The sequence below is a fragment of the Cornus florida genome, unplaced genomic scaffold, assembly GCF_030987335.1.
Source record: "Cornus florida cultivar Cherokee Brave unplaced genomic scaffold, ASM3098733v1 CherokeeBrave_3.0.0_Hap2_Chr10, whole genome shotgun sequence".
NCBI lineage: Eukaryota > Viridiplantae > Streptophyta > Magnoliopsida > Cornales > Cornaceae > Cornus > Cornus florida.
Genome location: NW_026775580.1, coordinates 74,026,982 through 74,135,224, shown reverse-complemented (window position 1 = coordinate 74,135,224; position 108,243 = coordinate 74,026,982). Strand labels below are relative to the sequence as shown.

Here is a 108,243-nt window from a genome sequence, read left to right as displayed (position 1 = left end):
GTGATCCTTGTTATTTGTTGTTTGAATGTACCGGATTGTGCTCGGCCCGCCCGGCCCGACCCTAAGATCTCCTCTTTTTCTAGACTCTGTCTCTCTATCAATCCTCGGACTGTAGACTCAAGCCAAAAAGGCCACAAGGAAGACCAGTAACTTCTCCTCTTTTTCTTTTGTTGCATTTATCAACAAAAATGATGAGACCCATAATTATTGGACTAAGTATAAGATTTTCCAAATTCTAAACTACGAATTTATTAAAATCAAAGGACTATTGCAATTATAAATTTACCAAATTTGGTATCTCTTTAGTAGCCTCATCTATTTGGTCTAAGCCATCAATACCAAAAAGCAGGCCTTCACACTTTGGATTGCTATACAACATCGTCTTCCATCATTGAATAGGAGGTGCACAACCAATATCAATGCAACAATCTGTATCCCCTACAATAGAAAATTGGAGTCCCATAATCACCTCTTCTTCAAATGTGATTTTGTCAAGCCTTTGTGGACCTTCCTACAAGCGCGTTGCGGGTACCATATTCTTCCATCTTCTTGGACAGCGCTGATCTCTTGGGCATGCCACCATTGGAAAGGTAATTCTGAATCCCATAGCAATTCAATCTCAAAAATGAGCCTTGCTTCCCTGGTTTACAACATTTGCATCCGAATGGGACATTCATGAGTCTTTTGTTCGTCCACCAGCAAAACCACCAGATCAAAGGGCGAGGGATTAAGGTATTGGTGTCTGTTCACCATGAATGTCGCCCAAAATCTGTTGGCCGGTAACGGCCATGTATGTATGATTAATCTGTTGGCGAGGGATTAAGGTATTGGATTTTGTTTCCTTGGGCTTTAGGTTGGGCCTCTGGGCCTTTGTATTTGAGGCTATCGCTAACTGATTCATTGGCTTGTAATTATGTTTATATTTATAATATTGAATTTTACCTTTCAAACAAAAAAAGAAAAAAAAAAAAATAGATATTTTCGGTTTTACCCTTTTCTAATAAAGTGTTTTTTTTTTTTGGGGTACCTTTTCTTAACTGGAAGGGGAAAAAAGCTGCAAACAACATTATGTTACTTCATTGACCTTTTTAATTTTTTTTTTTTGAAACTTTTTTCTCTATATGTATTTCTAAACTCTTTTTTTTTTTTTTTTTTTTTTCAAACTTTGAAAATTTGTAAAACAATGATTTGAATTTTTTGAGATTTCAGTTTACTGTTTTCTATTAAATTTTTTTCTTCTTTATTTATTTTATTTTTCGTACAAACATTGTTATTAAAAAAAAAAAAAATTTAAAAAAAAAAAAATTGAAAGAAAATCTCAATATCAGTGTGCACTGATATTGAGAATTTGGAACAAATTTATTATTTTTAGTATGCACTTTATTTTAGTTTTTTATTTTCATTTTTATCTTTACTTTTATTTTATACTTTTATTTTTATTTTTTATTTTTATCTTTATTCATTCATTGCAAGCGTCCTCCAATAGTGTTATTTTCGGTAATTTTATAAAATTATTTATTTTTATATATATTATAAAATAGTTCCGTAAGTGTAATTTAGTCAACTTATGATTTAAATTTATCAGAGGGACTTATTTGCACTGATATTGAGATTTTCTTACAAATTTATTATTTTTAGTATGCACTTTATTTTAGTTTTTTTTTTCATTTTTATCTTTACTTTTATTTTATACTTTTATTTTTATTTTTTATTTTTATCTTTATTCATTCATTGCAAGCGTCCTCCAATAATGTTATTTTCGGTAATTTTATAAAATTATTTATTTTTATATATATTATAAAATAGTTCAGTAAGTGTAATTTAGTCAACTTATGATTTAAATTTATCAGAGGGACCTATTTGCACCAAATTGAATTTTTAAGAATGTTTTTTGTACGCGAGGGGTGTGAAATACAATGTAAACATACTTTAGGAATGTTTTATACACTTGACCTTATATAAAAATACAAAATTAAAAATTTCAAGGGCATGTGGCATCCTAGTCCTAATCTCCCTCTGTCCATCTTTGCGACAATGGCAGGCAGACTTGGAAGAAAAATAGGAGAAATTGGAGGTGCCCTAAATTAATTGAAGCTATAATTTAACTGAGGCGAGTATTGGAGTGTTTGGGCTCAGCAATCAAAATTTTCCATAATTATGGTTTTAATGACTTGGGTATTTATTATCCCCAATTGATTCATGTGTTGTGAGTAAGTTGTTACAGTTTCTTAGATGAATTAAGTCATTTCACTCTATACTTTCTTAGTTATTTTCAATTCAACTTTGAATCAGTTAAAATATTGAGAAACAAAGATGGGCTTGGACACCATTATCGCATACAGGTGGAGGATGAACAACTGGGAGCTTGACATCATAGTTCCGAAAATCCATTCTTATAATTCCCGACTGATAATTAATCCTCCAACTGTTTGAACCACCAGAGTTTGGCATCCCCGCGAGATATAAACATCGAGAATCAATAATAAGAAGTGTCTCGTTAGGGAAGTAGAGAGAACCAGTGGATGGATATTAATCCTTAATGTTAAACTAACTGACTTTTCTTTTTTTTTTTGGGAGCTAAAATCATAAAACCTCCACTATTTTTAATTTTTGATCATAAAACCCTAAGTTGTTTCTAAAACCCCAGTATTATTACAAAGTTATCACATTACCCCAGTTCTATTAGTTTGGGGCTTTAAAATAGCGGGTCATACTCATTTGCATTGGCAAAATAATTTTAGTGACAAAATTATAACTTGAAAAACATTGTGCCAATCATGTGCAGTTACATTTTTTTTGTTATTCCAAAAATGCCCCTAAGCATGTTAAATAATATAAGCTACCATTTACTCATCCATGAAAATGATTGAATTAAAATTTTAGATAATTTATGACTGAAGAAAACAAAAGAATTTTAAAAAAATTTACCATCAAATTATGCATTTCCTTTTAAAACACAAATGAGGCCTTTCATTTTATTTATTTTTTAGAAATAAAATAAATCTAACTTTGAAAATATTCTTCCAATTGAGTTTTAAATAATCGTTTTTTTATATATACCATTTTTCAAAATAAGAATTAAACTTTTGTAATTAAAATTTTATTCAAAATTTATTGGTTATCCAAAATCTACTAGTTTTCCATTTAAACATATTTGAAAAAAATTATTAGCTATCCTAATTATTGTCAATTTTTATATTTCAATTGTGTAGTAATTAGTTCGACTGTTTGAATTTTTTAAGTATGAAAATGATTCAATTTTTTAAAAATATAAAATAAATAAGGATATTTTCATGACTTATTTTGTTTTTTGTTTACTAAATTGTGAATTATACAAAAGATTTTTTTATTTAAATGAAATGAATTAAATTATAATTTAAATGTAATATTCATAAATTAACTTGAATTACATTATAATATTCAAGTTTGTGTCTCAGGATAATTTTATAATTTGTAAAATATCAATTTTTGATTCTTTAAAAGTGGTTTATCATAAAGGTAATTTTGTTATTTAATAAGCATGGTTGCTGATATGTTTGGGTTTTAAGAAACAATTTGAGATCAAATAGTGGTGGGTTTTATGATTTTAGGTTTTTTTGTGGTTTTTTAAAATGCCAAAAGCTGTGCTCCGAATTGCCTGAGGTGGCGCGATCTCCACCATTCGAGGAGCAGCTGAAATCAACCGCCCACCTCAGCAACGTATAGGAGCCAGAACACACCGCCGAGGTTGGATATCACACGTACCTTACTTGAATCCACTGTCTCTCGCATAACATGGAAAGATTGCAAAAATGGCATCACGAGTTCTCACCACAACTTACCCGGAGCTCCTCTCTCGAATGGCTGTTTGTTCCCTCTGTACCTCCGCTCCTTCCTACCCCAATTCTGGGTCAGATATTCCAACTAACGGTTCGGGTTTGGACTCTCGTAACAAAACATTCGAACGTTTACTGAAAGAAGGGCCAGAATTGCCCTGGAAGGTGAAGAGAGACGAGAATTCAAGTAAGGTACGTGTGATAATTAAATCTCTAACTTCTAAAGCAACTTCAAATGATCCCAAATTAATATATGCTAGTAAACAAATCCTAGTAATTTCAAATATCAAGTTTAAAACTTAATTAAGCCAATGGAACCTTTAAATCAATTTTAATTAATTATTTTAATTAAAATTTATAGATTTTCATACTTATCCAAATGCTCCAAAATTAAAATATGTTAAAGAGCATGTCAAGACTTAATTTAATACCCTATCATGAGCTACTTTCATGCAAGGTACGGCCATGAGAATTAATCTTTCACAAAAGAAAAATATTAAATAAAAGTTGCAATTCTTATTCAAATGACCCAAATTTAATATATATCAACAACCATACCAAGGCCAAATTTACTAGCATGCTATACTTTAATTCTAAGTTATACACATCCTTGAGAATTAAATCATATACAAGGAAAAATAATTAAATTAAATTATAGGATTAATACAAAACATGCATACAAGTGGTATAAGCTTATAAAATCATCAATACAATATAAATAAAAAGCCTAAGACCTCCCCTACTTTAATTTGAGATGAAAATCTCAAAAGCCACCAAAATGAAATGGCTCCGAATCCGACAATATTTCGGGGTTTTGTCGGGGACAACGCCGTGAACATTAAACTCCAAAGAGGACCTACCAAAATTCTAACTTGACCTCAAATCCGAACTCAAAAATTGGCCAAAAAGAGGTTCTAATAAAGGGGAAAAATGCGCGTAGTCAAGACAAACACAAAACACAAAGGCACTACGACTTTTTAACAAAAGGAATGAGGTTTAATTGAGAGAAGAAGGGTGGTAGCCCCCTTTGGGCTGCCATGGATGCTGCTGGACATCCATGAAGAGAGGGGAAGATCATTTTTTTATTTGATAACCCCCTATTTATAGTAAAACCCTAAAAGTGTCCCGAAAGGGCCCCGCCTGGTCCGAAAAATTGGAATTTGAGCAGACTCGCTCAAGCGGCGAAACTCTGTGAACGAAAAAGAACCGAAATGAAAAAATATGAATAACAGAAGAAACGACGTCAAAAACCGAATTCTGAGTAGAAAGATATACCCCGAACAAGTTCGGCGACAATTAGGGCCAAAAGCCCTGAAATTGGGGAAAAACGATCAGAAAACAATTCTAAGAGTACATGACTCGACGAAAAGTGAAAATGAATCCCGTACGAGGATCCAGGCTCAAAACGAGGCATTTTTGCAATAACTTTCATTAATTGCACAATGACCCCTCCAAAAAGTGAAAAATACACTAAAGACCCAGAATGAAAATATCTTCCAAAATATTTTCTTAAAAACCCCTGAAATAAATATCTTCAAAATATATTTATGAAAAACACTCCAAAAAAATAAAAAGATTCTGAAAAACTATGCATCCGTGCCCCTATGGATACCGGGAGCAACCAGAGTACTTTATTCCAAAAGCAAAGATACGTATTTCGTGGACACCACTTAGAATGAAGATACGTGAAGTCAAAAACCAATTCCGAACATGAAAAGTGAGGTTATGCTAAAAAATGACAAACAGGGAAAAGACAAAATAAGGAAAAGGACGAAAAGTGAATAGTATCGAAAAACGAAAAATGTGAAAATGACTCGATCCTTAAATGAAATTGTCAATTCAAAGGAAAGAGTCTCAAAAATTATTTCCGAGTGCTCGAGATGACACTAAGTGATGAGAAACCAAACACATAATAGAAAATACAACGGAAAAAAATTATCCATAAAATTTGAGAAAAAAGAAAAGGAAGGAAAATGACCGGGCCATTACACCCTTACTCTATCATCACACATTATCCCAACACATACTCGCTCTTTGTTGATTGAACCAGATCCTAGTTCACTAAATTGAAATCGTCCCATTTTTCTCTCTTCCTTCCACAAAGCGCACACAACCTGTTTGATTTTTTGGCTCAAACAAACCCAGTTTTTTTTTTTTTCCCCTTAAGATTTGAAACCAACTTTATAGATTCAGATTTGAAAAGGGTTGCATATGGCTTCAAGAACCGCTACCAAAGACATCATCACTCTTCGCGGATCGGCGGCGATTGTTAGCGAATTCTTCGGTTATGCTGCAAACAGTATTCTATATAATTGCGGAATCTACCCGGAAGAAAGTTTTGTAAAGGTGAAGAAATATGGACTCCCAGTGTTGCTTACACAAGATAAGGGTATTAAAACCTTAATTGCAAATTTAACCGCCCAAATTTTAGAATGGCTTGAAGCTGGGAAGTTACATAGGTTGGTTCTCGTGATAATGAATAAGGGCACTGGTGAGGTTTTGGAAAGGTGGAATTTCAGTACCGAGACCGATGGCGAGATCGTTGAGAAGGTGTGTCAAGGGAGAAGAGTGATGAGGAAATTATGAGGGAGATCTAAGCAATTATGAGACAGATAACATCTAGCATTACATACTTGCCATGCTTCGATAGAAAAAGGACAACTTGTTAAAAATAGGGGTTAAGTGCAAAAAAAAACCCATGATATATAGGGTTTGTGCAAAAATAGTCCATACTTTTTGAAAATGTGAATTTCAGCCCATAAATTTTTTTTAAAAAAAGTGCAAATAAGCCACTATGACCACTTTTTGGTCAAAATTGACATAAAATAAATTCAAAAATCCTATTTTGCCCTTGGGTTAAGTGTAAAAAAACTCCTCTACTATCGATATAGTGTAGAACAGTCCATGTGCGGTATAAAACCCCCCTGTACTATCAATTTGATGCAATTACCCCCCTGTTAGCATAACAAAACATTAATACCCTCTCTAATATAAATGAAATAATATTAAAAAAATAGGCAATGCAAAAAATTCATGCTAAACAAATATAAAATATAGCCACTACTAATTGTCATCTAACCAGACCAAGCCTAAAATTTTCAAAATTTTCAATTAATTTAAAACCATTAACTTTTATTTTTGATTTTTTTTTTTTTTTTTTTTTTTTCACGTAAATTTTATACTAATAGTTACAAATTCAATATTATCCAATTAAGATTATTAACCTTAAAATAAATATATTTAAGATATTCAATAAGTAATGACAAAACTGTAAAAAATTAATTACTAATGAATTATGAACTAAATTAAAGATATATTTAAAAATAGAACTTTATTCCTCTTGATTATCACAGTAAAGTGGATTTTTTTTTAATTTTTTTTATCCACTATAAAGTTAAACTAACTGATAATTTTTCAACAAATAATGCATTTGGTTTATACAGTAATTATGATAAATTTCAAGGATGATTACTTTTCTTTATTTTTGGAAATTATAATCAATGTAATTTCAAAATTGCATGCATTTGCTCACTTTACGTTTTCAAGGGACCCAAAAGGGCGTTGTGAGTCCTACTTCTTTAATTCGAGAGTAGTGAAACTACTTTTTTCGGTACATATACTCATCGCCCTGATCTAATATGAATTCTTTTAAGAGGAAATTATAGTATTGTGTATATATATAGTATATGTTTTTTCAAATGAGGATAAAATATCATGTCTTTTTTTTAAAAAAATTATTTTATGTCAATTTTGACCAAAAAGTGATTAGAGGTGCTTATTTACGTTTTTTTTATTTATTTTATGAACTGAAATGCACATTTTCAAATGTAGGGACTATTTCAGCACAAACCCCGTATATCAAGGGAATTCTTTGCACTTATCCCATAAATTTATATTAGAGAGGGTATTAATGTCTTTTTTATGCGAACAGGGGGTAATTGCATCAAATTGATAGTACAAAAGAGTTTTATACACATATGAACTGTTTTGCACTATATCAATAGTAAATGAGGTTTTTTGTAGTTAACCCTTAAAAAAATGGTAAACTAGCTCCTGTAACATACATATTGGTTCAATCATATGGCCTTTACTATTTTGATCCTTAGGAGAGGAGAAAGAAGGTGCTAATGTGGGGATTACCCAAATAGTATATATATAGAGGGGTTTTTTGGTCATTTAAGATTATATGTATTTTGTGTTAAAAAATTGAGGATAAAATGATCAATTCGCAGGCAAAAAGTAAATTGGGGGTGTAAGTGAAATTTAAAACTAAAATTTTCACCTAAGTTAAAATATGACCTAACCTCGTGGTGTCGGTGTAATTTTCTCTATATATTTTTTAAATGCCAAACGTTGTGCTCCGAATTGCTGAGGTGGCGCGATCTCTGCCGTTCGAGGAGCAGTGGAAATCACGGTCCACCTCAGCAACGTATAGGAGCCGGATCATACCGCCGCGGTTGTATATCACACATTCACACGTACCTTACTGCATCTACTGTCTTCTCACGCACACATGGAAACCCTAGAAATTGCAAAAATGGCATCAAGAGCTCTCGCCACAGCCTACTCGAAGCTCCTCTCTCGAATGGCTGTTCGTTCCCTCTGCACCTTCGTTCCTTCCTACCCCAATTCTGGGTCAGATAGTCCAACTAACGGTTCGGGTTTGGACTATCGCAACAGAACATTCGAACGTTTACTGAAAGAAGGGCCAGAATTGCCCTGGAAGGTGAAGAGAGACGAGAATCATGCGAGGAAGGTGATGCAATACGAGAATCATGCGAGGTTGGAAGAAGAAGAAGACGAAGAAGAAGAGGAAGAAGAGGAAGAAGAGGAAGAAGAAGTGGACACTGAGCCTCTGTCCCCGGATGATTACCCGTCCGACTTTGTAAGTATTGCTTTTGTAGAATAAGAAATTAAGAGCTTGTTTTGTAACGTTTCTATTTTTATTTATTTATTTTTTTAAATGATGTGCTGTCATTTATGTGAAAAACGAAAGGTGTAATTGCTGTGCTCATTTCTGTCTGAAGTAAAACATGTGAAAAATTTGAAAGCATAAAAGACGTTAGATAATCCAAAAACCAAAGTTGTACTCTACAGAATAGGACAGTGCTAACATTACATGTTTGATCTTATGCAAAACATAAAGATGTTCTAGTAAGTACCAATACAATAAGACTTCTAGTCTACATAGTTCATTTTGCAATAACAATCACTGAGTATAAGGAAAAAAAAATTACAATGATCAAAAACAGAGAAAATGTTCATATAACAAACCCGCAACAACCACAAAAAATGAACCATCTAACTAGTAGGTTTGCAACTACAGAATCTAACTCTCAATCCTCATAATCTTTGGTAGCATTTTGTTGATGTTGATTATTATCAAACCAATAAAAGGCATCAACATGATTCTACATTTATAAATCATAATCACTATTACAACTGGTTAATCAACTGTGAAATTAATCAAATAGTTAATACATCTCATGCCAGACACCCGTAAAAGTAACCTCCAATATTTTTTTTTTTTTTTTTGAAGTTTTAGCCATATAAAATCTAATTGAACCTCTACCACATGCACATGGAGGTCAACCTCTTTGTGGTTTAAACCTCCTGCACCAACTTCATACATGTGTAAGATAATGACTTAAAGAACAATTGAACAAAATGGGGCTAATTTTGATGAATATACAATCAAACATACAATCAAGCATACATAGAGTGAACGTAATGAGAAAGTCTAGTTAGGAAATAAATCAATTACACACGAGATTGCATAAGTATACATGCCCTTAATGAGAAAGTCTAGTGAGGGAATAAGTCAATTGCACATAGAGTTCACATAACCATACATGTCGATAAAATTACAACAAATTGAGTCTATGATTAGCATTCCATATTGCATCGGCAATCGAATCACGTAACTCATTTGCTTCAAAAGTCGAGGTCTACTAAATTGTTTTTGCACTTCATCAACAAAATCATTGTTACATACATCCATATTTCTAATGAAATAATGAAGACTGAAACAAGTAATGATAACATATTTGTACCTGCTTAATTCAAAAGAAGGCATTTGCTTAAGTTTTGGAAATCTCATTTTCACCATACCAAAATAACGTTCAATCACATTTCTTAGAGAGGAATGCCTATAGTTAAATATGTCCTCCCGACCACTAGATTGCCTTCCATTGGCCCTTTACTCTTGCATGTGATATCTTTCACCCCGATATGGCGTCAGATAACCAAGTTGGATTGTGTATCCAGATTCCACTAGATAATATTTTCCTGCAAATAGGTAACTACCTCAATATGCTATCTTATCATAGGGAGTTTGGCGTGTCTGGCGCGTGTTGGTGTTTAACATGGATTTTTTGCCTTTTTAGGTGTGTTCGTGCTTTCTAGCTGGACACTATTAGTTAAGGTTGCAAAGTTAGATAAGGTTGATTCAGATAAGATTGTAACAGAAAACCCATGAAGACTTTAACTACGTAAACAATGGAGTTTATGTGACTACCTCATTAGGACAAAACGCTATCGCTTCCTTCATTAGGACAATGATGCCTATATAAAGGGAACGAGTCTTTTGTAGCCAATAGTTACTGGGTGCAATAGCACAAAACTATGCTGTGGGATAGAAGTTTGTAACCTTAGATAAGGCTGCAATTGGAAACTTAATGAAACTTAATGGGGGAGTGTATGTAATTACATTTCTAAAGTCTATCCTTTACCCTTTTTTACAAGGCTTGAAACCATAACCCAGAACAAAACATAAAACAAAATGAATCTGCAATCTTTCAACAGTTGTTGACACACCATCATGTAATCTTAAGTTACTTATGTACCAAAGAGAATTAGAAACAGTCTTCTACCTAGTTTATGTCTAACTGAGCTAGACCTAAAGTTTTTCGAGAACCAACTTGTCAAAAGCTGGAAGTCCTCAAACTCAAAAGGCATATGCCAATTCAAGGGATCATTTAGCCATCTCCAAATTCCTTGAGCAAATTGACAAGTAAGAAAGAGATGTCTAACAGAATCCTCAACTCCATGGCAAAGGTGGCATACTGAGGTAAGAACCTGTCCTCTAAGTCTCAAATTACATAATGATATGCTGTGGAGGGTAATGCAAGAAGTAGTAGAGAATTTAGGTCTGCTACCGTTCTTGCACAATTGATACCAAGCAGCCTTGGAGTGATGAACCCTCCAAGCATTCCAAATAGGTTTGCAACTGAATGGTCCATCGATCCACACAATTTGATCATTTCGATGATGAAGAGGAATAGATAGGATAAAGTTATTGAGTTCATGTGCATCAGCTGAATGTGGAAATGAGAAACACTGGGCACCATTTGTAATCAAAGATGAGATCATTGAGCTCCTGGGAAGACCAATTTCCATGTAAATTATGTGTTAAAACCTTTGAAGGATGGTTTGTCCTCGACACCATGGATCCAGAAATAGTCTTGTAGCAGCACCATCACCCAATCTATAACAAATGTTCTTTAGCCATAAAGTCCCATACTTGCAGCATATTCTTTCAAATGATAGAGCGAGAGCTGGATGGAATGGCACATGAATTATCACATCCGTACCTTTTTTTGAACCATGCTACCCATAAGATTCGTTAGACCTAAAAAATTTCCAAATTAGCTTGCAGAGAAGCACGGTTTATATTACGTAGTTTCCTCAAGCCAAAATCCCTTCCTCTTTAGTAGAACAAACCACATTTCACTTCAAAGCATGAGTTTTTTTTGCGACCTTCCTTAGACCCCAAGAGGAAGTCCCTGATCTTTTTTCTATTAGAACATTGATGCAGGCAACTTGAAAACTGACACCAATAGTATGAATAAGAGTAAATAACTGTCTTGATGAGCTACAGTCTACCTGCAAGGGAAAGATGAACACCATTCCATGAAGACAGTTTTGCTGTTATCTTATCTACTAAAGTCTTAACAAGAGGCTTTTGTTAATCCATGACTAAGAAGAGGTAATACAAGGTAGAATAAAGGAAACATCCAGTTTTGCATCGAAACAAACCTTAAATTTTCCTCTTTCTTCTTACAGACCTTGAGAAAAACAAGGTACTCTTATTTTTGTTGATAGCAAGACCGGACAGAGTTGCAAAGTCATTCAAAACCACTAAAATATGCAAGGCAGTTCTGAAAGAGCATTGAGAGATTATAAGCAGGTCACCAACATAAAATAGATAAGAAACCTGGATGTTAAGAAAAGGATAATCTCTGCAGCTTCGTGCACCTTATTAAGCCCTGCATTCCCTTTGTTAGGTATCATATTGGAGAAGTATTCAGTAACAAGAGTGAATAGGAGAGGGGACAGTGGGCAACCCTTTCTAAGCCCTTTTTGAGGTTGAAAAAAGCCATTAGGCAAACCATTATTCATCATTTGAAATAGCGTACCGTTTGAGAAAGAGCATGCAGTTGTTCCATCATGATATTCCCATTGATCAGAGAAAGACCGGGACTCATGGGATTCAACCTGTGGTTTAATCAAGAGATTCCACAACTTGAACAATAAACTCAACCAGTTTTAGAAATGCCAGTGCATACTAAATTGATTAGTAACATGAAAGTAGCTGTCAAATCCATAGGAGTTGTTAGGTTTCAATAAGAGTGGTTTTATCTTATTTCATTCTTTTATAACTTTAAGGATGAAAAATGATGTTGGAGAAAAACGTGTACATCTTAATGAAAATTCATCCATGTTTTGGCATAGATGGTTGGTCATATTTCTAAGAAAAGAATTGAACGCGCATTGCTGTTATATTTTTCTATTTTGAGAAAAAAATTGTGTTCTTGATGCCTTTAAAGTATTTTTTCAGATCTAAAATCAATTACATAGGAAAATTAAAATTGTAACATGGGGTGGAGAGTTGTGATGAGTTTGGGCGTCATCCTGGCCCCTTTAATTCAATTTTCTTAAAGGGTGCATTATAGTTGCTCAATGTACTACTCCTGGGATGGCTAAACAAAATGGGGTAGCAGAAAGCGTAACCGCACGCTAAATGACATGGTGAGAAGTATGTTTTGTAAGTTTTCCTGCCTGAATCCTTGCAGGATGAAGCCCTCAAGACTGACAATTATATATATATATATATATATATATATATATTTGATAAGTAACTAACTTCCAATAACTCTAATGACAATTATATTTTGAGTTATAGACTGGTAGAAAACCTAGCTTAATGCATTTTCACATCTGGTGATGTGAAGTTGAAGCTAGAATATATATATATATATATATATATATATATATATATTTGATAAGTAAAGTGTATTAGAAAGCGTTCAAAAGGGGAACGCGTCCCAAGCTATACAAAAAACAGAATCTATGAACTAAAAGAACTCAAGAGGTCCACAATGTCCTCCTCAAGAGAAGAAAAATCTCTCCCCCAACCCCAACAAAAAAGAGTACAAATAATAGAAAACTTCAGCACCCCAATGGAAGACTCCTTTCCATCAAACGATCTTCTATTCCGCTCTTTCCAAAGGCTCCACATTAAACTTACAAGGACAACACCGATTAACAATGATATGTGTTCTCTTCCTTAAGTTGTCCAAAGTCAGGATCTTACTTCAAGCTGCAGTTCACACAAAAAAGGCCACCCTAAGAGGCGCCTTAGAAAACCACACCGTCTTCCACGGGAAGGTGGTACCATGAAAACCAGAGAGGCACACAAAAAAGGACCGGACCTGGAACATCCCCCGAGTAGAAGGCACCCAAATGAGGGAATTTGCCTACTGCCTCCCACCTCCTGCCTACACAAGAGAGCCAAAAAACCAGTGACATCCTCCAACTCCCAATCCTGAAAAGATCGCCGGAAACGCACATCTCAAGACAACCTTCCGCTATCAAGGCAATAGCAGTTAGCAACTATAGCATGTTTATCAACAGCAATCCTGAACAACCTTGGGAACAAAAGAGCCAAAGGCCTATCCTCGCACCAGGAGACCTCCCAAAACCGGACATTCCTTCCATCCCGAACTCTGAATCTAATGTGTTTGGAAAAATCATCCCACCCCTTTCTAATCGCCCTCCACACCCCCACTCCATTGGCAGACCTGACTGGCCTAGCTGACCACCCCTTCTCCTCCCCAAAGTGACACGAAACAACCCTTCTCCATAATCTATGTCTTTCACTGCCGAATCTCCAAAGTCACTTGCCAAGAAGAGCACTATTGAAGGGGGCCAATCTCCTAATCCCAAGCCCTCCCAACTGAAAAGGCCTGCAAACCTGCTCCTATCTGACAAGATGATACTTAAACTCCTCTCCGCGACCCCCCCAAAGGAAGTTTCATTGAAGCATTTCAAGTCTTCCAACAATAGAGGCTAGAGCCCGAAAAAGCGAAAGAAAGTACATATTGAAGAGAAGAAAGAGCCTAGAACCATTAGGTGTTATTTATTGGTTATCTAAAGGCGATAGATTTTACTTTCTCAATTTAGGCACTAAGATTGTTGAGACTAATCATCTAAATTATAGGAGATTTTGATGTAAAAGGAAAAGAACATATTGAAGAAACCTATATAAGGCTTGAAACAAGCATTGAGCTAGTGGTGTCTAATATTTGTTCATGTGGTGGCGTCTCATGGTTTTGTTGAGCGCACTTCTAATGAGTGCATATACCTCAAGGTTAGTGGGAGCAAATTTATCTTCTTGATTTAAACATGAACTCTTGTTCACTAAGAGTGGTTCACTTGCCTTATGCTTCTGTTGTTGGAAGCCTAATGCGCGATCCAGTATGCACTCTCTAATTGTCAAGTTAATCCTAGTGTTGAGAATTGGGTGTCTTACACTCTTACGTTTTTTGCAAAGAAGCAAGGGCCTTATGCTTACTTATAGTTAGGGTGATAACCTTGAGGTGGTTGGATATGCAGACTATTATTTTGCAGGTTGTCCGGAAATAAACTTTGTTCCATATTTGTGTTGGGTAGAAGTGCTATCTCATTGAAAAGTGTTAAACAGTCCTGCATTGCTTTTTCTACTATGCATGCCGAGTCCATATCCTGTAATGAATCCACCGTTTAAGCTATTTGGCTGAAGAACTCTATTAAAGGTTTTCGTGCAGTAGACTTAATTACTAAACCCATGAAGATACTCGTGAAAATAACTCTGCATTTTTTATTCCGAGAACAATAAGAGGGCATTCAGTTCCAAGCATATGGATATTAAGTAGTTTCTACGAGGGAAAAAGTGAGGGAAATCAAATAGTGATTTGATAACGATAGACTAAAGCAATTATAGCAGCCCCACTAACCATATACTTACCCATTTGGCTATTTAAGAATCATGTAATTAATATAGTTTTGCTTGATTCTTTTGATGTACTAGGATAGTGGGAGTTTTATTTACTTGCTTTCATTTAATAGCATTCACAAAGATTATTTGTAGTCTTTCTTTTTATTATTATTTGGTGGCTCATAAAGTTTTGGAGCATTACTATTTAAATTCATGAATATTCTATTTGTGCACATATGGTATTATGAATTATTTGAATCTTGTGAAGTGATATAAAGTTTGCAAGACTAATTTGCATTCAACATATGGTTTCTAGCTGAATTTTTCATGCCTTGTGTCATAAGGTTCTTACAGACTCAAAGATTAAATGCATGGCTGTCTTGTATTAAAGACATAAAAGGGTTTAAAAATATGGGGTTTTGTGAAAGACAATAAAGTTTGAAAAAATATGAATATAGTATAAATAAGATGCTATTTTCATGTATTCCACATTTGTCACGGATTTATGTGGATAATGGTGATAGTGTTGTGATCATGGATGGTCATATATGATTAAATGTAAATACGAATATATGAAAAAATCTTCACGTTAGAATTACTTCCTTGATGACGTCACTAGGGGTGATTTCTAGGCGATCATGGTTTTTCAGTTTGAGATGAAATCTTTTTTTGAAATTGTAAGGATTCCAAGAATTTCACTAAGAGGGGATGCGAAGTCGGCAATTCCACATCGAGGGCTGTCACTGTACATCGACGGGGAGTCTGTCGAAGGGAGGAAAAAGGTTTTCTCATCTTGCTTGGTTGGTCAGTTCGACAAGGAAGTTGGGGGATGTGATCGGGTGGAGGAATGGGCGGCACGAGCATGGAACACGTCCTGTGGAGTGGGGGTTACTCCCTTATCAGATTCGCTACTTCTATTTAGGTTTCCTTCTTAGGTAGAGGCTCAACGTGTGTTGAAGGAAGGCCGGCGATAATGGGGATCTGCAACCTTGCGGATCGATGTGTGGTCTTTTAGAGTTGGTTGTTGCGGTGTTCTTAGAGACAAAGGTCTCAAACAGATCCGGATGTTCGGACTTCCCTTTACCTATGGTGTCATGCTTTATTTGTTGAAGTAGGGAAGTTGTGCGGCGGATTCGTGGGAGTTGTTGCTGATGAAACAAGGGACACCGAAAGCATTCGGATTACATTTAGAATTGGATTGGCTTGTCCGCAATTCATGTTTATTAATGATGACTCCTTTTGTTACAAAGTTGCGATTTGGGAAGAAGTCTCGCCGGAATTGGTTCCCTTGACAGAGAGTCTTGAAGGTAGCGACAGGTCTCATCTTATGACGGAGGAAGGATGGAATTTGCTTCTTAGCAATGTCTGCTACAGATTCAACAATGGCCGAAAGACAGAGAGCTACAAAGGGCGGTGAAATATGTGAGAGGAAGATCAAGTAGCCGACACGTGCCGGTTTCGCGCGTTGTAGTGGATGAGGAAAAAGTTGCACGTGGCGATCATAGGGGCTCACTTCTAGATTCTTCCTTATCCTTATCTTCAGGGGTTGGTGAAGAGGTTGGGCGGGGTCGCAATTCAGATTGGCTTAAGGTTGATTTGGGCCTCAGGCCAAGCTAAAGCTTTAAGTCATTATGGGTCTGGGAAGAATGGGCTCATTAAGACTAAGCCCAAGCCTGATAAGACTTTGGTTCACTCTGGGCCTCGGACAACCCACACTAAAAGGCGGGTATACAGAGGACCCAACTCACTGTTCGTTTCATTTTTTAATGAACCAGATCCATCTTTGGGGTCGGTTAAAAGACAAGCCCAGGTTCAGGTTCAAGCCTAACCCCAAACTCTCTCCTCTTCTTCGTTATAGCGAACGACACCTCACTGGTCGTTGACTAAGAAAGCAAAGTGGAGAACGCCGATTGCATCAGTTGGTCGCCAGGGTTCTCGATGAACTCGTAATGAAAAACAGAAGTGGGTAGCACACTCTCCTATTCCAGGTTTGACTTCTGATTCTCATTCTAAGAGCTCAACTTCTACCCCTTCTTCGTTTGACGTGTTGGGAAATGGTGGTGGTGGTGTGGAGGATTTTATGTTTCAACAGGGGTTTTTCTGGAGCCATTTTTCCACGGGCTGAAGGGTCATTGTCTTCAATGAACATGTCCGGAAGTGTAGGTTACTCCAATGGGGTGACAATATGTGTAGGACGGGACCTTCATTTCAAGTTGACAGATGACTTAGCTGTGACTTTACTCAACAAACTTAAACTCTTTGTTGCTCTAAAAGGCTTAAATGGTCTACCCTCCGAGACTGAGGCGAATCATCCTCATGAATTGGTGACGAATGTTACGGATGATCCTGGAACTGAGTTGAATTTGCAGTTAAATATGTACCGGAACAGTGTTGAGAGTGGGGGAGGAGTTTGAAGATCAGTTTTCTTCTCAACAGGTCTGTCCTCATGATTTATTTTCCTGGGATATAGATCAATCTAATGTGGACATAATGGAACCCTTGGCAGCTGTGAACGCTGATTGCTTAGAGATGACTAATGATTTGGGTATGGACTAGGTGTTTGAAAATATTGGCGAGGTTAGTGAAGCTTTGGGTGTCTCCTCGGAGGGTGATGACGACCGAACTCAATCCATTCTTCATGCTATTGTGGTAGGAAACAATAATATAGAGACCTATAAAAGCACAGAAGTCGTTAAAAATAGAAAACATTATCACATCGGAAAGGAGAACAGGAGGTTAAGAACCTTATTTCCTATGTCAACTACGAGGGGAAGGATGGGGTGACTAAAGAAAGGGGAAGGACCAGAAGTGGGAGACAGGGAGGAGGGGAATTGATCATTTTTAGTTCTCAATGAAGATACGAATTATTACATGGAACGTCCGTGGATTAAATGATCCGGACAAAAGAAGGGTGGTTAAGGTTGCTGTGAGGAAGTGGAATGCCCATGTTATGTGTTTGCAAGAAACCAAGATGGCTTCTATTAATGATGAAGTGGTTAGTAGTCTTTGGGGAGCTAGGTTTGTGGAATGGGAGGCGTTAAATGCCTCCGGCACATCGGGTGGAATTCTAATTATGTGGGATCGAAGGTGGTTGTCTAGAACGAATTTCTGGAAAGGGCTCTTTTCTTTATCATGTGTGTTTTAGATTGAAGATGACAATTTCAGTTGGGTCTTTTCTGGAGTTTATGGACCCGTTATTGATTGTGATAGACCTGTCTTTTGGGAAGAGCTCAGCTACGTTAAGGAATTGTGGTCGTTGCCTTGGTGCTTAGGCGGGGACTTTAATTCTGTTAGGTCTCCATTCGAGAGATCCACATGGGGTAGGTGGTTCTCGGAGATGTCCCAGTTCTCTGACTTCATTGATGGTCACTTTCTTATTGATCTGCCATTGGAAGGGGCAGCTTTCACTTGGTCTAGTGGCAGAGATCCAGTTACTCTTTCAAGGCTCGATAGATTCTTGATTTCTGGGGATTGGGAAGAGAAGTTCCCGGATGTTACTCAGGCAGCTTTGGTTAGGGTAATGTCGAATCATGTGCCCTTAGTTCTTGATTGTGGAGGTATGAAATCTAGACGCACACCATTTCGTTTCGAAAATATGTGGTTGAGATCTGAGGACTTCCAAGGGAAAGTCCAGTCCTGGTGGGGGCATTTACAGGCTTTGCTAGCTATATGCTTGCTAAGAAGCTTCGGATTCTCAAATCTGAGCTTAAGAAGTGAAACAAAGAGGTGTTTGGGAATCTTGAATGGAAGAAAAATAGAGTTTTGACTGATATTGCTGAACTTGATCGTCTTGATGAGCTGGGGCAAGATACGGAGTCTTTGCGCTCTAGAAGAGCATCTTGTCAGGCTATTTTTGTTGAGATTGTTGCTATGGAGGAGATTTCTTGGCGTCAGAAATCTCGGGCTTTGTGGTTAAAAGAAGTTGACCGCAATACAAAATTCTTTCACAGGCTTGCTAACGCTCATAGAAGATGCAATCACATCGGGTGTATCCATGTGAATCGTTCAAAGTTGTGGAGAGAAGATGAGGTGCGTGGGAGAATTGTTTATTTTTATCAGCAGCTCTATACCGTGACTTTGGGATGGAGACCTAAACTTGATGGTTTGCATTTCGATGCTATTTCTACACTGGATAGTGATAGGCTTGAGGTTCCTTTCTCTGAAGAGGAAGTTCTTAAGGCATTATCCAGTTGTAACGGTGATAAAAGCTCCAAGCCAGACGGATTCACTATGCTGTTTCTTAAGGAGAGTTGGGAGGTGGTGCGCAATGGCGTGATGGGCACTTTTCAAGATTTTCATTCTCATGGCACATGTGAGAAATCATTGAATACATCTTTCATTGCTCTTCTTCCTAAGAAGGGCGACGGCTCTAACATTAAGGGCTTCCGGCCAATCAGCTTAGTGGGATGTATGTATAAGCTTATTGCCAAGGTCCTTGTTTTTAGGATGTGAAATGTTTTGGATGGAATTATTTCAGAGTCACAAAATGCTTTTGTTGGTGGGAGGCAGATTTTGGATTCCTTTCTTATCGCAGGGGAATGTGTTGACTCTAGGTTGAAGAGTGGAGTTCCTGGTGTCTTATGCAAACTTGACATTGAGAAAGCCTATGATCACGTGAATTGGAAGTTTCTTCTTTACTTGCTTCGGAGGATGGGGTTCGGGGATAGATGGATAAAATGGATTGAATCTTATATATCGTCCGTCGTGTTCTCTGTGCTTGTGAACGGATCTCCTGTTGGTTTTTTCCCGAGTTCGCGTGGTTTGAGACAAGGAGATCCCTTATCGTCTTTTTTATTCCTTATTGTTAATTTTTTTTTTGATAAGTAAAGATAATCAATAACAAGCGTTCAAAAGGGGAACGTATCCCAAATACAAGCAAAACAGAACAAAGGACCCTGAGATCCCAAGGTATCCAGAAAATCTATCATCTCCTCAGGGGAGTGACAACATCTACCTGAGCCCCAAAAAAAGAGGGAACCAACAATACAAGATTTAAGGGAAACAATCGAAGAATCTTGTCCTCCAAAAGCTCTTTTATTCCACTCCCTCCAAATACACCACCATAGACATAATGGCGCCATCCTCCAATATCCTCTAGCCTGTGTACTCATGTAAACCCCTCTCCAAGTCTCCAAGAAACCTCTCGTAGATCTAGGCATGTCCCAAGAGACTCTAAACATACCCAACAATAAAAACCAGCATTCCGAAGCCACTGGACAATGCAGAAGATGATCAACTGACTCTCCATTACTCTTACACATGTAACACCAGTTAACAATAATCTGTTTTCTTTTTCTCAAATTATCCAGCGTCAATATTTTACCCCATAACACTGTCCATGCAAAAAAAGGCCACTCCCGTCGGCACCTTAGAGCGCCACACTTCCTTCCACGGAAACACAAACCCAGCAGAGTCCGAAAGGCATCGAAAATAGGATCCCACACAGAACGATCCCCGAGAAGAAGGAACCCACACAAGCGAGTCCCTACCTCTTCCACGAATATCCTGTCGGTACAAAAGCTCCCAAAACCTAAATATGTCATTCAACTCCCAATCTTGAACCGATCTTCGAAACTGCACCTCCCAGGTCATCCTCTCACTATCAAGATGATAGCCGTCAGCGACCAAGGCATGCTTATCAGTAGCAATCTGAAATAATGTAGGGAATGCACAAGCCAAAGGTCGATCACCGCACCAAAGATCCCCAAAAGCGAATATCTCTCCCATCCTAAACTCTGAATCTGATATGCTTAGAAAACTCATCCCACCCCTTCCGAATGGCTTTCCAAACACCTACACCCTCGGGAATCGAAACTGAGCCTGAGCACCACCCCCCGTTCTCCTCACCAAATCGCCCCAAAAGGACTCTCCTCCAAAGCCGATGATGCTCCATACCAAACCTCCACAGCCACTTCCCGAGAAGTGCCTTGTTAAACTGCACAAGTCTCCTAATACCTAGGCCTCTAGATTGCAAAGGCCTACACACTTGCTCCCACCGCACCAAATGATATTTAAATTCATCTCCTAACCCACCCCATAAAAAGTTCCTTTGAAGTCTCTCAATTGAATCTGCTACTGAGGATGGAATCTGGAATAGGGATAGGAAATAGGTAGGCAAACTCGCCAAGGTGCTCTTCAACAGAGTAACCTTCCCGCCCTTCGACAAATACTGCTTCTTCCACCCTGCTAACCTCCTCTCCACCCTCTCTACCGCTGGATCCCAAACCCCCACAGTCCTCGAAGAAACACCTAATGGCATACCCAAATAAGAAATTGGAAAGTAACTAACACCACAACCCAAAACCATGGCTAGTCCGTCTATATCTGGCACCTCCCCCATTGGAATCAGAGCACTCTTCCCCACATTGATTTTCAACCCCGAAACTGCCTGAAAACAAATCATAACGATCCTCAAATACCTCAGCTGAGCCTCCTCCGCGTCACAGAAAACCAAAGTATCGTCAGCAAACAATAAATGAGAAATGCTCAAGCTATCTGCCTCATCCCTGCCCACCCTGAAACCCCTGATAAAACCCAACTCCACAGCCCTCCCCATCAGCCTGCTAAGAGCCTCCACGACAATAATGAACAAAAAAGGTGACAAAGGATCCCCCTCACGTAGCCCTCTCGAACTACTAAAGAAACCCGTAGGAGAACCATTAACCAAAACTGAAAATCTAGGTGAAGAAATACAAAACTCAATCCATCTCCTCCATCCATCCCCAAAACCCATTCCTTCCATTAAATACAACAAAAACTTCCAACTCACATGATCATATGCTTTCTCTACATCCAACTTACACAAAACCCCTGGAACACCACTTCTCAACCTAGCATCCACACATTCTCTAGCAATAAGTCCTATAAAAGCATTCTGAGATTCCGAAACGACGTCATCCAGAACCACTCTCAATCTCAATGCAAGAACTTTAGCTATTAATTTATAAATGCAACTCATTAAACTAATAGGTCTAAAGTCCTTCACATCAGAGCCCCCCCCTTCTTTGGTATAAGAGCAATAAACGTTGTGTTTAGAGACTTTTCAAACCGCCCCTGAGAATGAAAGGCATGAAACGTAGCCATCACTTCACTTCTAACCACATTTCAGCTTTCCAAAAGAAATCTCATCGTAAAACCATCCGGACCTGGAGCTTTATCCCCATTACAGCTCCTTAACGCCGTCAACATTTCCTCTTCAGAGAACGGGATCTCTAATCCGTTTTTATTTATCTCAGAAATAGAATAAAAATGGAGCCCATCCAAATGCTGTCTCCAAAAAAACAGGCTCTCTGAACAAACCTCGATAATAATCAACAATCCCCCTACATACATCCTCCTCCCTCTCAAGACTCTCCCCTTCAATAGTGAGTCTCCCAATATGATTGCCTCTCCTATGGGCATTGGCCAGCTGATGGAAAAACTTAGTGTTTCTGTCACCCTCCCTAGGCCATAAAGCTTGAGATTTCTGTCTCCATGAAATCTCCTCCAACACGGCAATCTCCCCTATCTCTGCCTGGTACCCTGCTCTTCTGATTCTCTGCCCCTCATTAATACCAACCATACCTTCTCTACGATCAATCTCTGCAATTTCTACTAAGGCCCTCCCCTTCCTCCACTTAATGTTCCCAAATACCTCCTTATTACACCTCTTAAGCTCATTCTTCAACCCCTTAAGCTTACTTGCTAGAGTAAAGCTCGGATTCCCAGACACTGAAATCCCCTCCCACCAAGATCTCACACAACCCTACAAATCATCCACCCTCAGCCACATATTTTCAAATCGAAAAGGAGTAATCCTCGATCCCAACCCACCACAATCTAAAATCAATGGAACATGGTCCAAGATCGGTCTAGCTAAAACTGCCTGAGCCACATCTGGGAACTTCTCCTCCCAATCTCCAGAGATGAGAAATCTATCCAGACGAGAAAAAGTAGGGTCCTCTCTACCACTACACCATGTGTATGTCGCTCCCTCTAACGGCAAATCATGAAGGTGATACCTGTCTATGAACTTCGAAAACTGAACCATAGCTGGCGTCCACCTTCCTTTTGTCGATCTCTCCAAAGGGGATCTAACAACATTAAAATCACCTCCAACACACCACGGAAGACCCCACTGTTCCTTCACAGATCCCAGCTCCTCCTAAAGAAGATGCCTCTCCCCGCCATTCACTGGTCCATACACCCCAGAGAATATCCAACTAAACCCATCCTCTTCCATTGAAAATTTGCATGAAATAGAAAAAGTCCATCTCCACACATCTGTTCTTGACACCCACCTTTTATCCCACATCACCAAAATACCCCCTAATGTACCAACGGCCTCTAGCGCCTCCCATTCAATAAATCTCCCACCCCACAAACTCCTAACCACCTTATTCGAGATAGATGTCATTTTCGTCTCCTGTAGACACACCACATGCACTCCCCACTTCCTCACAGCCATCTTTACCACTTTCCTTTTATCCGGGTCATTAAGGCCTTGAACATTCCACGAAATAATACGACACTTCATTAAAAACCGTTAGATGATCCCCCCCTTTTCCTAAGCGCGACCCCACCACACCCCCCCCCCCCCCCCCGCCCCCCCGCGCTCGCGCGGGCGTTCTGCCTTTCATAATTAACTTCAAAAATCAGACTTCTTATCTCCTTCCCACTTTCCACAGAGCTGACCTTTTCTTCTTCCTCGTACCTGTCCCATCTCTACTATTATCCACCCCCACATTCTTCCCTTCAACAATATCATATAATACTAGCCGAGCCTGCTCTACATTTGGATCAAGGGACACACCTAACAAATTACTTACCGTGTCAATATTCTCCCTTACCCACTCCACCCCTTTATCCTCACACCCTTCTACAGAGAAATCCGTCCGAGTCCCATCCGGTCTTATCTCCGAAAACGGTTGAGTCATCTCCAAAGTCTCGTTCCCATGGAGCCATCCCCGTATCATTCTCGTCATCATCTCCCACCACCATATCATTAACATCATATGCAGCTATATTTGAGTCATTACATACCGAAGGAGTACAAAAATCCCCTTCTGATTCATTCCCTGTAGTTTCTGAACCAAAATTCAATTGTCGATTCAACCCTTTCAGACCATGATACACCCGCAATTCCTTCGTCAATGCAGAATTAGCTTCTTTACTTAGTTTAAACCTCATATCCTTTCCAACACGTACCGTAACCCCATTGTCAACATCCTGTGAATCCACCAGTGTTTCAGACAAACTAAAATCTGTTATTAAATTGCCCGCCCCATCCTCCGGTTCGTCAGATGCTAACTCCCCCTCCTTATGCCCTTCTACCATAGGTGAAAGTCTTCCATTTTTCTCCGTAAGCCCAAATGAGATCTCCCCACCTTCCTTCCTCAACCCCCAGCAAGAAATAGATGGAGAAGAAGAGTAAGAAGTAGATCCCGGAGAGAGAAAAATCAGACATACCCGGTTGAAAGAAAGCATCATTGCGGCATACCCATTTTTGTTTCTCCTTCCTGGACCTTCGTCTTCGGTGTCCACTATACTTCTTAGGAGTGCTCTGTCCAACCTCGCCAACACTCGTATCATTGGCTTTGACCCAAATATCTCTTTCAGCATGTGCCCAGTGCTCCTTGTCAGTTCCATCTATTGGACGAGAGAGACTAACCTGTGTAAGTCCCTCCTCGCATGACTTAGGCTTCATAGACATATCATTTGATCTGGGCGCTAGAAAATCAACTGAAACAGAGAGTCTTTTGTTTGGGCCCCAAAAGACGGCCCGATCCTTATTATTGACCATAAACTTTGGCCCAAGCCCAACACCTATCCCATTGGACTTCTGTCCATCAAATTGCGAACCCATGTATTTCAGCCCATCCCCAACCGTACCCTTATCCAGAAACTTCGGCCTCCTTTCCCGTACACTACCTCGACCCCTTGTGTCAACTTCTGGACCACGCTTCTCATTGGAGTAGTCCAAAAACCTTCCCCGTCGACGACACCACTCCGTTCTTTTTCCATTCGACTTTTGCGTATTGAATCGTCCTTGCTGATCCGACGACGCCGAACTAATGGATCTAATAAATCCATCTCTAGACTCGCTCATCCCGCTGCTTCTCCTTTCCTTTTCCATGGAATCCTTCACATACCTGTGACTGTTCTCAACACCATGAAAACATGTAGATGCCGAAGCCCTCAAAACCCTCTGAGGAGATACAGGCAAATTCTCGACTGACAAACCTTTCATCTCATGAATCGAATTGAGATCCGCCCTAAGATTACTCCCGTATTGATTCAAACCCTTCAACAGAGACCCCAGATGATCCTCCTCAAACCCTTCTCCACAAACTTTCTCTTGAGTCCCAAAAGAATTACTCACTGGCAGCCTGTAATCGTCAACTCTTCCCTCTTTAAGGCTCGGCCCAGTGATATGGGTCTTACCAACATTTGGTCCTTTCAAACCCCTATGAGAAAGCCCATCCCTGTGACGCAACCCATGATTCTCCTGGCCATCCACCCGCTAGAGCAAACATTAGCACATTCCTTCCCCCAAATTCCAGCCCACCCTTCTGTTCTCACCAGCCCAATTAGTTGAGAATTGATCCCCACGTGCTACACCATCATTAGCGGGATCCCTAAAACGCGCGGATGACACAAACAAGGAAGAAAAGGAATTATTGCAATCTGATCGGTCAAATCTCAGTGTGTAACCCATGACCTGTCTTCGATCTGATTGGTCAAATCTCAATGCGTCACGCGTGACCTGTCTTCTATCTTCCCGCACTCTCTTCTCCGGCGCGTGATCACCCCGTCTTCTTCCTCCCACATACTTTACTGTGCTATGGTACGTTCTCTCCTTTAGCTACTCTTGTATTTCAATAGCTCCTTTCACTCCTTTGCTAAGTATCCTGTTCCAATCTTCCTCTTTCATTAAGAAGGTCCCATCACTTCCTTCAAGACTTTCCGTCGTGGGCACTAGTTCTGGTGAGATTTCTTCCGAGATTGATACTCTGTAATAGAAACGATCATCATGGATAAACACTGCTTTTGGACAATCTGATCCCAGTTTCACTATGATTCGAATGCTCTCTGCATCCCTCGTTTCATCTGCTTAAGCACACACAAAGCCGCCACATAACTCCCCTACTTCAACAAAAAGGGCCTGGCTCCAGAGGTGTAATGGGAGCCCAAACAGCCGAATCTTTTTTAGTCCTTTATCCTTTAACACACCTGAACAACCAACCCTGAATGACCAAGCATCGATTCGTAGGGTAGCAGATCCCCATTGTCTTCGGCCTTCCTTCAACACCCGTTGTGCCTCCAATGGAGATGGAAATCTAAAAAGGAACAGAGAGTCAGAAAGTGGCGTCGCACCTACTCTGCATGAAGTATTCCACGCCTTAGCCGCCCATTCCTCAATTCGATCGCACCCCCCGACCTCTTTATCAAATCTCCCAACCAAACAGGATCGTAGCATCAATCTTCTCCCTTCGACTGACTCTCCATCGAGATACACAGATGGCCCTCTCTGAGGGATCGCAGATTTCACAGACCCTCCCAGTGAAAGCTGAGGGAGCTTAGCAACCTCAAGAAAGACCATCTAAAACCAGGCATTCCAAAACTCATCTCCCCCGAATACAAGCGATGATTACATCTCTGTGACCCCAAAAATCCTTTAGATGGAGCTCATGAGATACAAAGCTTTTGCCTTGGCCAGACGGAGTCAATTTCTACTAACAGATCCTGATCAAGATATCAACCAGAATGAAGAAACAAGCCATAGATTCCTAGAAGGTCCTTCTGTGTGCCCTCTAACTCAAACAACACCACTATCAGAGCAAGGCCTTTAACGCTGCAATGCAAACTAATGGACTTTAGAAGGTACTTTGGCCTACAAAATGTCCTTCCAAGGGGGTTCACAGTCGGTAGAGATGTTGCTCATCAGATTGAGATATCCCATTTGTTGTTTGCGGATGATACCTTGGTTTTTTGTGATAATGATGTTTCCAAACTTAGATACTTGAGGTGCATTCTTGCTTGCTTCTAAGCGGTGTCTGGACTTAAAATCAATGTTGGAAAGAGTGTGCTTGTCCCAGTGGGGGATGTTCCTGATATTTCCTTCTTAGCTGCAGTTCTTGGGTGTGGAGTGGGTGCTTTTCCACTTCCTTATCTGGGATTATCTTTGGGAGTTTCCTCCAGGAGAGTGGGGAGTTGGGATCTAGTGATTAACAGGTATGAAAAAAGATTGGCAGGATGGAAAAAACAGTATCTTTTGAAGGGGGGAAAGGTCACTCTTATTAAGAGCACCCTCTCGTCCCTTCCACATATTTCTTATCTTTGTTTCAAATCCCTTGCTCTGTTGCTGAACGGATCGAAAAAATTCAGAGACTTTCTTTGGGGTGGAAGAGGAGAGGAGTTCAAGTATTATCGTGTTAATTGGGTGCAAGTTTTCAAACCTTTGAAATTAGGCGGCTTAGGCATTCGGAAGCTAGTCCCTTTCAATAGAGCCTTATTGGGGAAGTGGTTATGGAGGTTTTCGGTAAAGAGCGTCATCGACAGTGGAGAAGAGTTATCTCGTGTCGTTTTGGGGAGGAGAGTGGGGATTGGTCCTCTCGTCCGGTTTCTGTTACCGGAGGTGTTGGCGTTTGGAAATTAATTCGGAAGGGTTAGGATGTGTTTTCCACCCATATTCGATTCAAGGTTCGTAATGGTACGTATGTTCGATTTTAGGAAGACTTATGCTGTGGCGATCAGTTGTTGTCTCTTTCCTTTCCTCGTCTCTTTAGCATTGCCGAGAATAAAGATGCTTATGTAGTTGACTGTTATCATCTTGATAGGAGTGGGGTTACGTGGGATGTGCGTTTTAGGCGTTCTTTTTAGGATTGGGAGATGGCAAAAGCATGCGTTTTTTTGGACCTATTGTATAGACAGAAGGATGTTGGCAGAGGTTGTGATGACATTTTGCGGATCCCCTCCACTCATGGTAGATATGGAGTACGATCCATGTTCTTGTGTTTGTCTAATTTTGCTGGTCAAGACTTCCCATGGAAGTCTATTTGGCACTCTAAAGCTCCTCTTAGAGTTGCATTTTTTGTTTGGACTGCTACCTGGAGAAAGATTCTGACATTGGATAATCTGCGAGGCAATACCATTGTTAACTGGTGTTGTCTATGTAAAACAGACGGAGAGTCCGTGGACCACATTCTTATACATTGTCTTGTAGCGTCTGATTGTTGGAATCTCATATTCAGTATTTTTGGCGTTGAGTGGGTAATGCCTAAGCACTCTATTCAATTAATTAACGCTTGGAGAAGATGTCCTGTTACCGGTCATGCTCGTGATTTTTGGAGGATTATCCCACACTGTGTTTGGTGGTCTAGGAAGCACAGACACTCCAAAATGGGCGAAGAATCTGTGTCTGACACGCCAAAAAACGTGTCTGGAATTTTTTATTTTTTTGAATTTTCGGACATGGCTCGGACATTCCGCGGACACGGCACGGACACTCCACGGACACGGCACGGACACTTCTGGAATTTTCTTTTTCTTTTTGAATGCTGATATGTTCTGTTTTTTGTTTTGTACTACCCTTTTGGTATTGTAAATGGTAAAAGTCCTAGGTCAAATGATGGATGGGAATAGATGATAGTACAATTAATTAACGCTTGGAGAAGATGTCCTATTACCGGTCATGCTTGTGATTTTTGAAGGATCGTCCCACACTGTGTTTGGTGGTCTAGGAAGCACAGACACTCAAAAATGGGCGAAGAATCCGTGTCGGACACGCCAAAAAACGTGTCTGGAATATTTTATTTTTTTTGAATTTTCGGACACGGCTCGAACACTTAGCGGACACGGCACGGACATCGACACGACACGGACACTTCTGGAAATTTTTTTTTTTTTTTTGAATGCTGATATGTTCTGGTTTTTGTTTTGTACTACCCTTTTTGGTATTGTAAATAGTAAAAGTCCTAGGTCAAATGATGGATGGGAATAGATAATGGTACACTGACTTGTTTTTGTATCTTTTTTGGGGACTAGCCTTTAGGTTTTTGTGAATGTTAAGTGCTAACAGTAAAGTCCTGAATGTTAATAGTCATTTTGTCTATGCTTTTGTATTTAGAGTAAAGTTGCAATGATGATTAAATGATACTAGTTATTATTCTAATGTCTTGTTTTTTATTTGGCTTTGTAACTCTTCAACATTGTTCTTTTATGGTTTATTGGTTTTGAGTTATGATTTGTGTTTTTTTTTTTTCATTGTGAGGTTGATGAAAAATAGTAACGCATAGTAATTTTTAAAGTACTACATCATATATATATATATATATATATATATATATTATTCACCGTGTCCCCGCCGTGTCTGTGTCCTAATTTTTTTGAATTTGCCGTGTCGCCGTGTCAGTGTCGTGTCGTGTCGTATTCATGTCTCGTATTCGTGTCCGTGCTTCTTAGTTGGTGGTGTATTTGGAGAGAGAGAAATAACAGAAATTTTGAAGGAAAGGAATCGTCTTTAGCAAACTTAAAATCCTATATTCTTCGTTCTTTTTTCAGTTATGCAAGAGGCAGCGCTTGCTCCTTGATTGATGATTTGTTTGATCTTTTGAACTTTGTTGGTTCTTAGGTCTTTCGTTTTTGTGTATTAGGGATGCGTTCCCCTTTTGAACGCTTTTTTTAATATATTTTTTACTTATAAAAAAAAATAAAAAATGATTAAATGTAAATAAGCCGCTATGGTTAGCATTGTTATTATTATTATTATTTGATAAATAAGAGCATTGCTAGTATTATTTGACAAGATCTTGAACTAAGGTATTCAATATATTTGGTTTCTGTGGCCACTAAAGTTATCTAATCCAAATTTTATTTTATGAAAATTATACCAAGTAACCAATGTTTGCCTAAGGGGGAGAATGATAATTCATAAGAAGGCTGGTGATGGCGATCAATGGTAGAAATCTTTCCTTTCTTCTGTTTGAGTCTGTTCTTGTCCTACATCAGTTTTTGGTATCAAAGCCTTAGTAGACATTATGTTTATTCGATCGGGCAATGAAACATTGGATAACAATCAGGAGATTGAGTTGCTGTCACATATTTTGGAACAACTTAAAGGGCTAAATGCTCGATGCGATAAGATAGGAGCTCGAATTTCGTGGCCTTTTAACAAATTGGCAGCCCTTGAACAAGGATCTGCATTTGGTACTAATGATGGCAGAAACAGCGAGCAACAACCTCCTTTGCACTCTCAGCAAAGGTGTAATTTGAAGGCTGATCCACCACTCCATCCCATGTTGGAGTTTCCAAGAAATCCATTAGAGGTGAATCATCATGAGCCACATGATGTTGCTGGAGATATTACAAAGAAGTTAAGTGATAGAACTCGCCGCACACAAACAACAACAATGCTGCCAAATGGTGGATTAAAACCATCTTTCTCTGACATGGCTGATCTTGAAGGAAAGAGTACTATGGCTAGCAAGGTTAATGAGAACCTGCTTGACCATGGAACCTACAACATTGATGATCCGGAAGAGGATGAAGAGAATGTTCCATCCATCTCTATTGGGAGGCACATCCTCGCAGCCCCTAATGTTGAAGACGAAGATGGGATGCTCACAAGTCACCTCTAATTTTCAGATGCAAGTTTATTGTGGAAATTAAGCTCGGAAGCCTATTATTGATGGCGGTGGCTGCACACTTGTTGTCTCCATAGCCACGGTTGAGTGTCTCAAGCTTTCGATCCAACTACATCCACAACCCTTCAAAGTGGCTTGGATAGATGGTACTTCAGTTCCAGAAGCTTTTGGAGGGGCTTAGGGGAAGATATACTCAGTGCTATGCTGCACATAATCATTTGAAGGCTGTTGGAGTAGAATTTCCACCACAAGAGGAAAATTGTGTCGCGTTGCTTACTCCACCACAAATCCAACCAGTAGTTCTTCCTGTTTCACCATCTGAGGAAGTTGCTGTTCAAGCCTCTCTTCAGTCCAATGCTTCTGGACTCAGCTTGGCAAGGATTCTAAATGCTCAGGGACTAATAGATTGGTTAATGGAAATGCTTGGTGCCATGGATGCTCAGAATCGTGAGGGTAGGGGTGGGAGCTAGGATTTTGTGGTGGGGGGGGGGGGGGGGGGGGGGGGGGGGGGTGAAGCAACCATAAGACTAATTCAAGCCAATTTTTTTTATTTTTTATTTTTTATTTTTTATTTACCATTCGTCATAGTCATACAAATATATATCTAGTCAAAATTTTGCCAATTTATTAACTAAAAAAAAAGCAATTTAAAGACGGTTTTTTTTATTTTATTTTATAATTTTATATCAAACTTCCTTAACACATCAGATTTAAGCCAAAATTTACAAAAGTTTCAAGCAAACAATTAGACTTTAATATATAAACAAATATGAATTCGATGTAATAATAATAATACAAATTAATAATCAAGCAAAAACTGAAGCGCATAATGTGTAGTACATATTAAACTATCCATTTTTCATTATTTTCAATTATCGAATAATAGTACAATTGTATATAGAGAATAATTCAAAAGTGATGCCTCTAATCCAGAGGTCCTTTACACCAATCTTTGCCAAATATGACAAGACTCCTTTTGAACCAGTTACCAGTCTCATACTTGGAGCTACATAAAAATAAGTATAAATTGCAACATTAAAAAAGTAAATGTTGATTTTTTTTTTTAAAAAATACATAAATTATTGTTGGCACAAAGATGCCTCTCGTTCTCATCTCTTGCTATTTTGATGATTACAAACAAAGAAGAAAAGCGTATTTAAAATGTTTGTGTTAAGATGCAGAATCAGGAACATGATTAAGCCATGCAAAGGAGAGCTATGAAATGGGGTTAAAGTTATCAAGAAGGGTAGCATAGAATGGTGAGAGTTAGATTTTATGTAAGGCAAGTTAGTTCATAACATCTGGTTTAAAGCTCAACTCATATTCATCTTACATCTAATCAGGACATATGAACACAAAGCATATATCACTTAATCTAACCGATCAGATGGCAAATGTAACCGATCAGATTAGCTTCCTATCACATAGATGAAAGGAACATAATGAAAATATTTTATCTAGATGTAACCGATCCCTTCAGGGATGTAGCCGATCAAATTGATCTCATACTATCGATAGGATGACAAAAACAATGAAGTTACATTTTTTTTTTTTGATAAGTAAATGATTTTATAAAAAGAAAAAGGCGTTCAAAAGGGGAACGCATCCCTAATACAGAAACAGAATACAAAAACAGAATAAAACAAAACAGGAGTTAAGAACCCATGGAATCCAAGAAGTCAAGAAAAGCATCATTAGAAGAGCAAGAACAACCCTTCACCGAGCTAAAGATGGAGCGTAGAATAATCATTTTTAACGTCGCCAAAGAAAACTCATTGCCTTCAAAAGCTTTATTGTTCTGCTCTCTCCAAATACACCACCAAACACAACGCGGAACTGTTCTCCAGGATTCACGAGCAAGACCTCCTACATAGCAGCCCCTTCATACATTAATTACCTCCCTTGTAGACTGAGGCATAACCCAAGAAATACCGAATAACCCAAAAATCATATTCCAACAATCATGCACCATAGGGCAATGCAAGAGGAGATGATCTACGGACTCACCCTCGCTTTTACAAAGGTAGCACCTATTGACGATGATATTGCCTCTCCTCCTCAAATTGTCCAAGGTCAAGATCTTGCCCTAGACGGCGGTCCAAACAAAGAATGCCACTCGAAGGGGAGCCTTGGAACACCAAACAGTCTTCCATGGGAAATCATAACTAACAAAGTTGGAGAGGTTCAAAAACATGGACTTGACTTCGAAATTCCCGTTGGAAGAGTGAGCCCAAAGTAGAGAATAGTTACCACTGCCAACAACATCCTGATGATACAGCATATGAAGGAGAGCACATACATCCTCCATTTCCTAGTCCTGAAAAGAGCGCCTAAAGCGCACATCCCATGTGATCCCACCGTTATCAAGCTGATAGCAATCGAAAACAAGGGCGTGTCTATTGGCAGCAATACCAAAAAGTCTGGGAAAAGAGCAAGACAAAGGCTGTTCTCCACACCAAAGATCATCCCAAAAATGTACGCATCTACCATCATGAACTTTAAATCGAATATGAGAGGAAAAGACATCCCACCCTTTCCGAATATTTTTCCACATACCAACTCCGCCGCTAACAGATACTGGACAGGATGACCACCCGCCCTTTTCTTCACCAAAACGATAAGAAATAATCCTTCTCCACGGGCGATCGCGCTCCCTACCGAATCGCCACAACCACTTGTCCAAAAGAGCTCTATTAAAGGGAACCAACCTCCTGACACCTAAGCCGCCTGTTTTAATGGGCTTGCAAATCTGTGCCCAGTTCACAAGGTGATACTTAAACTCATCGCCCCTACCACCCCAAAGAAAATTCCGTTGGATTTGTTCAATCCTTTCTGCAACAGAACAAGGAATCTGGAACAAGGATAAGAAGTAAGTTGGAAGGTTCGAGAGGGTGCTCTTGATGAGAGTGACCTTACCACCCTTCAAAAGATATTGTTTCTTTCACCTCGCCAATCTCTTTTCAAACCTATCAACCATTGGGTCCCAAATCCCAGTGAAGTTACATTTTTTCTGAGATTTATCAAGTAACCGATCACTTTACCTATATAACCGATCAGATTAAAGAATGTGATGGATCAGATCACATCATATTATCGATATGACAAATCCAGTGAACTCGCATTTTTTGTGGTTTATCAAGTGATCGATTAGTTCACCAATGGATCCGATCAGATGGATCAGTTTTTAGCAAGCGCGGTGAAACAGGATTTGAACCTATCTATCACTTCCGTGATCTAACCGCTCCAACATTCCGAACAGATACAACATGTATCTGATCACTTCAGACCAAGTGATCGCATGGATGACTCATGTGACCGAACAGATGAGCAAGAAGTCAAAATTATTTTACTTCTAACGGTATTCTTGGCATTATTTCAAACTCTTATCTTATGCCATCTAAATCATCTATATAAACACATCACACGGTTCTCATAATATACACTTCTTACTCAAAGAGAGAAAATCCTTTTGATTTAAAAGAAACTTACAAGTTCAATCGTTATCTCATTTATATCATTTGAGTTTTAAACCTTTTGATATTGATTAAAAGGATCGCGAAATTCAGCAAGTAGTGAAGTACATAGGAGGTAGAGGACGAAGTGATCTTTACGCGCCGGCCAAACGCGTCGTTGATGAGCAGAGAAGGAGTACACGTGGAGATCGACGGGGTGCTCCTCCAGATTAGGCCTTATCCTTATCTCTTGATGATAAGGTAGGGGAGGATTTGTCTTTTTGGGCTGAGGATGGCAGTGTGATGGGCCAGAAGATGTCTAGACAGGCCAGGACTGGGCGTGGTCTTAATTTTGGGCTCATTCAGCCTGAACCTAATAGAGCGAATTTTGGTTTTGGACCTTTTCGATGGGCACAGAAAGGGCCGCTTAAATTCGGGCCAAGTGGGTGGATTCAGGTTGGGCCTTTTAGATCTGGGCCTAATAGAAGGGGTGCGAAAAGGGCCAAACTCTTTATTTGTCTCTTTCCCAAACATCAAACCTGGCCCTATGCCATTTAAAGAAGTACAAGCCCATGCTAAGCCTTCGACTCTTTTGCTGAAACACGAGCGGAGGATGACAGATGTCGGTCGCCATGGATCTCGGTGGACTCGGAATGAAAAACAAAAATGGGTTGCATGAGCTCACACTTCATTTCCAGGTTTGAGTTCTGATCATTCTCAAAATGCTCTCTTTACTTCTACTTCTTCTTCGGGTGGATAGGTGAATACTAGGGATGTTGTGGAGGATGTTTCGATTCAACAGAGGGGTCTTATTGGGTCTTCAGGTTCATGGTGTGATGGGTTAGAGTTGGATGTCTCAAAAGCCACAACTGGGAGTATGGGTTGTTTCAAATGGAGTAACAGTTTGCGTTTGGAAAGATCTGCACTTCAAGTTGAATAATGACTCAGCTATTGCTCTGCTTAAAGAGCTTCGGCTCTTTGCTGTGTTTGAAGGTTTGAATAGTTAATCATCTGCGAATGAGGTGATTTTGTCAACTGAACATGATGATTGGGAAATAGAGGGGAATATGCAGTTAGGAGTGGTTGATGTTCCTTCTCAGCAGCACTGTTCTAAAGATTCTTTTTCCGGGACGGATTTTGATCAATCTGAAGTGGATTTAATGGAACCTCTAGCAGTTGTACGGCCAGATTGTTTGGAGACGACCACTGATCTGGGTGTGGAATGGGTTATCGAGAATATTGGAGCAGTAAGTGAAGCTTTGGGTGTCTCTTCAGAAGGGTATGAGGAACAAACCTTGTCTATTCTTCACGAAATTATTGCAGGAAATGGTAGTACTGAACCTAATCGTGGCACAAAAGATATCAAAGTCAGAAATTCACATCGGAAAGGCGAACAGGAAGTGAAGAATCTGATTTCTTGTGTTAATTATGACAGGAAGAATGGGACGACCAAAGAAAGGGGAAGAACTAGAAGTGGTAAACGAGGAGGAGGAGGAGAATTGATCGTTTTTGGTTCTACATGAAGCTACGACTTATAACATGGAATGTTCGGGGTCTAAATGATCCGAAAAGAAGAGTTGTCAAGGTAGCTTTGAGGAAGTGGAGTGCTCATGTTGTTTGTTTACAGGAAACTAAGATGGCTGCTATCACTGTTGAGATTATCAGGAGTCTTTGGGGAGGTATGTTTGTGGAATGGGAAGTGCTGAACGCAACAGGCACTTCAGGTGGTATTTTTCTCATGTGGGATCGTAGGTGGTTGTCAAGTTTGAATTGTTGGAAGGGTATTTTTTCTGTGTCTTGTTTGTTTCAGATGGAGGGAGACAATTTTAGATGGGTGTTTTCAGGTGTTTATGGGCCTGTTACTGATAGTGACAGACCAGTCTTGTGGGAAGAGCTTTGCTATGTTAAGGATTTATGGTCATTGCCTTGGTGTTTAGGTGGGGATTTTAATTCTGTTAGGTCCCCATTTGAGAGGTCCACAGGGGGCAGGTGGTCCTCAGAAATGGCCATGTTTTCAAAATTCATTAACAGTAATTTCCTCATTGACCTACCATTGGAAGGAGCGGCCTTTACTTGGTCTAATGGTAGGGAACCGGTTACTTTTTCCTGGTTGGATAGATTTTTGATTTTTGGGGCGTGGGAAGAGCATTTCCCGGATGTCTCTCAGGCTGTTCTGGTTAGAGTCACATCTGATCATGTGCCTTTAGTTCTTGATTGTGGTGGTTTGAGTTCTAGACGCACTCCTTTCCGCTTTGAAAACATGTGGCTTAGATTCGAGGACTTTCAAGGGAAGGTTCAGTCTTGGTGGGAGGAAGCGAATTTCACAGGCTCTGCTAGTTATGTGTTAGCTAGAAAGTTTCAGTTTCTTAAAACTGAGTTAAAGAGGTGGAAAAAAGAAGTGTTTGGGAATCTTGAATGGAAGAAGAATAGAGTTCTTGCTGATATTGCTGAGCTTGATCGTCTTGATGAGGCGGGACAGAGTGGGGAATCACTACGCTCTAAAAGAGCCTGCTGAGATTGCTCTTATGGAGGAGATTTTGTGGCGCCAGAAGTCTCGGGCTTTGTGGTTAAAAGATGGGGATCATAATACAAAATTCTTTCATAGACTTACCAATGCTCACAGAAGATGTTATCACATCTGGCGTATCCGGGTCAATGGTTGTGAGTTGTAGAGGGAGGACGAGGTGCGCTGGGGGATCGTTTCTTTTTATCAGCAGCTCTACACTGAGAATTTGGATTGGAGACCTACTTTTGATGGTCTTTCTTTTAATTTTATTTCTGCATTGGATAGTGATAGGATTGAGATTCCATTCACAGAGGAGGAATTGCTTAAGGCACTTTTTAGTTGTAACGGGGACAAAGCGCCAGGGCTAGATGGGTTTACTATGCGGTTTCTTAAGGAGAGTTGGGAGGTGGTGCGAGCTGAGGTGATGGGCACCTTTTAGGATTTTTATTCTCATGGCACATTTGAGAAATCACTGAACGCATCTTTCATTGCTCTCATTCCTAACAAGGGCGGTGCCTCTGATATTAAGGAATTTCGGCTAATTAGCTTAATTGGATGTTTGTATAAGCTTATTGCGAAGGTTCTTGTCTCCAGGATGAGTAATGTTTTGGATGGTCTCATTTCAGAATCACATAATGTTTTTGTTGGTGGGAGGCAAATTTTGGATTCTGTTCTTGTTGCAGGGGAATGTGTTGACTCTAGAATAAATAGTGGGGTTCCTGGCGTTTTGTGTAAGCTTGATATCGAGAAAGCTTATGATCATGTTAATTGGAAATTTGTTCTGTATCTGCTTAGGAGGATGGGGTTTGGTGACAGGTGGATAAAATGGATTGAAACTTGTATCTCGTCAGTTATGTTTTCTGTGCTCATGAATGGTTCACCTGCGGGTTTTTTTGCTAGCTCACGTGGTCTGCGACAAGGAGACCCATTATCGTCTTTTCTTTTCCTTATTGTCATGGAAGGTATGAGCAGATTAATGAGAAAAGCGGAAGATTTGGGTTACATCAGGTGGTTCAGTGTTGGCAGAGATGTTGAACATCAGATGTAGATCTCCCATTTGTTGTTCGCGGATGATACTTTGGTTTTTTGTAATGCTGAAGTTTATCAACTCAGATATCTGAGGTGCATTCTTGCTTGCTTCCAAGCAGTTTCTGGGTTGAAGATTAATGTTGGAAAGAGTGCTTGTCCCAGTGGGGGATGTTCCAAATATTTCCTCCTTAACTGCTGTACTAGGGTGTGGAGTTGGTGTTTTTTCTCTTCCTTACTTAGGATTGCCTTTGGGAGTTTCTTCTACACGAGTTGGGAATTGGGATCCAGTGATTAGTAGATATGGGAAAAGATTGGCAGGATGGAAAAAATAGTATCCATCTAAGAATCACGGACACGGATACGGGACACGGATACGACACGACACAGACACGGCGACACGGCAAATCCAAAAAAATTAGGACACGGACACGGCGAATAGTGTGTGTGTGTATATATATATATATATATATATATATATATATATATATATATATCAGCATTAATAATTTTAAAAAAAAAACACTGATATGTTTAGGTTGGAATATATATATATATCACTGATATGTTAGTATATATATATATCAGTATCTTTAGGACACGGACACGGCGAATTGTGGCATCTTTAGGTTAGTGTATATATATATATATCAACATCTTTAGGGTAGTACAAAACAAAAAATAGAACATATCAGCATTAAAAATTAAAAAAAAAAAAAATTAACATATCAGAATTAAAAATTTAAAAAAAAAAAAAAAAATTCCAGAAAAGTGTGTCCGAGCCGTGTCCGAGCTGTCTGAGCCGTGTCCGAGCCGTGTCTGAGCTATCTGAGCCGTGTCCGAGCCGTGTCTGAAAATTAAAAAAAAAAAAAAATTCCAGACACGTTTTTTGGCGTGTCCGACACGTGTCGGGGTGTGTCCTACGCGTGTCCGTGTCCGACACGTGTTGGACACGGATTCTTCGCCCATTTTGGAGTGTCCGTGCTTCCTAGGTATCCATCTAGGGGTGGGGGTGGGGGGGGGGGGGGGGTGGTGGGGGAGTCACTTATTAAGAGTACTCTCTCATCCCTCCCTGCCTACTTTTTATCTTTGTTTCAAATTCCATGCTCTGTTGCTGAAAGGATTGAAAAAATTCAGAGGGATTTTCTTTGGGGTGGAAGGGGAGAGGAGTTTAAGTATCATCTTGTTAATTGGGATCATGTCTGCTACCCGTCGAGGTTAGGCGGGTTAGGCATTCGAAAAATCATTCCTTTTAATCGTGCTCTCTTGGGAAAGTGGTTATGGAGATTTGGAAAGGAATGCCATCGTCAGTGGAGAAGAGTTGTCTCGTGTCGTTTTGGTGGGGAAAGTGGGGGCTGGTCATCTCTTCCAGTCACTATTATGGGAGGCGTTGGTGTGTGGAAATTCATTCGAAAGGGCTGGGATGTTTTCTCTACACACATTAGATTCAAAGTTCGTGATGGCGGACATGTCCGTTTTTGGGAGGACCTTTGGTGCGGAGATCAGTTGCTATCTCACTCTTTTCCTAAACTTTACAGTATTACAGCCAATAAGCATGTCTATGTGATTGATTGTTATCAACTTGATAACAATGGAGTTACGTGGGATGTGCGGTTTAGGCACCCCTTTCAGGATTGGGAAATGGAGGAAGCTTGTATTGTTTTGGATACGTTGTATAGGCAGAAGGATATTAGCAGAGGGTGTGATGATATTTTGTGGGTTCCTTTAGCTCATGGTAGGTATACTGTCCGATCCATGTTCTTGTGTTTGTCCAATTTTGTTGGTCACGAGTTTCCTTGGAAGTCTATTTGGCGTTCTAAAGCTCCTCTTCGAATCGCATTCTTCGTTTGTACTGCCACATTTGGAAAGATTTTGACATTGGACAATTTGAGAAAGAGAGGCAACATCATTGTTAATTGGTGTTGTTTATGTAAAGCTGATAGTGAATTCGTGGATCATATTCTTTTACATTGTCCTGTGGCGTATGATTGTTGGAGCTTTATTTTTTGCATGTTTAGCGTTTTTTGGGTAATGCTTAAGCATTCCTCACAATTGATTAACGCTTAGAGAAGGTGTCCTGTTAAAGAACAAGCTCGTGATTATTGGAGGATTGTTCCACATTGTGTCTAGTAGTGTTTGTAGCGTGAGAGAAATAACAGATCCTTTAAAGGAAAAGAATCGTCTTTAGCTAATTTAAAAATTCATATTCTTCGTTCTTTGTTTTGTTATGTAAGAGGAAATGCATGCTCCTCGATTGATGATTTCTTTGATCTCTTGGATTCTGTTGGTCCTTAGATCTTTTTTCTTCTTGTATTTGGGATGCGTTCCCCTTTTGAACGCCTTAATAATAATAATATTGCCTGTGTTTACCTATTAAAAAAAAAACCTTTTGCTATCTTCTAAATATGCCATAGGCTTGTGAGCATTGATCTGCGTATCATATTCTGAGAGTTTCTTTGTTCTTCAATCTTATATTTCAAATATTGTTGTAAGGGTTGATTTAACCCAGAAGAAGTCTAAGAGAGGTTTGTTCTCTTAGCAAGACGATTTAGAAGCGGTGTGCTTCTTGTACCGGTTTGCTCTCCACTCTTAAGGAGGTGCCATATTGGGTTTTGGGAAGTCTCGGGAGGGATCTTGAGCCGAGGAGTATGAATTTCTGAACCTCGCTAAATCGTTGTGTTATGAGTTTTCTTCTCTCTCTCTTTATTTGCTTTATGTTTAAGTTCATTTTATCTCTCCATGTTCATTTAGTATAATCTGAAATATTAATTGATCAGCACAATTAAAATTTCTAATTAATTGGTATTGTTCAAAAAAATCGTTTTGGGTAACAATTAAATGTATAAAAAAATATGATTATATACTCCCTCCGTCCCAAAATAGCACAGTTCCCAAAATAGACAACTATTTTGGAATAGATGGAGTAATTTATATAGTATTCGAGAATCTGATGTATTCGTTACTTACTTTTGATCTCAACTCAAAAGTGAGATTTTTTTATTATTTTTTTATCCCAACAAAAAAATGTGAGAGTTTTTTTTTATTTTGCAAGTTGGAACCGAATCTCTGAATTAATTAATAAATTTTGGGTTTAAGTATATATTGATAAAATGAGATTTTTGTTTAATTGATTGATAATATTATATACTCTAAGTTATGTGTATATATATATATTGCTAATCCACTGGTTTAGAAATAATGTATAGAAGAGTAATTGAAACAAAAAAGTTTTTAATATTGACAAAAGCTTCAAACTGAAAAGCGAAACAGAAGATAAAAGGAGAAAGAAATGGAACTTACATATTCACATCCGTTTCACCTTATTATAAAAAATAAATTTAAAATTCTTATTTAGGCATTAGCTTGAAACAACTAGCCTATCACTATCCGATAGTTAGCATATACAACTACACAAAGCTTGAGTATATATTATATATACACACACAATCTTATTATATTGCAAATGAATTTGAGCCTAAATTTGTTAAAGGCCCATTAGAGAAAAAATAAATTTTTTTTTGGGGTGGGGGGCATGGCCCTCCCCAGCCCCGCCTCCCTCCGCCCCTGCGTAAGGGCACAAAGCAAGGGGTGATTGTTGACATTGTTGATCAGTGTCATTCTCTCCAAAACCATGTTGCGATACTTGCTAACAATACCGCAGATGAGGAGCTTCTATGCAAGAAATTTGCGTTGAATGATAATATGCAGCGTGTTCTTTGCCACCACGTTAACATTGCAAAAAGAAACCTGAGCGTGGAAGTTAGAATGATAGAGAATCATGAGTCAAGAGATTCTTTTGTCTTGCCTAGAACTATTGTAGGACATGATGCTATATCTATTGTTGTGAATCGTTTTTCAGAAATGACACATTTCCTCGAGTTATAGGACTTCTGATTCTGTCTACATTGCTAAACCTTTTTTCCAAGACGTTGTTCGTCTTCATGGGTTGCACAACACAATTGTTTCTGCTCGAGATGTGAAGTTACGAGTTATTTTTGGCGCAAATTATGGAGTTTGCTGAATACAAGGCTGGACTTTTCTTGTTCTTTTCACACGCAAATTGATGGCCAAATCGAGGTTTTTAATTGCAGCCTGGGTGACTTGCTTTGTTGCCTTGTTGGTAACCATATTACTAGTTGGGACTTGGGACCAGATTCTTCCTATGGCTGAATATGCATACAACAGTTCTGTAAAAAGGACCATTGGGCGCGGCCCCTTTGAAATTGTGGCAGGTTTACATCCTAGGAAGCTAATTGATTCAGTACCTTTACTAATTCAGGCACGCCCTAGTGCTGAAGCTGATGCTTTTAGTAAGCATATCCAAGATATTCGTGTTAAAGTTCAAAGGAAGACTGCAATAAGCAATGAGAGTCGGAACGCAAAAGCTGATTTTTAGAGTGGTTATCAGAAGTTCCTTGTTACATGGAGGGACCGCCCAATTTTTTATTTTACTTGGATTGCTGATAGTGAGTTACAATATCTAGCTCCAGATCTTTATGAACAATTTCATCCCTTTAACTCGTCAGAGTCGAGTTTTTCCAAGTCGGAGAGAATTGATGGAGATCAATGGCAAAAATCTTTAAAGGTGTATAAAAGGCGCCAAAAGGAGGAATTCTAAGATTCGAGCTGGCATATGCTAGATAATATGGGTCCACATGGAGTTTGAATAATTGGGAGATTTGGTCAACCTTTAGTTACTTTAATTATGCTATTCGGTAAGTATTGATTACCTTAATTATGGGGGTAATCCAAGGGTCAATTGATTGCCTCAATTATGGGGTAATCCTAGAATCAAATATTGATTACCTTAATTATTGGGTGATTACTTTTATTTTGTTAGAGTCAAGTATTGATTACCTCAATTATTGGGTGATTACTTTTATTTTGTTAGAGTCAAGTATTGATTGCCTCAATTAGGGGTAATCGAAGGGTCATAAGATGCTATAAAATGGGTAGAATGTAATCTTGGTGAATCAATCAATGAATGAATAAAAAAATATCTTTAGAGGTTTCTCATGAGTGATTCACAAATTCTGAGGGTGTGAGACCTTCTCTAGGTGTGATACTTAGGCCCAGCTGGAGTGATTCCAATAGGTTTTTCTTTGTTATTTTCAATCCTTCTTCTCTACTAACAACTCTTGAACAATAGTTTTGTTGATCTGAATTTCCAGCCCACAACTCTTATTTCCTTTCTTTTGTTTGAGTCCGTTCTTGTCCTACATCAGTTTTTTATGATATGATAGTTCCCTTGATGGGATCATGGGAGGGATCTTATAAAATTTTCATATATATATATATAGATATATATATTGGTATAGATCTCACACGGATGCTCCATACTTAGTCTTGCCCCATTCAGAGACGTGAGCAAAAGTGGAGAGGGTGGAAGATCAAAGTAGAGGTAGGATCTATCTGGATATTGATGGGCAAAGCAAATGTTGGATTCATTCATAATCTGACTTCCTTCTGAGTTTATTAATGGATTCCGCTGGTATGTTTAAATAGTTAATTATTATCATTGTGTCTTATGCATGTGCACGGGTTCCTAATTCAGTTTACACTCTAGAGCACATTTACAAAATCGATGATTTTATTTTAAAATTATGAAAACATTCAATATTTGTTTGTACACGTCAGAGAAGTATCAAGTATCAACTTTTGTTATGGAATCTGCTCCATGCAATGGTCTGTGGGTTCTCAGGTAGCAATAGTCAGTACATAAATGCCACTGAAGTGACGATAGTAATTAGAGGAGCGGCAACATATACATGCATACATATGTATAGGATAATATAGAATTAGAATGCACTAGTCTATTGAAAATTAAAGGTGACACCAATTATGAATAACTGGATAACTGTGAGTGATCTAAAATTTGTTGATTATGTGCAACATAGAAAATGAATTCATCAAGTAGTGACATGTTTTGAGTTGGGGGTACTGGGAGGACATTAACTAGGCCAAAAAGACTGCATCTAGGGGAAATTATAGTCCTTGATGAATGATAATACTCCTTCTGTCCTAAAATACTTGTCCATCTTTCTATTTTAGGATGTCCCAAAAAACATGTCGCATTCCAAAATTGGATGTACAATTTTTTATAACATTCCCAAACTATCCTTTTAACTAAACAATTGCACTAATTACGGAGCACTAAATTGTCTTTTAACAAGGACAGATTTGAAACTTCATTCTTATCAATGCAATACAAAACTATTAAAATTGCACTACCATAAAAAGTTGGATTCCCCAAGCAGGACATGTATTTGTGTGTTTTATCCCATGTTTTAGGGATTTAAAACTTCTATCGAACATCAAATTGTGTTTGTCATTCACTAAACTGATACAAAACTGTTGTTATACTTATGTAGGAAGTGGACAATTTAACATGGAAATGGTGATTGGCCTGTGCTAGTCATGATTAGTGTTGTTAAAGGCACGCCTAGGCTCACACCTAGACGCGCCTAGGCTCAAGGCTTAGGTTTTGCGCCTGTTGTCATCCCAAGCTCACTGATGTTTACTAGGCGCGCGCCTCGGTTGCTCCTTGTCCTGTTTGTGAGGTGCGCCTAGGCGCGCCTCACTGATATTTGTTTAAAAAAATACGATTGTTCTATTTCTTAAGCCAAAAGGGGTACTTTTGGCAACTTAATAAGCAAAAAAAGAAAGCTCAATCATACGATATAAGGAACTTTTGTTCAAAAGAATAAAAAAAATAAGAAAGCCCAAGAGTAAGTGTTAACCGAACAACGATAGAATGAGATTGTGAGACGAAGACAAAGCCCTAGTTGCAGAGATGAACGACGATGCCACGTCAGTTCTTTCTTCTTCTTCTTCTTCTTCTTTTTTTTTTTTTTTTTTTTTTTTTTTTTTGTCGTCTAGATCTCTCCTCTCTTCTTATCTTTGTTTACATCTCTCTCTTTGTTCTGTTCTCTCATCTTTCTGTCTTTTTTTTTTTTTTTTGTTAACATATTTATTTCTTTTTGTGCTTTGTTTTGCCATTCAAAAAACACATTTTGCTTTGCCTTTGAAGAAAACAAATTTGTACTCTGTTTTATGGTTGTTGGATGCTTGTATAGTTGATGGATTTACTTTTTTATATTTAATATTAATTTTTAGAATATTGATATGACTTATGAGATATGAATGTTATTATGGTAGTTTAAATTTTCAATTGTGCGCCTCACTTTACTCAGGCGCGCGCCTCGCGCCTAGACTCCAAAAGACCTCTAGCGCCTTGGTGCGGCTTGGGCCTTTAATAACTATGGTCATGATGTAAATTCTGGACCTTTTGCAAGAAACAATTTATATTTGCTTTATTCTATTTTATATTGAATCTAGTGTGGCATCTCTATTGTAGGTCAACTACTGCAAGGAAGTTAGTTGTGAATCATCTGGGATAGTTGCTAAGACTTGCCATGTAAACCACATTGGTTCTTTTTTGTCATGTAAATATGATGTCCAACAACTAGCAAGTGGCAAGACTTTTTGTGGTAGAAAAGTTGGAAATTATAGATTTGATTGTATGCTGGAGTAAAGTCTCTTTCCTTTCTTTCCAATTTCTTGGAAGTGTGATGAAAATTGTAGGTCAGAATAGATATTATTTTGATGGAATTTTAGACAACACAATGACATATGCAAAAGTTCCTTACTTGAGCATCAGTTGATTTGAAATTTATGGGTTGCCGACTCATACTCAAAAGACGTTATAACAACTGTCAACTTGTGTTTCTTAAAAATATGGCCATTATTTAATCAATGGTTATTCAATTAGATAAGGAATGCTCGACTCTGATCGATGATAATTGGACTATGTTATTTATTTATTTATATTTATTTTATGGGGTGGGGGCTGGGGACAGACAAGGACAGGTTTGGATTGTAGAAGTGTGGAAATTTAAACAAATAATGACAAAGTAAGATGTTTTATACTTGATTATTCAAGGATTTATCATACTATGAATGAGAACGTACTTCTATTGTTATATCACTCCTTGTGGGAGGTTTTTATTGGTAAACACAAAAAGATGTTCAGTTGAACTAGACTTGATTCATAGCCTGCCATTGTAAAGTGGTGAGGATTTCTTGTGTTTACATTTTTCTTAAAGAAAGAGAAATAATTAGGCTAACTAATATGGGATAGAATAATTTGACTTGATTGAAAAATTAAATATTATGGGAGAAATGATTTCAATAGCAAAGAATGAAATAAGAGAACAGATATGACTGATCCCATTTACATGGGATAAAGGGAAGGATAGTGGTGATGATCCCAAACTAATCAAAAAAGAAAAGAAAAGAAAAAAGATAATGATCCCAACTTGATCAATGTGACTATTTGGCTTGAATAAGATTGCCCTTCACTACGTTCTTCTTCTTCTTATTTTTTTATTTTGTTGACTTTTACTACATTCTTCATATAGCATATTTAACAATTTTTTGTCATCGAATACTTATGGTTTACCTTTAAATTTGGTTTGAACCTGAATTTTGATCTACTGTAGGAGATCAAATTTAAATGAAAATTACATCTTCATCCGTCAAATTTGGCTGACTACGTTTTTGTATTGTCAGTTTGACTTGATGTTGTGGAATGACAGGCGACTGTGGCGTAAATGTCATACTAATGCAGCTGATGATGCAATCTACATTGAGGATCTAGGTAAGTGTGTTTATGATGCATGTGTCCTCATTTTTCATTACCTTTCGTTCGAATGATAATTTTAATACAAGTTATGTGATCCAAAAGCTCTATTGCTTAGAGCCTAATGCAGTAGTATATTTTCATTGTTTAACATTTACTTCTCTGTTCATTTGCATTATCCTCATAATATGTTGTACTTTTTTTTTTTGTCATTTGAAAATATCCAATTTGAATTTTTTTGTTGGGGTGGGGGGGATTCCTATAGATTGTTACCCTATAGTTCAAAGAGAGAAAAAAAGAAAAAGAAAAAATGGAGGGGGAAATCTATAAATATTATCTCTAGGAATCCGAGTGGGATTCAAATGAAATACATAAAACATAAAATACTATTTGTTCCGATATTTGCTATGTTAAATCTATAGTTGTTGCAATGAATGCATGAAACATAGTTACTATTTGTTCGGAGATTTTTATTTTTTTATTTTTTTTTATAGATGGAGATTTGGTATGTTCAATCTATTGTTGTTGCATAATATTGCTTATTATTATTATTATAAAATTTGGATTCTTAATTTTTTAAGACCAAACTTGGACTTGGAACGGATATCAAGAAATGTTCATGAAAAGAGCAAGAAATTGACGTTGCGGGTTACAAGTATTAATTCATTCAACAAGTGAATCAGAAGGTAGTGCAAATATTAGTTGAAGTTACATTTCTTATCCATTATTGAAGTGTTAATGCTTTTATTTATTTATTTGATAAGTACATATCATAGAAAAGTGTTCAAATGGGGAGTGCATCCCAAATCCAAAGCTCACAGCCAAAACAATATGCCATATCCTCAATCTATCCACAAAAATCATCGTATCCTCTACAAATTTACAATTTTGACCATTTATCGTTAAAACTGACAAAATAGGAATAGAGAATTTGAGTGCTTAAATAGGAGTCTTCTCCCCACCAGAAGTTCTCTTATTCCTCCTCTCTCTACCAAATACCCTACCACAAGCAAAGAGGAGCAACAATCCAAGCAATTCGAGCTTGCTTCCCTGCTGTACATCTTCTTCAATATATGAACATACTCTTTGTAGAATATGGCATGACCAAAGAAACATCGAACCAGACAAGAATAAAGCCCCATCCATCCCTAGTCACGGGCAATGCAAGAGTAGATGGTTCACCAACTCCTCATCCTTCTTACACATGCAGCACCAGTTGACGATTATCTGAAGCTTTCTCCGGAGGTTATCAATGGTCAGAATCCTCCATAAAGTTGTTGTCCACCGAAAGAAAGCCACCTTTGAAGGGGCTTTGGTGCACCAAATAGCCTTCTAAGGTAAAGGCAACCCCTCCACGTTCAATAACCTCTTATGCAAGGGCGAACCTCAAATCTCCAATGAGAATCTGCCCCCTATGCCCACTCATCGCCCCTCCCCAACACCTCACACTGACGTGCTTATTATGCACATCACCCTCTGAGCTTTACAAAGTCCACCTTCCAATCTTGAAAAAGTCTCATGAATTGTATATACCAAATCGGGCTCCCGTTATGAAGACGATAACATTCAGCTATTGTAGGAAGTCTATGTGCTGCAATCCAAAACAGTCCTAGAAAAACCATCGCTAGCAGTCTCTCTCCACACCAGTCATCCACCTGAACCATATACTCCTCCCACTATTGACTCGAAACCTAACGTGTTGAGAATTCATCCCAGCCCTTCCTGATGGCTTTTACACCCCCACCCCAGTTGAAGCACGGACAAAAATCCTCTCCTTTGAAATGGGAACCAGTTCTAGCCAGTCCTCACTTTGTGGTCCAGGATGCGCCACGTATCACGTATTTGTTTGGGTTAGGAATTTTAACTGAGCTACCTTAAAGAGTTACGGAGTGTATGTATACAAATATAAAAGTGAGTTTTATATGCTATACACAATACTTAGTCCTTTATACTTAATAAAAAAATAATTTAATGATATTACTTTTTATTATGTCACATCATCTTCCACACTGCACTGTCTTCCACCAAGTCTTTCGTTTCCCTCACAAATTTTGAACTTAGCATAGGGGACCCCAAAACACAAACCCTAAAAATCAACTGGTTTTGGTCTTCATTGCTCGGAAGAAGAGGAAATTATTGATTTCTGAAGCATATTGAAGGTTTAGATCTTCAATAATCTGTACTAGGGTTTTTGATTTGTGAAATTTCAAATGGACATGCCAAGTTAATTGTAAGGTATGTTAAGTAATAAATATAAATTAAATCTCAATATAATCATAGGATGAATCACTAGTAAATTTTTATCACGGATTATGTACATCCCAAGTTGCAAGGAAGCAGAAAGAAAAAACTTGTACCCAAAGGGACATATATTGTTTGATCCAACATAGGGACATATACTTTTTTTTTTTATAAGTAAATATGAATAGAAATGAAAAGAGCGTTCAAAAGGGGAACGCGTCCGTACTACAAAAACAAAACCTAAGGACCCAGTAGGTCCAAGAAATCTATGAAAGCATCATTAGAAGAACAATGACTTCCCTTCACCCAACTAAAGATGTAACGAAGAATAAAAAGTTTTAGAGTCGCCGTGGACGACTCATTTCCTTCAAAAAGTCTGTTGTTTCGCTCTTTCCAAATGCACCACCAAACACAATGCGGGACTGTCCTCCAATATTCACGAGCAAGACCCCCCACATAGCATCCCCTCCACGCATTGATTAGGCCCCTTGAAGACCGTGGCATTACCCAATAAATATCGAATAACCCAAAGATCAGGTTCCAACCAGGGCCGGCCCTTAGATTGAAAAATTCTTGAGAGGCCCTAGGCGAACTTTAAATGTGAGGCCCTAGTAGTAGTTGATGATCCATCATTCTTGCTGCATTTGGAGGCTGGCCCATCATTCTTGCTCCATTTTGATGGCCTTAAATTTGAAGGCGAGTTTCAATTGTTACGGTTTGGTTATAAATTTTTTTTTTTGGTGGCCCATCATTCTTGAGGTCCTTTATTTGTTGCATTTTGGTTATACATTTTTTTTTTTTTTTGGTGGCCCAACATTAATGGGCCTATAAAATTTGAGGCCCCTTAAATGATTTGATGCATTTAGTTACAATTTTTTTTTTTTCCTTTTGTAGCCCATCATACATGGGTCTACAAAATTTGAGGCCCCCAAAATTCTGAGGCCCTAGGCGACCGCCTTGGTCGCCTTTGGCCAGGGCCGGCCCTGGTTCTAACAGTTAGACACCACAGGGCAGTGCACGAGGAGTTGATCCACAGACTCACCATCATTTTTGCATAGGCAACACCTGTTAACAATAATATTGCCTCTCCTCAGATTGTCCAACGTCAAAATCTTACCCCAAACGGCTGTCCATACAAAGAATGCCACTCTAAGGGGAGCCTTAGATTGCCATACTATCTTCCAAGGGAAATCAGAACTAGCAAAGTTGGAGAGGCACAAGAACATGGACCGGACATTGAATCTACCATGGGAAGAGGGAACCGTTAGGAGAGCATCATTACCTCTGCCAACTGTGTCCTGTTGGTACAACAAATCCAAGGACACAAAACCTCCTCCATATCCCAATCCTGAAAAGAGCGCCTAAAGCGCACATCCCACGTAATCCCATTGCTATCAAGCCGATAGCAATCGGCAACATAGGCATGTCTATCGGCAGCGATTCCATAAAGTCTAGGAAAGGAACAAGACAAAGGCTGGTCTCCACACCAAAGATCATCCCAACTTAAAGGTAATGTGTTTCAAATCCTATTGTATTTTAAGTCCCAATATAAACATATGAAGGATCACCTTTCATTTCACGTGAACACAGTTAGTCTTCAAGGATTCTGTACATCCCAAGTTAATCATAAGGTATGTTAAATAATAAATGTAAATTAAATCTCAATATAATCATAGGATGAGTCACCGGTAAATTTTTATCACGAATTATGTACATCCCAAGTTCATCGCAAGGAATGTTGATAAATGTAAATTAAATCTCAATATAATCGTTGGATAAATCACCATGTAAATTTTATCACGGATTAAGTTCATCCCAATTTAATCATAAGGTATGTCAAATGAGAAATGTAAATTAAATCTCAACATACGCGTAAGATGAATCACCATGATGTAAATTTATTTCAAGTGGACACAAATCCAGTTTACACAATAATGGAAGTGAGTATCTTATGAAACATCACTAGTCTTATAGTTCTAATATATAGCTGAACATCACTGGTCTTATTGTAAGGTATGTTAAATAATAAATGTAAGTTAAATCTCAATATAATCATAGGACGAATCACCAGTAAATTTTTATCACGAATTATATACATCCCAAGTTCATTGCAATGAATGTTGATAAATGTAAAATAAATCTCAATATAATCTTTGGATAAATCACCATGTAAATTTTATCACGGATTAAGTACATCCCAATTTAATCGTAAGGTATGTCAAATGAGAAATGTAAATTAAATCTCAACATAATCGTAGGATAATTCACATTGATGTAAATTTATTTCAAGTGGACACAAATTCAATTTACACAATAATGGAAGTGAGTATCTTATGAAACATCACTGGTTTTATAGTCGTAATATATACCTGAACATTTCATTCTACTCAGCTGCAATACCGTTGTATTGGCAATGAAAGTAAACAACATCCCATCTTTTTTCTAAATTATTACAAGTATGCTATTTTGCGTTCCAAATAATCATATCAAATCATAGTTTATTCACTTTCAAATTACTCTGTCTGGACGGTCACAATTAATAAAAAATAGTGAAGAACTGAGAATATATGAGAGAAGAAGATAATAATTTGAGAAATTTTCACCACACTGAAATGATGGTGTCCTATTATGTATTTATAGTTACAACAATAAGAGAGAGATGGAGAGATTCTCTCAACAAACCTATCTGGATTTTCCTTTGCCTGATTTTCTGGTTGATCCAATATATCATTAGCTAATCTCTTAACAAAAATAAATCATAATTATTGAATTCCATTACAACAGTGAAATCCAAAAAACATATGGACTACTCCTTACAAGTATACCATTGAAAAATAAAATGCAAGATCTGAAATTTCAATTTCATAAGGTCCATTCTGTGTAAGAGTTGAACATTCTAACTCTGTTCTAATATATATGAGCAATGAATTTAAACAAAATCCCATCCATTTCCTAAAATTTTAGAAGTATGCTACTGATACTTTTGAAAACCTTAAAGATATGAGTGGTGGCTTACAACAGATAAACATTAAATCCAGTTACACCAGTGAGATTATAAATGCAAGTTACCTCTCCAACATTTATTACGGCTTAAACAGATATAATATGTAATAGGGTTGACAAATAAAATTATAAATACAAAATATTAAACCAACCCAATAAGAGTGGAACAGATTGTTTGTGCTCTGCAAATCTTTGTAAACCAAAGAAAGTACCGCTGAGGCAAATAACAGAGCAGACCAATGTATCAGTGGTACAGAATATCTTCCTCAACGGAAACTAGAAATATGACTCATTTATACTCAAATTCATCTTTGGTGGTGTCATGTTCTCTCTTTTTATAAACCCTTCATCATGCTTTTTCATCAAGTGAGAATCGCAACCCTGGCAAATAAAACCATAAACAAAGTTACTCGGGTATTGTTTGTAGTAGCTCTGATTTTGCTTCTTGTTGCTTTGGTTTTGGTTGGGAGTAGAGAGACCACAGAAGAGGTTTTCAGTTTTGCTCTGCTTTGTCTGAGTATAGAGGATGAAATTTAAGTGGGCCTGACCTAAAAAGGAAAAGGATGAAATTTAAGTGGCCTTTTCAAATTTCAAACTGAAGGTTACTGCTTAATGTGGGTACTGTATCCACTGTTATAGCATACATACCATATTTAATTAGTTTCTATTTACCTCATTGACTTTGTATACATAGTAACTGCCTCGATTTGTGGGAACCGGCTGGAACTAGTTACTGTATCAAAGGAGAGGATTTGGATCCGTCGAAGCACATACCTCCAAGGAATAGCAACCACCCCTCCCTTCCCCGAACTTAAAACTAATGACTCCCCTCCATAAACTGTGCCTCTCGACCCCGAATCTCCAAAGCAACTTCCCCAACAAGGTTTTGCTGAACAAATCCAATGTTCTAATCCCCAGACCACCTACTTGAATGGACCTGCAAATCTGCTCCTAATTTCCTGGAGTGGGTGCAGACCTAGTGCTTCACTTACATCTTGTCTAGCTACTCAAAACAAGTTTCTATCTCTGGAGAATTTGAGGAGGAGAGGTGTATAGCCTACTTTTTTTTTTTCTCTTAGTTGGAACTCACACATGTGCCTCCACTGAGGCTCGCATCTCTAAACTTCCTTTGGGAAGTAGGGGCCTGGTACCGCTAGGCCACTGGCTTGTTGGTGTGTATAGACTACTTCCATATGCCATAATTGTTGGCTTGCTGCAGATGACCTTGATCATCTTTTTGTTACTTGTCCCCTTGCTGCAAATGTTTGGCCATGGTTTTCAGATTTGTTGGATTGGAACTTGTACAGTTCACACTCGTTGGCTCCACTTGGGGACCGGTTTTTTCACAGAAACAAGACTCATAAAAGGATCTTTGTTGCTATTAGTTGGCATATATGGTATGAGAGGATTATGAGGATGCACCAAGACACTCACAGATATGCGTTGGAGATTGCCAGTGTGGTGTGGCGGGAGGTCTTGTTGTTGGCTAACTTCTCTTAGGGATATCAACCTTTCTTGATTTGAATTTTTGTACGTTTGCCTTTGCTGTGATGATGTATGCTCTGAGATGAACTTTTCTTGAACTAACCATATATCTTGGACTGTAGGTCACTCTTTTCCAAGGGTATGCCCTTGAGGTTGTCATGTGCCTTATTTTTCCATATCAATATATTTTTTCCAACTTTTCCTAGGGGAAAAAAAGGATAATACTTGAACTTGTCCCCCTTACCGTCTGATGTAGGACAAAGAACAGGCTCAAATAGAAGAAAGCAAATAAGAATTGTGGGCTGGAAATTCAGAAAACAAAGCTAAGATTCAAGGGTTGTTAGTGGAGAAGAAGAATTGAAAATAACAAAGAAAAGCCTATTGGAATCACTCCAATAGGCCTAGGTATCACACCTAGAGAAGGCCTTGCACCCTCAGAATTTGCGAATCACTCACAAGAAATCTCAAAAGATATTTTGTTATTCATTCATTGACAACCTAACCAGAATTACATAATATCCTTTTTATAATAAAGGATGACCCTTGGATTACCCTATAATGGAGGTAATCAAAAGTTGACATTAACTTAATAAAGTAACAAATAACTTAATTGATGCAAGTTACCAAAACAATGAAATTTCACCATAATTAATGCAGTTCTGCAAAATAATGCAATTTGACCAAACCCCCTAATCATGTAAGACTCTTAACTGGACCCCCCATCGTCTAGCATGTGCCAAATTAAGGTCTGTGCTTGTGAACGGATCTCCTGCTAGTTTTTTTCCGAGTTTGCGCGGTTTGAGACGAGGAGATCCTTTATCATCTTTTTATTCCTTATTGTTATGGAGGGATTGAGCAGATTAATGAAAAGAGTGGAGGATCTGGGTTACATAAGGGGGTTCACAATCGGTAGAGATGTTGCTTATCAGATTGAGATATCCCATTTGTTGTTTGCGGACGATACCTTGTTTTTTTGTGATGCTGATGTCTCCCAACTCAGATACTTGAGGTGCATTCTTGCTTGTTTCCAAGCGGTGTCCAGAGTCAAAATCAATGTTGGAAAGAGTGTGCTTGTCCCAGTGGGGGATGTTCCAGATATTTCCTCCTTAGTTGCAGTTCTTGGGTGTTGAGTGGGTGCTTTTCCACTTCCTTATCTGGCCTACTTACGTAGTTGACTGTTATCAACTTGATAGCAGTGGGATTACATGGGATGTGCGTTTTAGGCGTTCTTTTCAAGATTGGGAGATGGCAGAAACATGTGTGTTTTTGGAGTTGTTGTATAGACAGAAGGATGTTGGTAGAGCTTGTGATGACATTTTAGGAATTCCCTCCACTCATGGTAGATATGGAGTACTATCCATGTTCTTGTATTTGTCTAATTTTGCTGGCCAAGATTTCCCATGGAAGTCTATATGGCGCTCTAAAGCTCCTCTTAGAGTCGCTTTCTTTGTTTGGACTGCTTCTTGGGGAAAGATTTTGACATTAGATAATCTGTGAAAGAGCGGCAATACCATTGTTAACTGGTGTTGCCTATGTAAAACAGACGATGAGTCCGTGGATCACATTCTTATGCATTGTCCTGTGGCATATGATTGTTGGAATCTCATATTCAGTAGTTTTGGCGTTCAGTGGTTAATGCCTAAGCACTCTATTCAATTAATTAACGTATGGAGAAGATGCCCTGTTAAAGGTCATGCTCGTGATTTTTGGATGATCGTCCCACACTGTGTTTGGTGGTGTATTTGGAGAGAGAAATAATAAAATTTTTGAAGGAAATGAATCGTCTCTAGCAAACTTAAAATCTCATATTCTTCGTTCTCTTTTCTGTTATGTAAGAGGCAGCGATTGCTCCTCGATTGATGATTTATTTAATCTATTGGACTCTGTTGGTCCTTAGGTTTTTCGTTTTTCTGTATTAGGGGTGCATTCCTCTTTTGAACGCTTAAAAAAAAAAAAGCCTGTTGCCACTGTTCTCTACCAATTCTCCCTGGCTTGAAAAAATTCGACCCCGGGGAGGTAAATGTATGAAATTGTTCATAGAGGTCTGGAGCTAGGTGTTAGAACTGTCCTTTCCACTTGACGAGGAATTTTTGATAACCGCCTGCTCTTGTTGAAACAAGTTGGTGATCAACAACATCTTCTATTTCCTCCTTTAAACGTGGAGCAGGGGGAAGGCGAGGGATAGGATCAACAAGAAATGGATTAGCAAAATGGCCTGAGCAAGGTGTGACCTTCGATGTTGAAGACTTTTCTGATACCTATCTCTTCTGGTAGGTCAAAAACATAAGCATTGAAGCTAATTTTCTTGAGAACTTTGTCTAGGCCAGCACTCTTTGCGTGAAGCTTCTAATAAGCATCTTTAGGATAGCGTTCTGGTCTTATTCGCACCATAACCATATCTCCTTCCTCGAATTCAGCAAACTTCCTCTGCAAATCAGTTTGTGTTTTGTAAGTTTCATTGCTCATTGCAATCTTCCTTTGAACTTCTGCGTGGATGTCTCTGATATGCTTACTAAAAGCATCAGCTTCAGCACTAGGGCGTGCCACAATTGGTGAAGGCACTAAGTCAATTGGTTTCCGAGGACATAAACCTATCACAATCTCAAAGGGGCTGCGCCCTGTGGATCTGTTTACAGAACTGTTGTACGCAAATTCAACCATAGGAAGAATCTTGTCCCAGCTACTAATATAGTCACCAACAAGACAACGAACCAAATCACCCAAGTTGCAATTAATAACCTCGGTTTGGCCGTCAGTTTGGGGGTGAAAAGTAAAGGAAAACTTCAGTCTTGTATTCAGCATCTTCCATAATGTGCGCCAAAAATAACTCATAAACTTTGTATCTCGATCAGAAACAATGGTGTTTGGCAATACATGAAGCCAAACAACTTCTTGAAAGAAAAGTTTGGCAATGTGGGCAACATCGGATGTCTTAGAATAAGGAATGAAGTGTGCCATTTTTGAAATACGATCCACAATAACAAATATAGCATCATGACTTTGACTTGTTTTAGGCAACCCAAGTACAAAGTCCATGCTTAAATCTTGCCACAGCTCGTGAGGGACTGGGAGCAGCGTATATAAACCTCCACCATGGCAATGTATCTCATCCAAAATGACCTGCTGCCCCACCAGCATGCAACTCCCATATCATATGTTCACGAAGAGATGTCTTAGGCAAACAAAGTCGAGTTCCTTTGAAGAGATAACTATCATGCGCCGAATAATCAGGATATGTACCCTACTGTCCAGCTATCAAACTAGCATGTATAATGTAAAGTCTCTGCAAGATAAGTAGTCTTGTTTAAGCATATCGAAACCAAGAACTTGAGCAGCCATGGAGGCAAGAATATGAAAAACTCGGCTAATATGTTTGATGACGAATGAGTACTCTTGCAAGAATGAAACCCAATTCCCATGTTGGTGGGTTAACTTCTTTTGAGAGTTAATATATTTGAGGGTCTTGTGGTCAGAATACAACACAAACTCCTTAAAAAGAAGGTAATGACGCCAGTAGCGAAGTGCTTGAATCACAACGTTAAATTCTCTGTCATAAGTGGAATACCTTTGTTTTGCTTCATTAAGTTTCTCACTAAAATATGCAACTGGATGTCCTTCTTGACTGAGCACGCCTCCAATTCCAACCTGTGAAGCATCACAGGAAACTTCAAACACCTTTATAAAGTCTGGAAGGCGCAAAATAGGAGCTGCAATTATTCTTTTCTTCACTTCTTCGAAAGCCTATGCTGCTGCCTGTGTCCAAACAAACTGGCTATTCGTCATACAATTGGTGATAGGGGCCATTATTGTGCTGAAATTTCTAATAAATCGCCGATAGAATGAATCTAGCCCATGAAAACTCCATGCTTCCTGCAATGTGCTGGAAATTGCCAATCTAGAATTGCTTTCACTTTATCAGGATCAGCTTCTACCCCTTTGGAAGAAATAGCAAAGCCTTCACAGATAAATCCTTTGGACAACAGCTCTTTAACTTACCTCTGAAGTTCGGCATGCTCGCTTGGATTCAAACGATAAGCTGGAAGGTTAGGCAATGGAGACCTCGGTACAAAGTCGATTGCATGTTGGATATTACACAGAGGAGGGAGTTCATTAGGGAGATCTTCGGGAGACAAATCTGAGAAATCTAACAGCAAGTTGGCGACCTCTGATGGCTTTGAAGAATCATGAACAACAATAGTTTCTTTGATTTCCCTTGCTACAACAGCATATATAACACCCGTCTCTTTACTTTCCAATTGAAACCTCTTCTTTGAAAGGAGATTGAGGGACTTTTTCTTGCTTTTCGCATCATCTACAACCTGTCCGCCTTTATATATCTCCATTTCAGCTGAAGACATAGGCTTCAAAATAATTTGCTTGTTGTTAACAAGAAAGTGTATGTATTCTCCTTCCCACAATGATACACATCTCGATAATAAATCCAAGGCCGCCCAAGGAGAATATGTGTCACTCTCATGGGAATTACATCACACCAAATAGAATCATTATAAGCTCCACAAGAGAAAGAAATGAGACAACATTGAGTTACCGAAATAGAAGTACTATCTATGCACGCCACTTTGAATGGTTGTGGATGTGGTTGGATTGAAAGCATGAGACGCTCAACTGTGGCTACAGACACAACATTCATACAACTTCCGCCATCAATAATTGTCCTTTCGAGTTTGATTCCCACAACGAACTAGCATTTGAAAAATAGATGTGCGTCGCCAATCTTCATTTTCAACTTTAGGGGCTGCAAGGATGTGCCTCACAACAGAGATTGATGGAACATCTTCATCCTCTTCTAGATCATCAGAGTTGTAGATCCTATAGTCAAACATGTTTCCCATTGTCCTCTCCCCCTTGTTCTTCTGGCTCTTCTTCATGCATTATCCCAATGTGTAAATTTTTCTTTGGACATTGGTATGCCATGTGACATGTTTCTCCACATTTGAAGCACTTGCTATCCCTTCCACTACCTCTGTTGGCCACAATACTCATCCCTTTAGGATCAGCCATGTTGGAAAAGGGCAGTTTTGATCCAGCATTTCCACCATTCGGCTGCGCTGCTACTGATCGTGTGATGCGATTTCCATAACTGGACTTCTTGGGTGCTGCCTCCCAGGTTTGATATCCAGATCTTCGAGCCGTTTGATAACTCAAGTACTCCTCCATATCCAATGTAACCTGAAAGCATGTTCAACGCCATATAATGACTGGCCAAGCAATTCCCGTCTGATATCAAACCTTAGACCAGCCTTGAATCTTGCAAGTGTTTGCAACGGGTCTTCCACAACTTGACTTCTAGTCTTTAACTCATCAAATCTTTGCATATATTCCACGACTGACATACTGCCCTACTTTAGATTGATAAGTTGTTCACACAGTTTGTCATGGTAATTGGCCGGCATGTATTTTTCTCGAAGCTTTGCCTTCATTTCTTGCCATGTGCTGATTGGTGGTTGTCCCAGCCTCCTAATATCTCCTTCAACGCCAGTCCACCATATTTTTGCTAGGCCCACAAGCTTCATTCTAGCAAATCTCACTCTACGATCATCACTCATATCATACCATTCAAAATATTTGGTGTGTACCGATGCTAATGCACAAAATGATGTAAAAAGTGTGAGTATGCGAAATGGTCACCACATTTAAAAATTTATAAAAACCACTAAACACTTATACTAAGTAGTATGAAGTGAGTAGGGATTGTCCCAAGGGATTTGCAAGGTACTCGGAATCAAAGTTGGATTAGTATGTTGAATGATCAAGAGAGGTTTGGTTGGTTGAATTATACTACAATTTAATTAAAAGCAATGCAATGTAAAACAATCTAAAAGGATTAGGGTGTAGAGAACGAGAGAGAGGTCTTTGGACATAGAGTTCACCACTGAGCTTCACCTCACTAAACATCTAGTATTTGTCAATTTAGGGGGATTAAATGTTGCAAGACAAGTGTGTGTGTGCTACCAATTGAAATAACAAGTATGGATGACAATAACAAGTGTGAATTGTCTACCTAGGCTAGTGTGTAGTACAAATCATCAAGTTAAAGCCATTAATCCATCAATTAAACCAACAATTAGAGCACACAACAATCTAGAGAAATGTACACTTTGCCATAATAAGCATGGATCATCAAACACAAGTATGGATTGTTTACTTATCTAGGAATTTAAAAGCAATTACACTACAATTATACTAATGACTAGGAAATTAAACTAATTAGGCTAATGGTGTAGCACAATCCATCAAGTCATGAGCATAATCCATCAAATAAGTCACAAATGTAGACAATTAAGCACTATGCTTGATCATCACTAGATCTACAATTCCAACACACATAGACATGCATCAAACTTATAGAATCTAGTGTAAGTACATAACCATTCATTCCATCACACATAGACATGTTAATAGAATTGAAAAATTACATGGAAGCATTAAACCATACAAATCATGTAGAAACACAAGATCTATATATAATCATAGGTCAAAACATTATTTACAACATAAATCCCCGAAAACAACAAAATACTAGAGTTTTGGAGGCAAGCCTAGGGCTATCTCTAGCCCCAAGAGGAGGATCTAGCTACTCGTGGTTGATGTCATCCAACTGTCATGGACTATTTACTCCATCTTCTTCCTCTTTGCTTTGCTCAAGAACCCTAATCTAGAGAGATAATTTATCTAAGAATTATGTTAATTGTCTAATGCAATGGAAAATAAAACTTGGAACCCTTTACAATTGATTCAATTTCATTTAAATACTAGCTCCCTTGAGTGGTCTCCAAATCAGAAATTGCCTTCTAATTGGTCTAATCCCGCAGCCTCCAAGTTAGGTAGAATTCAGGCGCGCTCGGGAATAAAACAGCTCTCTGCCCGCCAAATCTCGATCGATCGAAGGGGTCTTCGATGGATAGCAACTTACTTCGATCGATTGAGAATGAGATGGCATAAATATCTTGACACTTGGCAACCTTATCCACTGAGCTGGCACCGCCTTGACTTCGATCGATCGAAGATCTCAGCAATCGATTGGGAACTTTAGCGATCGATCGAAGACTCTCCAGTGCAGTTTTTCTGACTTTTTTCGGATTTTCTTCTTGACTCTGAAAATGGGCTAATAGGCTCTTTTCAGCCTGTTTGAACCTTATTGACCTGAAATAGATAAAAACAAGAATTAGAACTAAAACGGGAAAGTAAGATATATGAATGGACTAAAATGCCCTAGCTTAGGTGCTAAAATGTGCAACATTTGAGCACTTATCAATATTCTTCAATCGAAGCAAGCCAATCAGAAAATACAGCAGGATCAACCTTCCCTTCAAAATCTGGCACCTTTATTTTAATTTTCTTTGTGATATCCCCAGCGTTATGTATTTCACATGACAATTCATCCCTAGACATTGGGTGTGGTGGTGGATCAGCCCTCACATTCTACCTTTACTTATTAAAAAAAAAAAAATGTTGCTCTCGACCATTGCCATCATTTGTACTGGATGCAGTTACTTGTTCAACGAGACCAAAATTGTTAATAGGTTGACACATTCGGGCTTCTAACTCATTGAATTGGATATTCAACCCATTAAGCTGCTCCACAAGCTTAGATATCAGCTTATCTTGCTGATTACTATCCGATCTTTCATATCTTGATTGTGTCGACATGACGTCAACTCAAGCTCTGATATCAAAAACTGATGTAGGACAAAGAACAGGCTCAACTAGAAGAAATCTATGGAAAATTCGGTTCTATAAATAAGGAAACAGTGTGTGTATAGCTGTAATTAGCTAGGAGATTTTGTAATGTTTTAGTCATTGTAATCCCTGATTTTAGGGAATTAGTTTTTGGTCAATATCTCTAGGATTAGACAGTTTCCTAGTTTTAGAGTTTCCTAATTTAGATCCTCTGAAGTGTATATAACAATGTAATTTCATTGTGATTTCAATACAATTGAATTTCAGCCCAATTTGTGTCAAAATCAACTAAGAATTGTGTGGGCTGGAAATTCAGAAAACAAAGCTAAGATTCAAGGGTTGTTGGTAGAGAAGAAGAATTGAAAATAACAAAGAAATGCCTATTGGAATCACTCCAACAAGGGCTAGGTATCATACGTAGAGATGGCCTCACGCTCTCAGAATTTGCGAATCACTCACAAGAAATCTCAAAAGATATTTTGTTATTCATTCATTGACTGCCTAATCAGAATTACGTAATATCCTTTTATAATAAAGGATGACCCTTTGATTACCCTACAATGGAGGAAATCAAAAGGTTTTTTATTTTTTTTATTTTTTTTTTTTCATGAATTAATCAAAAGTTGACTCTAGCTTAATAAAGTAACAAATAAGTTAATTGATGCAAGTTACCAAAACAATTAAATTTCACCATAATTAATGCAATTACCAAAATAATGCAATTTGACCAAACCCCCTAATCATGCAAGACTCCAAGTGGACCCCCTATCGTCTAGCATGTGCCAAATTAAGGTTTGAGCCTTAGAACCCTCCTTGCCATGCCTTTTATATGCTTTAAAAGGTTGCTGCCCATAAAAATTTCTTCTGCAATCTCTCCATTCTCTGAACAACGGTGACTAGATTCTGAAAGAGGGAGAGAAAGGGTACTTTTCAATGAAGTAAGTCGCCCCCCTTCAATCGATATTGCTTCTTCCACCCTACAAGTTTCCTCTTGAACTGATCCACTCGGTGGATCCCACGAAGCCACCCTCCTTGTTGGAGCTCCCAATGGTAAGCCCAAATACATCACCAGAAATGCCCCCGTTGCACACCCCGGAATATCAGTTAAAAAGTCTTTATCTCCACCACCTCTCCCACAAGCACAATAACACTCTTCCCCATGTTGACCTTTTGGCCATAGCCGAAAAGCACACCAAAACACTTCAAAGTTCCTCAAATGAGTCTCATTTGCCTCACAGAAGATGACTATGTCATCGGCAAACAAAAGATATAATATCTCCAATTGCCAGGATGCATCCATGTTCACTCTAAAACCTCTAATATTGTCCAAATCCACCGCTCTCCTCACCTGTTGAATGCCTTCATCGCATTAATGAGTAGCAAAGGAGACAGGGGGTCCTCAGCCTCAACCCTTGAGAGCTACCAAAGAATCTAGATGGACCTTGTTCACCAAAATTGTGAACCTCACTAAAGAGATGCAAAATCGAATCCACCTCCTCCACCTCTCTTTGAAGCCCATCCTCTCTAGCATATGAAGTAGGAAACTCCAACATCGTAAGCATTCTTTACATCACACTTACACATCAAACCCGACACCCTGTTCCTTAGCATGGAGTCCACACACTTGTTGTTAATCAGAGTTGAATCCAATATCTGCCTCCCTCCAACAAAAGGATTCTGGGTCTTTGAAATTTCATCATTCACCACTTCATTTAACCTCAAGGCTTGAGGTGTATTCTTGTTTGTTTCCAGGCGGTTTCTAGGTTGAAGGTAAATATTAGTAAAAGTGTGCTTGTCCTAGTCGGAGATGTCCTAGATATCTCCTCCCTAGTTGCAGTTCTTGGATGTGGGGTGGGAGCTTTTCCTATTCCCTATTTGGGATTGCCTCTGGGGGTCTCCTCCAGGACGGTGGGGAGTTGGGATTCTGTCGTTTAGAGGTTCGAGAAGAGGTTGGCGGGTTGGAAGAAGCAATACTTGTCAAAGGGAGGGAAGGTCACTCTTATCAAGAGCACTCTTTTGAGCCTACCCACTTATTTCTTATCCCTGTTCCAAATTCTGTGCTCTATAGCTAAAAGGATAGAAAAAATCCAACGGGACTTTTTATGGGGTGGAAGGAATGACGAATTCAAGTATCATCTTGTTAACTGGGATCAAGTATGTAAGCCCATGAAGCTAGGAGGCTTAGGTATCCCGAAGATGGTTCCCTTCAATAGAGCTCTTTTGGGAAAGTGGTTGTGGAGATTTGGCAAGGAACGTCATAGCCAGTGGAGAAGGATCGTTTCTTGTCGTTTTGGGGAGGAGAGTGGTGGTTGGTCCTCCCTTCCAGTTTCTATAGCGGGAGGTGTAGGCGTGTGGAAGTTTATTCGGAAGGGTTGGGATGTCTTCTCTTCGCATATTAGATTCAAGGTTCGCGATGGTCGATGTATTCGTTTTTGGGAAGATTTATGGTGTGGAGATCAATTGTTGTCATGCTCCTTTCCTAAACTTTATAGAATCGCAGTCGATCGACACGCCTTTGTAGCTAATTGCTATCAGCTTGATAGTAGTGGGGTTACTTGGGATGTTCATTTTAGACATTCTTTTCAAGATTGGGAGCTGCAAGAGGCCTTTGCCTTCTTGGATTTGTTGTCTCAGCAGGAGGCAATTAGCATAGGTAATGACGACATTGTGTGGGTTCCTTCTTCCAATGGAACATTTAACGTCCGGTCCATGTTCCTATGCCTTTCCAACTTCGTCGGTCCGGTCTTTCCATGGAAGACCATCTGGCGGTCTAAGGCTCCACCTAGAGCGGCATTCTTTGTTTGAACAGCCGTATGGGGCAACATTCTCACACTTGACAATTTGCGAAAGAGGTAAGATTAATGTCAATTGATGTTGCCTATGCAAAAGTGATGGGGAGTCTGTGGATCATATCCTTTTGCACTGTCCGGTGGCGTACGATTGCTGGAAGCTTATTTTCGGCCTGTTTGGCATGCATTGGTTGATGCCTCAATCCTCCAGATATCTGATCAATGCGTGGAGAGGATGCCACGTTCGACGTCATGCACAAGATTATTGGAGGATTACTCCACACTGTTTATGGTGGTGCATTTGGAAAGAGAGAAATAACAAAGTTTTTGAAGGGAGGGAATCGTCCTTGCTGACTTTGAAACTTCTTCTTCGCTGCCATGTTAAAGGAAGCTCTTGCTCCTCATCTGTAGACATTGTTGATATATTGGACTCCATGGGTCCTTGGGTTTTTTTCGTTTTATATCCGGGACGCGTTCCCCTTTTGAACGCTTTTTAATCGATTATTACTTATCAACAAAAAAAAAAAAAAAAAAGAGCTACAAAAGTGGCATCCATACATCTCTCAAACCGATCATGCTCATGGAAAGTGTTGACAGCCTCCATTACCTCTCTTCATGACCTCCCGGTGCCTTATCCCTAGTACAACTCTTTAAGGCAGTAACCGCATCGTCTTTAGTGAATGGTCTATCTATCTCATCTCTATCCTCCACTAAGATCACATCAAACTCGAAACCATCCAACAGTGGTTGTCCCTCGATGCTCCCCATAAGCAAGTGCTGATAGAATGGCAAAATCTCCCTACTAACATCCTCCTCCTTGCTCCACACAAGACCATTCACTCGGATTTCTCCAATATGGTTACTCCTTGGATGGGCATTGACCAACCTATGAAAGATTTCGTGTTTCAATCCCCTTCTTTAAGCCACAAAGCTCTAGAATTTTGTCACCACGAAATCTCCTATGAAATAGCAATCTTCTTGAGCTCTAGTTTGCATTCCTCTCTAACCCATTAAAAACCCCCGCTCCCTCCTTACGATCGAGCACAACAATCTCCATCAATATTCTGTTCTTCCTCCACTCAAGCTTGCCAAACACCTCCTTATTCCTTTCCTTAACATCCTCTTTTAAAAGGCAAAGCTTGCTAACAAGGATGAAACTCGAGCTGCCTTTCACTTCATACCCTTCCCACCAATGCTTCATTCTCTCCTCAAAGCCTTCTACCCGAGGCCATATAATTTCAATGACAAAGGGATGTGAACCGAAACTGGTATTGCCAATGCCACGTGAACATCGGAAACTTCTCCTTCCACTCCCCCAAAATAAAAAATCTATCCAACTGAGTTAATGCAGGAACTCTCTGCCACTAGACCTAGTAAACGAGGAGATCTATTAACTGCATTGAAGTCCCCACCAAACACAACACGGAAAACTCCACTGCCCATAAGCAAAAGCTAATTCCACCCACAAAAGTGCCTGCACCCCATCCTCGACCGACCTATAAACCCATCCGCCTCAAGAGAGAATAAGCAAGAAACTGAAAATCTCCCCTCCGCGTTTCCACTTTGGATACCCATCTCATATTCCACAAGCCAAAATGCCTCATGCAGAACCCTCACTATCCTCTTATAAGTGAATTTCAACTTTGACTCTTGAAGACAAACAACTTGGGGCATTCCTAGCCTGAATGGACAACTTTTCGGCCTCCTAATCAGGTCACATGACTGCTAAAGGTTGGAACAGCCTATTCCCATTGCCTTCAACTTCCTCTCCCACCACCACAGCTTGGCTGATATCAAATGGGTGAATCGGCATATTTTGTTAATCTTCTTTGCCTGACTGTTCCACTGTTTCTTGCACAAAATGGGCTCTGTAACCACCTGCAGTAGAAGTGTCCATGCGCCCCCCCCCCCCCCCCCCCCCCCCCCCCCCCCTCCCCCCCCCCCCCTCTCTCTCTCTCTCTCTCCCCATCTACCGTAACTGTCCCATTCTATGATACAAACTTAGTTAATCCATCATGGCTACCGCGAAATCGCTTCTCAATCTCAACTGCATCCCCTTGCCCACGCATAGTGTGATCAGTCTGCCTTCATCACCCTCTCTAGTCACCACAATCTGGTTCTGGCAGTCCCCTTCATACATCTAACCAACCAAACCTGCCATATTCACATTTTGTTACATGTTTCGAGTTCACTTGTCCCACCACTTGCGGCTCCACCCTTTTCCATACTTGTTCTGCCACTTTGCTACTCTTACCACTCACCCCTTCCTTCCCTTTAAGTGTGAATGGGCTTTAGATTTTATTTTATTTTATAACACTTAGGTGAGTTTTGGGTTGCCTTTGAGACCCATTCAATGAAGGTCATTTCTCTCTCTCTGCTTGTGCCCATATTGTTCAATTATGGGTTATGCTTTTAGTTTGTCTTGCTTCAATCCCTTTTGATTAGTTGACCTCTGCACCTTTTGTCCCATTGACAGGTTATCCGACGTAATATGATTATGACTAGCCCAATTCTCATGATTCTAAGCGCCCCCATATTCCCCCCTTCGATTAAATGCTTGTCAAAAGCCATCCCTTTTGGCTTTTGAGTTCAACCTTAGTGTTAGGGCCTCAGTAATACTTGTTGGTGTGTGTCGGGTAAGGACACAAGCATCTTGTTAAATGGGACAACACGAACATGACACCATTATTACTTAACATTTGTAATCTGTTTAATAAATGGGTCAAGAGTTGTCTCCCACCCCTTTTTGGTTGTTAAAAAGACCTCACCATGTGTCCCCTTTTGCTCGCCTCTTTTTACGCCCCCCAGGCACCTGTAAAAACCCTTATCCCCTACCTCTCTAGTTGCGCATCGTCGACTTGTCAGACGTCACTTTCAGGCATGCTTCCATCACACGCTGGGCGTCGTCCTTCTCTCGCCACCAATCCTTCTCTTGGATTAAGAAATTCTCATCTTGATCTATGAGCAACGCTATTGCCTGAATCTGTTCCGACATGTTTCTTCCAACACAACCACCAGATAACTCACCTTCCCTTCCCTCACCATCACAGAAGCCGGTATCTCCCCTCTGTCCGTGCCTGAAATGATTATTCTTTCTATGTCTACCATTTCATCAACTTTTACGCCTTTAAAATCACCACACAAATTTCCAGTTGCCACGACCTATGGATGGCACCACAGATGGAGCTGCACACCATACAATAGAATTTTCTTTCCTTGCTCTTCCTTAGAATGCCAAAGATCCCACTATGTACGACCAGACATCAAGCTTTAAAAAAGCCTCTCCCCACTAAGTTTTGCCCCTTTCAAAACCCAAATTGCGTCAATGCATGAAGGTAGCCTGAATAGAAGCATTGAGTCCGACAGTGGAGCCACGCACCCCACTCGCCACCTTCCATGCCTTTGTAGCCCACTCGTCTGTATTCTCTAGGTTTCCCACTTCCTTGTCGAAACGACCAACAATACCTGATTGCAGAGTCTCTTTCCTTCCCTCAACACTCGCATCATCCACTTTGAACTTGTGCCCTCTGTCCAACGGCAGCCTCGAAACCTCGCAGGCTGTGAGATTACGTGGTAATTTTGCTACCTCCAAAAAGCTTCTCCTCTCTATACTGACTTGTTGTGAACACAAAATCACAAAAGTCAAATTGCAATCTAGTATTGCTATCATTTCCAAAATGTAATTCCATGCTTGTTTTGGTTTCGTAGCTAGTTTTGAAAAATGAAGACAGAAGTCCGTAATGAAAGTATTTTTTTCAGTTTAAAAATTTGCATTGTGTTTAGCTGTAGCTTCCCTATTCTAGGGAATTTTATTATCATTTCTATTTTTGTACCTGATACTTGAAAACAATCAAGAAAGATTTTTGGCTTCATGTCATTAAAATGTTTAGTTGCTATATTTGTTCCTAATATAATTTTTTAAATTATGCCTCAGACTTCTTAAGTATGCTTCATCCTGTGCTGGTTGCCCTTCACATCAAGAAAGGAGCTTCTCCAAACATTTACGATTTATATGTAAGTTCTATATGTTTATAATTTCTTATTTTACATAATTCAAATTATTCTTTAACAAATATATTGTTTGATCTTTAAACAACAGACTGTTCGTAGATCCCGACATCTTTTTTTTGAACAGAAGCACAGCGTAATATTAGAAAATTATGGGTTGTACAAAAAGGGTAACACTGATTGGCATGTGGCTGGGGATTCCAAGTTGAGATATATCTCGATAGATGACTTCATGTGGTGGTTGGAGTGGGTTCCTCAACAGTACAAAGAAAGGATTTATAATTACATGTTTAAGCAACAAATTTGTGTTTTGGAGAATTGTCCGACGACTTTATTAAAACACCCAGTAATTATCTGTTTTTGGCAATCGCCACGCGTTGGGTGGTACAAGTTAAACATTTCTGGGTTTTTTAAGGAAAATCTTGGTGGGACCAAAGAAGCTTATTGTGGAGAAGTACTAAGAGATTCTTGGGGAACGGTTTTGGAGAGGTTCCATAAGCCACTTCCTGATGCGACATCTAGAGATGAAGTATTCTTACTTGCAGTGCATCATGGGATAGATGAAATTCTCCGAAGGAGATCGGAAGCAATGAAAATAATATTGGAGATTGACCATATTAAAATTGTCAAGATTCTGTGTCGCAGGAAGCATGTCCCGTGGGATTATATGGAACTTTGTTGGTAAGCTTTTAGTATAAAGTTTGAATTTATTCTTCTTCTTTTTTTCTTTTCTTTCTGTCCATTTATACCCCTTTCACTTTCCATCCGGATCCGATGCGGGACGAGTACCTATTGTAACACTTACCCACTTGAGCCAAAACCTTAGTATTATTTATTCTTTAAATTTAGATTCCAATTTCCAATTACATTGATAAAAAAATTATTGTTTTACAGGAAAATTTTTGATATGTTGGAAAGGTTCGACCTATATGAAATATTGTTTACATATCCTCAAGGAAACGGTCTAGCTAAAAGAGTTGCGTATATAGGTTCTCATCTGACTATGGGACAGAGTTTTCCCATAGGCAACAGAGGTTATGAAAAACAAGTCTGGTGTGATCAATGGTTGATTCCACGATATGAGATCGCCCCTGGAAAAATGGACAAAGTAGAATCGTCTGATGATGATATTTGAAGTCAGGTACTTTTACTTTGATTTCTCCTTTTCTATGTAAAAACATACTTCAAAGAAAAAAATTCATATATATATATATATATATATATTTTCTGTTTGATGGTTTACTTCTCATCACACAAATCTTATCATCAAAGATGAAACAGGATGGACAAAATAGTAGTGGGAATATAAACATTAAGAATTGAGAGAGAGAGAAGACCTCCTTGTGGTCTTCCATGTCACCAGACCTCCAGTTTCTAAGTGGGGAAAAAAAAAAGTGGTTTCGGTTCATAGAGAGAGGGAGAGAAAGGGAGTCACCTTGGTTCTCCGGTGGATCTGGTTTTTCGCTGATGGACAACAGCTCTGGTAGGATTTGGATGAGATTGAGGAGTGAGAAAGGGGTTGGCAGCAGACACCCTCAATTTACAAACTGTTGCAAATTACCTCAATTGACTTACGGAAGTTTGAATTCTATTGTTAAAGTAGTCACTTACACCTTGACACATGAATTGATTGTTTTGACAAAAGTAGTCGCACACATCGTTATACTTGTCCATTTCTTCTAATGAAGTAGTTGAGTATCAATATGCTCTTTCTAAGATTTTCTAGCTTATTGGAGTGTTGTTCTTGACTGGACTTATTGTGCTAAGGTGCAAAGAGCATTGAAGCTTGTACTTATAGAGGATATATAGGCTATGGTAGTGTTGACTGCATTTTAAAATGAGGGTGTGAAATTTCACATAAACTTGAATATATAGAGAATTAAATCCTCCTGTTCAATTAAAGGCAAATGATGGTTTACTTGTGCACATGATCTTGTTGTTTCTATAGCTAAAAGATACTGAACATAATTTGTTAGTGTAATATCCTTAATTTTAAGGAAGTTATTTAGTTTGTAACATGGGTTGAGGTTCACTTAAATTTAGATTGGATTAAACCCTATGAGATTGTTGCCTTTGCAAATTTTATCAATATAATTGTTTATTGTGAATTATAAGATGGATCAATTTAAGTAAAGCCCGAATAACGGATTTGGACTTGTGGGTTTGGTACGTACATTGAAGGAAGTTGACTGCTGACGCTGAAATATAGAAATTTAGAAAGTAAAAGGATTTAGATTGAAATAAAGATTTATGGTCTTGTGGGGTAAACGTAAATTATGAGAAGCTGAAGGGTTAGAACAAAACAAAATTAAAATAGTTAAAGAATGGTGTGACACATGTCACCACTACAAGTGCCAAGTGTTAACCCTCCACGTACTAAAAATATGTTATGTTTGTAGAACTCTCCATACCTTTTTGTATATACAAACATATATATATATATATAAAACAAAACATGTGGACAGCTTCCAAGAGAATCCATATGCATGCATAGTGTCCTGTTTTATAAAAGGAAGCATTATATGTACACTTGTATACTCATAAAGCAGCAAGCTTCCAAAGAAAGGTTCTCACTTGGGTTGTAGGAGAACATATATACATTAGGTATATGTATAGAGAAAGCTGAGAGTAATGAACTTAAAGCTGAAGTATATATAGGGTGAACAAAGATAGAAAAATGGAGAAGGAAAATTGGGAAAAGTTTGGAAAAAAGCCTCAAAGAGGTAGGTTTTCCCTCTCTTATCTATTCTGAAGTATATATATGGGTGAACAAAGATAGAAAAATAGAGAAGGAAATTTTGAATTTTTTTGAAAAAAGCCTCAAAGAGGTAGGTTTTCCCACTTATCTATTTTGAAAAATTGATTTATTTTGTTAAAAATTTAGAAAGAATTCTGCAATTGTTTCATCACCTTTGATTATGGTTTGAATTGTCAAATACAATTGTTCCAACTTGTTGGGTTTGGAATTGTGTATTTGTGCTGAAGATTGAAATGAACAAAATGTGTTTAGGGCTGAATTTGTCGTGCTTTGACTTGTTAATTGGCTTTGAAATTTTGAGATACTACAGTACTGGTTAGGAGTTTAGAGTTTTATTCGACTCAAATGGGCTAAGAATTGAATTTGTTATGGATTTTCAAGTTAGGTATATTATGCTGTGAAAAACTGCTTTCAAACAAATTTTTGGCTAATGTTGTACTGTTCAATGTGTTTGTTTTAATAAAATGTTGGTATCAAAGTTCAGCAGGTTAGCTTTCAAACGGCTTTGGATTCATGTAGTTTGGATTAATTTGCTATTTTTGGTGAATTTTCAAAGAAAACATGTTCGTTTTTGCAGAAAATTTTACACACGCCCTGGGAGTACTCTTTAATGAATTTTGATACATATCTATGGTTGCATTTTTTAAAGTGAAATTTTGTGAAAAGAAAATTAACGTAGTGATGCTTTTGCAGAATTTTTGTTTTCTTAATAGATATGAGATCTTTGGGTCTTAATGAATTGTGCTCTGGAGAAGACAGCTTGAGTTTGAGAAACTCTGAAAGTGAACACTGATTCCTTCTTTGAAATGGGACTTGGAAGGCCAAAAATGTATTGGTTTGAAAAGAAAAAAAAAAATATTTGATGATTGTGTATACTGATGGTGAAGGCATCGAGTCAATGGAAGTGGGGCTGCGGTTTTGGGTGAATTTCCCAAAAGAAACAAGTAGGGTATGAGTAACCCTTGGGTGAAACACCCGAAATCCATGTAGTAGACCTTTGTTTGGGTATTGAAGGTTGGGGCCACGCCGGTGCGAAGGGTTGGCCGGTGGATTTCTCTTGGAGGACCACCATTGGTTTATATATGCATTCATCCTGTTGAAAATGAAAGATAAAAAGTTATGGCTAGTTTTATGAACTATTGTGGTCTTATGAAAGTGATGTTTTAACTTTATGGAAATGGGTTTGATAATATTTTGATGGAATAATACTTGTTTTCATGATTATATTATGTCATCTAACTCCAATTGATCGGTTCATTTTCTGAATTTGCTAAAGAGTTTTTTCCGGCTACTGTTGAAAGAAAAATTTGTTTTGACCTTTGATGGAAATTATTGGTTTTCAACAAATTTGGAAATCTGCTGGGTCTTTTATCTCATCTTTTTAACAAAACATTTTCAGGTTGTGGACGTGGTGAGCGAGCTGTGAAGAAGAAAACAAGGCAAGGATGTAAAGTGTTTGGTGACTTAGCTTCCAAATTTTGGGTTAGTTAGGCCTTGAAATTATCTATGTATTGACTTCAGTATTGAAAATTCACTGCAAGACAGATGTAACATTGTCTTTTAATGTTACATATGTACATTTGATTCTTGTATCTAATTTGAATTGAACGGATTTTTTACTTAATGGAGACTAGCTTTTTGAGAGGTAAATTTTTTGGTACACAACATGGACTTCCCTTGAGAAATCAGAAGTATTTTCATAAATTTCTGAGTCTGGTTAAGTTAACATTTTGGACCATGTTAGGACTTGGGAGGCTGGCTATATTTTGCATGTGGATTCAATTACAAAACCCTTAAACATGCCTCTAGCTTTTCTAATTTCTATCTACTTACCTTGTCACCAAAAAGAACATCCCTAGATCGAACCCAAGTTTAGAATCCCTAAACATATTTGGTATGTATCGTCATTGAAGACAAAGGGAACTCTGCTATGAACTTGGACAAACTCCGGTGGCAAGTTCATTCAAGCGGTAAGCTTTGATCATCTCTCTATCTTCCAGTTCGAACCTAGGTTACAAACTCTCACCCTCTCTCTCTCTCTCTCTCTCAACCTAGTTACAACCTAGTTGCAAACTCTCACTCGCCATTGAAGAGAAAGTAAGGCATCTCTGCGACGAAGTGGACGAAGTCCGGTGTAGAGTCGATACAAGCGGCAACTATCTCCGGCAACTTTTTAGAATCCGGTAAAAAGTAACTTGGTAAAATTAGCGTACTCAATTTGAGAACCTGACTATCATTATATACAAGCGGAAAATTACAAATATGGAAAATAAAATAAAATAAAATCAAAATAAAGAGAATAAAATCAAATCAGAATAAAAATAAAATCCCTAAAAATTAGCCTATATTGAAGACCCAATAAATCTGCCATAATCGTTGAGTCAACTTATAGATAAGATTTCCAATACTCCCCCTCAAAGTGAAGCAAATATGTTGATTAAGCCCAGCTTGACGATGGAAGACTGGAGAAGAGAAGGCCCTACAGACTTTGTGAACACATTTGCAGTCTGTTCTGAAGAAGGAACAAAAATAGGATTAATGATACCCAATCGAACCTTCTCTCGAATAAAGTGAATGTCTACCTCAATATGTTTCGACCTTTCATGTAAAACAGAATCAGAAACAAGCATAATGGCTAATTTATTGTCACAAAACAGCCTTGAAGAACCTTTCTGTACAAGACCCAACTCTCCCAAAATTGATTGAAGCCAAAGAAGCTCACAAGTACCTTGAGCCATAGCTCGGTATTCAGCTTCAGCAGAGGATCTAGAAACAACAGTCTGCTTCTTATTCTTCCATGATATGAGATGATTACCATAGAAAGTACAGAAGCCAGAGGTAGAACGTCTATCTGTTTTACATCCAGCATAGTCTGCATCAGTAAAGCATAAGAGTCCAGACTGATTTCCTGAGGCATAGAACAGACCAAGACCAGGGCACGACTTAAGGTACCTCAAAATATGGTAGACTGCATCCATATGAGCTGAGCGAGGGGCATGTATGAATTAACTAATCACACTGACAGCAAATGTCAAATCGGGCCTTGTGTTAGTCAAGTAGATAAGACGACCTACTAAACGTTGATACACGGATGGATCTGGAAGGAATTCCCCTGACTCAACAGAGAGTTTAAGATTGGGGTCCATAGGAATGGAAGCGGGTCGACACCCAAGCATGCCAGTATCTTGAAGAAGATCCAAAACATATTTTCTTTGAGATAAAGAAATTCCACGACTGGATCCAGCAACCTCAATTCCAAGAAAATATCGAAGAGGACCTAAGTCCTCACATCAAAGGACTTTTGAAGATGAAGTTTCACCTGAGCAATCCCTGAAGCATCATCACCTGTGATAATGATATCATCCACATATACCAATAACATAATGTAACGACCATCAGAGCGACGTCGAATAAAACAAGTATGGTCTGAGTGGCAGCGCACAAAGCCCATGGATAAAACAACATTGCTGAAACGACTAAACCAAGCTCTAGGAGATTGCTTCAAACCATAAAGAGACTTCCGTAGCCTACAGACTTTCCCAGCATACTCCCCCTCAGCCCGACATCCAGGGGGTGGATCCATATATATAGTCTCAAGTAAGTCTCCATTAAGAAATGCATTCTTGACATCTAACTGATGCAGAGGCCAAGAATGGGCAGCAGACAAGGAGACAAGCAGTCGCACAGACATCAACTTAGCCACAAGACCAAAGGTAGCACTAAAGTCTTTGCCCGAAATCTGAGTAAAGCCTTTTGCCACCAACCGAGCTTTATACCGATCAATAGAACCATCGGCTAAGTACTTCACATTAAAGACCCACTTGCAGCCAACTGTTTTCTCCCCAGAAGGTAAAGCAACAAGTTCCCATGTATTATTATGGTGTAAAGCATCCATTTCTGTTGTCATGGTAGACACCCAATTGGGATCCTGGAGGGCTTCTGACACAGATCGAGGAATAGAAACGGTCCCAATCTTGCCCAATAAGGATTTATATGCACCTGAAAGACCATCATAGGAGACATACTGGGAAATAGGGTGGTTAGTGATACTAGAAAAACCACACCAATTAGGAGGATGACGATCACGAGTAGGATAACGGGAGGTATGCTCAGGAATTGTAGGAACAATAGGAGAAGGAGAGTTACCTGGACCTGGTTCTGAAGATGATTCTGGCAGGGGAGGTTGAGTGCAATGGCGACGAGAGTAGACCTGCAAAGGTGGAGGGGAACCCTGTATGGATGGAGAAGGAGATTCCAGGACAGTGTGATTTTCAAAGAGAGGAACAAGACGGGCAATAGGAGAAATCTCCTTTTCCAGATCACAAGAGAGAGAATCCTGTACCACAGAATTAGTACTATAAAAAGGAACAGTTTCATGAAATGTCACATCAAGAGAATGATACATATGTTTGGTCACAGGATCATAACAACGATAGCCCTTTGACATAGCAGAATACCCCAAGAAAATACACCTAATAGATTTATCATCAAGTTTATGACGAGAAGGACTACGGTTATGAACAAAACAAGTACAGCCAAAAACACGAGGCAGAAGGTGAAACAATGTATAATCAGGTTGGAGAATCTGAAGTGGTGCCTTACCACCCAAAACTCGATTGGGAGTAAGATTAATCAGAAAAACAGCTGTAAGAACAGCCATGTGCCAATAGAATTTAGGCACATGCATACCACTCAGAAGACATCGGATCACAGACATAAAATGACGGTTTTTGCGTTCAGCCACACCATTTTGCTCAGGAGTATAGGGGCAAGTGAGTTGATGTAAAATCCCCTTTTTATTAAGTTCAGACCGGAACTCATTCAAAACATATTCTCGTCCATTATCAGAACGAATATTACGGACAACAGTGTTATACTAGGTTTTGATCATTTGAAGAAGCTGGGTAAATAAAAGAAACACATCAGATTTCTTTTTCAATAAATAAACCCAAGTACAACGAGAATAATCATCAATAAATGCTACATAATATCGATGTCCAGAGAAACCAATAACTGGGGAAGGGCCCCAGACATCAGAATGAATAAGATCAAACATACTAGGAGCACGACTCATATGAGAAATATAGCTAGTTCTAGTATGTTTAGAAAGCTCACAAACTTCACATTGAAACTTATGGTTCTTACATGCTTTATTTAACGAAGGAAACAAAAGACATAGATATTGAAAGTTTACATGCCCCAAACGTGCATGCCACAGACTAAAAGTGCGAAAAGAAATATCATAAACACTAGAAGTAAGTAGGACAGAAGCTTGAAGACTCGTTCTTGGTGGTTCCCCAAAGTAGTAAGGCCCATCACGCTCATAACCCCTGCCAAAAATCGTCTTCGAACAAAGGTCCTGCAACAAACAGTGATCTGGTAAGAATATAACTGCACATTGGAGGTTTTTTGCAAGCCGACTAACAGATAAAAGGTTAAAGGTAAATTTAGGTACATGAAGGACAGATGACAGAGTAATATCAGGAGACAGACAAACATCACCCTTACTGTGAATGTAAGATGTAGAGCCATCTGCAAGATACACAGATTGGGTAACAGGTATGACATTAGAAGAAAAAACTGATAACTCACCAGTCATGTGATCATTGGCCCCAGAATCCAAAACCCAAGTGGGCTGCTTGGCCTTAACATGAAATGCAGTAGGAGTACCTGTAGCAATAGTTGCAGTAGGAGCAGTTGAAGGAGCACTAACTCTAAAAGTAAGGGAGCCAAGCTGGTCTTGGATATGCTCAATCTGAGACTGAAGCTGGCTCAGTCCAGGAAATACAGTAGATCCACCAGTAGTACCAGGAGTTTCTGCAACAGCCGCAGTACGAGAAGAACCAGTTCCAAATAAACGGTTCCTAGAAATTTTTTGCTTCAGTTCAGGATGAAATTTGAAGCAACGAGCCTTAACATGTCCAACCCCTCCACAATGGTGACAAATAATCTGACCTCTAGAAGCTCGTGATCCAAAGTTGGCTGCAAAAGCCATACTATCCCCAGCAGGCTCAAACACTGGTACAGGAACAATTGAGGGCTGAATTAAACGGTGCCTGCGTGCTTCACCATCAACAGTAGCAAAGGCTTCCAACAGGGATGGCATTGGTGATGCATTCAAGATCTGAGACTTTAGTGGTTCAAATTCTGGGCGTAATCTCATCAAAAACTGATAGGTATGCTGACGATCAAGACGTTTGACAAGAAGAGAGGCTGCCTCAGAAGGAAATTCACTGAGAGGCTCATATTGAGCTAGTTCCTCCCAACGAGATCTCAAATACCCAAAATAATCAGTTACAGACAAATTCAGGCCTTCCTGCGAGGCCTTAGCAATATCTTGATATAATTCAAAAATACGAGCATCATTCCTAGAATGAGCATACATTTGATTCAAAGCACTCCACAAGTCATTAATAGAGTCATAAAACATGAATATATTATAAATGCGTTCCTCCATAGAATTAAACATCCATCCTAAAATGGTACAATTGTCCATATCCCACTGAGCATATTTAGGATCTTTAATATCTGGCCTATTTTCAGTACCCAAAATCCACCTTGATTTGCCTTTTCCACCAACATAGAGGCAGAGGGAACGAGCCCAAGATGCAAAATTACGGCCATTCAACAGCACACTAGTAACTCGTTGAGCCGGTGTGTGTTGCGCCGAAAAGAGAGTTTCTTTATTATTACTTGATTCAACCATAATATTAAATAGATCAATTCAACAGATTACCAATAATTTCAAATAAAGGAGGAATAGACCTGATTTTGATCAAATCAAGAAGCCGGAGACACGGCGGTCTGATCCGAAAATGCTGCTGAATATCCCGGCAGCCCCAAAAAATTACAAACACGTCTTCTGACCCTTAGTGCATGAAAAAGACTAAGGGAATACCCCTACAGGGGTCGAACCTAGAGAAGATTGACTCCCCCTAGGACTGTCGCAACAGTGACCTGAAAAAGATAGAAGGTCTGTGAAAAAAAAATAGGGAAGGGGCTGTAATGAGATAGAGAGAGATATTAAAAGAGGCGGTGAAAGAGAGAGAGATGGGGGAGGCGTAGGTTTGAGACTCTGACACCAAAAAGTAACTTGGTAAAATTGGCGTACTCAATTTGAGAGCCTGACTATTATTATATACAAGCGAAAAATTACAAATATGGAAAAGAGAATAAAATCAAATCAAAATAAAGAAAATAAAATAAAATCAAATCAAATCAGAATAAAAATAAAATCCCTAAAAATTAGCCTATATTGAAGACCCAATAAATCTGCCATAATCGTTGAGTCAACTTATAGATAAGATTTCCAACACGGTAAAACTACTTAATTTGTTTAATTATTCTTGTTCTTACACTAATTTCAATATATATAGTCCGTGTTGTGGGTTTGTTACAACAATTTGTCTCTATAATCTTTCTTGCGGGTGGGTTTGATTTTTGGTTTCCAGATGTTGGCGTGTGCACATGGTTGTGTTTAGGTTTTAGTTATTTGTTTAGATAAGAATGTTGATATGATTAAATTTTGAAAAACTGAAAATGGGAATTTTTCGCTGGATTTTTTTTTTTGGAACTATTGTAGCAAGTGTGCCTTGACCTATGTTTACCAGAAGGCTGGTGTGGATTAGGTTTATATTATAGTTGATCCTTTGGTTATGATTTGCTGATTCAATTCTGTTTTATGAAATATTTAGGATTCATGTTTAATTTTGGATTTTATTGAATGGAGTATGGATTTGAATACTTTTGCCACATGATTAATTGCATGAATCAATTTCAATTTGACATTTTGTTAATTTTATATGATTAGTTGTTAATTTGAGAGAATTAATTTGATTAGCATTTTGAGACTTCTGCAATTCAAGGAAGGTGCTTTTCCAGTTAAATATCTTGGACTTCCTGGTAGTTTAAAAAATCCCACTGCTCCCCTCTCGTTGATAAAGTCAATTCCAAGTTATCTTCTTGGAGCTCTTTTAATTTATCAATGGCTGGATGGGGTAGGGCTCATCAAGTCTTTTATATCTTATTATTATTATTATTATTATTATTATTTGAATGGATCTTATTATTATTATTGGGCAATAATATTCTCTATCCCTATTGGCGTCAAGAAATTTTTTATGGGATGGTAATTCTGAGAAGAAGAAAGTGTTGACCAAAATGGTGTATGATACCATATATTATAGTATTATTATTTAAATATTGTAAAAAATATAATATATATATATAATTATTTTTGATCTGGATATTACCACTTTACCAGGTGCAAATCAAGAATCAGCTTCATTGTTTGACTGGAGAAGCGCAAAATATATATATAATTATTATTATAAAATTATATATATATATATATATATTCCTCTAATGATATATATTATACTAAATAAAATATACTTATATTTAGCATAAGAATAAAACCAAATTATATAAACTAAGGAACCTAATAATAGGCCAAGTCTAGAATTGAATTCTATCTTTAAGACAGATTAGCGGTGTTGACTCCGTAAAAAAAATGAAAAATATATATATTTTTGTGCTCAAATCAATTTTATCTTGATTTTTTTTGTATCAATGTGGCTTAGACAGTTGATCAGTGTAATTTGATTGAAATTTGATGAGATTGGATTGCACACACACATATATGAACTTGCTGGGCAAATTTTTAAATCTTCACAAAAATTGCAAGTTGAATTTAATGTTGTGATTGCATGTTTGAGAATTAATTTGATTGAATAATTTGTGGTATCTTTCGTATTTTAAAATTCTCTTAAAATTTTTGAAAATTTTGGAATCTCATTTATGCTTGAAATTCTGAAAATTTCCAACTTATAATTTTTGTTCAAATATCGAAAAAAATTTAAAAAAAACAATTGAAATTTTGAAAAATCCAAAAAAAATTTCCTTTCAATTTTTATTATCATTTTTGACTGAAAATTGGTATTCTCTCTCAATTTGTTCTTTTCTTCTTTTTTATGCATGGTTTGTTAAATTCTCACATATATAGGGGGAGACGGGCTACTTCATGTTCAAGGGGGAGATATCATGTGTGATTTTTAACATGATTGGTCTTATTTATTTTGTGGATGAAACATGTATTATCTTAAATACTTGTCTTTGATTCTATTGCTATTATATATCATGATGTTGGTGTGCTTGTTGCTGTATAAATTATAGTTTTGATCTCTCTTCTTATTAATTCTCCCGCATTATTTCTTTTCTTTCCTTAATGAGCTTTGTTTGTCAATTTATAACAAAAAAGAAAAGAAGTGTGAATATTTGAGGGGGAAATTAAGTGGGGAGACATATTTGTTGATATATTCTGTAACGACCCGAATTTTCTTATAAATTCCTCAATTTATTCAAATTAAAATACTTCAATATACACCAGGATCTCAAAAAAAAATACACTTTATTGATACGAAATCAATTTCTCAATTTAAAAACACAACATCTCTAATTAAATAAAATAATTCCTCAACATCAACTCTTCTACTTAAACCCGCTACTATCAATCCTTAAGCATTATCTGAAACTGAAAGGACATTTGAAACTGAAAGGGAGTGAGCCGGAAAAAGTCCCAGTTGAAAAAATCATAATAAGGATTTCAAAGAGTTTTACAAAAAATATATATATACTTTTAAATAAAATACATAAATGCAATTTTAGTAAAATAATAATTAATAAAATATTTCAAACAAAATCTTTCAGACCATTCAAAATATAAAAAACCCTGCACTGTAAAAGAAATAATAATATCACTGAATCATCTGTGCATCAAACTCGGCCCTCTGTGAGTGTCTCGGCTTCTCTCTGTCCATCTCTAATTTTTTTTCTCTTCTCTGAATTCATTACTTATCATTGCACCCAACATTCATTTTATAGCTTAAAAAAAAAAAAAAAAAAAAAAAAAAAAAAAAAAAAACATTCATTTTATAGCCAAATGCATTCCACCGACACTAACAATATCATCTCATTTGAACAAAATATCCTCTGGGTCCCACCACTATCTCTTTCTTTCTTTTCCTCATCTTTTTCCTTTTCTTATAGTAAACAACTGACCCAAATTCATTGTAGACGACCAACCCACGTGACACCAACAGAAGGATAAGGCAATACCTAATAAAATAATAAAATATCTCCTTGTGGTGGACCCCACAAAAAATCATTTCTCTTCACTGTAGGCTGCCCTGTTTTGCTTTAGGCCTACAATCAAATGCACAATATAGATACATGCACAAAATCAAAAGGTCCTTAATATCATTTCTTGCGGGCCCGCCAATAATATCACAACCATTTAAAATTTTCTTCTTTCCTCTCCTATTTCGGTGGTTGCCTTCTCTTTATCTCACACAAACTGACATAAGATATATACATATAATGTATACAATGCACAAAACTTAATCAACCCATTAATTAAATCTCAATAGGGTAAATCACCAGAAAAATAATCAATAACCCAATCTCTAATTGGATAAGTTTCTTAAAAAAAAAAAAAAATACTCAATCTTGAACAACTAAAATCGTGAAATCAATTAAATTTAAAATCTTAAAAATTCAAGTTGTCACATATTCATATTGATATATATTGTTTATTTTTCTTGATTAAGTTTTAAGGATAATTTTGTTGAGTTGATGTACAAATTATAGAGGGAGAAAACTACAAGGGATGAAACTTCATATGGTTCAAGAAGAATTCCATTTTTTTTTGTCTATTTTTGGATACTAAGTGTAATTTACTTTTTCTACTTAGGTAGATGGTGAAGAATTACCTCCAGTTGCATTTTATTTATATATAGTTTCTATATATAGATACAGTATACAACTGGGTCTCTTTCTCCTCTTTTTCTCTCTCTATCTTTAACCATAGTCCCTCTCTCTCTCTCCTCTCCTCTCTCTATCTTCATTGCCTTTTTGCCGCTATTGCACTGAGAGTTCTCTTTCTCCTCACTTTCCGCCCTCTGTCATTGCTAAAGAATTTTAAAGGAATTATCTTTGATTTGTTTCCAAAACGAATCACAGATCTATTTATCAATTCCTTTGTTTCTATACATATTTTGATTTGTTTTCAAAACGAATCATATATTTATTTCTCCATTCATTTGTTTCCATAAATTTCTCCTTTCCTTTTTTCGTATACTAGATCATTTTATTCCAAATTAACATAGCAACATTGGAACAGAACAACATTTGGACTGACATGATTTTTTTGTTTAATTATTTGTGTACTATATAACATCCCAAGCACTTTGTAATTTTAGTCATTATAAGTTGTACGCAACATCCTAACATAATTCTAAAGAATTATTTGTACATAGGGCTGCAACTCGGGCGGGCCAACCCGAAATTTTGTGAGCTTGGGAAATGTTTTTCTAATTTCGGTTTGGGCCTAGGCTCGAATTCAATTCGGGCTGGGCTTGGGTTGATATGGATGAAGTCCGAAGCCTAACCCGAGACCGAAAATATTATATATATTTATAATTATACTTAAGTCACAATAGTGTAGTAGTCAAGTTGGTAGTGTGCTTGGGATTTATGTTTAATATTTCATGTTCAAGTCATGGGTGCATCATTAATTGATTTATTTATTACACACAAATTCTTTTAAGGAGGGCTTAGTGCGGGCTCGGGATGGACAAATTATGTATGGACTGGGCTTAGGCAGCTCGGCTAGGGCTTAAGGCGGGCTCGGGCTGGGCTTGGGCTTAGGCTGAAGATTTTCTAGATGGGCCTAACCCAGGATGAGTGTCAAGCCCGCCCAACCCGCCGGAGTTGCAACCCTATTTGTACATAACATCCCAACAGTTTGTAATTTAAATCAATATAAGTTGTACGTAACATCTCAACATAATCCTACTAGATGATAGTCATTAACTCTAATACATAACATTCCAATTTGTAATTTAAGTTTGTACTTAACTTCCCAACATAATCCTACTGGATGATAGTCATTCACTGATAAGTGCTTAAATGTTGCACATTTCAGCACCTAAACTAGGGTATTTTAGTCCGTGCATCTATCTTATTTTCATATTTTAGTTCTAATTTATGTTTTTGTCAATTTCAGGTCAATATGGTTCAAACGGACTAATTTCAATTCATTAAAGCCTTTTTGGAGATAAGCAAAGATATTTGAAAAAAGTTCAGAAAATGGCAAAAAGAGGTCGCAGCCCATTGTTCGTATAGTGTGCTTATTCTTCAAAAGCGATCAATTCTACCTTTTTCGGACCTTTGATGATATTCCCAAAGATGAAGAAGCCAACCAATTAGCCCGAGGCCAAAATGGAGCTAAATATGATGTAAAAGAAAATTCCAACTCTAGGGGATCGATCCTCCCACTATTCATAGAACTAAAAATGCCCTTGGGGGATCAATCCCCTAGCCCCTGGCAGCATTGCATGATTTATGTTTACTTGGCTATGAGATTTTCTTATTTTGGGCTTATTTTGTAACTTATTGGTCTCCAATAAGGCTTATACTTAAGGAAACCAATACCCATTAGTTAGGGGAGTTATTTATATTATTATTAAGTTTTTATTTTCTGTAATCGAAATATCACGTTCTTTCTGGGAAACACGAAAAAGGAGAAAAAGCTAGGGTTCTTGAGAAAAATTCAGAGAAGAAGAAGAGGAGCCAGATGAATCAAAGGATGGGGCTTGTTGACATCTTGCATCTATCAACCATGAGCGGTTAATTCTTCAACTTAGGGTTGGATAAACCCTAAGCATGTAACCTAACTTTTTCTCTCTTTTACTATTTTGGGGATTTAATTTATGTAATTTTTGTTATAGCCTTGATATATATATATAATAATTCTTTCAATTGATTATCTTTATCAATCTCTTATTGTCTTATATGTTTTTGAATGATAATTAATCTTTACACTTGATTTCTTTGTGAATTGAATCATATGATGGCTATGCATTGTATTAATTTGATGTAATTATGTTCTAATTTGATGGAAATTGCTTATATTAGATGGGTTGTACTACACAATTAGGTTAATGTCTAGTTTAAATATTTTAATTTCAATTTTGGTTAGTTTAATTTAAGGTAAATTAGTTAATTGCAATTTAATTATTAGGTAAGTAGACAATCCATACAATTGTTTGAAATCCATACTTATTGTTACAATTACATATCCTCTAGATTCATGTGTATTAAATTTGTAACTTGAATTGATGAATCATGCTTTGAATTGGTGAATTGCACTACACTTAGTTTAATTGTCATTAGGTAGTTAATTCATACTTGAAATTGATGGTTTACATTTTTCATTGCAATTGTTAGCCACATATAGATTACATAATATTATTTTCCCAAGTAGTTGAAAATTAGTAAGTTAGGGAATGTGCTTAGTGGTGAATCTTAAACCCTAAGTCTCTTTCCAATATCTTAAACTCTATTTCTTTATTGTAATCATTTAGTTTAAAATTAGTTTTCATCACAAACAAAACCCTTTTTAGCAATCACATAAGCACTAAAGTAAAATTCAATTCCGAAAACCAATAATTGTTTAGATCTCTTGGAACGATCCATTTTCACTTCATACTCCATAGTATAAGTGTTTAGTGATTTTATAAATTATAAAATATGATGCCCACTTGACATTATTTCTAAACCTAAAGTGATGTGCATTATTTTGTGCACATGCTCAGTCGCATCATTCACTTTAATCGGATAAACACTAAATTGGGAAGAGTAATTAGATAAGAAGAAACAGACCCAAAATTGAGATTTAGATAAACAATTTCTGCATAATACTCGAGTGAAATTACATGGGTTGTTGTTGGAAAGCCAGTTTTGGAGTGTGTTTGGGTTTTGAAGTGAAGCTTTGAAGTTCAAAATTTGTTGTAAGTCTTTGGAGAGTCCATTAATGGAAGCTTTTAAAGAGAGAAAGGAAGACAACTGTCTCTTCTCTCCCACCAGTGCGTATTTTGCAAATAATATTTAAAGTTCGAATCAACATTTAAAGCTTTTATATATATTTAAAGTTAGAATACAAGGGTGGTAAAAAATTAGCTACCCAATTTTTTTAATTGATGTGGCACTTTCTCAGCCACTTATTCTAATTAGAGAAAATGGATGCACTATGCAACTAGAAGTGATCCTGATCCTTGGGTAAATTACTTGTTGTCTTAGGGGTTTTGTTACGAAATTACCAAAAGGGGAGAATGTGAGATATAAATTTGTAATTAACATATTTCATTGTCAAAACATTTCGATTGAGTTGTAAATTTTTAGTTCGATTTGTCAAGAATCAAGATCGGAAGCGGAATTGAAGAAGTGATTGTGTTCGTACTTCAATACACTCCAGGATGATGAGAACAATGTTTTTAGAAGGTAAGAGAGTGTGTGAGGACACTTTGGAGTTTCAAAATTGGTGTTTTTCAAGTCTAGCCAACTTGAACCGGTTCACCACACTGAACTAGTTCACGTCTCAAAAACTCACTAGCCAACTTGAACCGGTTCAACCACTCTGAATCAGTTCAAAGTCTTTAGACAGTTTTAGTAACTTAGTTTCCTAATTTGTTTTGGCTTCCTGTTGTACATAAACTTTTATCATATTAATTATGCACGAAATTGACTTGTTTTCCAAGTACAATTTGGTTTTCAAAAGTCTATGAAAACGTGTTTTCTCACTTAGGATTTCACGGTTTTTTGCATACAAAATTCTGATTTAATTGAAAGCCATCTTTGTGAGATTTTTATTCAGAAAATCAATCTGATTTTTCTGATTTTATTTTTTAGAGCACACACATAAACACAAGAGTGATTTAGGAGTATTGTTCTCTATGTTATCTGTGATACCCCTCGATTCCGAGACATGGGTTGATCAGGCCCAAGTCCAAACCCGAGGAAATATCAAACAATTAAAGTATTTAAATAAATACAGGATACAAAATGAAATAAGAATAAATAATAAAGTTGAAAGAATACTAAATAATAAATCCTCATTAATTAATCCAATAATAAACCTTAAATAACAAAATCTTCTTATACCAGTAATTAATTAAAATTACAACTTGAAAATCCATCATATGGACCTCTAATCTAAAATCCAACTGAAATAAAATAACATTTGACTAAAACAATAATAAGGAAATCCTACGTTAAAATGGAGGAGTGAATAAATCGTCTCTACTCAGTACGAACAATCCCTAAGCTTGGAACTGACGAACACCTGAAAAATTATGGTGAGTCAGGCCCACAAACAAGTTCTAATCTACTCCATCCCAAACAGAGACTCAGAACCCATATGCATGCTAGTCAATTCAACAATAACTACATAGTCCATATATATATATAGATACACACTAAAGGAACCTTAGTGGACTATAGGGTTGTCTCAACCTGAATAGTAGGCAACATACAAAACGCACACATTGTGGGCATGAGTACCTAGACCTACCAGGGTACACAACTACACTATATCTAGTCACACATCCCTGACAATATACGCACCCTAACCATGATCTGAGACTCAAACTCATATCACGGTAAATAACTATATATATATAATCCGTTATATCCAAACATAAAATAAATATCTGGTATGTCATCCAACTGATTCAGTTGACCTGATATGAAAATATGTAGGATTTAACATTTTAGTTAATCCATTCCGTTATAAATGAATATGTAGGACTTATAGTTAATCCGTCCCTAATATGTCATTATCCCATACTGGTGCATATAATACATACAATCTATAAATGATGTTACAGTTATGATATCATATCAAATAAATTCATACATAGCATGATATAAATCATATAAATATTTCTTTGCATTTAATTGAGTAAAATATAACAATTTTAAGTAACACGCATTGAGTTTATCTCATAAAAATTAACATGCATCTCAAATAATTATACTCCTCCACAATCTGATCAACTTTATTTAAAACCAAATAATTGATTAAAATAATGGGTTAACTTCAGTTACACCCCATGAGGTATGTCCAAACTTCAAGGAGACCCCCCCACATTTACAAAAATTCAGTCAAACCCCCTGTCAGACATTGTCTACGAACAAAAACAAATAAAAGAATGAAATGACTAAATTACCCTTTTATCGCTTTCCTATATATAATAGACCAAACAATCAATCTCTTGAACCAAACATGTTTTATAACTCTAGGTTAGCTTTATCTCTTGAACCAAACAGTCAATCTCTCTCATCCCTCATATCTTAGTAGTTACAAAAAAACTGGGTTTGCATGGCTCGCCGGAAAGCTCGTCGTCGACGAGCACCTCCATCACAACCGGTTCCAGCTCACCGCCGTCATCCATTGTGCTCGTTGGGCAGTAGCCGTCATTTCAGGGGAAATTTTTTGCTTCGTTTTCAACAAGCTTCACAATTTATAAAATGTTGCAGCACTCCTAAAATTCATAACATTCTAATCGAATCTGTAAAATTGTGTACGTGTGTGTTTACAACCAGGAAGTAGCTATAAAGAAACTAGAATAATTTTTAATAAAACAAAATCACCGAGATATTGATTTTGAAGTTTTCAAAGTGACAAAAATCTTTAAATCTAAAAAATTGAAAAACCTCAAATTATTCAAGTTCAGGATAAAGGAAAAAACAGAAAAATGCCAGACAATATATTAAACAAAGATAATGAATGAATTATTCTGCTCAGAAGAGGCATTAATGACAGACAATAGTCATATGTCCAGACATAATTTAGCAACTTCATCATCATTGCATATGGATTAAAGAAATAAACAAACCAATAATTCAATGATTATAGTAATGGTCACCATGACAAGTTTAGTTTCTAACAAACTAAGCAGAAAATATATTATAATTTTCAAAAAACACAAATAATCATTACAGAGAAGCAAGGTAGTGACTCTAAGAGACATTCCACAAGTGGAAAATGCGCAGACAATCAACACGGCATCAGATTCAGACCGTTCGTTGGGCAGTAACCCGTTATTTCAGTGACTTGATCTCAAAGTCCTGACTCTTCTTGAATCTAGAGTCGCAAAGAACGGCGACGACGACACCCATCACCGCCCTCATCATCAACACCATCACCACCCTCCCTCTGCAGCTTCATCATCATCCCCACCTGATCATAACCGTACAATCTGAGCGTGCATAGACGAGGCTGTAGCACGATTTTCACCTTATCCGTCCCCGTCAATGATGCCGACGACACATTGGAGTTCTTCACCCTCTGAACCGGAACAGGAACCGCTGGTTTTTGAGACGCGAGCTTGCAGAAAACCGGTCGAGCCACCTCAGCCATTGGAGAGAATATTAGACCAAGAAAATGGGTTTGCAGAGAGACAAAGTTTAGAGAGAGAAATGGGTTTGCAGAGAGAGACATTGAGTGTTTTCAGGAGAGTGTTTGATTAGATTGACAGTATGTAGCCAAACATAACCGTTGAGGGGTAATTTGGGTATTAAAATTTAATTTTTTTTTGCTGATGTCGGCAAAATGTAACTCTGACTAGCTTTAACCGTTAACTGAGTGGGGTGACTGATGTGTGTTAGAAAAAGTAAGGAATTTGACTGAATTTTTGCAAATGTGGGGGGTCTCCTTAAAGTTTAGACATACCTCAGGAGGTGTAAAGTTAACCCTAAAATAATTTAATCTAACCATATTTAATTAATTTAACCTTTTAAATTAATTAAATTTTATATAAACATGTGTACTTAAATCATATTTTTTAAATATTTCATAATCTAATTTAACAATTTAAAAATAATTAAAATAGATTAAACAATATATATACACAAACAGTATACAAAACTCATTACTAAATTATATATACTATAATTTCAGAGTTTATCATGCAAATAGGTTCAATTAATTAAATTAAATATCTTGAAATTAATCTAAGTCTATACAGAATATGAATCACGGGAAAAGAAGAAAAGAACTTGCCTATCAAAATCCTAGCTTCCTTCTTCTTCTTTTTCTTTTTTTCCTTCCTTATTTCTCTCTCTAAACTAACTATTTTTTTCCTCCAAAATATAATACGTGATTTAATTTTTAGCCCCTTTTACTAACCTATATTTATATATTTATAGGTTATATAAAATAACCTAATCCTTTTCTCAATCCAAGTCAACTTAATAAAAGAAAATAATAAAATTAAAATATTAAAAAGGTAATTAAAAATATATTATGTACATAATCTATGTATATCCTTATTACACAAATATATAAAATATATACATCATATTATTAATACTAAGTTACAATAATATTAATTAATTAATTACTTTCAATATATATATATATATATATATATATATATAACTATCCACGAGTAACTAAAAATATGTTACGTATATGATTCATGCATATCCTTATTATATAAATATAAAAATATATATATCAGATTATTAATACTAAGTCACAATAATATTAATTAATAATTACTTTCCTTATATATATATAAAACTATTCATGGGTAATTATCCTTACCCATTAAACCTCCAATCCTAGTAGTCCATGTGACCCAATTGGTTGATCCATTATTAATAACCATATCCATAAAATAAAATAAAATAAAAATTTAATTATTTAATCTACAATTACTTACAAATAAACAAAACACATCAATTAAATAAACTAATTCAAATAACATTTAAACACATACTTTCAATTAATCAGTTAAGTCAAATAAAACATTTAAGCAAATAAAATATTTAATTAACCAATTCAATTAAATACATAATCAAATAGCCTAATAATAAAGTAAATAAATAGAAATGTAATTAAAATATTTAAAATAATACTAAGATTATCCTTTTAAAATTAGGGGTGTTATATTATCAGAATTGGAGCATAACTGAAGATTGAGAGATTCTGAAAAGCATAATTCATTCATTCTTCATCAAATTCAGATTTGATGAAAAGGGGTAAAGCGATCATACTTTAATGGGGTCAAAACATTCGTTAAGTGTTGTTTGATTTACCTACAACTCTTCTACAAAGATAAAAAATAAGTCTGAGGTCGAGAGCTGTTCGACGGGGGAGTCGTAAAGTCAGATATTATCAACGATTGATTTTTGGTAGAACCATATGGTATGAGCCTGAGTCAAAATTCAATGTACTTTGCTTTAAACATAGTGGATTGTTTTGCTTTGGACTGCATAGTCCCAGAGGTTTTTCCCGTAATGATTGGTCTCTTCTGCCAATCGGGGTTTCCTCGGTAAAAATTCTGCTATCATCTCTCAAACTTTATTTACTTTACTTGCATTAATTTTTGCTTTGTGAGTTGTTTAATTTAGGTTTATTTCGGTAAATTTAATTTAAGCAAAAATCGAATAAAAGATAAAGTTGAACCTATTCACCCCCTCTATCCATATTATATTCCATAACTATTCCGTACTACACAACTCACAAGAAAAAGTGAAAATCACTGGCGAACTCCAAAAGATGGAATTGAGTTCCTAAGCCATTTTCCTTCTCTAAAATACATATATCCAAAATTATTACATATCCAAAGTAATACATTAAGAACATTCTTAATACATAACATGAAAATATCATCCAAAAAGAGTTCAAAATAAAATCAAAGCACATCCAAGCTATAGTGGATGTGCATCCTTATAAAGAATATCCTTACTTGAAAATATGAAATCAACGAAGGTGAGTAACTTAAATTACTCCGTAGGAAGGCATTATAATAATGAACTAGGTTTCTTTGGTCTTGCAAATATAACATATGCTATACAAGTATGGGACATTCCTAAAGGAAGCAATGTAGAACTAGCAATTGAACTAAATACGACAATTCGATTTCAAGTACATACAAATATAAGAAAATGCAATGAAGCCAAAATACGCTAAGTTGCAACTACATGTGGATGTCAACTTGGAAAATAAGACCTGAAATCATATAATGGGGATAACTTGGATACACCCACACCCCTGGACATACCTACTGCATGCGCTGGTAAAATAGTTATCTTAGTCTGTTAAATTGTAGGGAAAAAATTTAATGGCCATTATAAAGTTGAGGAAACTCTGATTTCACCTGCTAGCGCCAAGCTTTAGCAATCACAAGTATCAAAAGGTCCCAAGTATTTCTTAAAAAAAATTAACCATTTCCACAGTGTATCACATACATTTATGATCAAGTAAAAGCACTTCACAAGCACACATAAACCTTAATATTCATGCATTACATGCTCTATAGTATCCAATGCTATTATAACATAATTATCAATATAAATGACATCAAAATGTGATGGTCCATATTCAAGAATAACTCAAATTTACATATGTGAATAATTTTGTCAATGTGAGACATGGTAGGCAACCAATCTTAATCATATGATCATGCACTCAAAATAAAATTCACATTACTAACAAGGTAAGCACAAAAATAATTTAAACTTAAGCTTAAACTTCGTTTAAGCCAAATATATGTAACCACGTATTAGTAAATCATGATTACCTCAAATATCATCATTTATATATGATGTAAGTATCCAAAACATAATACAAATCGATGGTTGACTTTATAACATCATTTAGGAGCTACGTTATCAATAATTGTAAATAAAAAAACACTCGCGACTCTCTTAACACATGTACAACACACACTATACCTCAAAACACGTAGAAATATCTAGTTTATAATACTACACCCCTACCTCACTCTATGATAGCAAACCTAAAAATCCAAAACAATAAGACATTCGGAAGCTCGTCCAACCAATTTGCTTTTTTGTATTCTAGTTTCTTCTTTATGCAATCGAATATTGTTCTGTTTGTAATTTATACTTGTTCGTTCCCCTATGGGTGGCTTACGGTGGCCAGTTTCTGATTGATCCCACACTCGTCAAGGAGTTGTTTGACTTGTCTGTTGTTTAGGTTCTTTTAATTATCCATAACTATGTAACTTGGCATCCTGAAGCGACATATTATGTTGTTCCAAATGAAACCCCTTACTTGAATTTGGGTTACGGAGGGGTATGGTTCTGCCTCCACCCATTTGGTGAAGTAATTTTTGAGTCTTGGTTTCAGAAGCAAAAAAAATCAAGTAAAGCTACTCACGCCAACTTCAGTTTGATAATTAATAACAAATAGTCAAGTTATATAAGTGAAGATCATTTAAAGTGTGTTTTAAGTTATTTATGGTGTGATTAAGGTTTCTCAACACTCCAACTGGTTGCACTCTTTGGAGACAATTGCATTTTGGAAAAGTCCAACCTGTTGCACTCTAAGTTGAACTGGTTGCACTACCCTGAACCAAAAAAGAAAGTTTGTTTTTGCAAACTTCTAATAACTTTTTAAGTTTGAATTTGAGAGATTTTTTAGCACAAAAGTCTAAAGGCCAGTTTTATAACCCTACTAGGCCTGTAGACACCCCATTTTGCCCTTACCCATTTGTAGAAGCTGTTGCCCAAGTATTAATTTTAGAGGGGGGGGTGAATAGAATCTATGGCAAATAATGGATAATTTTTCGTTTTGATTATTTTGCAAATTCTAACACACACTTTATAACATTTATGCAATAATCAATATATAGACACAAACAATTAATATCATAAATGTAAAGGAGATAAGGGAAAGATTTTAGCGAGGTTCGGAAACTCCTACTCCTCGGCTCAAGACCCCTCTTGAGACTTTCCAATCCTCTAGTGCACCTCCTTACGGGTGGAGAACAAATCTTGATTAGAAGTAACTCCTTGCTTCTCCTTGCTAAGAGACAACTTCTCTTATTCTTCCTTTGGGTTACACTAACCTTTACAAATATGAAGCTAGCTTGCTTCTTCTTCCTTGGGCCACACCATCCCTTACAAATTGAAGATCAGATTTGTTGCATACAAATATATCTCTCAAAGATTGATATGTAAATCAAAGCTCACAATAATCTCTCACATATTTGATGTACAAAGTTTAGCTCACTCTTAAGTATATTTATGAATACAATGAAGCACAATACTCTTCTAATGATAAGGGATGTATGAATAGAAGAACAAAAACTCTTTGGATGCTATATGATGATTCTATATGGTAGCAACATCAAATCCTGAAATCCCCTTACTCTATTTATATTGCCCGAGAAGAAATAACAGTTCAGATTCAAATCTGCGCTGGTTCGGTCGACCGAAATGAAACATCATTGTGTTTTGGTCGTCCGAAATGGTTCAAGGTTGGCTAACACTCTTTATTTCGGTAGACCGAAATGAAACACCATTGTGTTTTGGTCGATCGAAATACCTTCCTCCTTTGATCAAAACACTATGTGAGAATCGGCTCGTCCGATTCATTTGGCCCTTCAGTTTCGGTCGTCCAAAATAACTTGCCTATGCATTTCGGTCTGCCAAAATGAAACTGTTGCTTCATGAGTTGTGTTCTAAGTTAACAGACGAGACAGTTTATGTACAGGATATCTGCACAGACCTTATTTCCATTTAAAATATTCAAGTAAATGTCTTTACATTATTTATATGTCAATTTACTTTAAGTTTACAATGTAAATAAAGAAGTACCCTCCATTTGGATTCAATAAAAAATACTAGAAAATTAAAATCCAACTAAATCAAAATGTAGATTTTCAATTTTAGTACAAATTTAGATTTCCGACAATTTTGGTAAAAATGAATCCGTATGTAGACCAATGTAGACTTGGTCAAAAATTCTGAAAAAATCAATTTAGGCTAGTTGAAGTATAAAGAGTTATTACCGGGAAAAATTATTTTGAAATAATCATTATTTCAAAAATTCATTTTTCACACTTAGCCAAAAACACAGTTTTTCATGACACGCATTCTGGGGTCCTAATATCCGTTACCAACTCATGGTAATGAAGGTTTCTCATGCCTTAATTGTTAACCAATATGAATTATATGATTGATGTGCATGGTCTTAGCATTTCTAGCACAAGTGATGAGTTCTTTCAAAGCTTATGCAAACTTGAACTAACTCACTCTTTAGCAAAGACTCCATATGTTAATTGTGTATAAATGAAGTATATAGTCTATTGCTAATGGATATAGAAGCATATAAATAATGATATGATATGCATGGTCCTATAGAGATGAGTTTCAAATGGATTCATAAATACTTTGACATTAAATCCTAAACATTCACCATCCTATCTACCCATTTCTTCATGCTTTATCCATGATCATGTAAGCTTTCAGGTAGACTTGCTTTCTTCTTTTCTTTGAGTTGCTTTCTTGCTCATTGTAGTCCAAACTATCTTTGGATGGACTTTGCATTTGGTTCCTTGGAACTTCATGTTCCTTTTGTCTCATTTGTTTTCTACAGATGTGATTTTGAGCAATGGAATACTTTGAATTGACTTTATGATCTTCATTGATGTCATCATTTGAATGTGAATAATTTATAACACTCAATGTAAACATTAGTCCTTAAATACCATTAATGGTTTGTTATCATCAAAACCTCTAGATTGTCCTTGGATGAAATCCTTAAGGTCAACAATCTCCCCCTTTTATGATAACAAAATATTGATGTGTTCATAAGCAAGTGGAGTAGCATTTGAAAAATGCTCCCCCTATCAAAGTGCATTCAATGAACATAATGTTATAACATAGCATGCTTGTATATTCTTCATGAATTTTAGACATAAATATGCATTTAAGATTATTTTACTCTTCAAGAGAATTCTACAAATCTCCCCCTATCAACATGTTTCTATCAAAAGATATGATAACATGATGATATATAACATGAAGCATTTGATCCAACAACTAGAGGCATCTTCCCCCTTCCCCCTTGATATGAAACAACATAGCATTTCACACATCACACTTTTCTCCACCTTTGTCATCTCAACAAGGTGGGAGGCCTAAACAACTTCATTATGCATTTATCGTTTAGCATTGTGAAGCAATGGTTATCATGAAATGGCAATAGATTGGTAATGACTATAATATACTTTAGAGTGCAATATATAAGTAATTATATCATAAGATACCAATTTCATTGATAACATGAGTTCAAAAGATCATAAAGGTTCATGGCATATACAAAAGTATACATAAAGCATAAACCAATGATGAAATATAAACTCAATTGGGCGAAAGTATACAAAAATATACATAATAAACCATAACAAAAATAAAATAAAAATATGAAGCATGGATTAGAGTAAGCCAAAAGGCAAAAACCTTTGTAGAGGCAAATCTAAGAAGTTAAGTGTGCTTCAATCCTAATATATTTTTCCCATTTGATATATTTAAGAATGAGGAAAAATTTCATCAAAATTATGAAAGCTTATGAGTGTGAGTATTATGACCAACAAGTCATTTTGTAGCATGCTTGACAATTTCTAAAATAAGTTAATTAAGCATAACAAGTCATGCAATAAACATTCAAAAGATTATCAATAATCTCCCCATGTGAGTGTACTTTCATTTGCATTATATATCATTTAATGGATACAACTCATTAAAAGCAATGATATATAAATGAAGTCTTTTATACCAAAAGATCCTCTTTTACAAGCATATAGTTGAATGATAAGAATCATATGTGGCATGTAAAGCACAAGGCATATGCAAGCAGTGTTACTATTCTAGTTATGTGCAATGAATTTTCAATTATGCAAAAGCATATTTTCTTTAACAAATATGATTAGAAATAATTGGTTACATGATTGTACATGTGGATGAGCTCAAAATTTCTTTTGTTCATATTTCTCAAGATGTGATGTCAAGGTATCTCATGAAGTTCTAGAAAAAGGTTTTGATACCAAAATATCTTCTTTAAGAGATGTGGTGAGAGATTGGCTACATGACTCTTCATGTGGGTAAGCAAATTATCTCTTTTAGACACATTCTTTAAGAATTGATCAAGAAATATCATATGAAGTTCTAGAGTGCTAAAAATGGATACATTAAAGTAGAACAACACTTGTGATATCTCATTAGTCATCTAAGTTAGAACAAAGTGTTCTTTGAAAAATATAATCCCAAGACTAAAGTGTCAAAAAAATATATAAAATTTAATTTTCATGACACTTGAGGAGTTTCACTCCATAGAAGAATTCAAGTTTACTCATCATGCTAATTTTAATTCATTTTGTATGCTAGTGGTAAATTTCTTTGTACAAATCATAAATGTTGATTCAAGGATAGTATATAAGTGAAATCAACATATTTTCATTAATAGTTTTGCAAACATATTTATATATCAATTCTATAAAAAACCATCAATTTTGAGAAAATCACTAAGCCTTTCAAAGAGAGCTCTATGAACTTATTTTAATCACATAAGGTAATCAATAATTTTAAACATATAGTTCAAAATATTATACATTTCAATTCCGGGTGATTTTTCTTCATAAACTTTTTAGATATGAAGTCAATAAGTCATACATTTGATAAAAATCATTTCATACAAAAACTTGTATCATTCTTATTACTTTAATTCAAAGTCATATGTGCACAAAGACATATATACAAGGCATTTTATTGGTTGAACTCTTGAGAACATGTTCTAACTTAATTATCAATAATGACTCATAATGCATATCATGATGTAGATTTGAAAGCCCTATAAGTATTGATGCTGCACATACATCGGTCGAGCGAAATGACTCTATCAGTCAGCCGGTTTACATCCCTAAAGCAATTTTGATTTGCTTATTTCGGCCGGCCGGATTGGAGTTTCGGTTTGCCGAAATAGATATTTCGATCGTCCAAAGTTATGTTTCTATCGACCAGTTTGTGCAAGAATTGCAAAACCAATAAATTTTCCTCATTGAAATAGAACTTAATTTTTCGGATTTGATCCAATTGTCTTCCAGTTCACATAGTTTCATTTTATGTGCTAGTGATGCCAAGAATGTAAGTGAATCATTTAAAATCACAAAGACATATAAATGACTTTCTAAATATAGCTACTTAAAACAAACTTAAATAAAGTAGTTTTAAACATTTTTGAGTGACTTTCTTTAATGGCATGCAATTCCAAATATCTTTCACAAATTCAGTCTTGATTAACAATAAATGCATGCTAGCATGTTTAAGTCACAAAATCCAAGACAAGCTATTTTAACATAGACATTTTTGCAATGAGTAGCATTTATGTCATAATCACCAACCATATTAATTATGCCATGACTAGATGATAATATAATCCTTATCTCATAGCACAATTAAGTCACATTTTAGCTCATCAAATAAAAGCATATTTGTGGTGAGGAAGGGGATATTTACCGAAGTAATTGATTGCACTAGCTTTGGTATGGTTTCTCAATATAGTGCACCCTTCACCCTTTGATGTTGAGAGGAATTCATGACTTGATTTATTTTCAAGTGCTTTCACCATCCATATTTGTATATCCACTTGTTCTTGAGTGAAATTGATTTTGAATCTACAAAACATACTCAAGTGGCAATCTTTGGTGCCCCATTCTTTTAGGGTCCTTGTGAATTAGTACACATAGTTAAAGTTCCTCTTGGGAGCTCAATTCAATTCAAGACACAAATATGGCACTCTCTTTGATTAATATGCTTCAAACAAAATTAGAATTTTAAATGTCTCCGGCATGCTTGCATTTGTCAATTCAATAAGTATATGTTTATGGTTACATATAACTCAATGAACCAATATGAAATGAGGAATAATTGAGTGGCATAACATAATTTCATATATGGATCATAATATAATTCCGTGTGCATTTTCCATGATCACATTCAAGAATTGATAAGAAGAACAAAATTCTTCCTAAGTAGGCAAAAATAAATTAAGTTGCCTCTTTTTGAAATTCTTAAAAGATTAAACAATTAAGGAAGAGCTTTTCTTTCCAAAAAAAATAAGGCTTTTATTTTCAAAGAGTGTTAGCTTATTTGGAAAGTAAGTTCATTATCAAGACTTACACTTTTAAAGCAATTTTATCTACTTCTAAATGTAGTTCATCAAATGCAATTTTGAAAAACTCATTTAAATGTAATGCATGAATAAAGTTACTTTAAATTAGTAAAACATGCATTAAAAATAGTTTTTATAAACAATGAGTACTTATAGAATGAAGATAAGAATTCCATAATCAATGGCATATTATCATAGCCTTCATTTCTCTAGTGTAATACATTCAAGGACTTCTCATATGTGATGATCAAACGCTTAAGGATTTATTTTAGCAACAATTTATTGATCATAAATGATTCTAACATGCCAAAAGAGTAAAGCAATGAAAAGTTCGTATGAAGTATAACAATTACCATGCTTTGGTACTTATTCCTAATTGTAGAGCTCATTTGCTTTGAGAGTGAAGAATTTGGAACATTTCTTACATCACATGTAGAACAACCATTATCAAGAAGCCATTTCTTCTTGGATGATGAAGATTCCTTCAAACAACCCTACAAGGTAAACTTAGGAAATCTTCGTTTAGTACCCAAATTTTCTTGGTCCATATGTGTTAGGCAATGGCACAAAAATCCTTTTACAACCCAAATCTTCTTAATCCTTTTCTTCTTTCTAAACGGATAATTGTAAATTTTGTGTCCTAACTTTCTACAATAATTGCATTTAAAATATTGAAAAGAACTTTTGTCAAATGAATCATTTAAGAGCTTTCACTTTTTCAATAAGTATGCATCTTTATTGTAAGGATCATATCTTATCTCATTTTTGAAAGAAACCTTTCTTTGATTTCCAAGCATAGTATTCAAGTTCTCTTTCCTTTTTGTTAACTTTGCTAAGATGTCGTTTTGATCATCAATAACTTCCTTTGAAGAATTATATTCGAAAGCACAATCAATTAATGGTGACTCTTTAGATAGTACATTATCATTTTTCTTTTTCAAAGACTCGTTTTCAATTTGAATATTTTCTAATTCTTGCTCAAGATAATAAATAAATATTTTTCATTTGAACTATTTCATATCTTTGAGAGAGATCATAATTTTCCTTTTTAAGAGAATCGCATTTCAAAAGTATTTTTTTTAGTACACCATGCAACTCTTTAAACGTATCATGCAAGTCATTATGCTCATCAACTAAATCATTATAGGAAACATTTAAATCAAAAGAATCATGGTTAGAGTTTGCCTCATTTTTGTCGGCCATGAGACAAAAAACAATATCTTCATAATGATCAACCATATCTTTGATGTCATTTACTTCTTTGCTAGAAGCTTGGAGAGTTTACCTCTTCTTTTGAATTGCTTAATTTTCTTCACTATAAGAAGATGAGTAAATTCTAGTAAGATCATTCACATAATTAGTAATGTTAGTAGAACTAAAATTCATCTCATTATTTGAACCTTTGTCATTCATGCTACAAGATTCATTTTCATTGATAAGCATGCATAAATTTGATTCATCAACATTACAAGTACTACCATGGAATATCTCGAGTGAGTTCCAAATTTCTTTTGCCGTTTTACAATTTACAATTCTATTGAACTCATTTTTGTTCAATGCACAATAAAGATTATTTATGGCTTTAGCATTGCAATGAATTAATCTATGGTCATTTGCATCCCATTCTTTCTCCTCTTTTGGAACCATTGTCTTTTCTACTTCTTTCATGGGAATGAATGGTCCATTAACTATGGCAAGCCAAATTATATAGTTTATGGATTGAAGAAAGTCTATCATTATACTTTTCCAATAGCTATAGTTGGTTCCATAAAAAATTGAAGGTCTATCAATACATTGCCCTTCTAGGTGTGTAAATATGTCATTGTTGGCCATGATCGTACTCTAAGATGGTTAAGTCTTTTTAATTAGAGTTAGGCTCTGATACCAATTGTTGCCCAAGTATTGACTCTAGAGGGGGGTGAATAGAGTCTATGGCAAACAATGGCCAATTTTCCGTTTTGATTGTTTTGCAAATTCTAACACACACTTTATAACATTTATGCAATAATCAATATATAGGCACAAGCAATTAATAGCATAAATGTAAAGGAGATAAGGGAAGAGAGATTTGCAAACATTCATACGGCGATTTTAGCGAAATTTGGAAACTCGTACTTCTCGGCTCAAGACCCCTCTTGAGACTTCCCAATCCATTAATGCACCTCCTTACGGGTGGAGAGCAAACCTTGATTAGAAGCAATTCCTTACTTTTCCTTACTAAGAGATAACCTCTCTTAATCTTCTTTTGGGTTACACACCCTTACAAATATGAAGTTAGCTTGCTTCTTCTTACTTGGGCCACACCAGCCATTACAAATTGAAGATCAGATTTGTTGCATACAAATATTTAAGGTCAACAGAAGCATTTCTGCAAAGTCCCACTGAATATCATAATCTTCGCTTTTTATATTCACTAAATAACACTAGTTTGGACAAATTAGAAAATAACAAAATTTGATGGTCGAATCGTAAAATGGATGTCACCATTAAGCCAGAATGTCCCAAAATTACTGTAACGACCCACTCCACCACATGGTATGATATTGTCCGTTTTGGGCCTGAGCCCGCACGGTTTTGCTCTTTGGCATCACCCCAGAAGGTCTCATACCAATTAGAGATGATGCACTTACATATAAGCACTTCACCTTTCCTCTACCTAGGCGATGTGGGACTTGTGCACATGTAGTCAGTGTCTCTCGCACCCACCCACGGCACACCCACCCATAAGGTCATCACAATCCACCCCCCTTGGAGGCCCGACGTCCCCGTCGGCACACTTCCGGCTGGGTCAGGCTCTGATACCATTTGTAACGACCCACTCCATCACATGGTATGATATTGTCCGCTTTGAGCCTGAGCCCGCACGGTTTTGTTCTTGGGCATCACCCCAAAAGGCCTCATATCAATTGGAAATGATGCACTTACATATAAGCACTTCACATTTCCTCTACCTAGGCGATGTGGGACTTGTTCACCTGTAGCTCGCCACTGTGATAGCTTGTCAGTGTCTCTCGCACCCACTCACGGCATACCCGCTCACAAGGTCATCACAATTACAATAGAAAGAAAATATAAAATATTAGTAAAGAAAAAATAAATGAATAAATAAATAATAAACATGTAATGGTTGTTTGCCCATAATGTTGTGGTCTGGGCAAACAAACTTACGCCCACCCATATTAAGTTATACTTGCATCATATATCAAATACGGAAGCCAATAAAATATATACACACACACACACTAAGTAAGGCCTTTAAAATTGGATTGTGGCTTAAATGGATGATTCAGTTGTGGCATTGAGCAAAGGGCGTGACTCTTATGTAAAACAAGAGAAAATAAGTACAGCGCGCGCGCGCGCGCACATATAAAAGGAAAGACAGCTCATGATTTGATAAACGTGGTTGGTAGCATCCATGCAAGGTAATAAATTTACTTAAGGCATGATTGGTGATATCAATTAAGTAATTAAGGAAGGAAATTATGTGAAATCAAAAAGTAAATAAATAAAAATAAATAAATACTTAGTTATGTGCTCAAAGTAAGCGGATTGAGCCCTCGACCACTACGTCCCACTATCACATTATAAATATGATATCTATATAATAAAAATAAAAATATATTAATAAATAATATAATTTTGTTAGTAGAAATTTTAGTGATATATCGTATTTAGGATATGCCATCTCCACAAACTCGTGATTATCTGTGTGTATCTTTATAGCACTAGCTGTGCTTGATGAGCCAGTATTTTATTTTTAAAAAAAGTTAACTACCTTGCTTATTTTTGGCGCGGGGGGTATGCACTAAATACTGAAGTATACAGGGGGCCGGAGCCCCCCCCTAATTTTTTGGAATTTTTTTTAGTATAGATAAAAATAAAATAATATAGTATATATAGTATAAAATTTATACTTTGCCCCCCTAAGAAAAAAAATTATTTCTTTAATTAGAATTTAACAAATGATAGTTTATATAGTGGTTTAATTAATGACTATAAAATCCCGATAAAAATTAATTCAAATAAAAATTTAATGTGTCTATCTTAAAATTTCAACTCAAATACCTTTTTTTCATAACGTGACTACAAGCACTATTCTTTCCATAACCTTATTATTCTAAAATTCCATCTCATACATGATTCTTTGCATCACTTTTTTTTTTTTTTTTTTTCCTTTTTCTTTTTATTCATTTTTATTGAAATGCTTTTATAAGAATTCTATAAGAAATTAATTTTTACAAAATTAAGAACAAAAATTTCATTTTAAGTTTTGAATATCAACAAAAATCGATGATTTAAGAATCTAAATTTTTATTTTATTATTATTATTATTATTAATTTTTTTTTAATTTTTTTTTTTAGTTTTTTTTTTTTTTTTTTTTTTTTATCATTGCTATTGTTTTGTTAAATTTTCAATTGTTACATTTTTTTTAAGTTATTTTTGTTTTTTTTTTCCTTTTCGGTAAATAAAAAGAGTTATTTAATTGAATTTTTTTATAATTTTGGCGTAAATTTTATTTGTGTTTGTTGAGAAAGTTTGATAAATTTTTTTTAAATAACTAGTTTTTTTATTTAAATAAATTGAAAAAAGTTTAAATAGATATATTTTTGCATGAATATAATAAATAAAAAAATATTTTTGCCTACGTAATATATTTTTTTTTTCCAAAGTTCTAGTTGGGTAATATTATTTATAATTTTGGCCCTCCCAACCTCAAAATTCTAACTCCGCCCTTGGAAATATAGAAAAGATCTACCCATATTTTAATATAACTTCTCCCCCTTCATCTGCCATAGGCCTTCGATAGTCTCAAGTCGTTTACCAATCCAAACAAAAATAAGGTATTCTTAAAATAAAATAAAATAAAATAAAATAAAAACAAGCAGTGCATTTTTAAAAGGTATTCTTCCTATTACTTTTGCCTTACATCTTTTTCTTTTAAAATTTTTTTTTTCTATGCATTCGTGATTGTTTGTATATTCATGAATATTTTATGATTGTTTATATATATATGTATATTCTTGTTTATTTGTTTCATGAATATTATTTCTATCCAGCACTCTAGTTGCAATATTGCCATGATAATTCAACTAAAGCATTCTTTGACACAGAATAATTAGCATGCCTGTTTGCTTTATGATGTTTTCAACTAGTGGACTTTTATACACTAGTTCTTGGCTTGAGGCAAATAAACTGACATCCGTCAGTTGAGGTCACTAATTAAAAATAAATAAAGATTCTTGGTTGACCACTTATAATATATAACATTATACTATTATTACATAAGTATATAATATTATGACGTTTGTGTGATTTTCTACATTACTAATGTATAATATGACCCTGTTATGAATATTATACTCTTATGTGATTACTACATTACTAACATATTCACTTATTATATTTACTTTTTTAGAAATCAAAATATTGGGTATATATCTACTTATTATATCTACTTATTATATATGAATATATATGTTACATGTATCCAATACACGTTTCTTTTTCTCTCTGGTCCAGAGGCTTGATAGTATTGGCTCATTTTATTCTGTAATACCGATTGATGTTTCCAAAAAACATAATCCCAAATGTCCTAAATTCTAGGTTTCATAACAAACCGAAGGAGTAACTTTTTCAAAGTTCACTTTAAAACCCTAAATTTGCTGTCTAATTCCTTAGTAATTAGGAAACAAAATCCAAATATTCTTGGTCACTAAGAGATTAATTTTCCAAGTACTTAAATATTCAAATCTAGATTTTAGTTCCTTAGTACTTAAGATCATATTTCACAATACCCAATCATTTCCCACTTGTCTACATCAATCTTGGTATAGATATCATTTGTTAAAGAGTTCAAATAAAATATTTTCAAAATCTATATATATATATATATATATATATATATATATATATATATATATATATATATTTCTCAAAAAAATAATACTTTATTTAAAATCAAAGATCACTATATTTTTCAAAAATAATATTTTATTTAAATCAAAAGTTTCCTAAAAGTCTATTTTTTTTCTAAAATAATATTAAACCCGAAAATAATACTAGTCATATCTCTTTTTCTGACAATAATATTTTCTCTTAAAATAAAACTTTCTTAAAACATTTTTTTTTCTTAAAAATAAAACCTTCCTAAAAGCTATTTTTCAAAACTAAGACTATATTCTTAAAATCATCCAAGATTTACTTTTTAATAGATATTCGATTCTTAAATTAAAAGTAGGACTTAATCATGAAATTTAATCTTATTTTGTAGAAATCATAGTTGCTAAAGCAAAAATCATTCTTCCTAAGATAATTAATTTTTAATATTTAATTTTTCTTTAGAAATAGTATTTCCTAGAAAATTATTTGGTATTAGAAATCATATTTTCTAAATATCATATTTTCTAAAAATTCAAAATTTCTTAAATGGTATCATTTTGTTATAGAAATCATATCTTCTATAAATTCAAATTTTTGTGTAACAACCATATCTTTTAAAATATTTTCTAAACTCATATGTTTATAGAAATCATATTTTTTTTTAAATAAATCATATACTTTCTTTAAATATTAATTTCCTAAAGCATATAAACTTCCTTATAAATATATACTTTCTTCAATTACAAGTTTCCTTAGAAACCTTTTTTTTTTTTTTTTTTTAAATAAAATCTTAGAAGAGTTTCCTTAGTAACAAATATATATATCTCCTTAAATTTTAAAATACTAATTTCCTTAGAAACAATTTTAAAATACTAATTTCCTTATAAACATATATTGCTTTCCTAAATTATAAGTTTCCTTAGAAACATTTTTTAAAATACAAATGCTATTAGAAACATATACTCATACTTTCTTAAAGAAAATATTTTCTTAGAAATAAATATACACCTTCTTAAATTATAAGTTTTCCTGAAAACAATTTTAAATTTCAAATTCTCTTAGAAATATATTTATAGACTTTCTTAACTTATAATATTTTATTAAAACACTTTAAATTACCAATTTCCTTAGAAGTATATATATACACTTTTCTTAGAAATATAATTTATTAAAAGATAAATATACATACTTTCCTAAATTACCAGTTTCCTTAGAATTTGAACTCCATAAATAAATTAACTTGTGGATACAATATAAAAAGTAAGGTAATCGGATTCCACGGGTGCCTAACACCTTCCCCATGCACAACCAAACCCCCGAGCCCATTAATCTGGTTTCCGTAGACTAAGTGGATGTCAAATACATTAGGGCCCAAATTAGACGTTTCATGTGTCCATCTATTTTTACAAAGTCCTTAGACACCATAGGTGACCTAGCACACCATAATCCCATGCTAAGTGGCGACTCCGATTATTAATCAATTGGTCTTACTCCAAAATAAATTATAATTTGACCATAGTCACTCCGTCGCATTAAGCTCCTTTTCTGACCCGTAAGTGTTTAATATGACCCTTATATAAAGAGCGGGAAAAATCCGGGCGCGACAAGGCCTATCTAATCTTATATATAAAATCTCATTCACACACAATTCTGCACGACTTTTACATTAAAGATTTCAAAATCTTGGAGAGCCTCTTTGTGTGAGAATTTTAGAGTTTGATGGTTTTTTTTTTTTTTTTTGAGAGCGCACATCTATACACTTGACCGATATATGTTGTTGTTCATCATTCGATTGGTGTTTGCGTGATTGAAGATTCTATTGCTATTGATCGTCAAGTATAATTTTTTTGAAAATGAGGAGAATGTCATACTTTGAAGGGATCAAGACATACATGGAACCAACAGGCCCGTGGCCTAGCCAGGGGCGAAGCAAAGGGGCTGGGGGTGGCCATGGTCCCCCCTAATTTTTTTGAATTTTTTTTAGCATAGGTAAAAATAAAAATAATATAATAAGTATGGTATAAAATCTATACTTGGCCCCCCTAAGGAAAAAAAAAAATTATTTCTTTAATTAGCATTTAACAAAGGGCAAATTTCTCAAAACCCCCAAAACTATCAATAAGTGATCATAAAATCCCAACCAGTTTTTAAAACCCCCAATAATATAACAGCGGTATCATGTTACCCCAACTCTGGCAATTCATCCCGTTAACCCAGCGCATGGTTAACAAATGCTTTGACAAATTGACTTTTGTGACGAAAATACCCCTACTGTCACATGTGCTAAAGAAGTGATGTGTATTTAAATGTGTTATACCGAAAATACCCCTGGAGTAACATGTGCCAAACAAGTGAAATATATTTATACGTGTTATTTCGAAAATACCCCCAAATTTGTTACAGATAAAACCCACAGTTTAGTCATCTTCTCTCTCTTCCTTGTCATTCTCTCTCTACGCGCCGCCATCTCCGCTCACCCTTCTGGACAGGCTTAACTATCATAAACCCACATTGAACAACAATCATGAAGTTTAGATATACAAACCAATATATAGATATACACAGATATAAACCAAAAAACACACACACACACACACACATATATATATATATATATATAAACCATTGAATTCTACCTGTCATCAATTCATAATCTGAACCCATTTTTCTCTCTCCACTCCATGAATTTATACATGCTTATATGTAGGTTTGAATCTAACCAACATGATTTCATCACAGGTTGGTGATTTGGAGACCATCATAGTTGACCATATATATTAGAGACACCACCAGACCTCTATAACAGAGCAAAATTAAAGGCACAACCAAATTTGGTCTTGTGTTCAATGGTTTCCCTTAACATCTGGGTTCTGTGCTGTTTGCTCTGGGAAAAAAAAAAAAGAAAAAAAAAAGTGGGTCACTAATACAGTAATTGTTGATTGACGGGTCGTGGTTGGCTCATAGATTGCATAACCTAATAGCCACCAAAGATGAGGCCATTGTTGGCTCATAGAAATATAAACATAGTAACACACACAATATTATGTATATAGGCAAAAATAATGAGAGAGAAAGCCGAAACTAGACCTGTAATTTCTTAGATCGACCATGGCTTCCACAGATGAACACGACAACTTTGTTTTCATAGAACCCTAGCCTCTGCGGGGAGATCATCGACAAAGCATGCGGTTCCAGTACTTCCTCGTTCTTCAACTCATCCTCCGATGCCGCCGCCTCGTCGCCTACGCCTCTTCTCCAGAACGCACAAGGAGTGGTTATCTCGCCGCCGTCGCCAAAGAAGCACAAGAGAATCGGCGTGATTATACTCTTGGTCATCGCAATTCTAATCCTCATCGCAGCTGTTCTGTGTTGCTTCGTGTTGATAAAAAAACGACGACACCAAATGTCATTGTCAAAATCAACAATGTCTAGTCCTGAGAATGCAAATATTGATGCTACAAACAATAACACATTGATTGTTGTAGAGAATGAATCATAAGTTAAAGACAAAACAACAACCCAGATTCAGATTCAGGGTGTTCAACAACACTGTGAAAAGAGTGGATATTTGGTGTTCTGTAGCGGCAAAGCAGAGATGTATACTTTGGAGCAGCTGATGAGGGCTTCGGCGGAGCTGCTCAGGATGGGTATGATGGGGGACGACGTACAAGGCAATGATGGATAGTCAGCTGATCGTGTCGGTGAAAAGGGTCAACGCCGGCAAAACTGTGATTACGACCGGTGTAACAATATATATATATATATATATATATACATATATATATACACACACATACACGACTTGTTCAATACAACTGCTGCCTTGAATAAAACGACAGGGTTTTGATGTCCAACTATGTTGGCAATAAACATAGTCGTTTTGTGTTAAAGGATAATATTGTAATTTTAAAAATATGATTTTTTAAATAAAAGGGAATATAATAAGGGTAATTTAGTCATTTCACATACCCTTAAAGGCCAATTGCCAGAGTTGGGGTAACATGATAACGTTGCTATATTATTGAGGGTTTTAAAAACTGGTTGGGGTTTTATGATCACTTATTGATAGTTTTGGGGGTTTTGAGAAATTTGCCCTTTAACAAAAGATAATTTATATATAATCTAAAGGAAAGTGATTTAATTGACGACTATAGAATCCCGATAAAAACTGACTCATATAAAAATTTAATGTGAATATTTTACAATTTCAACTCAAATACATTTTTTTTTTCCCCATAATTCGACTATCTTAAAATCATATAACTATTATTTTCATAACCTTATTATCTTAAAATTCCATCTCATACATGATTCTTTCCGATCACATTTTTTAAATTTATTAATTTTTATTGGAATGCTTTTATAAGAAATTGATTTTTACAAAATGTAGAACAAAAATTTCATTTGAAGTTTTGAATATCAATAAAAATTCTTATTTTATTAATTCGTTTGTGTTTTTTTCATCATAGATATAATTTTTATGATATATTGTGTAATGATTATTAATTTGTGCAAGTATTACATGAATTTCTTATTTTTTTTATAAATTAAAATCTAATTGTTTAATTTAATTTCTTTTAAAAATTTTTGGCATAAATCTTATTTGTGTTTGTTCAGAAAGTTTGATAAAAAGCTTGTTTAAATAACTATTTTTAAAAAAATTTAAATAAATTGGCAAAAGTTTAGATAGATATATTTTGTATGAATATAATAAATAGTAAAATATTTTTACCTGCGTATTTTTTTTTTTCTTTCCCAAGAAATTCTAATGTTACTTATAATTTTGGCCCCCCCCAACCTCAAGATCCTGGCTCTGTCCCTAGGCTTAGCGGTACAGGGCCCTTACTTTCCAAAGGGAGGTCAACCTCAGTAAAGGCAATGTGTGTGAGTACCAACTAGGAAAAAAACAAAAAATAAAAAATACGTGGAGTGTGGTTGATGATCCTTCTACCGACATCACGAGTTATTGAACGAGGAAATTGCAAAGTCAAATTGGTCAACAATTGGTTTTGGTTGAGTGACGAGGTGTGAACCTGAACTGAAATGCATTGTACTTTATTTCATACATGTGAAGCTTTTTGCTTGAGACCGGAGGTTTTTCCAATTGTTATATGATTTTTCCAGCTAGGTTTTCTCGCTAAAATTTAAGTGTCACTCTAAACTTTGCCTTTACATTACTTGCGTTTTCGATTATTATTTTTTTGATTGATTAATTTATTTTTATTTTAAT

At 36.6% G+C, this 108,243-nt stretch overlaps 2 protein-coding genes across 2 annotated transcripts; one reads left to right on the top strand and one right to left on the bottom strand.

Moving 5' to 3' along the window:
* Positions 1–8,277: 8,277 nt before the first annotated feature.
* LOC132277139 (uncharacterized) lies at positions 8,278–71,929 on the top strand. The gene is made up of 6 exons (XM_059778888.1): positions 8,278–8,700; positions 46,251–46,338; positions 67,474–67,553; positions 67,639–68,228; positions 68,442–68,688; positions 71,705–71,929. Exons 1-5 carry the CDS (start codon positions 8,329–8,331, stop codon positions 68,680–68,682), a joined length of 1,371 nt encoding a protein of 456 aa, XP_059634871.1. The 5' UTR covers positions 8,278–8,328; the 3' UTR covers positions 68,683–68,688; positions 71,705–71,929.
* Positions 71,930–86,993: 15,064 nt separating this feature from the next.
* Positions 86,994–87,675, bottom strand: LOC132279441 (uncharacterized). Its single transcript, XM_059781419.1, has one exon. The coding sequence runs from the start codon at positions 87,644–87,646 to the stop codon at positions 87,290–87,292; it is 357 nt and encodes a 118-aa protein (XP_059637402.1). The 5' UTR covers positions 87,647–87,675; the 3' UTR covers positions 86,994–87,289.
* Between the last annotated feature and the right edge of the window lie 20,568 nt (positions 87,676–108,243).

Coding starts and splice junctions, on each gene's coding strand:
- LOC132277139 (XM_059778888.1), top strand. CDS start 8,329: ATGGAAACCCTAGAAATTGCAAAAATGGCATCAAGAGCTCTCGCCACA. Junction 8,701..46,250: donor ATGATTACCCGTCCGACTTT/GTAAGTATTGCT, acceptor TTGTATTGTCAG/TTTGACTTGATGTTGTGGAA. Junction 46,339..67,473: donor AATCTACATTGAGGATCTAG/GTAAGTGTGTTT, acceptor ATTATGCCTCAG/ACTTCTTAAGTATGCTTCAT.
- LOC132279441 (XM_059781419.1), bottom strand. CDS start 87,646: ATGTCTCTCTCTGCAAACCCATTTCTCTCTCTAAACTTTGTCTCTCTG.